The sequence below is a fragment of the Rhopalosiphum padi genome, chromosome 2, assembly GCF_020882245.1.
Source record: "Rhopalosiphum padi isolate XX-2018 chromosome 2, ASM2088224v1, whole genome shotgun sequence".
NCBI lineage: Eukaryota > Metazoa > Arthropoda > Insecta > Hemiptera > Aphididae > Rhopalosiphum > Rhopalosiphum padi.
The window spans coordinates 64,488,120-64,632,298 of record NC_083598.1 but is presented as its reverse complement, the minus strand read 5'-3'; the positions used below and the strand labels follow the sequence as shown (position 1 = coordinate 64,632,298).

At 36.6% G+C, this 144,179-nt stretch overlaps 1 protein-coding gene across 5 annotated transcripts; it reads left to right on the top strand.

Moving 5' to 3' along the window:
- The first annotated feature begins 31,572 nt into the window (after window positions 1-31,572).
- Window positions 31,573-137,972, top strand: LOC132920381 (zinc finger homeobox protein 4). 5 transcript variants are annotated; one of them, XM_060982731.1, is made up of 5 exons: window positions 31,573-32,467; window positions 68,467-71,621; window positions 73,030-75,875; window positions 77,194-80,377; window positions 132,998-137,972. In XM_060982731.1, exons 2-5 carry the CDS (start codon window positions 68,534-68,536, stop codon window positions 133,999-134,001), a joined length of 10,122 nt encoding a protein of 3,373 aa, XP_060838714.1. In that variant the 5' UTR covers window positions 31,573-32,467; window positions 68,467-68,533; the 3' UTR covers window positions 134,002-137,972. The 5 variants fall into 5 exon arrangements, with proteins under 5 accessions (XP_060838714.1, XP_060838717.1, XP_060838718.1 ...); XM_060982734.1 differs by lacking the exon at window positions 132,998-137,972 and adding an exon at window positions 82,287-83,112 and having other exon boundaries at window positions 31,574-32,467; XM_060982735.1 differs by lacking the exon at window positions 132,998-137,972 and adding an exon at window positions 82,282-83,112 and having other exon boundaries at window positions 31,574-32,467.
- The last annotated feature ends 6,207 nt before the right edge of the window (window positions 137,973-144,179 follow it).

Sequence of the window (144,179 nt, the reverse complement as noted above, 5' to 3'; positions counted from 1 at the left end):
CTACATCAGTGGTCGACAACCTTTTTGGACTCTCGGGCCACATTCACAAATTAAAAAGAGTTTGAGGGCCAAACAAAAATAAATTTTTTTAATTCTTAAATTATTTACTACGAAAAATAAATACTATTTAAAACTTTAAAATAATAAAAAATATAAAAAAAAATGTCGTTTTAGAATTTAAAGCGGCCCGTATATAATAGCCGCACGGGCCGCCGCCGGTTGTCGACCACTAACAAAGTCTACATAATAAATTATATTATCTAAAATATATTGAAATACAATTTGTTTGGAAAATAAAGTAAAATTAATTCCTTTGTAAATTATGTATAATATTCGTAATTTTGAAATACGAATATTTTAAATTTTAATTTACACGCAATTTCATCATACCTTCAACGTATTCCTACGTTTTAACGATGCTATAAATAACGGGCGTTTTAGTATAGACTCAGTTTTAATCAAAGTCCAACCCCTTTGGTCAGAAAAGCAACCTAAGCAAACAATAACCGATACTTTTATAATGTAGAATTATGATTATTATAGAATGTGTTTTTTATGCTAACATATAGGGGATACTGCGCGATATACTTACAATAAGTTTGTAAACAAGAATAGAATTTGTTTTTTTAATTTTCCCCCCAGCTAGACCATATTTTTGTTTATTAAAATACAAGTAGGGGACTTTCCCGCCAAATACGACGAATATTTATTTTATTAATCGTATATTATTAAATTTATTTTATATTATTTATTATATCGTTATTATTCGTATTTGTATACATAACTAATATTAATTTAAAAATAAATCACAAATTAAAATATTTTTATACATAGATATAGATAATAACTCGGTGTCTTAGCGCTATACAATAACCAGGTATAGATAGTTTATTAATAGTTTTTTTCCAAATAAGCCATTTTTATTGATATACACTATTGATAGTCACCATTGTTATTACAATTATAGTTGGAAAACAACAATTTAATTTCATAGACGCTGCACAATATTATTTATACGCTCCTTTAAAAAAAAAAAAATGTGCAATAAATATTGAACGTAAATGCCTATAGTAAAGTAGTATTCTCATACATCTGTTGTATCACATACCAACTATTCAATTCATTAAACCATGTTGAACTTGCAGTATAACAAACATAAATAACGAGCTACTCCAATCGGTCCATAAAGATCTTAATATATGTATTGGAGTTCAGTGAACTGTGATCTAAATAAGCTCGTGGGTATTGCAAAGACTTAATTACATTTTTTATAGTCTTCATATTGTTTGAATAAGGTTCTCGGGTACTTAAATTGCTATGCCAATAAAACACGCTCGTCACTTTTTAAACATATTTTTGACTGCGCTCCAGAATTCGATTTCATTATACTTTTCCGTTGTAATAATGCCTATACTATACATTATTGGGCCATCGTTGATTCAAACAGTTGTATCACACGTTATTATAACGGTAGTGATTTTTTGCCGATGAGGAGAAACCGATACACAAGCCAAACTCTGCAACACGCTGCATAGTACACATACGTGAATATGTTTATTTCTTGAACGTAAATTGGTCTATTAATATTATTGTTATTTTTTTACATTTACTTTGAATTAAGAATACCCCCTTGATTAGCGTAACGTAGTTAAAATGATTGATACGACTTTTTCTCTTTGCCAAAATATTTAATAAACGATATTTTAGTTGCAAATGTAACGATGTATATTTTTTTATAAAGTACCAATATTGCTTAACATAAAAACAGTCGTGTTCGAAAAAATTCAATTATGAGAAGAAATTATAAGACAAACTATAGAAGATCATCACACATTATATATTTTACAGGGTTGAGGATGTAGTCTAATTGTCTAGTAGATACATAAAACTAAATGTATATCATCGTTTATTATAATGTATAATTTGTCTTCTTTAATAATTTATTTAATATATACATAAATGAATAAAGTAAATTATCACCTAAATGTGTCAAAAATTATATTAGGGTTAAAATAAATTTTAGTCTGAGCCGTATATTAAAAAAAAAAACTAGATAATAATATGGAGTTGAATCTTAGTAATTGTAAAACCGTCTTTATAACCGGGAGTAGAGAATAAATTAGTAAAAATAAATTTGACAAAGTTAAAATCGGTATAAAGTAATAAAGTATATTATAGTCTTTGTGTTTGAGTATTTTATAACAGTTTTAGTTAAACTTTGTAATTTTTTTTTTTTTTTTGATTAAAAACTTAAAAGTAATAACCGCAGAATATCTTGTAATTGAGTATTTTAAATTATAAACTAAGTTTATTACTTTTTAACTGAATTAACATAATTAAAAACGAAATCTTTACACTAGTTAAAAGTAATGAAAATAATAACAAACCACTTTGGTTAAAGGCATTCAAGTGAATTTTTCGCTAATTAATTTTTACTTAAAGTTTCACAGATTATAAAAACATAAAAAAAAATGTTATAGAGGGTTCGTTAAGGAAAGTATCCGTCCCTTCTTTAAACTACTGTCCATAATAAGTACAAAATACAATTAATAAGAGTGAATAATATAATTTGTAAAATAATATAACCATATTATTATATTTACAAAATGTTGTCACTTCTGCAGTTTTGTATATAATTATTATAGTAATACTATTATACAGTTGTTATTCTTTAAAACCATTTTTCGATAAAAACTGAATTAAAATGGTACTATATAAGAGATGTTAAATAAAATTATTATTTGTTACTGACAACTGAGGTACTTGCCCAATTATTTCAATATCTTATCTTATATAATTTAATTTTATCTATACAAATATTATGCTTATAAATGTAGACAAAACTATTTTTGCTAATAGGTAGTTATAATGAACAGAGCATATATAGTGTCCTTCACACACGCCCCGTGTCAAATAGATGATTACTATTAATTATTAATAAGACACGATATTTTAAATTATTAAATTATTTGTGTCGTGTACTCGTGTCTCGTATGTTAGGTTAGGTTACTCACTATGTACAACGTCTACCGTCTATCAGCTACCAGATATTATAAATTATAATACACCTATACAGTTAATTATTATAAGCTAATAATTACAAAATTATAAAATGGGATTCGGGATTATAACTCATTATATTATGTCCTGCAAACGACTAAGCAGTATATTAATAAAATAATAATGTCCTATAGCGACAAGATGTCATCCGCTGATGGTTCAAAATAATGGAACATTTAATTTCGCGTTCACGATTTCGATTATAACAAGGGAAATGTTTCGTGATATTGTTTGGTCTCCATAAACGGGTCCTCAAAATTGCACTAAATACGTTGTATTTTAATTTTAATTAGTCCAATTGTTGCACTGACAACAATGAAATCGGCGCCACTTGTCCATTATCGTGTTGCCAACTAGGCCGTGTTTGCGCAATGATAATTGGAATCACGGCACGTCCCTTCCGACTCATCTCGGGATTTCTAATTATAAAATTATATCATTAGGTTTTTTTTTTATTCTTTTTACACTTGGACCTTATTGCTTCTAAGTTTTTAATAATAATTATACAACGCATTCGAGTCAACACTGAAAACGCACACAGACGACTTCGCCGCCGCCATCGTCACCACATTCCATAAACCACCGCCGCCGCGCTTATGTGTTATATTAAAAACCTGATCCAAAAATAAAATATCAATTTATCCACCGCCGCCGCTCTTATTTTCAGTTAATTAGTCGCCCTGGCACTGCGCATTAGTTAAAACATACGTTTTGCGTGTGTGCGTGCTAACGCTCGTGTGTGTATAAGGCCGACACCAGTAACGGCAGTAATAATAATGATAATAATAATAATAATAATAATAATAATAATGGTAATAATGAACGTGCGCGCACACGAGAGTCTGGATCGCTATAATTAGAAACACCGTGTGGCCCTTTTGATTTTTAATGGAAAAACTCAATCGTCGCTACTGACGATGACGCGCCGCCACATCACCAGTGGTCAATAATTTAATAATATTCATATTATACAATAAAATATTTGTAATTTACAAAAATTGTAAAATATAAAATTATAAATTCTAGAAAAACGTTATTTAAAAAAAATAATAATTTATTTTAGTATAATAGATTATATTTGCTGTATGTTCAATGTTCATATTACATAAAAAAAACCTTTTTAACATTTTTTTTAAATTATAGAAAAAATAAACGATCAAATTAAAGTGTTCATTTTATTTAAAAACCTAAACTTTAATGTGTTCCTTTTTTCAAATAAAAACTGAACGTATTTCACGTATTTAATGTGAATGTCAACGAGTTTAATTTTTAAGTGAACTTTCAAGTACCGAGTTGCAGGTTGTTCAAAATATATGCTGTCTTATGTGAATATTATTTTCTTTATAATAATTATATAAATTATAAAAAAATAATTTGAAGTTTGTGTTTTACTACACACAAAATTGCATAACAACTAACAATACAATATAAAGGATATTTAAAAAAAAGAAAAATATTGTACATTTATTGAATATTCTTTTAAAAATAATAGTTTTTCTATATAAATAATTTATCCAAGCAGGTTGTAGTTTTTCAATATATGACCTTTTCCGTGTGACTCAAGCAGGCTTTGCTGTTTCTCCATCCTTCTCCCTAACATAGCCTACTGTGTGATATGCTTCATAAATTTCTTTTACGAAAAATCTATTTTTAACGCTCTAAAGTAGTAAAGTGGTAGTGCTATTAGTGATTTTAAGAACTACAATTTATAAAAAATAATAAATTGGGTACAGCCACGAGTATATTATGCCTAAGCAGCCTAACACAACATAAAATAATAATGTAAATATTTTTGTACTAACCCGAATGACCCTTTTGACCCCACAACTATTATACATGACAATCGCGCGGATGGTTACCGCCGTTACCGGTCCCAAATTCCCAACCAGTTGCACAGGGCAAAAAATACAACGTGCACAAACTCGTTTACACATCTCACCAGTAAAGGGGGTAGCTTCTCTTCAATTTCATTTACTAAAATCGATATGATATTATTATATATTTATCATACATTGTTTCGCGAATATCTCACGCATGCACGTGTATGTGAATACGATGTATAGTATAATATTATATTAATGAGTATCTAGTTAAAAAAAAAAATTCCATAAGCTACATAATATTATTATATTGTATTAGAAGTCGCGCAAGACAATAACACAGTGTCTTAATAGTTGTTTATACAAATTACGCATGTGTTTTCTAATCTTCGTTAGGTACCACAAATAAAATTTTTACTGGCGTATATTCACCCCATACGATGTAGGTATATAGGTACTGATGAGTATTTTAACAAACCAGAAACAACATTTTAAGTATATTATATAATATTGTATATTTATATCCACGAGATAAAAATATACAGACAGTAACGGATAAAATATATTTTCGAACATTTTTAAATCGGGTTGATATTTTCCACTATATATACAAGAATCCTAAGATAGAATCGATTCTTTTGTAGCCTGTGCACTGTGCAATATATATTTTATGTGATGAATTGTACATGAAATAGTAGATAATATTAATACTATACATATATATTTAAAACTAAATACAAAATAATGCGACAGCATACAGGTTATATGGTATTTAATATGATAAATATTCATTTTTTCGCAAGTCTGGTAGTATTGTTTTGTTCGAAACAAAAAAAAAAATATTTATATATATACTTATACATTACTATACGTTCAGTATATGCTTATTTACATTCCGTACACATAAATCACAGACTGCAGACAATAATAATGTTCGTTCAAATGGTTTGATGAAATCAAATTTCACCCGTATATGGAGATTATAGTATACAATAAGTGTGTTTTTTGTGTGATGCTGTAGCAACCTCTGCCGTCGGTAAATAATACGGGTTGCACTGGTGTATTGTGAATTATGACGAAATACCGAACGCATCAGACCCTTTTCTGTATAGGAGAGACGCTCAAATGTTAATATCACAATGGTTACAACTTGCAATGATATACTTTATCCGGGGTTATTACAAGAAGATGGTACCTATTGTAAGTATTTTCATTAAACAAAACATCCGACGCCTGACGACGGGAAATCGTGTTTTTTTTTTATTTATTTCCAAAAAACTGCAGGTATAAACTGGTGGACAACTTGATGTTTTTCCGAAGCACCATGTGCACCCAGCCCTAAATCCTGTATTGCGGTCAACGTTATTATTCTACTCGCAATGATTCCAGTAACGTGTCAGTGACTCCGCAATTAATTACTTGAGCATTTTAAACATAACACGCGTATTATTATATTATTATGTTTTATTAATTTTTAATATTCCGGTAAAAGTATTGGTTTCAATTTGTACACAAAAAGACAATAATGTAAAAATTAATTTTTGAAATTTAATAATGTACTTAATGTCTTAATGTTTCGACACCATACAATAATAGTCTTATTGCACTTACCCAAAATCATGTTTAGATAACCTAACCTGTAATGTTCAACTCACTTATTCACTGATAAGTCGTAAAACATTAAAACCAAATTCATAGCCGATTCTGTTGAAAACCATATATTTATAATTTATACTTACCTAGCTGTTCATTTATTGACATTTGTAGACAACACTAATGATTTATTCCTAATAAAAATTTTAGTTAAATTTAAACTTAGATACATATTATATTAAGATATAAGCAAATTAAAAAAAATAAACAGATGTACCTAGATAATTTAGATATAAGAAATAATCAAAGCGCCTAATATCCATTGACCATTATTATGTATATTTATGTTGATTAATAAATATAATTATTCCTTATTACGTTATTACTATTTATAACCAAACAATTATAGAACAAAATAATAATAAACAAATATCAAATTGTCCTTTATTCACATAATGTGAATAAAATCACATATCCGGATAAAGAATTTTTTCAATAATTAACCAAATTATATAGTTATAAGTAATAGACATATTATATTATAGTGTAATTTAATAAACTATAAATACAAATCTTATATTGTAAAATCATTAAGTTTATAGGCATGTTAAAATAAATAAAAAAAGAATTTTCAATCAGGGTAAAAAAAAATACGATCTTACTTTCATGAACTCTCAGAATTTCCCCTCTGTATTTGATTGATGATGTCATTGAGCTTCAGGTTATGTGAGGAAACCATTAAAAAACAATGAAAATTTTCGTTTACAGCGTGTGCCGATTTTATGTACGTTCAGATCGATTCCCGTTTTTCGTTCGGTTTTTATCTAAGTTTACTATGGCAAACCGTTCGGAGGAAATGAGAAACTTCCGGTGTCATCGATAATAGCGTCTTCGATTCTTTTACGCTTAGAGGGCTATCCGCGTTTCTTTGCTCATACAGAGGGCTATCCGTGTTTCCGGCTGGTCGCGATGACTCCGATAAGAACCTTCTTATCGTGTGGCGGATGGTGAGGGGCGATGTAACAGAGTACCACTAACATAGAGTTAAATTTCCGTCTACAAGAGGGATTCGAAAACTCTGTGTAGTCAATTTCCATATCATGTGATACCCCACGACAAACGCAACGTTCTACGTACACCATCATATACGAGCGCTCTTATCGAATTATATTACTCGTATGAGATAATATATATATATGTATATATAATCTGGTACTGGGCGCGTAAACAGTTTATCCGAGTTGTGGTGTTATATAGGCTGATGTATGGAGATCGCGAGGGATTAATTTTGTTATTAGATATCCGACGAGTGGAAAACAACGAAGCGAAATAAAAAAACACCCATTAAACGATTTGATTGGGCTTCATACATGAGAACTTTTGTAAAAACGCGAATAGCCCGAATAGGTATAATATACTAGACAAAAGACGTTGTGCCGGTGGTCAAACGTTGTGTAGAAACCAATACCGTCGTAACATTAAAACCAGCCAATCGGTCAATAAACCAATGCAGTGTTATAGGTAAGGTATATCTTGTCTTGCATTATAATATGTTTATTCTATTATCACCTTAAACAAATTGATTGCCGTGGCTTTTCCCAGATCATTAAAGTGTATGGGTATTATTACTATTATTTGAAACGATGTGTTCAATAGAAGTGTTTCTGGCGGCGGCTACTGTTATTGGGAATATTGAGAAGAATATCATATTTAATATAATATAATAATATGTATAAATAATAATCTGATGATCCGAAGCGAATCGATTTTTCTCCACACTCTAACAAGTTGTTGACTCTTAAGTTGCGCCTTATTTGTACAGGTACGAATTACACGATTAAATTACAGTTAAAGATCAATATTTTTTTCTTTCAAAATATAATATTATATTTCACATTTGATTAGACAATTGAAATTGACGTTTCCGAAAAATATGTAAATTATACCCGTTGGGCATTGACGGTAAATCAACTAGAACATAAATTACTATAGAAATAATCCACATTAGTTGTGAAGAACATGAGAGGTGTTGAACGGCTCAGATAATCAGATGCTATACTATATAAGATCTAACACTAATAACATTAAAAACTAAATAGCGTGATAGAACGAAATTATTATGTAACATTGTAGAGATATATTGGATATAAATGTAATCGAATACATTAAAGTGATGTATCTTATTCTGTTTATTGATAAATGATTTTTTCTAGTTCACAATTTTTTATCAAATTTGAAAGATACAAGATAAAACGTAATAATAATACTATTGACTAAATTATGTTCTATACTTACAATATTGGACAATAATTAAGAAATGAAGAATGTAGAAATATAGACTTTTTTAATTGAAAGATAAACTTTCTGCAGATTATCGCATGTTGTGCAATTGAATAAATGAGTGAAATATTCATATTACATACATATCTATTAAAACTAATCAATTAATGATAATAAATATATGAGTAATTACTTTAAAAATATATTTACAGAAAAAACACTATAGAAAGCAAGAATAATATAACATACAGTAAAACAATGTATTATGTATACGTACAATGTACATTTTTACGAAAACAATTATTGCTATAAATATTTCAATTAGAACATTCAACACTTCTTTGTATAAATCAATATAAATTAAAATATTTTATAGTTGAATTTAATATAAACTATTGTTTTTGTGGTAGTTTTTTTAATATGTATTTTATATTCAAAAAACTGAATTACTTAAATGAAATATTATAATAATATAGGCACCTACCTATAGTATAACACACTAAACATACCTATTAAATAATTGTTAAAAAAAATAAACATAAAAAATACTAACTTATTTGGATAATTGCAGCGATACATTAGTTTGTGAGTCTAATTTCTTTGATTACACCTTTATATATGTACATATATTTTTTTTAGAGACAATTTAGAGACAAAGTAACAATTTGTATTTAATATATTTTTATTTGTTCCCTTACCTCCAAACCGATACGGTGTTTATAGTTTTTTACGATGATTGAATGAAATTGGAAAAATAATCAAAATACATTATAATAAATGATGTGTAGTTGTGCACGTATTACGCACTGTAGTGTATGTATTTTTTATATTTATTTTAGATATTTTAATATTTTAAAAATCTCGAAGATTTGCATCGTTGATTTAGGCAAATTCGATGCAGTCAAAATTCTTAGATTTGTAAAATACCTTATTTTTTCAATTGTAATAATTATGACATTGTATTGGACAAGGTTACATTTATTGGGTCCAAATAACAAACAAAGAAACACGTAGGTATACAGTGTACATGACAATATTAAGATAAGGAAATCTTAATTAAATTTATAATCACTATTATGATGCACATGTATTTGGAAATTATCAAAATAATTGGACTTTTAGTTTTAAAATTAGTTTTTAAACACACGTTCTGTTAGATTCTTACTAATTAAGCAACGTCTGTCTTAGATTAAACAAATATTAGATAATTTAAAGTTTTAATGTTGGAAAACACATATTATGTAATAACGTGATTTCTTCAATAGTGAGATTTAATATTAGCAATATTTAATGGAAAAATAAAATCACATTTTGTCATTTTGAAGCGATTTTGAATATTTTAATCCAACAAAATATATCAAATTTAAAGTGTTGTATTGTTATAATTACGCTATATTTATATTAAAATACTAATACTTATATTTGTATAGAAAAATTTATAGATTTAAAAACCAACGCATAAATTATAATATAATACATACGTATTATGCGCATACACATATACGTATACGTTTAATATAATATCTAAAATTGAAAATGATTTACTTATTAGTATATCGTAGTTATCACGGGGCATAATATACAGTTGATATTATTTAGAAATCGTATATAAGAAACTTCGCCACGTCTGTTTTTCATAAAATATACATTTTTCTCTATTTGATTTCGTATTTTAAAAACAAAAAATATCATTAGCGTAGATAATGGATTATGATCAATACTACAATATGTCGCTAATGAAAATAAAAAAAAAACATAATATTAAAACACTGCTGTGATCCTACTGATTGTACATTTACATTTCAAAAATTTCCAATTTCCATACAGATATTATTGCAAAACTTAGAATAATAGTCCCCATTACGACGGACTGCTTGGCCGTGCTTCAATATTCGTTACGCAACGGAAAAAATATGTATTTACTCAACGCGATAATAATATATTCTCACAAATATAATTCGTTAATCCACATGCGGCCGTGGTAAGCCGAATTACGCGTTGCGTCTGGACAGGTTAATTTGCATCAATCGCGGTGTATAATATTGTTATACATTATGCACATGACCATTTTACTTTGGAAAAAAAAACCGTACAGTATTGTACGCACGTGTGTGGGAAAGAAAAACCTAAAAAAAAAATTACACAAAATAATTTTTCCATTCCCGGTATAGTTTTAAATCGTTTCGGAGACGTAGTCGGCCGGCGGGAAACGCGTTTGCATATCATTATTATTATTATTGTTATTATTAGTAGTAGTAGTAGCAATAGAAAGAGTAGCAGTCGCAGTATAGTAATGGTATCTATTATTATTGTTATATACACTTATTATTAGTCATTATAATATATTACTCTATCAGGAAATTGGGCGAAAGATTTGCACGCGAATCGGTACGTGATAACCGTAAACGAAACATCATCGGTAATCACGTGACTTCTCATAGACGCGTGTACAGGTAATATACGTAGGTAAGCGTATAATATTATACATTATATTTGACGAGAAAACATTATGGGTGAAAAAAAATCAAATTGTTTTCCCATATAATACGTACCTCCTGCGCGTACTATTATTATTGCGCGCATAATGTTATATACGTATACGTGTCATACCGGGCGAGTTTTATCAATTATTTTTCGAAATCGCCCGAAGCGTTGTATAAATAGCATAGTCGTTCTGCCTGTATACGTCGTATTATAATAGTATAATGTAACATAATGTGTATACACTGCAGTGTACACACCGTGTACGGTAATTGACGGACGATATGCGTACGCAAAATTTTTCTCGTTTTTACCGTGTCGGCGATGGGGGCCTGGCAACGATAGGACAAAAAAAATAGAATAAAATACGTCGACTGGCTGTGGTTCAGGTATATGATGATATGCAGATGGCGGAGAAGGATACGACCGATGATGGTGATGATGATGATGGGTGCTGATTTCGTATAATATATGTGACGGACAATACTGTTTTCGACCGATTCGAGACGCCCAGCCGACTTCGCCACAGCCACTGCTCTATTGTTATATTATCATTATTATCATCATCATAATACGTATGTGAATGTGTGTGTGTGTGTGTGTGTGTGTAGTATTGGGTTAAACGAACTGCTGCAACAACAATAATGCTAATAATAATGATAAAAATAATAATAATAATAATAATAATAATAACCGTCTCTCGTGGGTGACCGCGAAATCCGACGCGAAATAATAAAATAACATAAAGGAATCGCGCAGTCATTATTATCAAAATATATAGTGTATAATATATGGGTACGTGTGGAGATACGTGCAGGCGCTTTATTATTAATGTATATACAATATTTTATCGTATGTGTTATCGATTATTCCGAAGAAATAGCGGTTTTGTAAAAAAATACGCGTATACCTATGCTGTGGTTCCCAACGTGTCCTTCTTGCGATACGTCCGTTTTCCAACGTTATTTTCCGTTCGTGAAAAATCATAGTATACGCGGCAACTTACTGCTGCAGGTAATCGGTCGGATATACTGCAAGCCTCCATCGGAATCCGCCATTTCTTTTAACACTTTTTTCCAAAACAATTTTTAAACGAGTACCCGTTTTTCGGATTTCCTATTGTTTTGTTTTAATACAGCATTATATAGCGTACACTACAATGATAACACGGAACGTGTCAAATGGACGCGCAGACGGACAGTATATTATGCAATCGCGTAATATCGTGTTTTTACAGCTTTGTATACACTTATTATTATTTGTATAATTGTATTTGTATACAATACAACGGAAACGCCAATCCAACAAATCAACAACGACAGCCACACGTGATCTCGTCCATTGGCATTTTTACAAAATGTGTAAAGCATTCGGTATTTTATGTTTACCTTTTATTCAAGAAACTATCAATTAGCTAAACACGTTTATGTTGGACGTGTAATTTTTTAAAATTCGATTCAGTAAAACCGTCGAACGAATTGCGTGTTAGATTTAGCGTAGGTATATATTATTGAATTTTTGTTTACGACTCGATTCTTACTCGTATAATATACAATAATGTCTATAATACGCATCACTGTATCAGTCGCATTTTTGTGTGAAAATTATTCCTTTCTGTCTGTGCATCTATACTGTACCTATACATCATCTATACAGTATCTATACTGTCTTAACAGATAATCGTCTTATTTTGTAATAATCACAAAACATTCCAATTAAAGTTACAACGATTTTTAATCAAACCGATTAGAAATAAAACCGACAAAATACTGGCCGATGACAACCCGTTTTTTCGATTTAAATGGACTCGCGGTAAAAATAAAACGTGTATCAACTTCTCGTTGAAATCGTTAGCCGTTGCGCGTCGCTTACAGGTATGATAGGTATACATATTAAGATCCGAGGTGAATAATGAAACTCGAATTAATCGTCTGACATGTCCTAAAGGTATACATAATATAATATAATAATATATGGCTCATTGAAAAAACAAACCCTCATTGTGCGGTCTGGCGTGGAGGGACACATTGGTATTTGCGCAAGGGATGAAAATAAATTTGATTTTTTTTCATCGAAACTGTTGCTCGTCGTCCGGCAAAACAACAGCAAAGGGGGACAAAGGTCAAACCGGTTGGCTTCACGAACAATACGGCACTCTCCCCACCTCGCCACATCATCATATAGACACTAAACATTGATATTATATTCGTTCTTGATGATAATCTGGTCGGTACCCTTCTCGGTCACGGCGCATTTCATCTCCGTCGGCGGTGGAGGTGGCATTTTTTTTTTGTTTTGCTTTTTAATCCGACTGTTCGATTCGCAGACATGATTTTACGTTTAGACAATTATATTTTTGTCGTTTTTACGACCAATGCTTAAATGCCCAACGCTATTAAACGCTGTAGTACGCGCGCAAATAGTCACAATTAGAATGATGAATATCCATTTGGATGAAAATAAAAAAAAAATTATATTTCTTCACGATGAACAAATAGAAATAAATTATCAAACCCCTGTTTTACTCATTGTTCGGGATTAAATTTTATTTTCGATATTAAATAAATGACTATACGAGAGATACGTTAATGAATTGACCCCATAAACATAAGTGGAACATGTGTGTTTATTCAGATACAAAAAAAAAATGGTTTAAAATGCGTTCAACTGTTTTAATAACGTTTTTAAGACTAATACGATTTGATATATCGTAGCATAGACCGTAAAAAATAGATTATACCTATTAACTACCAATCAATAAAAAACTAATTAAGCTACCGATATAACGTTTTATCAAAAGTCCACTTGACCGATTCTCATGAAAAAAATCATCGTGCCCGCGTGACCGACCACAATTTACTATATACGTACATAGGTTTGCTCGGTACATAATAATAATAATAATATATATGTATGCCATACGTATAGCATAATATGTATAATAATACGTATTATATAATACATATACGGCCAACAGGACCACATCGCAGTCTGCAGTAATATACCGCGTGCGAACAGTTCTCTGCGCAACGACCGCGGTATTCGACGGTTTCCGACATTTTGAAATTAAAAATTCTTCTGTCGGTTTATACATGACACCACACACACACACACACACACACACACACGTCGTTTCGATTATAATATTATTTATATCTACTGCGGTGCTGCAGATTACAACTGCGCTCGGCACGCTCGAACCTATCGGTATGGGTATATATCGTCTTAAAATCCGAATTCCTTTTTTCGTATAGATATATACACGTGTTAACCGCATGTGACTAATTAGTTTCCGCAGTGACGTCGATGTGTGTACGAAAGGTGTTTTTTTTATTTACGAAAATATTAAAAATAATACTTCGCGAAAGTTCGACCGTCGACGCACTCGCCCTTAACGAATAATATTATATAGACCACGGCGGGCACATCACACTGCAAGACACAAATTGCAGTACACGTGTGCACAATGGTCAATGAGTACCGTAGTATGACGAGGATAGCGACGCGCGGGACGAAGGGAAAAAATGTATAGAGAGAAAATAACACGTCGACCGGTGTACAGTGTGTGGTCAGCGGTGGCATCGGCGGCGGCGGGGGGGTGCCGGAAAAAATAGCGCTCGTCGAATCGAATTTCCCCTGAGGAAAAGTCATCGGCCGCCGCCGCCGCCGCCACTAAAACCATAGGATTCGAGGAGGTTTTCCAATTAAAACCTCCTCGCCCTCCTCTCCACCGCCGCATCGCAAGTGTGCCGTATGTGAATGTGTATATGTGTGTGTGCGTGGGCGTGTGTGTGTGTGTGAGTGTGTGTGAGTGTGTAGGCGCTCTAATTAAAAACCCTTCGGTTCGTCCGGGCTAATTGCTTTATTTTTCTTTCGACGCTTCCCTTCACGACCGCCGTCCCAGCCCCGTCCGCGACCGGTCTCTTTTTCTTCTCTTTTGTTTGTCTTTCTTACCGCCGCCACTGCCGCCGACGTCAATTTGCGCTCGACCCGCCGCCAGCGGATCGCGTTAATTTGGAAGACGTCCAAACCGAAACCGTAACCTAAATACATTGTTCTAGCAATAATTATTATTTTTCTATATACTCCGCGCGCACACGTCAGTCACACTAATATACGACATTAGCCAAAAATAACGATTTTTGCAAAGCCGTCTCTCTCCCTGCCGCCTCTAAGTATTATATGGTACGACGCTTTATATCGAAATAACCATATAATATACGATTTATATATAATAATAATGATATTGTTGTTTTATAAGACACTGTTTTGAAAAAAATCTCGCGACGTAGACAATTATATAGAATATATATAGGTATAAGTATATATATAAAAAAAAATTGTAATCTAGAATTGTGAAAAACAAATGAATTATGAATAAGATAAATAAAACATTATTTAAATTAAAAACCCACTGTAGGTAATTATTGTCGTGTTTTTCTTGATAAATCTAAAAATAGTATTATAAGAAAATAATGCATCAAAGTTATAATTTCTGATTTTTTACCAGGATATGTATATTATTACGTCACTTATGCTATTCTTATTTCATACACACAGCGTTTTAGGAACCTCATCAAATGATACATATACACAATAATACAATATATATCAACAATGAATGTCCTGTTATTAAAATTTACAATCTCATATTTTGTTTTGGTTTAAATATGTGTGTAAGATACCTGTTTTTAATTTTTGTATCATCTTAGAAATTTTCCATTGTGATTGAAATCATATTAATAATTGTTCAAAACTAGTTTAAAATTTGCATGTATACTCATAAGTCCTGTGATTTAATTTATGTTACATTCTAATGGTTATAATAAACAATAAGATATTCACGAAAACCTGAATTTTTTTTTTTAGTTATTCGTCGTGTTTATTTTGGATATTAATATTTTGAATAATTCTCAATAATACGTATTGGATATACAATATTTCAAGCAGATATAGATCTCATTGTTATTAATAATACATGCCTTGTTATTCAAAATGTTAAACGTAGGTATTCCTTTTATAAACTTGTCTCTATTTCATTGACCAGCTGTGACTTCGCTGCTCGCAATGTGTTTCATTGAATTAAGACTAGAGCTAAATAATAAAAATACAAAATAACAAATGTAAATTCAATTAATTAATTCAAATTATACAAGACATGTATAATACATGGCAGTGTATCATTATATTTATATTACAATATTTACTGAAGAGGAAACCAAACGATTTCTGACGAATAAACAACAATAGTTATACAGTGATGACTGATGAAATAGATCTTATCAATATTATACGTTTTGTTATTCAAGTGCCAAGTTTAAAAATGTAAAAGTATTTTTCGTGTACAATATACGCAGTGTGTATATCAGTATCACGCACAATCTCATTGTTTCAACGGGCGTATAATATGTATAGTACAATAAATATTTCCTTCTTTACACGCTGATAAACTATTATAGTTTAAATTTAAATGATTCGACACATTAAAGGCACTTACGAGTGATTTATTTTTAGTCGTACTACTGTATTAATAACTTATTTCACAATACGCATTTCCAACGATAATTGTATTAAACGAATGAATGGATTTGGAGTTGGAGGTGATTAATTGTTTCCTCCTTAAATTATTATCATCACTGAATAGGGTGAAAACATTACTATGTGAATATATTTTATTGTTATGAAATATAAGTATAATAACATAAGATCAACTTCGTTTAAAAAGAAAAACTTAATCCTTAACAACATTTATTGAAGAGTATAGGTAAGTATATTATGTAAGTACGTGAATTTATGTCAAGTACTTATGTATCTATATAAAACACGTTTTTTTTCATATATTTGAATGAAGAATCAAACAAAAATGTTATTTTGACAGTTATGTCTAACATGTAATTTAAAAACCTATTAAATATTACAATGTTTTGTTAAAATTGCAGTCTAATTAAAAATATCTATTTTTTAAGTATAGTAGGTATAGGTACACGTTAGAAGATCAAATAGTGGAAATTAAGTTAGTAGGTGAACGACCTGTACGCATTGTACATAAGTAGTTATTAAACAAATCGTAACGAAATTTTGTAATAATTAATACATTGACCAAACCACGAAACAATGAGTCACTGACGTAGTTTTTTTTTTTTTTCACAACGGTTTCTGACGTTTCTGTACATTTTTTGAAGTATAATATCGGTTATTAAGTGGTTCAATATAGGTTTAAGCTGAAAAAAATAGAACGAGTAATTAAACAAAGAAGTTCCCACAGTAGTAATTAAAGATTTTAAACACCGGTAATTTTTATATAATTATACCTTTGCCAGCGAAACCAGACTGTTTTTCATAAAGTTATAATTATTGATATCGACTTTACTGTTATGCAAACCAAATTATGTTTTACAAATTATGATGACCGTACACAAAGAATATTTTGAATTGGTATCACAACTGTAGAAATTCTGAAATTACATTAAACTTTTATAATACTTAAATCATCGATGAAGAGTTATTTGAAGTTTTTTCTATTATTAGTATATATTTTTATATTTATTTCTGAAGTAAATTTTATCTTAAAACATTAAATGTTCTTATTCATTAATTTAATTATGTACCTATGTATTTTCAGTGTTAACCTTGAAAATAAATAGTTTTAATAAATTTAATTTAGAGCTACGCATTTAAAATAAAAAAAAAATGAGATGTCATTGATATTGTATAGATTTACAGGAATACATTATTATTAGCTCAAAGATTTATCACCTGTCGTTAAAATTGAAATTAAAATTATAATTTATTATAACATTAAACTATTCTATTCCTGATTTCAATTTGTTATAACTTCTAACTTCTAATCATATATGTTGAATAAATGAATAAATGATGTTATTTAGTAAATATACTGCCTTACGGTTTTCTTTACATAAAAATATACACAATATTCGTTATATCTTCGCATTTATATGATATTATATAATATTATTTTTCGGCTATTAGCCTTGTTGTTGTCCGTCGATACCATAAATATGGAAAAAAAATAATTATATTTTTAATAGTTTATTAACAATCATTTACGTTAAAAATAAAGATAAAATATATAATTTAAAATTGATGAAAAATCGACATTGAAAATTTGAAAGTTACCTGTTTACAATAGATACAATCGGTAAAAACTGGACTATACACAAAAGAAAGGTGTAGGGGTGTGCTGACGTCCCGTCGCTTCCTCAAACATTCACAAATACACGCACGCACACACACATACACTATACACATACGTACGTGCATATTATTGCTCTGCGACCGCACACAGAACCACAATGTATTATATGGGAAAAAAATGTGCAGACAGTCGTATATATTTAGTTAAAAGGACGCTACCCGTACAAGCATTATTGTCTCCGTCTAACAGATTGAAACACATAAAATTCGAGTTCAGAAGAATAGATTTTGTGTTGTCAGATAACATAAATATATTAGAATAAATGATGACCTGTCCGTTACCGGAAATAATTATTAAAGTTATTATTATGTTTAAGTTTCGGCCAATGTTTATATTATAATATATCGCTTAAAAAAGTCGACTGCAGATAGTCCTTTTATACGTTTAAGTTTGATATAATAAGTCAACTGATCACGCTCTCCGAGCCACAAAAGAAAAACGATTAGGTTCTGCTAACTCTATTCGAATTCGATATTTTTTACGCGTTTGCGAGACGTAGACGACGCATGCGCACGGGTACCGTCCTCCTCTCAACACGTTACGTAAGACTTCGGCGAGTAGGTATAGACGAAATTAGGTAGGTCGTACTACATAATATTACATATTAAAGAAAGCTGATGGTTTCGCGCACACGCGGGCGGCGCGGGACTGCGATATAGCGAGCGGTGCCGAAGACCGACGAACGGCGCGGCGCGCAAAGCTCGGGGCTGTTAATATAATGAAAGTTTTTTCCCGTTTCTTTTGTCTATCTCTCATTAAGACCACCGTCCGGCCGCCGCCCCTCCGGCCTACCGGTCATTGATCATTGCTGGCGTGTGTGTGCGCGTATACATATATATATATATATACACTGCAGTGTACACCGCACACGGCGTTCGCGGGTCGTCGTCGCCGGCGAGTGGGTGCGCGCGGAGTGTGCACCACACCGGTGCGGTGGACAGTGCGTATGCGTACGGCGGCGGGGGCGCATTACCTCCTATAGTTCTCGCTAATGAGAAAGTTGGCCGGGCCCCGGCTCGTTCATTACCCTTCCGCCGCCGCCGCCGCCGTCCGTCCGTCGGGATGTTGCCGCGGGGGCGGGTGGTCCAGCGCGCATGCAGTGTGTGTGTAAAAGCTGCCGTTTGGCGGTCACACGTGAAGACTGCAGCAGCGGGTTCCTACGCCGTCGCCGCCGCGGGGACGGTTTAATAGGGTCCTTTAATCCTTCGGGCCATTTGGCCGAGCGCGCGCGACGTCCGCCACCGCCTTATCGTCGTCGTCGTCGTCCGTCTCCGCGCCCGCTCCGCCACCGGCCGCGGCTGTCCGTCGTAATTATACCAATATATCTTTTTATATTAACTCGGTATATCCGGACCGCGATCAAATATAATACGTCTCCGCGGTCTTCGCAACGCCAGTCACCGCGTCCGCAACCCCCCGCGCCACCACATCGATTGGCAGGCGATTTTTTTTTTCCGGTCCGTGCCGCGCGGGTTAAGTGCCGGTATATAGGTATATATATATATATACACATACAGTCGAGTCGCGATAATTCGAAAGACTCGACAACTGGAATTTTTTTTTTTATTCCCCTAGAACTATATATTATATATATAAATTAATATATGAATTTGAGTTAGATGTCTCGAATATAATACGTTTATCGAAAAGAATTTTTATCTACCTTCGACTTCCTGCAGTTATCGCCACACGACTGCATGCTGTACCTGCTGTACCTATCGGAACACCACCGCGATCGCGGTTCTCTTATCATTCTTATTCCTTTTTATATACCCTTAATGAATAAAAATATATATAATGCGCGTGCAATCGCCATCACCGTATACACGAGACTCGCCGCCTAATATATTGTATAATATAATAATTATTACTGTCGTAAACATAATATAATGTATAATGCTATACATATCGGTCATATCGTTAATAAATATTATATGTAAATGTAAATGTAAATGTGCGCGATATAGCGGCCGCCCCTCTCGAGCTCCGCGATTTACGTGGCGGCTCTTCCCGTACGTTATATATTATAAGTTCGGTATAGCCGGAAAATATTTCGTGAAAAATCGCCCACGAGGCCACGCCATAAATAGGTATCTGTTGTATCATCCATACGTGTTACGTACGTATATAATACGGAGTTCAAAATAGAATCGATGTTTGTCGTGCAATTTTCACGATTTCTATCGGATTCGAATAAATAAATAATACGATATATTATAAACTGTTCTGTAGTGGAGTGAGTCGGGGTGGCGACAACACGCTGCCCCGGACAGATGATTATTGTGAGGGGGTGGCAATTTTCTTGGTTTTTTAATCCATTCACTTATATATAGGTACTTCGTACAATTATAATACTATTACAGTTTTTGAATTCGTTAGGTATATTATGTAGGTAGATAATATATTATATCGTTATTATTAGCAAAGTGATCTGCCACCATAATCAAGTTGATTATATAATAATATTTAAAAAGAACTTACTTTTCTTAATCTGCGCAATCTAGGAAGAACAATTTAATCTTTAAGTTAGTTTTATAATGCAAATTATTTTATAAATTAACATAATTTTTTTATATTATTCCCGGCCTTGTGACTTACATCTTGCATATTCAGTGTGTAAGATTAAAATAATATTATAAAATATGACCTTCGTAACGTATGGTGAGGCTTATAATAATACTAATATAAATATAGACAGTGAGGAGTAGGTCTAAGAATTTGGGGGCACACGAATACACACGATGATATATGTATAAAAAGACGTAAAAACGACTCGGCTAGGGAATTTTATTTCATTTAATGTATAATAAGATATTAGTATTTTTGTACAAATATTTGATTTGATGCTGTGCGTAACGTTCACTCTCTCGCAAATTGAACACACTGACGTCACTTACGATAACGAAAGCTTCGTCGTTAAACGCGTTTATCACCACCACCAATTCCCATATATATAAGAACTGAGTCATAAATATTTTAATTGCTCTATATGGCCGATCATACGGAAATAACAAAAACGTCGTTAAATTTTCATACGTGTATACCATCGGCAGTAACAGTCACCTGTGTTTCAAAGCAATTAATTCAGTTCGATATAAAGTCAATAATCAGAGTAATAAAATGATTGTTTATCATAATAATATTAAATTATAAAATCCATCTCTTTAGTATTATTAAAATTAGATCAGCCAGAACATCATCTAAGCGTGATCGAAGTACGCCAATAACATATATACACCTATAGGTACACAGGTATTCGTCTATGTAACTATATTTCGTTTGATCAGGTATACGTAACAATAATGGGGAAAAAATACATTAACAACAATTAGTATAACAAAATTTAATAATATATTGAAAACTGCCGTAAGCCTTTTAAACGATAAATTATTCAAAATACATTAGTTTGATTGTGTGTGTGTGTGTGTCATTTTGAATGAAAATAACTAAATACAATGCTATTATTTAATCTAACTCTAATCCGACAACAAATATGTGCATGTACTGAGGATATTTTTATAGAAATAGAAATCGTAAATAATGCATTCGTTTCTAACAGATCACTCATTCCAATTTTGTCATAAGAAAAGATTGATGGAAATGCGTAAATTGAAAACTCAATTATTCTGAGAGGTATTCTCTAACAATTCGTTTTTTTTTCTGATTCGTTAAAGGTTTAAGGTTTATAATATGTCGTACATGGAACATCCACTATAGTCTACTGTGCATTACAAGATTGACAACAAATAGAGGTTTCTTTTCGCTTAATTTGATCTTTTAAATTACGTTTTATCGTCAAAACCATTTCATGTTATATTTGCTTGTCATGAACAAATCTATAAAAATGAATTAATCAAAATCAATGAGAATAATAAAAATTAATTCTACTTCTGCGCAGTGCACTCGAAAATAATTATATACGAAAACTACGTTATTTCTCGTCTATAATATAAACGGTTTGGCTTTGTACAAATCATTTTATTATTATTACAACGGTATATCGTCTTATGCGATCCTGTTTATATAATTTCCCAAGTGTTCGAGTAATCCAGCAATGAACCCATGTTCGTTATTATTTACTTTGTTGCGTAATAATATTCCTTCATCATTGTTATTTAATTTTATTCGTTATAGTATTTGGACCAATTGTTAATACGAATCTAGTTATTACCATAAATTAGCGTCGTTGCCAGGTATATCGAAAAGAAAAAAAAAATAAGTGTATATCTACCGCTTTTACGTGTGTCTGAATAATTTAATGAATTACTTAAGCAAAACCAACACGTAATTCATATATATTATAGTGTTATGTTTCATCGTTCAACATTTACATTATTTACCGTCATAATTTTAATAGGAATGGCGAGAGATCTAATAGCCCGGACAAAAGGAGGTTTTATTGTATTTTTTTATACACACTTTAAGTCCTTCCTGTTCTCATTTACACAATATTTTAGTTTTTTATTTTATAGTTATATCTCTTGAATTGCTGTTGGATTGCTTGAAGGATTTATTTTAGCTAGTACACTAAAAAATATATATACTATTTATTTTTGATTGTTTATACAGAAATGAAAGAAATGTAACACATAACTTCTGTAGTGTCAATATTTAAAAACACAAAAACCTATTTATTTGCATATTTAATTTTTAGACGAATAAAATAATCTCACATTTCGTATTTTTCTATCAATACTCAAAAAGGTGAGAATAATGCATTTGTAAACAGTAATATGATATTTTTTTTAATATTCCTATATATAGATACTTATAATATATACAATATACTCATTAATATCAAAAAAGTGTCAACAGTTTAATTTTGGAAGTTATTATTTTCAAAGGTCTTGTAAATTATGATTATAATAATATAATCCTGCAATTGTGAAATATGTCGATGCATATAATATTAGATAGCCCTGGTAGGCCGGTATTGCAGGATTAATCTTAGAACGGAGATCTTTACAAATTCGGTCCGTCGCGCCACCGAGCAAATCTGCACCAAAGAAATAATATACGACATGTCTACTGTTTCTTATTATATCCTTCGCCCTTTTCTAGACAGACACAAACACACACAACATCACCGTATTATACGACATCACTTTCCCTTCCATTTCTACCGTCATAATATATAAATAAGCTGCAGCGCACTTTACTGTACATAGCGAGGTATATACCTATATGTATATATATATACTCGGCAAATGTTCCTTTTTCCCTTATTTCTTTCCGCGCGTCTTTGTGTATTTACAGTACACATATACACAGCTCACTGCAGGCACACACTTCCACCGCCCCGATGCACACAGTCGACTGCATTTCAAACTTCGAAAACCTGCATTATACCTATGAGTGTATAAACAAACCGTGGCAGTATATAGTACTGTATAATATGATGAATGTATAATATATGTTATATGGTATCATATAATTATTGTAATGTATATATATATAGGTACCTATATCCTATAGGGACTAGTCGTGTACTCACTGTAGTCCGATACTATTATACACCCATATATATATAGGTACCTACGCAGAGATTTCGTATGAGTGTGTGTGTGTGTTGTATATTATATAATGTGTTCCGGGGGGGGGAAGTGATCGGGCGACGTCATCTCTAGATTCTTAGCCGGTCGTAATTAGCCACGCAGCATCACCACGTCTCCTACAATGTATATTTGTGAATGCGTGTTTGCGTGTGTGTGTGTGTGTGTGCGCGCGCGTGAACAGATATATAATTATGGTGTTTGCAAAGCAAAAAAGATGTCGTTCGGGAAGCGAAATCAGCCCTGCGCGCGGATGTGTGTCACACATATATACACGTGTGCGTATGTGTTTTGTGTCTTATAACGCACAGCATATATAACGTGGCCCCAAATATTGCGCAAGTATACATATGTGTGTATGTGTGTGTGCGCGCGCCCGTTTGTTTTCATTATATTCCCTAGCAGCCGTTATATTAGTTTTCGCGGCTAGGGAAGGTGCGGTAAAGGGTGTTTTTTTTCATTAGAAACTTTTAATTAAAAATCTCGCGCGTCCGGACACACACATATACTATACTTATAGATACATGTACATATATACAGCACGCGCGCATATGTTGTGTGTGATGGCGTACAAGTATATAGGTCCAGATTTCATTGGTAACTGCAATACCGCAACCGGTGCGATGCCCGGCCGATTTCAGCCGATTAGTCGTATATGTTTTAAATCGACCACATTGTATGTATATACGTATACGGTATACCTACGTATATTGTGTAACCATATAGGTACCTGCTACTCTGCACTGAAATAGCTTGGCATATATATAGTCCCTGCAAAAGAGTGTACGCGTGAGTTTCATCAGAGAAATTTAAAATTACTATCGCATATATATAATATTATACGTAGGTTCTACATTGGTGCATAATATATAGATTTGCGTGTGCATCCCATAAAAGTTTTTTTTACCTTCCTATTTTGGTTCAATGAACTGCAGCAGTCTGCAGTGGTCAGCGAACATTATATTTTATATGGTACCTATTGGCTTATATATAATTATACGTAAACATACGTTATATTTCTAAAAAGGTATTGAGAACTATATATAATATAATATGAGTAATGAGTTATTATATCCGCACACCTAATATATAATATACATAATATAGGTATACTTACTTAATATGTTTTGATTAATTTATTGAGTTATAAGTAATATAGTCGTATGGCGCCATGCAAAGTCTTTAATATATAAGTTAAATTTGTTTAAACCTTTGGATAAACAGTATCTCGAACATAAAAGAATATAATAGGTATTATTATGTATAGAACTCCATACAAATATTGAAGTTTGTTAAACATTTATCGCGTGTTTGACAACAGATTTGTAAACTTTTATCATAGTTTAAAAAGTCAAAGATTTTAAACAGAATTACTCCAATCTTCGTTTTATTTTTGTAGTTCTTATTACCTATTACATTATTCAAAATGTTCAAGAATAATCAAAAAATCCTACTCAATTTGAAAGTAAAATCACAAATTTGAACAGAATAAATATTAATGATGATGTATTTCTTATTTTAGATAGATAGTTATACCAATAAATGTTTAATGTTTTATGTTCTGAAAATGAAAAATATTATTGTATTCGCTATATTATTGGTATAATAATAATAATAATACCTATAGTTTCATTAGTTTCTTATTATTTTTTTTGTCGACTTCTATTTTAAATTATCGCAATATTATACCTAAATTATAATACCTATACTGACTATACTTATATGTATATTAGTTTATGTGATGATAATGTTGAAAAATTCAATGTTTTCGTATGAAATTTATAATATATGGTTAACGATCAAGATTCATGTAATATGTAGGTATGATAGATATATTTCTATAATCATGGAATGGTTATTATAGATCTATTTTAGTTTATATAGGTACTATATAATAAGATTGTTGCAGATTCATTATTGTATTTGGTGATTTCCAAATAATTTTTACTCGTACAATATATAATGAACGACTGGAAAAAATATCAATATCAATAAAAAACAGCCTTTAAAAGATTCAATAAAAATTCTGCAGTTTGTCAGATTCCTTATAAGCTATGAAATTAAAGTAAAATATTTATAACATTATGACGTACATACCAAATTTAGAGTTTAGAGTGTTGACGTGTTGAATTTAGATTTATCAGTAGAATGTTAGAGGATTCAACAAGAGTGTACCGTACTTCAACAGTATCGATACTCGTTCAAGTTGCACGCAGATAAGTATATCATATTATTCTACAGCATATAATGTTTGCCTCGTGCAAAGCCATATAAGTGTAACCAGATTCAATATACTTATAGACTTCGCTGCTTTAAAATCATTTATTTTTGTTGAAGATAAAAACAACATTTAGAAGGTATTTACAATTTATGAAATATATATTGTAATGCCAACTCATATTTAAAGACAGTTTTTTAATTACCTATCTCTTTTAAGTTAATGAGACTATATTAAAGAAATATATCGAGCTTATTTTCAAGAAAAACAGTCGTCTATAAAATATAGATATTAATAATATTTAATTAATAAAAATAAATATTGTAGATATAGGTATTTTTTGTCTAAAATCATTCCAGTATAGTCAATAAAACATATTTCTCAATGAAAATAATATTTTATTTTGCGTAAGATCAGTATATAGGTGAACCTAATCTAATAATACATATATTCTTATGATGTAGATGAGTATACATATTACATAGTCAATAATATATAAGCACTTCAAATGTTGATACTTAGAGCAGTATAATTATATTGTGTTAATTAATTCTTAAATGCAATATGTGTATGACATTTTTATTAAAACAATCACAATAATGACGTGTCGTAGTGATAAAACAGAAGATATTTCAAATTTCAATTTCAATTCTTTAATACTATCATATGGATTCAAAAATATATTATATATTATGTGATTATAATAATATGTTATTGTGCTCTAAAACGTTTTCTGTAGCACGAACGTATTACTGTATTAGAGACAAAATGAAAACATTATAATAAATTTACAAGCGTATATAGTGGTTATCTGGCTATGGTCCAATAAAACGCTACATCGATTCTTTGCAGGATAGTGTTCATCCAGCATGTGTTTTCGATTAAATTAATGACAAAATTGTTAGGACAGTTGGTTATAAGTATTATTTTTGTTTTCGAAATTATCGTTTACCAACACATAATTGGTGATATATCACTACGACAATTATATATACCTATATATTATATTATATAGCCTTATATAGGTGGTAATAATATATACGTACGTTTTATTAGCTGAAATTTGTTTAATACAATAATTATAATAAGGTACCTGTACAGCGCGTTTATCGTATTTTTAATTTTGTCACTACTTTGGACATACTAGATATTGGGTAGTGTTACTATATCCTTTTGTAGCATCGTGGATTAATATAAATGATTATCTATATACGATTACCACTTAAGCTATACCTACATAATATCATATACACAATAATAAATAATAATATAATATGCATATTACATACAGGTATTTCCATGTGTAAATGTGTGCATTAACCTAGGTACACCCACCGATGTTTTGTAAATACACAGATTAAATTAATATATCCTTGTAGGCGTAATTACCACGCCCAGAAATATGCAAAAACATTCGAAACAAAATTGGCATTGTTTAACCATTTTACGGTATCTGATTCCAGCGCTCGTACGTTTTTTGTTTTCCCGTGACAATTGACAATGCACCAAGTTCTGTATAAATATTTATTTTGCGGCTTTGCGGACATCACGTGGGTCACCCTAAAGTCGTATAATGTACCTACATATTTTTTTCACGTGAAATGTATTTATTCGTCCACGGTTTATTGAAAATAAAAAAAGGTATACGTATGTATACAACTACAAAATTATTATCAAATGTTTTTGGTATATGATTGTCGATCGATTAGTGGTACTATTGTTTCCGAGTGTCCGGTTTAGGTTGTGCATGTGCATAATTTTTTTTTTATATATACAATAGAGACACCTGTCTGGTATGTCTATAATATATAGTACACCAATATACGACCAGCTACCTATCTGTATATATATTATATAATATGTATGCATAAATCTGTTTGAAGCGCAGTTCCGGGCTCTGGCAATGACGATGATAATCCTCAGAAAAAAAGAGCTTTAATAATTAAAAACAATTATAAATTATCACTATATATTATATAATATTGTAAATTGTAAAATCGATTTAATTTTAAGATTGTCCGTTCATAATTGACGTCAATCTTCTTAACAAAATTTAACCCTTAAAAATATATATATATATGATCAAGACGATATTATCTAGTATCACTAGATAGTAACTTAATAATAATGCATAATGTAACTTTTCCTAAACTAAACCACTCAATGCGGCCTCGGCTGCCACAGATTTATTTAATAATAATAATAAAAAAAATTAAGATCGCCTTAATTAGAATTATTCAAGTGGAATAGTAACGTATTTTTAGTTGGATTTTGTTTCGTTCGAAACATTTTTCTTTCAAAACTATAGCTTAAATTATAAGTAATTAAATGTGCGAAAATCAATATAATATTAAACACAATTATAGAACAATAGTACAACTCTTAATTTCCACCACTTCAGCAGTCAGCAGCTATATAAGCTTACATAGAGATAGGTAAAACAAAAATTGCATATTTTGTAAAATAACTTATATAGAGGTATATATCTATTTGTTTTTGATTGATTTAATGAAAATAATATATGACTTATGCCCATTACGTAATATATAATTTATCATAAATTAAAATATAATATAGCCATGCATATATATATAGGCAGGTAAAAATAAAATGAAAAAAAATTAAATCGTGATGTACCTATATAATTAAAGATATATATACTCATCAATATAAATATATTGTTGACTATTCATACGTACCGTAATGTGTAACTATATATATATACCTGTCTATTTTAATTATTTTATTTTAATATCTATATGAAAATGATATATCACAGTATATTTTCCATCATTTGAAATTATAGTTCACTGAATTAAAACTCATAATACAAAAAGTCTCATCTACGGTGAAATCACTTGTTCATTATATATAGTTAGCTGGTACACGGCAAGTATAATAATAATTGGCTTTTGGGGCGTGCATGTTGTAAATTTGCATAGATTATTTATTTGAAGAACTGTACGAGCACTGGTGTTATATATATATACAACACGATATTGTAATTTAACTTTTCGGAAACGCGAAACTGTTAATTTTTGTATTTTAATAAAATTGTTGTCATCGTTGCAAATAAATCAAAATATTATACAATTGTTTTCAAACAAAACCTGCAGAAGTCTGACGAATCACAGGGGACTTTTGATTTTTATGCATTTAAATCACGTTCAATTCGCGTTGACTAAATTCGGTTTGAATATATACGTTTGTGTGCGTGTGTGTGAACTCGGCTGCGATGTTTAATCTCGGCCCGGGATGTATTCTGTGTTCAAACTTATGGTACGCCTGTTGAATATGTAATGTGCAGAGTCCTGAGAAGAAAATGATAATGTCATCTACTTTTTTTCTTTCGAATGCACGTAATTAATGATTGTTCTGTTATATGCGTCTTATACTTTACTCTGTTTTTCGAATGGTTAATTCCCGCAATTACCTACTTCAGAAATAATATACGTAATATATATATATTGGTAATCACTAACAAGTCATCGTTGCTCGTTTATCGGCCTATTCCAAATAAGGGAATTTCCTCTAGCTGTTTTGAAATATTGATATAAAATAACGAAACGTAAAATATACATATCGATTTTTTTTTTTTTTTTGTTTTGGATAAATTTCGAGAAAAATCAACTGACGAATTCGTACGTACTGCAGATGTGGTATAGTTTTACTACGAATAATTCACGACTATAAATGTTTTATTTTTTAGCGCGATTCAATCACGAATAAATATTGTTGGAGCTAAGACCGCATTAATTTTATTAGTAAATACCTATATATAGTATATATAGCTACTTATGGGAGCAGTCGTCTAGATTATTATTGCAGTCTGCAAAAGAATACAATTAAATTAAACTTGCTAGACAAAATGAAAATCAATACGGTTTGGTAATTCAAAACACGGCCTAGCTACACTATTTCCAATTAATGTATTAAAATAAAACCAATGTTTTTTTTTTTTTTTTAATCTCGACAATTGTTTAGTTCAAATTTAACACAAACGTGTATATACATATATAGATTTTATGCTGTATACCTTGATAATATCGAATGTGTCCAATTGGATTTCTCCGTTTTGAGAATTAAATCGAAATAAAAAGGAATTGTGTTTTTAAACGCATTGTCGAACGTTGTACACGTGGAGACCTTTTTCTCTCTATTATTATTATAAAGTTAATTGACTGTTACAGTTGAACACAATTTATTTATGTTTTGGAAGACTCAGTCGGTCGGTAAATGTTACGTTTTACGAGCGAGTTTTTGTATACCAAGTCGTTATTTTTTTTTAATCGTCTCTTGTGTTCGTGGTATAGAGCACAATATAATTTCCATTCTCAGGACGTTTTGTCAAAGTGCATATTATGTCCTACCAACGTGCGTACACGCGTGTAATATATCAAGTCCTATATACCTATAAACGTAATAATAATAATAATAATACACAATATACGCCCGCGGGATATGTATATACACGGGGTTGCCGCGGTCTGAGAAATGGATTTCCGCGTGTAATTTATTAAGTCGGAGCGGTTAAAAAACGGAAAAACTTGGACTTTTTAATTATATTATCGTAATTTCACACACTCGGCCGCGGCAGGTACGACGACGACGACGCGCGCACGGAGTGCTACACGGCGGCGAGGCGAACCGTCCGGCGAAAACGGGCCAGCGAATGGTGGCGACCGCGAGCACGCGGACCTCCCGCCAATTATTGTTTTATTCTAATGAAACGGCGAAGAAGTCGCCTGGGCGGACGGGGGGGCCGTACCGTTTGCGCGCGGCCATTGGTCGCCCCGTCGTCGTCCCCGTCACGGTCGCGGCCGTCGTCATCGCCGCCGCCGCAGCCGAAGCCGCGGCCGTAGACGTAGCCGGTGCCGGCTTGTGCGGCGGCGGTGGACGCGACGGGCACCGGGACGACGGATCCGTGCGGCGGGTGTGGTGGGGCGACGGCGGCGGCGGCGGCCCAGGTGTGCGTTGGCCTCACTCGTCCGCTCGCTCCGAAGCATTGTTTCGTGCTCCCCCCCCTGCACCGCACTCTGTCCAGCGACACAACGCGGGCCAGCGCCACGGGATCGGCGTGTAATTAATATATGCGCGCGGCCGTTACACCGGGCCCCCATCTCGCCATCGTCCCCCCCACCCACCAAACACGATGTGTACACGCGAGCGCGCGCTCGACTCGCTCGGGCGGCGGCGATGCGACGACCGTCCGACCGTCGTCGTCGTCGTCGTCGTCGTTGCCGTCGTCGCCGCCGCCCGCCCGCCGACCCATCGCACGGTGGCGCGGCGCGCGCGGTGCGCCGGACGGGGCCCGCCGAGTCGCCGGCAGCCGAAACGACTACCAGTTGTACGATGACCGCCGGCGCCCGTGTCCACAGGACGTGCCGAGTACCGCTCCCGTCGCCGAACACGTGCCGCCGCCGCCGCCGCCGTTGCTATCAGTGCGATCGTTGTTGTTAACACACACGCGTGCGACCGCCGCCGACTATCATTTCGTACAACGTTTTTATTTCGTTTCGTAATACAATATTCGATTATATAGATATATATATATATATTATTATTGATTATAAAAAAAAAAAAATAAAAAAAAATTTAGTAAAATAACGTCGTTATCACCGTGTCATCTGTTGTACAAAATTTAATATAATTTTTTGTGATTATTTTCATTAATGTAATTTTGTACGAGAAATTACGACATCGACACGCAGAAGAGGTTCATATACGCCAAACACACGCACACACACACACCCACTCATATACATACACACACACACACACACACAAACATAATTGTATAATATTTTTACACGACTTTGCGGACGACCGGACATTGGCGGTATCCTTCGTCTTCACGCTCTGCCGGACATAATATAATATATTATAATAACATTAATATTATTATTTTAACGGCGAAATAATAATATTATAATTGTTATCGGTATTAACAAAAAAGTCGTCGTCGCCACCGCGGGCGCGTGCAGTGCGTTTGCGACACAGTGCGTCGTGTGTGAATAATATAATCTTTACGTACTATATTTAGACGGGGAATTATTGTTGGACGGACACATCGTGTATTTTAATAATTACGATCCCGCGGATCGTTTGTGCGGATAATAAATCGCAACCGAGTGCGTCAGATTTTACGCGGCTTCGTCCATCCGACCAGTCCGACACATCCGACGTACGATCGTCAGTCTTGGCGATTAACCAGAGAGCACCGACGACCACGCTTATACCATCCCAGGTAAAATTGTATTAACAATATATTATTGTGTTCGAAGTAGTACGAATGTGTTGATTTTTTTATTATTATTTTTTTTTTCACTTGCAATGTTGCATTGTTGTTGCGTTCGACAGACTGTGCGTCGTAGGACGACGAAAAGCGACCCGCCGAGTAGTGTTTGATCGGCGAATAACAATAATGATAATAATAAATAATAATAATAACGTGTGAGGGGACTACGTTGGTTGGAAAAATAAAATCGATTCGTCTTCTTCTTCGAGGGTTGTTACGATAATTAGGTTTTGAGACCACCGCCGCACGGCCGATGAGGGGTTCGGAGTTTTCCATACGCGCGCGGCCCCGCGGGGACGATCGGTCGACGAACGTTGCATAATGCCGAATTGACAGTATTATAGATATTATTATTTTTTTTTCTCGATTCTCGATATAATATAGCAAAATACAAGTACGATTCCCAAAATATCTTGCTATAGGCATTATTTCGTTCGGTCTGTTATTAGAAGCGTTAATGTGTGCGCGTATACGGTTTTAATTGACTTGATAACGCGATCGATGTGTATGACCAATTAGGCACTTAGCGGAAATGTGTTTCGTTCGTATTTATTTTTAAATGAAAAATTAAGCTTGTGTCGAAAGTTATCAAACTAATGGCTTACGTTCATTTTGAACTATCTATATTCTATATTGTACTATAAAGTTCACATGCTGTTATGTACAAAACGAGCACTGCTGCAGTATTTATTTTAATTACAACTAAATAGCATTTTTCGTAATCCAAACTTAATCAGTTTAATTATTCTATGTTTTCTAACGCTTACGTTTAATTTTAAAATAAATTATTCCTGGAATAAAATACGTTTTGTAATTATTATTCTTCGAAGTTTTTAACTTATACCTATGCACGAAATTAATAACAATTTTATTGTTTTTTTTTGGTTTGAAAAATAAAGATTTGTATTTAAACTTCAAATCATATACATTTACTACATTTACAATGAAAAATAATCAAATGCGTATCTTTCAATCATTTGTTTTTTTTCTGAGTGATTGTAAAAGTGATATGATAAGATTGTTATGGGATCAAGGTTCTAGATTCTAGATATACTGATTTATAACTTTTGAAGTATATCACGTATACTGCTCGGTATACTGTATGGTATTAAAAATAACCGTACAACTACTAAAATAACTAGAAAAAAGTTTGTAATATACTTATATAAAAATAACTCGTACTTAGGTCGATAACCCAATAATAGTATATTTCATGGCAAAGTATTTATTGAGAAATTGACCTACAACCTTTGGAGGCCAATCTCATTAAATATCGGTGCAGGATTAGTGCTTTCTTTTTTTTTTATACAGTTTTTTTTAACAAGAAATGTCTATGATGATTAATAATAACGTTGAAAAACGAACATATTTTTAAATAATTATATAGATATTACATTGTTTTGTCGTTCCGCGTTTCGCAGTGTCTTGCACACTTCCCCGCCGCCTCCCGTCACATTAACGGTATTGCGTATTGTGCGTGTGTGCCGAATGGGCATCGGGGAGTTGGAACGAAACGTCGTAAATCTCGTAAAGTTGACTCGGACGACGACCTCCCTTCGCGCCGTGTGAGACGAAACCCCCATCCACCCCCGACGCAGACGGCTTCATCACTCTCTCTCTCTCTCTCTCTCTCTCTCTCTCTGTGTATATAATGTATATAAATATTGCAAGCATGTATCGTAATTCGTACCGATGAACTTGTTTGAAAAATTCGAGAAACTATCGTACACGGGGGCACCTCATAGTTCTAACGGCTGTCGAATATCAATCGTCGTAATTCACAGTGTATTTTAGTAAAATTTAAGTTTATTTAATAGACGGGTAATAATTATTGTGCTCGGCCGAATTATAGGTGTTTGTAACGTGCGTGCAAAAAAATACTTGTAAAATAAACAACCGATGACTATTATAATATTATAGCTCAACGTGTGTTATAATATCGTATTAATGCACTATATTACCTGCTGAATATTACGACGGCATAATATTATTAGTTATTACATATTATTATAATCACCCGGAGAACCGGTCTCCGCGGTTGGCCGGAAAGCGCATCATCACGATATATGCAGCGGCGCGGGCGTTAATGAGCGGGCGAAAAGCTCCGGCGGCCGACCAATTAAAACGCCGTCGCCGATGATTATGTATGCGCGCGTCCCGGCGGAGGCGTGGCTGATAAAACGGAATAGATAACGAGACACCAACCCTGTGCATATATTAATTAAAAAGGCTCCCCTCCGCCGGTCCCGACCGGCCGCCCAAAGCTCCGGCGCGCCGCTTTTGCCGCGGCCGACCGTTTCGCGTGCGTGCGCGACGAGTGCAGTGCGTTCGCCGCGTACATAATATATAGAGGAGGCGACGACGACGGTGCGGTAGCGCCGCACCCGGGCGGGGGCTTTTTTGAATATGCGCGCGCGGCACGGCGGTGACGACGACGACGACGACGACGACGTCGTCGACGGCGGCCGAGGCGGTGGCGGGGCGCACGTCGTTCCCCGGCATTAGCATATATTCCACCCCTCCGCGCGATGAACGCGCCGCTCCGATGCCGCCGCCTCCGCCCTCCGCGTCCACGACCCCGCGGGCCAACGGTTTGTCGGGTTCTAGTGCGCGTGCACGGCCGCCTCCTCCTCATCACCATCCTCCACGCAACAACTCCGCCGCCACTTACTACTCCTCCTCCTACTACTACTTACACCATACGACTCGGCGACGACGACGACGACTGCCCTGCTATATATGTATACATGTTCGGAGGACGCGGCGGGGCCACCGTCACCCTTATATCACCTCATCGCCATCCCCACCACATGAAGACGCTTAATTATACGAAGCGGGCGCGGGGGCGAACAACCACCGCCGCCGCTGTGCCACCCCTACGGATGACGGCGCGCGCGAGGGGGTCGGGCGCGCGGAAAGCGTGCGTGGCGGCAGCGGCGGCGGCCCCTTTTCCCGCATGCAAAACAGAAGCGTCCCGGCGCTGCCGCAGGCTCACGCGCGCTCTCCAGCAAAAAAATAATCTCGCGGCCCCGACAGTTCCAAATAACCATTCGCTCTGTGATAATATACGGTCTGTGTAGTTCCTCAAATTATTATTATTATTATTATTATTACTATTATTATTATTATTATTATTAAATATAATTCTTATTATAATTTTTTTTCATTTTTTATTTTCATTCGAGTACATATTATTTCGTCGCGTTTTTCTCGTCTTGGACTATTATTATTATTTTTTCGCAAACAATCTCTTATTGTGTATTAGTTATGATAAATTAAATTTTCTTTTTAATGACCACGCTCGGTGTCACGGCCACGACGGCCGCCGTCGGTGATGGACAGTGTTTGATTTTTCGTCCGCGAAACGCCGCCGGTAATAACGACGGAACGAGATAAATAAAAAAAAATAATATATACTCAGACATTTTCCGCGAGTGAACTCCGGCTAGCGCGGAATATATTCCCGTCGGGCCGACGTCGTTCGCGGTCCCGTCGCAGTCGGACACTACTGACTATTATCGTGAGTACTATATACAACGCAAACATATTTTTCACGCTCGTTGAACATTTTATTTATTATTTTATTTTATTTTTTTATTTTTTTGGATTTTTGGTTTTTTTTCTATTTATTTTTGCCACAAATTTTCGGTCACCGCGACTAAAAAATATCCGTCTACTATATTTTTTACCGCTCCTCCGTTTTTTTCAATTGTCGACTGATATTCACTTTCGCGAATGATATAAATTATATATTTTAGACATCAAGTTAATTTATATTTTTGAATTATTCCGTTTTTCTTTCTTTGATACATTACGATATTGAAATATGACCTAAACCTATAGATACTTTTTTAAGACAGTGTACATAGTTCGTTTAAATATTTTGTTTTAATTTTAAATTTTAATGGTTATATTTAAAAAAAACAGTATTTATCAATTATCGTTTGTCTATAGACATTTATTAATATATCCATTATACACCGGTGGGTCGTTCGCCCGGTTTTTTGCTCAATCCTATATTTGTAAGACCAGTAAACCAGTGTCGTTACCGTAAATGTCTGTTATTATGCAATGACTATGCAGTTTCAATTAACAAGCCATATTATTTTATATAATTAAAGCCGTTCCTACATAATTATTATTGCTCGATCTCGTGGTAAATTGACTTTTAAGTTCTCCTTGAAAATATATATATGTATAGTGTCTGTTACACACGTTGTTGGTTGTTCTCAACATCCGATGTTACAAAACCAGATTTTTTTTAATACAAGTTTATTATTTATTATTATGATTGGTGTCCCATTTTTCGGATATTACAGCAGCAGCAGTATAATGTAATAATTATCTACAGACCTTAATAATTGTTAGACTACGTGAAAATATGAAATCCTAGTCATAGCGTGCGTGGTTCGGTGTTGGCACCCTTGTGTTCTCTCGTCTAAGCACGTTTCCACCCTCGTATATTTAGACACCACCGCTGTTGCCTCCACCTCCTCCCGCTATGGGTCTCCGGGGTTTTTCTTAGTTAGTTCGCGCTAATCCTATTAACCGATATCGATTTTTTTCCCCGCACATTACATAATGACGCGCGTGAGTATATATATATATATGCGTTTGAGAGTGTGTTGTGCCAGAGTGAATTTGGCAACGAGGCAGTTGGTTTTTAAAAAGGGGAAAAATATATAATATATCATATTATCTAAAACTCATCGGTTTTGCAATAACTCAACTATAATGTGTGTGTATATATTATATAATATCGTGTTGTATCAAGTAAAAAAGTGCAGTCTCGCGCGTGTGAGTGTTTGTGTCTAGTGTATAGATCAGTAGTCACGCGGATAAAATCCTGCAGCTATATGGCTAGGTAAGACTTTAAGATGAATCCATTACCAACGCGCAAGGCATAAAATATATCTGGCAAACTTATTTAATATAAACGGTTAGAAGAGCGTAGGAAATGAAAAAAAAAATAAATAAATAAAAGGAAAAGCTGTTGTAAAACTATTGATTATTCACCGCTCCCCAGCCCGTCGCCCTCCGTTTCCCTATCGCGAGCGCGTATATATATACGCATATGTGTGTGTATATTTGTGCGTGTGTGTGTGTATATGTGTGTGCATGTGGCTGATGAACCGCGTGTTTGGTAGACGCATTCTTTTTTCCTTTTCTTGTTTCTTTTCCACCCCCGTACACACACATACGCTGCAAACCGTAACCTCCTCTACTACCACCACCACCACTGCAGCCCGCTCGCATTGTCGCCCGATGTTATTATCCGTTTTCGCCTCGGCTACTCATGAAACTTTAAGTCCGGTGTTATTACAAATGATACACACACGCGCTGATTAGCTTTTTCTCTCTATCCGATTTATTATATATCACGTTATGTATGTGTGTGTGTTGTATACGAGGATTTTCGCCCCAAAAGGGTGTATCACACATATATACGCACATCATTAATCATATATGTATATATATATATATATATATATAAGGCGTGTGGTGGTTAGGCATGCTCGCGGTTCGCGCAGGAAAAGATAATGTTTCTTTTGGATAAATTAATATTTATATATATATATATATAGGTATATCATCGTTAGGGCGATGAGTCGGCGGCGAAACACTCGCGGTTTTCTTCGAGGCTATTCAATTGGTGGGTGCTTAATACTAACCGCGGCCGTCGTAAGGATTTCGGGGGTAAAATCAAAAGCGCTTCGCTGTTATAAAAACCACTATTTCGTATAAAAACTTAATCCACACCCTATCTGGGTTTACGTCCTCAATTCTTGGATCGTAAAATCGTTTATGTCTCTCGGCGCGTACGTAACGGATTTACATGGCCAGGACTTAAATAAATCATGACTTTTGAAGATCGAGTCGCACAGAAAGCGAGAGAGGGGGACAAAAAAAATTTCTCAAACCGTTTAGGACTTTTACTGTTGGCGACCGGCTGACGGCGCTCTAAAAACCGCCGTCCTCGTCCTGCAGTCATATGCGTACACTCTAGAATATACACTATACATCTATAACCATATAATAATATGCTGGCGTTTGTGCGTCTCAAAACGTTATTCGTCTCTTAGCATTATTATTATTATTATATTTTTCCATGCCGAAATAAACATTTGTGAGCGCAGTGGTTAACGACCGCAATGACCTTTTCGGAAGTATCGAAATCATGTCACGATGTATAATAATATAATAATATAAAATAGTGTGTATATAGGATATGTAATATAATGATGTATTATTATGACGTACCTACACCGTTTACTGGATAACAAATTTATCGTTTTGCAACCGCCGTACCGGTGACACTATACGATAATATAAATAGTCGGTTATATAATCATAATTTTATATATTATTATATATTTATATTATTTATAACATCAAGTCGATTAGTACTTTTTTTTTAGAAATCTGTTTTACGGATATTATACGATAGTGACACGCGTTTAAACATGTGTACTACGTATAGAGGTGTGTATTTTTTGTTTCCTGGTCAATTCTTCAACCGTGAAATTAAAGACTATAAATGGCTTTCGGTGCGCTCCCGGGATGGTCCGTGCGTTTGTCGCTCCCTCGGCCGCTCGTTTTTCGTACTTTTTTACACGAAAATTACCGGAAAACACGCGTGCTGGTTGTGACGATTTTACACACGTTAGTGTAGGTATATAGTATATACATACCGTTTCTACGTTCTGCCTACGTACTAAAACATACGGTAGGCGTATCGTGTATGTGTATATAGATGGATTGGTGGGCTCGTGAGTTTCGGTTTGGATTTATTTTTACACTATTCGATATCAAATCCAAGTATTATAGCAAATGAGTTATTAATATTTCATAAATCGTCGGCAACAACATATTATTACGAATTTCATGTATTTCGGTTTATTTCGTTATTTCATGTTATTTACACTAAAATAATGTTTTCCTTATGTATAGTTGTATATAACTCGTGCCTACACTGATTGCGCATTAGTAAATTACATTAAAAAAAACTTATTTATGATGTATAGATACTGGGCATAATGTATATGCGCGTATTCCCGCAGCGCAGGCAATGTAGTAGCAGTAGTTGTAATAGTAGCAACACAAACGTACCTATAAATCAATAGGTACTGTAAAAATATATAATATAATATTATTAGTGTACCGCGGACTACTATAAGTATTCGATTTTCCATAGGTGGTTCATTTAAACCCGAAATGATTACTTGATCGATGCTAATAAAAATAACTTTTTCCGAGGTCGAAAGTAGAAAGTTAATAACACGTTTCGTCCGTTTCAACCCCATCGCTCCTTCGAGCGTGGCGTATATACAACCCGGTTACAGGGTAGGTGTGTATATTTGTATGCATATATAAACTCAGTCAATCATGCAACCGTTTGGTTGTCAAAAACAACGGTGCAATTACGGTGGATAAGTCGCACTTTAGACCGTTTTAAGGGAAGGCGTTTCGCTATTACCATAACCTTTTTCGGATTTTACAGCGACGGAAATTCTACTACAACAAGTGTCGTCTCGGGAATGACGATATAATGAAAAATAAAACGCGTCCAAATTTGTCGTCGTCGTCGTCGACCACGGACGAAACGGTAACGGATCCTTTGTTTACGATGAAACGACGTCGCGTTGTCTCTTATTTGTCTCTCGGGGTGTGGCGCATATCATTATCGTAAACATACAAAAACACTGCGACGAACAACGGGTTAACGCGTGTAATCGAATGTAACGATTTGTAATTTATGCGTTCTCGGGGAATGACGACGACGACCTCTGGTAAAACGGAGCGAGTGAGGATCCACGATTCGCGCGTTTGGCTCGTGTCCAGCGCTGTGCCATATGGACGGACGCTGGCCGTGTTTGTAATATGTAAAATGCAAAAATTGAAAGAGAAAAAAATCGATTTGCAATTTGTTTCGAGTTTTATTTATTTTTGCCGCCGACGTCGCGGGGGTGTCAAGGTCGGCGGCGGCATCGTCGTCGTCGTCGTCGTCGTCGGGAAGATGATGCGGTCGGTGAACCGTGAAATCAGCTGTTTGGTCACCCCTTCGCCCATACCCCTCTCGCGCCCGTTGTCCGGTGCAGTCAGGGGTGGCGGCGCTGGCGGAGAAGTGTGTTGTTGCGTTCCCACGTAGTACACGATATACTCACACACACATACATACACATAAACATCCGATGCACCTCGTGCACTGACCTACATAATACTATAATTTTTCCTCGCCAGCTCTGTACAATATCAAAATTGATGGATAGTTTTTTTTCACGAAATGTAACGTAATGCCGAAAAACAAAACGTTTTTGAGGTAAGAAACATTTTGTCGTTGTACTGTCATATCTAAGTGTTCACTAAATAATATAGGCTAGTCCTACTAGAATCGAATATCATAAAAAATATCAAAACTCTCATAGCTGAGTGTAAAAATAACTATAACGCATAATAATATAATAATGCTCATTTTATTAGTTGTATCGTTCACCCCGGGAAAAACAAATGTCCTCAAGTGCCGCGGCTGCTGCGTTTGTTTGGTCGTATGTATTAGCGCCGTGCGTCCGCAGGACCTTTGCGACGGCCTGCTGAATGCCGTGCTCTGCCGCCCCGTTCAAATGCCGTTCACGCAAAAACTCGACACTCGTGCGAGTCGTGCTGCGGTCCCAAAAGGGAAACACGACCCCTCTCCGATCACCATCGGCGTCTAATTATTTCGACGACGTGTGTTCTGGCCCGCACGTTAATTATAATTATTACCGCAGCGTACAACACAATTCTTCGTCTTAAAAATAGCAATTCAAACAACATGCCTTCTGTTATAATTATTTTTTATTTTTTCTTTGAATCTAATTTTAAAACACTTAGATCGCTTTCCGTCGCCCAGATAGCTTATAGTTTTAGTGTGTATCGTCGACCTCCGCAAATCGCGCATACTCGCACCGGATCATTTCGATTACATGTGTATTGTTCTTCCGATCCTCAGTTTTATCAGTTTTTGTTTGTGAACGATTAATTTCTAACTCGGTATCCATTAAAAAATAATAATAAATATATATCACACATATTTTAAAATAGATGCTCTCAAATAATATCGATTCGGTGAAAAGTTTTACCGAAATCCATTCGTTTCAATATCGAGGAGATGATTCATAAATGTGCTGTGTTCTGCGAGCTGTGTTAAAAGTGCGCGTTAGCAGTTACGAATTATTTTTTTATTCGTACAATATATTACAGAACGTTTTCACATTAATTAAATGCTGGTAAATACGCCCAACTCTAATACGTCCTTAAGTTATTTCAAAATTAAATATTTTAAGTAAACTGCCTACTTCCGGGGCCCCAGCTATCAGCAGTTCCGTCTAATTGCCTTTGAAACCTACGCTTAGTATATTTTCGCAAACACGTGCTGAGCCATATGCCCATTTTGCGTCGTGTTGCACAATTGTGACGTCCGAACTTACGTAAGTTGTTTACAATACTCACATATACGGCGTAGACCTCTTTTAAGCTTTTCTCCAAATCATAATAAGACACGACTATATTATGTGTATATATTATAATACACATATATATATGTACCTACTGTCTTGTACAATTTGCATATTATAAAAATATTCATACCTATACGGGAGAAGCTGTGTAATCGGAGAAACGCATAACGGTGGTCCGGGATATGGGGGGGGAGGGAGATATCTACTCCCTCGACGTGCCCTCACAATATAATTCCCCGTGGCGTGTGCATTAGATTTGCATACACTTATAAAGCCTTTGGCACGTTCTGTTTTTTTTTTTCATAAATATTTTGCAGTCCATAATAATGATATGATCGTGTGCCCCGGTACCACCTCGGTGTATGGGGTAGTGTGTAGTCATGGAGTTTGGTATGTGCGGTGCGCGAGCCGTGTACACCTTATTAACATCACGTGGAACATTGTATTTGAATGGGCCATATAGCAGCGGCGGCCCCCCGCACGCGTTTATGCAAAACGCTATTTTTTCGAACGAATTTGAATTTCAAATGTCACGCGCACAATTCTTCCACGTGCATGTGTACATATAGGTACGCACACGCGCGGGCAATCCTAAGCGGATAGGGATCCGCTGCACTTACGGCGGCGGCGGTAGCGGTGACACACGATTCGAAAATCCGCGTGCTTGCGACCGTAATAATTACTGTTACCGTGAGAGGGAGAGTCCGTCGCAGATTATCGTTTAGACGAGAATAATTTTTATCTATATATAATGCTATTAAATTATAATACAAATGTATATTATTATGTGTATATATAATCGCGCAAACTGGTTTCAAAGTTCTTTGTGAGCAACACATAAATCATCATCGTCGTCGTCGTCGTAGTCGTCGCGTACACAGAATAATTGTGGCAACGGCGGCTGTGGCGGTAGGTATGCGCGGCGGAGGTGGTCCATTAATGGTCAGCGAAGACGAAACGATAATATTTTTTGTCATTTCAATAAATCGGGTTGCCCCCACTCCACTCTAGATCGTAAGAAAAAATAATAATAACCGGTTATACCGATTTCCTTCGCCTCCTCCTACGCGCCGGCGACTTATTCGCGGTAGATTTGATTTTAATCAAATATCCTCCCCCCCCCCCGTCTATTACTATATTACAATAAATTACGAAAATACTCATAACGTCACGTATAGCCGCGTTACTGATTTTTATATTACTACTGCAGATGTCCCTGTATTACGCGCCCATATTATAGTACGAGTAGTCGGACAGTATTATAATCGTATTACGTAACGGAAACGGAATCGGAGAATAATATAATAATAGTAATAATTTTATCGACAATAACGCGGATAACTATATAATAGAACGAAAAAACGGTTATGCTCGCGATTTCGCGAATTCGATAGTCGTCGTTCTCTCCTGCTCTCCTCACGCCATATAGACGACGGCACCACCTAGCCACATACATCGAGTGAGAAAATTATTATGCAAATTATGCACGGGGGAAATATTGTCATATTGTTTATTGTTAATGGGACCTGCGGGTTGGTTTCGCCGTCACCGTATATATTATATGTGTGCTCATGTATGTGAACGTGTGCAATATAATTCCGGTGGTTGTGGCCGCGGCGGCAACGTCTCGACGACGACAATTTTAAGAGGAGGGTGCGCACGGGTCCCCTTCAGTGAGCAGGTCTGAAGTGATGCGCGACGATTTCGCAAATTCTACGGCTTCCGACCGGCACCCACCCCACCTCGTTCCTGCGTTCCATCGGCGGTGTGCGTGTCGTGTACACGGCTGCGAAAAATTTATGGTTGACAATTAACCGTTTATTAAAAAATAAAGAAAAGAAAATCTCCTCGTATACATATAAATCGCACATAGATGTATATATGAGAATATAATGGGTAAAAGATATTGACGCGCGCGCGCACACACACACACACGCACACACTCACACGCGCGTCCCCTCGAGTCGTAAATAATACACACGTAACCCGTCCAGTTACAGTATTGCCGTGTAAAAAGGGTTACATCGTGTTAAACGATTCACAATTGGAACGGTTATTATTCGCCCCAGAAACGACGATATACCTGTGTCCCATTATATATATATATATATATGTATACGATATGAGCTGATGGCCCCGCGACGACATGCGTTTCAATATTTCATATTATTATATTTATACGCGTACCCATCTACCTGCAGTGCACATAATATTATTATTATAGACATCGTAACTCTATAATATATAGTTATAATAACCGACGACGGCGGCTGTAATCGAGATCGGAGTCGTCGTCGGGTCCGGACGGCAAAAATGCGCGTTTGTCGATAGTTTTACAGATTTCGGTTATAGCCGATGTTACATAACAAAACGAATAATAATAATAATAATAATACGTTGTAGCGTTGTTCCCCTCTTCGGATGACGATACGCGTGTAATTTGCATCGACGGAGGTTGCAATTACATTATTATCGACTATTTTTTATTTTATTATTTGTCATTTGAATTTCTCTGTTATTCGATCGCCTTCAGCTGATTTTTTTTCTGATACTAATTAAACTGCATTACTTTCATTACGTATAATATATTAAACACACTCGTTAGCATATAGCGCGTTGTGATTTACACGTTTTTTTTTCTCAACTTTTCTTTATTATACACACTTAGCTGTAATATAATATTATTAAAAAGGTCATTATTTCCATAATCGTGGACGACGACCGCTCTCTCCTTTTCCCATTTTTTATACGATTTCGGTGATTGTACAGTGTTTTTCTTAACGAAAACAATTGGCAAAATATTCGGTTTTCTATGCTCATACAAAAAACGTGTTCCGTCACAACCATATATTATAATTATTTCGTTTTGGTCGACTTTATAATAATGACTATGTTTAACTATAATATGATAATATGATAATGCATCACTGTTTCTCCTTCGCAACGTATATTATCATATTTTATTAATTACTATCTATTCAAAATATTTAAATTCGCCCTGTCTGCAACGTTCGATTACAATAATCATTATTGCTCGCAGCTGCATATTATCTTTAACCGATTTTTGTGGAAACACAAAAGTGCGTCTATGTATAGGATCCGCTTTGAAAAATACATAATAATATTATAACTTTATAAGCTATGTGTATGATTTCGAATATTGTTAGTAATTTGCGGTCGATACGTGAACACATAATAAATATTACTGTATAGTGTATAGATATCGGTCCGTGCTGCAGGTCGACCGTGCGGCGTTCTCACGATAACGACTGTTTGAATTGTAGGTACGTGCAGGGTCATTGTGGATGGAAAAAAATGCATTTGGATATTATTATATTACATTATGTATCATTATATTATTGTGTGTGCCGCGTATGGGTCGTCCGGTGTGTTGTTGTTGTGTGTCCGAAAACCGCGGGACGTACCTATATATAAATGCGATGAACATTCCGACCGGTGGTGTCGTCTCACGCGGCATAAATCCCTAATGAATCGACCCTGACGGTCAGGTGAACCCCTGCAGAAGCCTCGGATCCTACACGTATACAGAGTGATGATGATGGCGCTCGTCCGGTGTCGTTTTCTCGGTGTAATCCTATAAAACTGCGTTTATTAGAAACTGAAAATAAAACAACCTACCTAATGAATATTACTGGTGTGTGTGTATAGGTATAAAGCGTTTTTACTTATCCCTTAAATATACACACACACGCACACAAATGTATCCAAAAGCGCGTGTAGTCTGTCGATATATTATAATATGTTACTATACATTTACATATACAGCATGCGGCGAGAAAAGTTTACGAGTGTTATTCTAAATATTCGACAATAATCGTGTATATTAAACATTGTAATGGTGTAAAAATGTTAATGAATAACGTTTTATTGGTTTTATTGTAATTAACGTATATTGAAGTAAGGACGATAATATAATATCTATTATGTTATACGTGGCTGTTACGTGGTATCCATTTCGTTTTTGAATTTCCAATACCGTTCTAGATTAGAAATTAATATTTATCCGATCTCTTCGTTATTTTTATCGTCCGTGATGGCATTCGAATAGTTGGCAAACGTTGACATTTATTGCGCACACAATTTACAAACATACCTATATAACATGCATGCATATACAATATTATTATGCGCGCGCACGCATATTTTATATTAATATTTAAAAAAATTTAATGACTCGGACGATTGAATAAAAATTAAAAATTAACTTCCCGAGCGTCCTTTGTGTTGCAAGAAACGCGGAATTGTAAACCGTCCGGATCCACTCGCAGCATGTTATGCGGTCGGCAGTCCAATTATTGTCGCTGTAATAATATTATTATATATGCAGGTATTACTTATAAATTATAATATTATTGACCGCGGGCGTCGCGAGTCTCCTACCATCGGCATCGTCACTCGAAACGCTCTGTATGATATTATACTGCCATCCTGCAATATACGAGTATGTACATCACTATATCTGGATGACGTGTTTCGATGCGGTCGCCGCGCCGCCGGTTTTACCTGTACGGAAACAAACGAAATAATACATAATATAATATAATACATATTTTTTTTTCCTCCAATACTATTCCAATATCACGTTGTATTATGTGCGCATTGTATACGCACAAGACACACGCCCTCTCTTCCACGTGAATTATCGGTGTCCCTGGATTCGTGTCAAACCGAAACGTATTCATCTAATAATGGATTACCATTATTACGGACGGTTTATTTTTTTCCCGTTCGATCACATCATATTCACATTCCCGGCCCATGTGTACGATTACATATTATTATTTAAAACTTCCATCTATGGTGGTGAGCATGTGTCGTCGCATTATGTGTTTTTGTATTTAGTGTAATTTTTACGTTGCCTAGGTAAAAACAAAAAAAAAAAAGAGAGGAAAAAATGTTTAATTAACCGGTATTGGAATTGTGTGTGGGTGCGGAGAGACGCGTGAGGGAGGGGGCGGCGTCCTTTACTTTAATTGCCTGTAATCACACACCTCCCATTATTATACACTACGAATTATTGCAGAGACAAAACAGCTAGTGTAATAACGTGCCCTATTGCTATCACGGCAGCCATAATATTTCGCGCGTTGCCCCGACACACATATTGTATACACACCAACACACAGGAAACCGCATTCTGCTTTTTCTCCAATAGCACGCAGTAATAAGTATTATAATGATAAAAAAAAAATAAAAAAAATAATAATTATCGTAACAGCGTAATTATAATGATAATAATAAAAATAGTTATTCTAATTCCAAAATAATAATAATAATAAAAAAAAACGCCAACAAAACTATGCGTATCCGAAAGTAATTAACTGTCTCAATTATTATTTTTTCTGCCGCAGAACACGTAAAGTAGTTATTAACCATCATTATGTCGTTCAAAAACATATTTTTTTTAATATTAATTTCGTCACTACAAATATCTATACACACATAGGTATATATTTTCATGTATATATTTTATAGTGGCGGTTGGATAGCTATACGTTACATTTTTTTTTTTCATTTATCGACACAGATCTTCGCAAGGTAATAATTATCATTGTTCGATTGGATGGCGATAAAAAATGCACAGTAGAACTGTCTAAAATGTCCTACCACCTGTACGCCTGTATGCGTATGCGTGTGGCTATCGACGATCACTGATGTAGGTATCTATAGTAATGTTAATTATTAAAATTATTGACGTGCAAACTTACGTAAACACTTAAATGTTGTCGCTCTTTAAGTTGTATTGTACACTCAACCACTGGGAGTTTTTTTTAAACAAAATGTTATAGGTATAGCAGGTATAGGTACTACAAGCGTACACGTTTCAAGTGATATTTCAACACATTTTTCATTTGATCTTGTAGAACACGCTCGTTTTATTTTCGACCGCTGCAGTTATAACTGCACACTCGAAATTAAATCATATAAGAAAATAATAATAATAATAATAAAAATAGATTTTGTTTTTTATAAATTCCGTTTACACGTTGTTTTTTCTCGGCGACGACAACGCATATCTTGTTTAATAAGTTACCGCAAACGGACGGTTAGCCGGTGTGTCGGCGGCATTCAGATTTTGGTGTTTCGAAAATAATTCGTTGTGGCACAATATATAGCGAGAAACAAACGGCAATTATAATTTAATGTTATAATGTATAGTCTCCTTCTATATAGTAGACGTAAGAAGCAGTTGAGAGCATCAGAAGCAGATTAAACACATACCACGAACGTTTGCCAACCGAACAAGAGCGCACGCACGCGCACGCGTTTGTGTGGGAGAGAAATAGACATATCTGTATATTGGGTCGAGGGGTGCGAGAGAGAGTGTAGAGATGAGTGTGTACGAGAGGGTGAGAGGAGACATCTTGCTCGACAAAGAGATTATGCGAATAAATCATCGTTTCGGTCGTTTCCCGAGACCAGTTTTATTTCTGGTGTGTCCGGCAATAACAATTAAACACACACAAAATATATATACATATGTATAATCTCTTAGCGCACACATAAATATATGCACATTTAAATAAATTAATATCACATATGTGTGTATACTGTATACACGAACAACAATCGTAATAATAAGAGTAAATTATATTTTATTAACTCATTTGGCGTTCCTTCAAACTTCTCCGAATCCTTATAAATAATAATAATAATAATAATAAAAAAAACACTCTTTGGGTTGGGCTCCGACACTGAATTCCACTGCAGTCACTGTGTGCGATATTTAAATAAATAAATAAATATATATATTAATACATATAAAACGTTGTCGAACCCACGCTATTTCGGGTTTTTTTTTTCTATTTTTTTTTTTTTTTTATTTTAATTCAAATTAATGACCGTTTCTTTGACACACTTGTCCCCTGAATGCACGCACATGTATATATATTATATTGGCCCCGTTGTCTCCTATACGGTTTTTAATTAATTCGCATATTTCATTAGAAAACCAACCGCCGCGGCGAGTTCATTAAACAACACAACGCGCGCGCTAAGAAGAAAACGTCCCCGGCTAATTAACGCGTGGTGAGCCCGGTCGCTGGGGCCAAAAAATCTTTTTAAATATAGCACCGACACGTTTATTTATTATTATTATTTTTTTTTTTACTTTAACGAGTCTGTTTGAATTCACGATTAAAAAGCCGAATCCCGGGCGCTCCGAGTTAACTCGTTTCTTGTTAACGCGTTCTATGACCATCGGTAATAATATCACCGGTACTATTCTGTATACCGCGATAATCATAAAAGAACAAATCGTGCAAACAAGGCAGTTTTTTTTAGTTTAGTTTACTCGGTACAACCGCACTCATCGTTTACGATGTTGTTTAGTTGGTACGTACATTGATATCGATGGAAACGTCGTTAAAAACGTGAAACGATTGTCGTATACGCAATCGAGTCTTTATGATATATAAATTATAAGTGTTATTATTATTGTTGTTAATTTGTATAATTATGCTTTTCGTTTTACTTTATATATTATACATTTTTATCGTGCGGATGACTCAGAATCTGTTCTCTTCCATTCTCAGGTCTCATCACCGCGAAAACAGTCGTGTTCGGTTCGTGTATAAGTCGAGAATTTATAGTTTATGTTATGCTCGTGTCTTGCAAGTTGCAGTTATTTGTTGTTACACTAGGCCATCGCGATTGCCGTTCGAACCGTTGACGACCCACCGCAAACGGAGTGACCGAAAATTAAGTATTCTATTAATGCGTTTATTTTATAACCGGCCCATAAAGTACAGCGAAAGACGACCGCGGTAGGAAGGTGGAATCTGAAGAAAGAAAAAATATATACACATAATAATAATAATAAAAATTAGAATGTATAATATAAATTATAAGGTGCTTGTATACGTTATATGCGAGAAACCGTATTTTTTGTCTCTTTCTCTGCTGTACAGTTCCCGTCTCTTTCTTGCTCCTTCGTATACGGTAATCCTGTCTGTGTTGTATGCGTGCGCGCCACGGCTTTCACGGATACCTATTTTATATCAAAACAAGATTTCTCCGTGTGCGACCTCCTCCCCCTCCCGTGGTACATCTTGGACTCTGTTCGCGCAAAAATACATTGATTTCAAATTAGCGACGACTACACATTATATTATTATACGCACTCACACCAACGCCATGAGTGTACTTTTATGTATGTGTGTGTGTGTGTAGAGAAGAAAGAAAAAACTGTTAATTATCACTTCGACATTATATTTATATACCTATATATATATATATATATACACAACCCCGACCAACGGACGACAACGCCCACGTCCTCGACGGTCGCCGACTCCGCACATTATGAGATTATCTTTTAGTGGGTGTGTACGTTGTGCGTACATTTACGTGCAATAATACTAATGTGACGGTTTTTGGATGGGCAGGGAAACATACAAAGGGGGCGAGAGAGTGTGAGAGAGTTGATAAATAGGCAAAAATAATAAATTAATGGCGCCCATTGGGGTTGACGTTATGTGTGTGTTCACTCGGCGACGTGTCAACTGTCTTTAAAAGGCTGGTATTGTTCTCAATTAACCGGACACAGGTACGTAAACGACAACAATGCGATGACCGTCGCTTTTATATATATATATATAATATATATGTATAGGTATATATGTGACGCGCCACTAGGTCCACACTTCTTCTTTGGCCGTTCGTATTTTTTTCCTTTTTCTCGTCCGATAAATCTTAAATAATGGATTTCGGCCCACGAAATATATATATATATATCTATATTGTTTTCTCTTGTATATTATTCTCGCGCATATAACCTATTTCGTAGACGCCATTACCTTATTTCAATCCCATTGAACGGCATCGTGATGTCTTAACCCCGCAGCGTGCGTAAAATGCATGAAATACTTGCTTCAATAACTTCAAACTATACATTGATTCAATCCGACGTTTGTGCGTTTAATACAATATAATACGGTCGCCACTGCAGCAGGTAACAATAAAATACGAATACCCAAAATCGTCGGCTTTTCTTGATTTTCAAACTTCCATTTTTCGATTGTCGGCTGAAATGTTTTCTATCGTCTACAGTGTATTCACCCGTTTATCTATAGTATATTATTATAATTGTCTTGTATACGTCATGGGCCAACAATTTGGATACAAACATTTAAAATCGTTTTGGAATACGTTCAAATCCGTTTGTTCTGACGCGTACCAATTATACGTATATGTAAATATTATAATATAATATTATTACATTCATCGTATAGTCGCACAATATTAAATATAATAAGTCGTTACTCTTTATTATTCAACGGGATCCGTGTACTTCAGTCGCCCGCTCTTACTCATTATTCATTAGACACGCGACCATTGAAAAAGTTCCAAAGTGAATAAGGACAATGAGAAGGTGGAAGAAGTTGCGATGTGCGTGCATAAACGATTGTTTTAGGTGAACGGTTGTAGGTATAAGGCTGTCATAAGCTGCACGAAATTGCTTTGAAATCAAAAACCGTTCGGATTTCGAATTTACCTCTATAGGAAAAAAGGATAAATCAAAAGATTTATTTGGATAGATTTTTCACATCCTACTTTAGGACCATCGCCGACGCCGCTGCCGTGAACTTATACCTAAAACTAGTATACTAACGCGTACATTCGAGCTTTTTAGGTGATCAATTTTTCAATATTTTTACACATTTTAGCGTCCAATGGGAAATATATATATATGTTTATATTTTTGTTTTACTCCACGCTTGGGCCGTTTTATTTATTTATACGAAGAAATGTTGTACGCCGGAGAAATAAAAACGTATAGCCAAAAGCCGTATTTGCAGCGCCTCGTCTTGTCGATCGCGTGGAGCTTTTTCGGAGAACATATGCCCCCCCCACCGCCGCTCTTCTTGGGCTCTTTCTCCGTCTTACTCGTATACGTGATGTATGTATGGGAATTTTTCCTATAAAACTGTTCTCCTCATATAAGAAATAATAATAAAAAAAATATAATATGTATATAATATATATATATATATATATATAATGTAAGTATGTATGCGAACAAGAAGGTATGCCTTTTCCCGACGTCTACTTATTCTTATGGAAATCTCCCTTTTTTCTTTGCTACCGCTCTCCCCCGCGTATAGCGTCTTTTCCTTCTTTTTCTCCCTTTTTTTTTTGTCTTTTTCATACATGTTAAGTTTCTCCGCTCCCGTTTTTCATTATTACGTGTTCTTTCAGTTTCCCGCATTCAGACTAATGTATATGTATGGGTGCCCATTTCCATTAAAACTTTTCCCCGTCGCGCCGCTGCTAACCATCTATTCCCCTTCACCATATCATCCCCCACCTCGGCGCTCCGAACATCCGTGAACCCGTCACATCCGCGGCTACTATTTTCAAGACGTACGTATTTTATTAATGCCCACCCGCTACTCACCGTCTCCCTATTAGACGACCGTTGAATTATTAAACCGTTTTCGTTCTTCCTTTATATGCTCCCGTCCGGCTTTTGCGGCCCGCTGCGTCCGTACATAAAAAGCGGTACTTTAGCTCGTGTGCGTAGGTATATATTATAATATTAGATATAGGTATATAGGTATAGCTGCAGTTATGTTGTCCGCTGTCACAACAATTAGGCCAGCCCCGAGGAGATTATTGTTATTATTATCAATAATAATATTTTAATATGTATTATATACCTATTATACATTATAGTGGAACTCACGTATACATGAAATAATAATAATGATTCACGAACGCTAAGTGGTTTGTGTAATCGACTGCGGCAGATTGGACGCGTGCGCGCGTAAATAGAAAACGTCACGACGACGAATATGCCGGCGTGTGTTTTGCATTAACGTTAATTTATTATTATTATTATTTTTTTTAATTATTATCATTTGACAGGTCTTTTGAGGATATTTTTTAGACGCGTTTTCCGAATACCACCGCCGCCTCGCTTCTTTGAGCCCGCGCCGGTTTTTACGAGTCGCAGACAAAATATCTTCGTGTACACGCGTACATTTCTTCGTTCTCCACTTTGTTTTTTTATTACCAACACCGAAACCCGTTTGCCCGCATTTTTTTTTTCGTTTTAATGTCATCCGTGTTAATTGCCCCGCCGGCCACACGTTTGTGTCTGCAGTGTGGTGTCTGTCTGTGTGTATAAAGGTGCAAAAATATCGGCACGGTTGTATCGAGCGAACTAAGAGAGAAAGAGAGAGATAGTGTGTGTGTGAGAGAGAGAGAGACTGAGTGGGCAAGAGGAACAGAGACACTGAAACAGAGTGAAGAGAGAAAGGGAGTAGAAGAGAACCGAAAATCGTGTATATAAATGGTATCGGAATGATTTTTAATTAACAGTAGGACGGCGTGTGTTTTTCTGTTATTTCTTTCTTTCGTATTTATTTTTTATCATTCTCTCCGGCTGCTCGGACAAAAGGGGCTTAATTAATTATATGATTGATCGGGCCATTAGGTACTAGCGTGGGCGACTCATCAATACCTATCTGATTTCGCGTCGCGCGCAATTTATAACCTCAATGACAACGCGGGTCTTGTGTTTCTTCTCCGGTTCAATTAACCCCGTCGGGGCCCCGCGAAGGTGATTAAAACCGACACTTTGGGTTGTCATTTCGATAGCGTCATTGCTGCCGCCGCGACCGTTGCTGTCGTTTGTGGGAATATGAAAATTAAACGCTTCTTCTTTCTGTATAGTAGTCGATTATTTTATAATTATGTATATATATTTCTTTCGTTCATTATATATTTCATTAAGCATATCTGTCCGGCAAAATTCGCAAGCGGAATATTATTTCAACGATTTGTTCCACTGCCGCCACCGTCGCCGTTATTGTGTCTGGTAATGAAAACCATAGGAGGATAGTTGGTGGCCAACTGCTGACGGATGTCAAGTGCCCACTTACGTTTTGACGCGTTCGGCTGCCGGCCAAAGAATTATAGCTCATTTCTTTGCCCACATTATTATGATTTCGCTAACAAATTGTTTCCCGTATATGCATTTCGTTTTCACGACGTGCAACGTTTTTAGGAACGCATTTTTTCATTACTAATTTTTACAAAAATATTTTGTTATATTATATTACACGTACGTACAAAATCATGTTCGTTTTTACTGTTTAAAAAAAAAAAATTTAATTAACGCGTAAAAAAAGTTTTTATTTATTTTCGAAATGTTTATATACTCTTAAATTTTTTTTTATTTTGATTTTATTACCTCTAAAAAAAACTATTTCAAATCATTTTCAAGTTTATGGTTTTGTAAGTTTACAAATAAAATACAGTGTAACACATCGTTTGGTTGTATCTATACAAGTGCGTTTATTTTATAAAACATTTAAAATGTGAAAAATACTTGCGGTAAAACAGGTTTTTATTGCAGCTCTGCACATTATTTCTATGCGTATCAACGAAATAGCAAAGTCTTAATTCAATTATAATTTTTGTATCGGAATTAATTTAAGTATTTAAATCAAAATTTATTTTAAACGATGTAAACGTAATAACTTGTTTCCATTCGATTTAAGCTATTTGTTATGAACCAGCAACTAGCAGTGGAATTTTTATCAATATTGAATAATAATAATAATAACACAAAGTCTCCATAAACTCATTTCAATTTTCTTCCGGACGATATTGGTCCGGTCCTTCAATTATACCGAAGAAGGACGAAAGAATGAGGTACAGATGGGTAGAGAAGATTTCCCCCTAAAGACGTCCTTTCTCGATAATATTTAATATATTTAGGAATGCAACCCTACGAAAATATTGGGCTTAATGAAAAAATATATTACCCGATTTCTCATCCCCGGCATTTGCTCTGTTGAAATGGCCAAGAAGGGTTCTGAAGGATTTGTTTATATACAAATCGAAGGTCAAAAAAATGTCCGGTTTAAAAGCTCATTTTTTAATAATCTTTTTTTCATGCCTATTTATGTTTATTTCGGAGAAAAAAAATGCTCCCCTCTTCGGTTTAAATTAATTTCTTTTTACACGATCGTTAAACATGAAATCCCACTAATTAATCGCTGAATAAAATCGCAATGGTCATTAAAAAAAAAAAAAAATCTCCCCCATTGCAAAATACTTTCCCCGTTTAAGATGTTAACAGGTTTTTTTTTTATTATTATCATTATTATTATTCGGTGTAAAAATACTAAACTAATTTTTTTTATTACATTAAACTTTTTCATCGGCGTTGTTTACATCGACTTTTAATTGCTGTAATAAACACGAATTTCCAACGGTACGACAGTTTTCCCCCTCTGGGTATCAAGTGGTATTAAATTGCGCACGCGGTTTTACAAGCACAATTAACGCAGCTACAGTTTTCCGCCAAGAATGAATTAATTAAATTTCCATATTTTCCGTCTATATAATTTCGTGACTTAAAAGCCGCGTTATTTAACAGGACAGAAATAGGGGCTTTTGTTGCTTCCCCTCGTCGGACGTTATTGCACTTAAGTGCACATGTGACACATAATATAATAACACAGTAAGGTACAGTAACGTGTATTGGACTCGTGGTGTTTTGGTAGACTTGAGGAACAGAAAAAAAAGAAGTCATTCGTCTTCGTTATAGTTTTTAAAAGTTTTTCATCGGTTCTGGAAAATGATCGAGATCCGCTCATCGTTTACCCGTATATTATGTTTTGTATACATACACCCAGTGCCTAATTCTTTACGCATAATAGCCAATAGGTACATATTATATATATATATAGTATTAGAACCTCGTCTGCGAGAGGGTTTTTCTTAGCTTACATGTGCGACGAGCACAAGTGTGAACGTATAAATTGGCTAGACGGTTTATTTTTTTCCCCGTATAAACACGCAGTGCAAATAGGAAACATTGTACGATAGGATTTTCCGCTATTTACTACGACACACCGCCACAACACTATTCTACGACCGTACTACTACTATACACACTGTTACTATTACCGCCGCTGTTGCTCTATATATATATATATATGTATATGTGTGTGTGCGTGGGTATATACCACTAATACAGTAATACTACATATACAACCGCACGACCGTGTTTATGTGCATTTGTGTGTGCGCGCTCGCACCGAAGTCGTTACTTATATACGACCTATAAGCGCGCGTTGGTGCGAAAATTCCGGAAAAACCATCGACCGGCGCGGCAGTTTTCTCTCGTACACACGCACACTCGTACACTGTAAGTTTCTCTGGTATATATGGTCGTTTTTAATTTCTGCGGGCGTCCGGGCAAAAACAACGGGCGGTCAATTAAACCCACCGCGCGTCTGTGCTTCCTCTTCTCGCATGCACACGCAGTGCTCACGTCGTCGCTTATATATAGAAGACCGTATGATCGGTAGGATTGGGTGGGGTGGGGATGAAGGCGGGGGAGGGTTGCGGGGCGAGCGTGTTAGCGGCGGCATCGACGACGGGCGGATAGGTGGGCGGGCGGGCGGGCGGTTAAATCGCCGGGGCACCAGGCGCCGGCCGGACAAACGACGCGGTCTTTAATGAGCTTTTGCGCGTTCATTCTGGCAACGCCGCCGCCACCGCGCCGACCGCCCGCCTTTGCATGAGTGTGTGTTATTCGTGTGTATATATATGACGGACGGTGGACTTGGGACGGCGGTGGCGGCGAGGAGGTAAGTTTTTCCCCACTCGGTTTAGGCTTTTAATTAATGGAAAAACCCGTGGTATGTGCTGGTGCGCGCGGAGCGAGGGAGAGGCGAATGGCGACTCTGAGATATGCCCGGGACCCGAAACGTAAGCATCCAATTTATCTAATTGTTGAAGACCTCGGCAGAGAACCGGACGGGGTACGGCGATGATCGGCGTAGCGGTATGGGAGGGGAAGACAGAGAAAAAGAAAATAAGGAAAAAAAGAATAACCCCCGCGCAGTATAAACCATCGTGTAAACTGCTGCAGCTCAGTCTTGGGATGCGTGTGTGTTGTATTTTGCGCTCGCTCGCGTGTGCGTGTCGACGGGGAGAACGGTCGGAGAGAGCCGAGGGGGGGGGGGGCGGCGGCATTGGGTTAGGAAATGAAAAATAATGGCTGGACTCGGGTCAATATTAATAACGGCCGACCGTCGCTTAATTAATGTGTGTGTGTATATAATATATATATATTATTTTATCGACGCGAAAGAAAATCTTATAATATGACTGCCGCGTTTCGTCTTTCCGATATATTATGATGTCTGTGACGGCAGCGCATCGTTTAATGAAGTCGTTCGAAACGACAAATACACGATTGTCTTACAAACGGCTTATGAACGACGACGAATTTGGATATCGTCACCACGACAACTATATATATATATATACTTCTGCAGCACCGAGTTTACCGCGGTGTACAATGAGTACGTAGTCGCACGTTCGTGTGTGCGCGGGCGTGTGATCGCGTGTGTATATGTTTAGTGGTCGAGCCCTTGACCTAGTCACAGGTGACGTCATCAGGGGCGCGAGTCCCCGCGGACTTCCATTCATCTGCTTTCGCGGCCGGCGGTCATCCCATTGAAAAACTCCGTCGCGGTACGAATACACACACACACATATTGTACACACAACCCGGAAAGCCGGAAAAGGGTGTTTTTGTGTGATGTTTACGCGCGTGAGTGCGTGAGTGTGTGTGTGTGTGTTTTGTTGGTTTTATATACGCACTTTGTAAAAGTCCGTCGCACTTGGTTTCCGCACACCGCAAACTGCACGTGGGGGCGGTATATATATATAGTTATATTTCTCCAAAGTCTCGTAAACCCAGAACTGACAATAATATACGTATCTATATAATAATGTATTATATATGACGTGTATACATAATATATATATATATATACAGTATTATGCACACACGACCACACGCGATTCGCCACTTGCATGTGCAGCGGTAGTCAGATTGCAGCTCTGTACGCACGTCTCAGTTGCAGTTACTTGCATTGCATCTATAAATAATACTAGTAACGAGTATAATGTTTAATTTTAATTCGTTTTTTATCGATATATCTGCAGCGACAGACCAATAAACTTTTGAACTGTTGCTGTCATTTCGAAAGCGTTATAATAATGTTTTTACAGAACGTGTCCAAACAACGGTTTTTGGGCGTTCGAACATTTTTCGTAGGTTGACAATGTGGTGGACCGTATATCCTATATATGTGTGATTTATAATATACCGGCAGTACATGTGCATATATATTATGTATATTGTATATATATATTTGTATATTATATAGATAAATCATTGAATCGTTATTCCGCCTAGTGTTATATTTGAAAACCACTGTGGTGGTATACCGTCTATTGTTGTAGGCGACGATTTGAAATGAACGTGTGTGGGTTGACAATGTGATTTTCAAAGAAATGTCAAAATTCGGTTTTTACCTGTGTGTGTGGTCAAAAACGATCGATAATATGATGACGGTACCTACATGTGTGAGCTGCTGCAACGTGTAATAATTCTTTGACGAACGAAATCCTTTTTAATACCACTGACATGACGTTGACTTATCGACGGTTTCGGTCGTACGTATTTATTTCTTTCTCACTATTCAACAACGTTTATATACATTATTATTATTATTGTGTATTACTTAAAAATCATATTGTACCGTGAAAAGATATTATTTTCATTTAACCAAAGCGTTTAGGTCCCGAAGCGAGTGACGTTAAAATCGACAATGACTCTTTTGTTGTTGCAGTATAACCGAGAGAAGCGTTCAGGCGGGATTCGTGCAAGGTGTTCTATATATATATATTTATATAAAGTGTACAAATAGTCATTTCCGCCCTAAACTATTATTTATCGCCAAGCAGTAACGCCGAGATAATTCTTTGAATCTGTCTCGAATTCGTTCTTTGTGTATGATCCTTCACTATAAATCGATTTTTGGATTTTAAGGTGTGCCGTACCATAGGTACATGAATAAAATATGATGTGAATGCAAGGTGACGACATAACACTATGTTGAACACTGTTTTTTGTGTTTTTGAAAATTGTGTTAGATTTTCGGAAATTATTGTTATAGTTTTAAATCACGGTAGAGCCATACGTTTTGTACGTCCTTAATCGAATGACAAAGAAAGATGTGCCCAATCATAATAATATTGTGTTTCGGTTTTCGCTCGTCGGTTCGTCGGCGAGTGTGTGAGAGAGAGCCGAGAGGTGACCGCGTGTAACCGGCAGTGCTATCTTTGGGTCGCGCCGTCAACTAGTGTCGTCCGCCGCCTGAACGCGCGCACAACGGGCTATATATTATATTCGAGGGCCAGTTGCACTGTTGTTAACGTGTAAATGAATGATAATTCACAATGAAATAATTTTTTAATCTTTAATATAAAGGTAGTTGTGAGTCCCGTAGCCAGGTAGCCACCGAGGATTTTTTGTACAGCATTCGGACGGGACATGCGAGATTATAATGATATTATATATAGTAGTTATTTTACCAAGTCGATAATCCACATTTCATAGGTATATATTACAATATTAATTTACGTGCAGACATCATCAAAAGCGAAGCGCAAAAGAAACCCGCCGCCGACGCCTCGAGCACGATTAGCGAATCCGATATTATTATTTTATAATATTATATTCTTATCCGCCTCCGGGGTTCGCGTTATTCTCGTCGTTTCTTCCCTTCCGATTTTTTTTTCCTCATAATATTTTTTCGTATTTCGTTTTACGCATTTCTGCGATCGTAATTACTTTCGGTTTTCGGTCGCGCACACCCTTCCGAGGCGCGCACTCACCCCTCCACCACCGCGCCACTTGCCGATGGCCCGTTCGGCCTCCGTCGTCTCCGTCGTCACCCTTCGGAGGACGCCGCCGCCGCCCTCTCCCCTCCAACCCGCCGATGCTGCCGCCCCGCGCGACGACGGCGACGGTTTGACGTGCCGCATGCAAAATATCCCCACCACCGAGCGCGCGAATGGGTGGGGACCGGTCGGGACTCCGCCCTCCCGTGTCCATTGCAGGGGAACCGAACCGAGCGCACCGGCACGTCGCGCACCAGTCTCCCGGCACAGAGCGCGTCCTCACGTACTGCCAGTGTCGAGTGATTTTTTATTTTCCATTTCAAACACTAAAACGCATTATTATTTTTTAAAAATTATTTTTTTGTTTCGGCCGATCGTTGTACATAATTATGTTTAGATAGTATATTAATATTCGTAAGTTTAATATCAATTATTATCGTATACATAAAATTGTGTTTTTTAATTATATTTTTTTCGTATGCTAAACGTGTGTTTTTTGTATTATCAATTTTAATATTTTTTACCGTAAATCCGACGGTAAATATTATTAAATATTCGTTAATCCGTCTCGCCGTCATCGTGTGCGTTCGTCCGTCCGTAATAATTCAGTTCGTTCGCTCGTTCGTTACCGCCGCGACATTCTCAGTTTCGAGTAAATAAATGTCGGTTTACAACAAGTGTATCCGTGTGTGTGTTAGTTGATTCGTCGTAGAGTGATTATATCATACTCTGTCGTCGCATGATTTTTTTACCCAGAGGATAGCAGAATTATCATTTTGGATGTCCAAACGACATGTTTAGAGGTATTGTTAACGACGCGAATTTTTTATAATTATAATGTTTACGATCAAAATTCGTAATCCTTTTTGGATAGACGCGACGAATAGCATAAAGATATAACTCGTGAAGGATTTTTCGCGTATTTTTTGTTGCGTATTATGTAAAGTTAGGTTGTCTACGAATTTTTTTTTTAAACCGATTTCGTACAAATAATATAATTTAAACTGCGTTGGTTAATGACTTATTATTATTGATGATGTTTTGTATTATTTTCGTGTGCCTATTTAACATATTTATAAAATCGATACGAACAGCCGACGCTATTATACGTGCTTATTAATTATATAAGTGTAAATGGTAATTAGGCGCGTCGTTTTTCGGTCGGTTAGAAGTCCACGGTATGATGTGTCGAGTGTACATAACATATGTACCTATGAATGAACGAAAACAAAGAGTTTGTGTCACCACGTGCTCGTGACATATCTAATAGTACTCACGCGCAATAATAATTTACGGGCGTTATCTGCAATCCACTGTGCGGAGGTGTATAGGTCGCCAGATAAATCAGAAATTTCGTGTGCGCCGGAAGTTTATATTTTATTTGTTTTTGTTCTTAATTAAGTCATCGTTACATATTACGGCGTAAATACCAATTATTAATTAATAAAAATTTTATTATTTTTTTCAACGTCGTACCTTATAATATTATGTTTAGTTAATATGTTTGTTTTTTTATTATTGTATTATTACCTGCTGCCGCGACAGCAGTAGTAATACCATTTATATTTATATTTGTCTCCCGCTACTTTGCATATTATAATATAGTCTCCCCGTGGACGAGACGCTCGTGCCGAACCAGTTTCACGAGAAATTCAAATGAGACAAAAATTCGAAGTCTATCCCCGGGTTTCGTGGTACAATATTATAATGAATATATTGACGCTGGGCCCCGCGCGCACGTGGATTGCTGCACCGGGGGGAACGCGGCGCTTATGTAAATTTCTCGGGCACGTGACATAGTAGGTAATAGGTACATACCATAATACTAAAATAAATGAAATTTTACTCGACTTATGACAATGACATGTTTGGTATTTTTTTTCGTATTAAACAAATCCTACATGTATATAATATATTATTATTAATTATACTTTCGAAACGGGATTAATGTGCATGTTTTGGCCATTTCGAAGCTATAAGCAGGAGCTACGTACAAACCACGTCATGCAATAAAAATAATTGCGCAACACACGAGCCTCGCGTTTTAATCTTTATTAATTCCTTATAAATAAAAGCGCACACAAACGTTTCTCAGTAATGACTAATGAGTAATAAAGTATAATTACTGTGTTAAAAAAATAATAAATATATATAAAAAAAAAAATAATAATAAAATATACTCGTTTATGTATGTGTATATATAAATGTTTGTATGTATATACATATTTATTAAAACGTGTGTTAATTAATGTAGGAAAAATATGGGTTCCGAACGGCTTTGAAATTATTTATGTCGAATATTATATTTTATTCGCCTGTCGTGTTGTTTATCGCTCCGGGAACAAAACCGCGGTAATTACTATATACGCGCGGCGGCCGGCGGACTAACTAAAACTATAGTAATATATAATATGATTAATTGGACTCACGAATGTTTTTTAATTAATTAAACGCAATTAAAAACTTACAATAGGAAAGATCGTTTCTGGACAATCGAACCAGTCGGTGCGCGGCCAGGGCTCTTGCAGTGCATTCCGGTTTTTTCGGTGCAAATCGATTTTAGTCGAAGCAATAATACGATATATTATAGTACCGGTCGAAAAACATATGTATATATCGTCATATCAACATTTATAATATATAATGTCCTGGGGGTAATTATAAATAATAATAATAACTCTTGACCGTGTGCGGACGGCTGTTATAATGTGTTATATAATATAAAAGTACTTTTGGTTTTTACGACATTCTTTTCCTGATTTGACGCTTGCACACACGAATACCTACAGCCTACCTCCATAATATATCGTGCATTGTAATTATATTACTTATACTGTATAATAAATACTTGGCTTTTATCGGCCGATATCGCACATGGTCAAATGTGTACCTGAACGCGCGTTGTATAAAAAGCATAACTATTTTATTGTGGTGTCCTACGCTCGATTTTTGACATTTTACGACGCCCCCCTCTTTCCACCTGAACTTGGCGCGAGCCATCGAACCGTTTGTTAGTTTGTTTGTTTTATTTTAGTTTCTATTTTTTTATTTCATTTACAACATTATCGAAAAAATAAACGGTCGTATAAATAAAAAATAACGTTCCACTCATCGTCGGTTTCTTTGCTTTGGGTATTTTTTTCTCCAAGTCTGCGTCTACCGTGGTCCCAAGGACCATGAATAATTAACGAATCCGTGCGAGAGAACCGAGTATAATTAATAGACATGCGTGGGGAAGAATTAAAAAAATATAATGTATATGTACACATATATTATGTTATATTATATTATATTAATAATATATACCTGTATAATATATCGGCTATCGTCGTAGTGGTATTCGTCGGCGGACGGTCGTCTCCTCTCTCTGAATAACGAGAATTACTGGTTTTTTTTTATATTTTCGGTGACCACCACGTTTCCCCCCGCAGCGGGTTGCCGGGTCAGAGACAATGTTATCGCCTCGAAATCTCGTCGTGTTTTATTATCTGGTTTCTGTGTACGCGCGTGTTTAAGCATATTCACATTATATTTGTATATAGTACCTATTCCGCGTTATCCGCGATTAGGATACCTGATGATTTTATATTCCAGTAGCGTTTTAAAATTTTTTTTTCTTAGAAAATCGTACCATTTTCATCTATCTCGTGCTGTCGTTACCGTCGCTGCAGCAGTCACTCGTCGACAGCTCGTCCATTATACCTATAATGTACACAAAACGAGTGTATATTTTGATTTTTGACATCGTCATGTTGTGCATCTTATAAAACTATAAACGGCATAATATTATGTCATTGCTACACATTCGTATATAGTAGTTTAAATTTATTATTTATTAATTTCATCTTACATAATATTCGGAGCCTCGGAGGTGTCCGTTCTTACTGAATCGTTACTATTACTATGGTTTGAATGTTTATGACCTTAAAAACTCTAAAAGATGGATGCAACAATCAAATAGGTATAAGACATTATTAAAATGCGTTAAATATTGATTTTTCATTTTTATTTCAAATTATACATATGTATTTGATAGATAATTTATAGAAACTATACCCGTTTCGCTTTACGTGTTCCTGTTGGCTAAGACACCCACATTAATACCTATTTACTTAGAATAAGGGTATTGCAGCCTACACGTATATGTCTGTAAAATCGCATGTATGATACATTTGTATCGTGAACGAGCACATGTATGCGATAAGTGTAATAATAAAACATTATTAATTTTTTAATGTTCTTTCTTTTTTGAAATCAAAAATTTAAAAATAATTGTCTACAAGACAAATGTAATATTTTAATCAAGAAATTTATCTTTAATATTAAAAAATACTGTTTAAAAAGTCAAAAAAAAATTATCAATAGCTATAAAAATTACCAAAGACGTGCAAAATTAAATGTATCTAAGTAATAGGTATAACTGCTATAAACCAAATTAATTTATGATTTGGTCTGGAATCTACACGATTAAAAGGAAGAAAATATTATGTAAAATTCTTATTATACATATTCTAACCCCCTAATCATTGCTCTTAGTATAATGTTAAAATAATAATATATTGATGACGGATACACGGGTAAATAATAATTATTGCGCGTACTAATTATAATTACGTATATTAAATACAACGTGCGCAAACGTGGCGTATTATTATTGCAGAATTCTTGAGTAGATTTATAATACTATTATATATATATATACGCGTTTGTTTCGCGTGAAGGCCGTGTTTCTCGCATATCGATAATAATAATTATCAGATCGGATGCATAATATAATATACAATAATATATCGCTCGAGCTCGACTGCAGACGACCGTTAATATATATTATACAATGTATAGATATACACGCGTATGTACAGATTGATCGGTGTATTAATTTTTTGTCCACTTCCCGCACGTCCGCGCGATTTTTCGATCTTCCCCTCCGGTTTTTTTGCAAGATTCAAATTCGGCCTCTGCCAAGCGTTTCGTTTTCAACCGAGACGTCTGGTCCCGAGAACAATGACGATTGTACGCACTGGCGTGCGTGTGTCGTTTGTTGTGTGTACCTATAGACACACATATATATATATATATATATTTATATAATATGTGTGTATGTTGTGCGCGCGTTTGACGGACCTCATTTGGAATTCAAGATGGCCGGTGTCGCCGGGCCGGTGCGAGGGCGGGTGGTGGTTATTATTATGTGCCGGTGTTTTATTCTATTTCATTTTTTTTTCGTTAGCTGGTAGTAGTCTTGTTCTGGTCGGATGATAAATAGGAAAACGGCAATTATATTATCGTCGTGTCGCCGACGGGAGAAAACGCGAAAACCGCCGTAGCTCAGCGTACGTATAGTACTGCACTAGTACCTGCCCATATACATTATGTTTAGAAGTACATACATAGGTACGTTGGATATTTGTACTAGGCAATAGGCATATATGGGTAATAAATTTACGGGTTTTCAAGTGACCGTCGACGAAATCTCAAACGGATTTTTTGTTCCTCAAAAAACTAAGCTCCGGGGGATGTTTACTAATTAATACCGGGTAAAAAAACGAAAACGAAAAATATTTGTTATAGGTATGCCGGGTACCCGGAGGCCGCATGCATACGTAATTAACGCGCAAGAGAGCTAGAGCGCGCGCGCGCTCTCGGAAAGCGTGATTTATCATTTGAACAGGTGTGTTTCTTCTTATTATTATAATGTAGGTATATTAAAAAAATACCGTCTTCATTGCAGCGTATGCGAGAGGATAGTCTGCGTATAGGTAACAAAAAAAAAAAAACGGTAAAAACTATCTTTTATGAAACAATTCCTATAAAAATACCTGACATAAAAATACATTAGATAAAGCAAATCACTTTAACGAACATTATTTACAAGAATAACAATTAAAAACAAAATAATCGTTCATAAATATTTATAGATAAAACCAAGCAGCGCGTGTGTAAGCCCAGGCAATATGCATTATGAATTGTGTTAAAAGGCTATATTTGTCTTAAATGTTCATAATGTATTATTGCCAATTTAATTAGAACCAATCGACGGAAATCATAATACTTATACAAAACGAATAGTTATAATACCTAATAATTAACTTGCTATGTTCGTTCATGAAATTTATCACATTTAATATTAAAATAATAACTGATTACGAACAAATGTGATCCTTGCACTAGCTTGTTCCTATTAATTACATCAATAATTTCGTTATTGAACTAAAAATGTCTTTACGAGGATTGCGAAAATATAATGATTCTGTAACGTCGTGTGATCTCGTACCACAGTAAACTTAAAAAAAAATAATAATAATAATAAACTTAATGCATTATTATTATTAGGTACCTCCATTCGATAAATGCGTTCTACGTCATTTATTACAGTGTGTTCAAAAAATACATTAATTAAAATGGATATAAACAAAGTAATTAAAAACGTAAATGCTATTATGCTATAATAATTAATGATGTAAAATCGCCGGTATAAACTTTAATGTGTGTGTCCGATATATTATGTAACGCGTTTTGATGATGTTTTTTTTTATTCGTTTCGCCATACTCGTACATATATAGATACATTAGCCAAGTAGCTGTGAACGCGTGTATAAGTGCGTCCTCAATTTGGGCTCGTTACCACACGTTACTCATACCACGATCGAGATGTGGGTAAGGAGTGAGAATAATCAAATAAAAACCATTAATCGCATATACTCCTATAAATAGTACGTATAGCCGTGTATAATATAGTGCGGACTGCGAAAATCGCCGGTCCGGAAAATGTTTCGTTTAACACGTCGTCTCGAGTCGGGCGGGCGTTCGGTGCAAATTACTACATCGGTTTCCACTGGAAACGCCGCCGCCGCAACGGTCATCTGTGCAAATGAACACGCGCAGGCTCTCGGCGTCGAGCGAGCTTTTCCTCCTCCCGCTAAATGATGGCGGCGCCAATGGGAAATCGGAGGAAGGGCTCGCGAATACACGATATCTTTTGTATCCGCGGGAACCGTTTTCCGTCCGTACAGTATTGTATTCCGAGTATTCCGACCACAACCGGCGAATTTTCGGTCTCCAGCGGCCACGTGTTCTGTGTATCGTTATTCGATCAATTAAAAACTGACAAACGACCTGACCGCCGCCGCGCATACATACATAAATGCGTATCGCTGTATTATTATTACTAACGTTACATGTATAGGTATATATATATATTTAATATCTATATACTTACCTATACATATATTCGTATCGTCTGTATTACCGTCGCCGCCTAGGTCGTGTGTTTTTGTGTGATTAGGTTAAAAAAAATTGTACGTAATGTCCCGAAGCCGCGTTCACCGCCGAAAAACTCTTCGCTCGGACTTCTCGGCGTCTTTAATCGCCGTAGGTACGCCTATAATTTATATATATATATATATTTTTTATTATTTCGATATGTAATTATTACCTTGTACTGATGGTCGACCGCCGTCGCCGCCGCTAGTAATTATCCTCTAATTTGTCCCTGGTAGGCGGTGTTTTGGCGCCAACAATTAACCCCCGAAAAGACCTCTGCGTCACTCGCACCCGAAGGTGGTTGCTTCTCCAAAAAGTATTATATAAACTATATAGGTTACATCGCGAACGCATAGAACGGCCGCGTCAAAACGTCGGAAATGTCGACCTGTATGTTTGGGCGCGCGAAGTCAGTACTCAACGGAGGAAATCGGCCGTTTCCTGTGAGTCGTCGTTGTCGTTTCCTCTGTCCCACATCGGCGTGCGTTTTTCCGCTCAATGGTCGTTATTCACTACTTTTAAAAATATATATTTTTTTTTAAATATAATTAGGGATAAACTTAATATAATGGAAAGTTAATTAAATGATTTTCTGTAAAAACGAAATAAAAATAAAAAATAAAGAAGACGTTGCGTGCACACGTACCTAATACTTATTATATGATTATATTCCTCGTTCGAGAATTATGTTAATGTTGTTGCAAAACACAAAAGAGCATTGTTTTTATCCGAATTCGTGAACGGAATGAATTATACATTTCGCGGACCGGTTGTGTGCGGCGAACGCGAAACTGGTATAGGTATACACTATGCATATATAAATGCGGGGCGAAATAAAAATAGCCGAGAAATATTAACTAACGATTCGCCGAGAAGTATAAAAATATATATTCGGACGGGCTTGATTAGCTGTGGCGGTTTTCGAACAATGGAAGCGTTAGTGTCACATACCGCGACAACAGCTGTACATCACCTTTTTCTTCACGGACGACGGACGAACGCGAATTAAGACGGACACGTATCGAGTTTTTTTACATTTTTTTTTTGTTTCGTCGGAATTGTGTACCTTCTATAGACAGCGACTATATAATACGCTTAAGTATAATATATAAAATAATAGGAATAATGATAATGGATGAGAGCAGAAAAAAATTTAATAAAGTACCTGTTTTCTTGCTACCGGTTTTCGTATAATATAGTGCGAAACGTACGTTATCGAGGGGGCGTGGTCGAGATCGCTGACTTAAAATTCGAATTAAAAAAATACTTAACAAAATGAATGTAGGTAATTTCGTTAGTGTATTATATATAATTTATAATAATATTACGATGATGATGTCTGACCCCGCGCGTCCTAATTGATTTATATTTATTTTATTCGGTTTCCAACTATTTGGTTACCACACCAAAAAAACGTTACTTACGGTTTTTTTTTTCAAATAGATTGTGGTGTACGCGGGGTATGTCAAGGCAGTGGTGCGAATACATTGGTGATGATTGATAACCAGAAATGCCGTCACCGATACCAGTACAATCGTCCTCGCCAACAGGTGGAGGCCTAGTGGACCGTGCCGCCGGATGGACAACAGACACACCGCCCGAAACAAACAGCGCAGCGATTAGCAGCAACGCCGCCACCGCCGCAGCAGTTGTCGTGGCTGACATGAGTCCAGAAGAAGAGCAGTCAAGCTCGCCGGTGACGGGCGTGATCGCCGGCCGGGACGACGAGGAGCGCCGGCTGACCTCGCCACCGTCGGGTAGTAAATTCGACTCGGTGGCCAGCAAACCGGACGCCGAGTCCGAGTCGTGGGCGAACAGCAGCGACGTGGAAAAGTTCGATGGCAAGATCGTGTACAACCCGGACGGGTCGGCGTACATAATTGAGGATAACAGTGAGCTGAGCGAAGATGATGGCGTCGACCTTCCGTCCGAGCTCCTCGGATCCGGAAGTATCGTGGACGGCCGAGGCGTGAACTTGTCGCAAGCCGAGGTATTCCCACAGATCGCTAACGCGTTCTACGTGTCCCGGGCCAACTACGGGGACCTGTATGAGCAGCAACAACAGCAGCAGACTAACAGTGCACCCGCCGCCGCGGCCCTTAACAGGGTGTTCCAAGACAAAAAGATAGTTCCTGAAGTGCCGGTGATGCACAGCTACAGGGTGTATACTGTCCGTGATAAGGCGGGCGCGTCAGATAACCGAACGCCGCCGTTGTCCAATGACTGTTCGACGGTACCTGTCAAGCCGATACTCATGTGCTTCATATGCAAACTGTCGTTTGGGTACGCAAAGTCTTTCGTAGCACACGCCACCGGTGAACATGGTGTCACGCTTCAGGAGGATGAGTACAACATACTTGGTCACAAGAACGCGTCAGCCATCGTGCAATGCGTGGGCAAAGAAAAAGAGCCGTTGGTATCGTTCCTCGAGCCTTTGGCCCTGCCCGCAAACAAAGCTCATACTCGGACCGCGTCCCCGTCCCAGTCGTCGTCGTCGTCGTCGCCGAACGCCGCTCACAAAGTTCCTAATGCGTTTATTAATGACGGTAATCGTTCCTCCTCCTCCGACGGCGGTGGCGGCAGCGGTGGCGACCAGAAAGGTTGCCCGGAAAGCCTGGTGGTGCACAGGCGCAACTCCACGCCGCCCACCTCTTCTCCGAGCGTCAATACAGTTCCTGAGACGTCCGTCTCCCTACCTCAATCTGGTAGTCCTAGAAGTAATGTTAACTCGTTTAGTATAAGTAAAAACAATAATTGTAGTAATAAAGCCGCCGCCTCTGCAACTGGCAGTAGGTCCAATATGTACGATTGTATCATGGACCTGACCAGGAAGAGTCCAATATCTGCGTTGGCCGTATCGTCAGGCACGTCAGCCCGGAGCAACAGCGCATCGCCGGGTGCTAGCCCGTCGCCGGGCACCACACTCAGCCCGCAACTCATATCGGGAAATGCCCCGTTATCGTATCCACAACCACCGCCCAACTTCATGACCGGCACTACGATTGGTGTGTGTCCAGATCACATGAACGGTAGGCCAAGTGGAGTGGACTGTGCCAGATGTGAGCTCATTTTAAGTTCCTCGAGACTAGGTGGCGTTGGTGGGTCGCTAGTCGGTATGCACTCTAGAAATTCGTGTAAAACGCTTAAATGCCCTAAATGCAATTGGCACTACAAATACCAAGAGACACTAGAAATACACATGAAAGAAAAACACCCCGAATCCGAGACGTCGTGCGTGTATTGTATTGCCGGTCAACCGCATCCGCGGTTGGCTAGGGGTGAGACGTACACGTGTGGTTACAAACCGTATCGTTGCGAAGTGTGCAACTACTCGACGACTACTAAAGGCAACCTAAGCATACACATGCAATCCGACAAACATTTAAACAACATGCAAGAGTTACAAAACGGTGGTGTTGCCGGAAATGAAATGCAAAGGCACCAGGCTTCGTCGCCGTCTCAGCACCCAAAACAGTCTTCAGCCATGAGCCCGGGGTCGACGAGCAGCCAACATCCAGCCATGAACAGCCCAATGATTAATCAGAAGCCCAAACCTACGTTTAGGTGCGAGGTGTGCAACTATGAGACTAACGTAGCCCGAAACCTTCGCATACACATGACCAGCGAGAAGCATACACACAACATCATGGTTTTGCAGCAAAGCGTCAAACATATGCAGACACTCAACGCTCTACAGACGCATCACCAACAGCAGATGAACTTCGAGTCGCTAATGCACTTTCATCCGGGGCTCACGCTACCCGGAGACAAGCCACCGCCGCACACCGAAGCAGCACTCGCCGACATGGCTTATAACCAGGCGTTACTCATACAAATGATGACCGGTGGACAAATGCCGCCACATTTCGCGGGTGACGTGTCTCCTCACGTCGACACCGACATCGGACTGAACCCAGAGACCATGGAACCACCGCCCGAGCCGGTGGACAAAAATCCAAACTTCATGTTCCAGTGCAGTACGTGTAGCACTTTCGTCACGGACTCGTTGGAGACGCTATCGCATCACTTGTCCACCGACCGGACCAAAGTACGCGAACAAGAAATACTCACTGTGGTGGCTGGAAACTACATATGCAACCTATGCACGTACAAGACAAACCTGAAGGCAAACTTTCAGCTACATTGCAAGACCGACAAACATTTACAGAGGCTGCAGCACGTCAACCATGTGAAAGAAGGCGGGCCGCAGAACGAGTGGAAGCTCAAGTACATGTCGTCGCCCGGTGGCGTCCAAGTGAGGTGCAATGCGTGCGATTACTATACAAACAGCACGCACAAGCTACAACTTCACTGTTCCGGACAAAGGCACGAGGCCGCCTCGCTGTTGTTCCGGTATCTGCGGGACAACGACGCCGGTGAAGCTTCTGTCTATCATTGTTTGCTGTGCGAGTTCTCTAGCAAAGATAAATTACCACTATTGCAACACGTCAGGACCGTGAAACACATGCAAATGGAGCAGCTGCACCAAATGCAAAGGCGGTCCGATGGCAAAGACATACAAACTGACATTAACATGGTGTTCCAAGTGACCAGTGCTCCGCAAACGTCTATGTCTGTAGATAGCGACCAAGAACAAGGTAAGTCGTTATATGCGTAATAATATAGTTATTAATTGTAGATTATACAACAAAAAATATTTTTAATGATTTTGATCGTCAATGGTAATAAAAACGCGTAGGTAATCATTAAATTTCATATTTATTTATTGTTATCAAAATTACGTAGAAATAAAAAATCGTGTCGAATATTAATTAATTCGTATAAAATATGTTTAGGTATTTCAGAATATAAAAATAATTAATTTTAATTTTAAATTTTTTTATACAGTAGCATTATTGATATTTTGCTGATTGTGTTATAAATAATTATTCATATCAATTAATACGGTTTTGTAGAAAATAATCTGTGCATTTATTATACCTATGATGCAAAGTACAGTACGCGTCTCGTTTATATTATAGTACGTTAATATAAAAATTATAGTTATTTTAAAATAATAAAATTATACAATATTAATTAGTAATTAAATTTAGAATAGAATCCACTTATTAAAATTACTGTGTAATTTTGTTGTTACAAAACTATTCGTTTTAAAGTAATAAATTATTTTTTCGTTAAGTAATATTTCGCTTGGTATTTTTTCGCAGCACGATGACGAACATTTAATGACTGAAATATACGTTTTTGTGTAATTGAGATAATTAATTTAAGTTAGGCAATTTATGGAAAGAATTAATTATACAACGACACGGAAAAAACCATTGATCAATTGAAATTTGTAGTTTATGTATTAATATTGATTTGTTATAAGTAAATAATAATTTATACTCGTTTGTTATACTTTCTGTGTAAATATTTTTGAATTGAGTCGTGCTAGTTCTATCCACAGTAAACAATATCTCATATTAAATCCCCATTGACAATCAGACTTAAGTGAATGTAAATCATTACCGTATTGTACGTTTAATTATCAGACAGCACAAAGACCTCTGAACGTGAAGACGCGTATCATTGTGTGCCATTTACGGAATAAAGAATTGATCTCATTGGTTGAGAACTTCATGATGATTATTAAATCTCTTCAATTCTTTTATAGGTTAATTTCTATTAAAGTAATAAAAAATAAAAAAAAAAAAAAAAACACGAAATGAAGTTTTGATAATAATTGCATTAATTAGTCAACATTAAGTTCCACCTCACAATGACATGACATAAACCGTTGCGTCTTTATTTTTCTATTCTTTAATGTTATTTTTCCTGAACACTTGATTACATTTTAAATTATCTTTAATTGTATAAAAGTGACGGGTTGTACGGTAACAAAAATCTTATTCTTGTTGCTCACTCATTCAAAGTATGGTACGCCCATTGTTGCTTTCATACTCCGTTGACTTCGGTTCCCACAACGCCGCCTTAATACAGTTAATACTTAATATAGTAGGATATAGATTTTATATAAATGTTTTTTTTTCATTTTATTTTTAGATCGCGAAAACAAAGGAGACAACGAAAGTCCTAATATGTCTATGGACGCAATGAAAGCAGAAAGTTCCGAACAGTTCGAATTGGACTCTAATCTCAACTCACCAAAAATTACCGAAGGTCAAGAACAACTGACTCCAACCGACCAAAAGAAAAATGAATTGTACTGTCCACTTTGTCAAGATGTTTTCGAAGATTTAATTAATTTTGAAAAACATTTAATGAATATTCATAGTGTAAACTCCGAAGGTCTCCAACGGTTGCTGAGCTTAGTCAACCAATCACATTGGTTGAACTCATCAAAATCTTCACAGCAGAGTCCTCCTCATACTTCAACTAGTCCACCGTCGCCCGACTTAGACAAATCAATTGAAAAATCTGACGAAATACAAGATCAAGATACTGACGAAAATAAATGTCCAACATGTCAAAAAGTGTGCAAAAATATTGATGATTTATGTCAACATCAAAACGATACCGGCCATGTCGAAATTAAACAGACGCCAAACGGACCGGGATACCTGTGCTGGAAAAAAGGTTGCAACCTGTATTTTACTACAGTGCAAAATTTACATATTCATTTCCGTGAAGTGCACGCTGGACAACAAAACATTCTTGTGTCCGAAAAACATGTTTACAAATACAGATGCAATCAGTGTAGTTTAGCGTTCAAAACACTTGACAAATTGCAAGCGCATTCTCAGTATCACGCCATAAGAGATCTGACGAAGTGCATATTGTGCAGACGTAGTTTCAGGACTGTTGCTACTTTTCAAAAACACTTACAAACCGCCCATCCAGATCTAGCGCAAGCTGATCTTGAAGCGTTGAAGCAAAACTCCATGCTCCAGTTCGAACAGTCGGCAGACGAAAAAATGGAAATCGACGAGTCCGTCGACGACGAAGAAGAAAAGGACGAAGAACCTGAATGTGACAACAGTGACGATTCGATCGCGTTTAAGCAACAGCAGTTGATTGAAGATTACATGAACGGACAGACACTAGCTGAAGACGGGTACAATGATTCAGAAAGAAAGTACAAGTGTCACAGGTGTAAAGTGGCATTCACCAATCAGAAGTACCTAACGCATCACAACAAAACGCTTTTGCATCGCAAGGGTGAAAAACAGACTTATCCTATGGAAAAATATCTCGACCCCAACCGGCCGTTTAAGTGTGAGGTGTGCAAAGAGTCGTTCACACAGAAAAATATACTTTTAGTGCACTATAACTCTGTTCTTCATTTACACAAGCTGAAGCGATCCATGCAAGAGCAACAGCAACAATTAAACAACAATAACACACCAATCGTATCAAACAACTCATCTTTCGCCGCCGTGAATGCGTCTAAGACATCGGGTTCAACGTCGGAAGACGACGACAAAAAACCGTACAAGTGCAACATATGCAAAGTCGCTTACACGCAAGGCTCGACATTGGACATTCATATGAGGTCAGTCTTGCACCAGACTAGAGCTTCAAAGCTGCACGATCTCGCGTTGGCTGGACAGGTAGACTTGACCAAACCAATAATCGAGCAACCGGAACAGGGCAGTAGACCACCATCACAAAACCGACAGGACGCCGAAAGCCAAGCATCCAGCAAAGATGAACAACAACAACCATTACAACTACAACAACAACAACAACAACAACCACAACCACAACCACAAAACCACCACCAAAAAGGCAACCAGCTGAGTTGTCAACGGTGCAATGCTTTGTTTTCGAATCAAGATCAACTTAACACTCATCAACAGCTGTACTGTATGTTTGGAACTCCGATGAATATGTTGCCAATGAATCCTACACTAGCGTTTGCGGCCAATAATTTGAGTGCTGCCGTGCAGGGTCCAAAATCGCCGTCGCAGCAGATAACGCTGACCGAAGAACAGCTGTTAAAAGTGCCATTGGCACTCCAAGGCAAGAAGCACTCACACATGTACAAACTTTTGGAGAGCTATGGGTTCGATCTGGTGATGCAGTTCAACGAAAACCATCAGAAGCGGAAGGAAAATGAAAAGTTACTACAAGAGCTCACCGCCCAAATAGAAATGGAACAGCAGGCGAACGCTGTCAAAGAGGAAATAAATGAAATAAATGAAGAAGATACCGGTGACTTACCAGAAGTTGCTAAGTCGACATGCGTGCATTGTAACAAGGAGTTCTCTAGCGTGTGGGTACTTAAAGCTCACTGTGAAGAAGTACACAAGGATCTAGTACCTTTCGATTTTCTTGAAAAGTACGCCAAACAGATTAAATGCGAAATAGAAAAGAAAGGCAACGAACCACCGACTGTCAACACAACCATGTCATTGCCGTCATCAACATCTGTGTCTACCACTACTACGCCGACGGCCAGGATCGGTTCGCCGTCCGAGGATGTGTCCGTGAAGACAGAAAACGAACAAGACATCGAAGCACAAACAGAAAATGCCGATTACATGTCTAACGCGGCCACATCGTCGACTGGTGAACCGTCCAACGTTAACATGTCTGGTGTACCACCGAACATCCCTCTATCGGTCGCGCAACACTTAAATGAAATGCAAGCGGCATTCAACGCGATGGCCGCCTCACAACTAACTCAACAACTACAACAGTTTAATCCTATGATGGTAGCTAGTATGGCCGGTCTCGGCATGGGGCTGCCTTTAGGCCTCAACATGCAAGCGCTCGCCGCTATGAATCTTCAACCGCCGTTGGTTCCGATGATGATGCCGCCACCAAATTTCGAATCCATTATGAGTTCGCAACAAAATACGATTTTCCAACAACAGCCCAACTCCATAGACCCGACTGGAATACTGGCTAAACAACAACAATTACTCCAACAACAGCAACAAGTGGTTAGTACTGATTTTGATTAATGTATACTCTTAGAGCGTTTAGAGTGAAATATAACTCATTATATTTAAATCTATATACATTATATAAAATGTAAATATAAAATGAAAAACATATAATATAAAAAATGATGATATATTATCTATAGGTAGAATAATATTTTAATTAGTTTCAATACCATAATAAAAAAAATTTAAAGATACATATTAAAATATTATAATATAAAACTAAAAATATATTTCTATTTACAAATAAAATTATTAATTTAATGTATTTAATTATAAAATATACATTATATATATATATATATATATATACATATAATATATATATATATATACATATAATATAAAATATGTGTTGAATTATAATAGTTGTATATAATATATAACAGTCATTATTGTAAAATATTACAAATATTACAATATATATATATATTGTATAATGTTTATTCATTTAATAAAAATTTAAACGGTGTAATATATACAAATAAAAATTAAATAGTAGTAATAATCATTAAATTAAACAATTTCAACATTTTTATAAAAATATTTGTTCATGGGAATTTTATATTTATTTATTTAATAATAATAATAATAATATAATTATAATAATGATTATTATTATTATATTAGAAGACATTATATATATCTAATTTTTTTTTATTAAATTAAAAATGTATGAAATCTGGAAATAAAATAAAATATTTATTATTTAATAATTATTACGCATTTTTCATGTTAATAAATGAGTTCATTATCATGTATCATTTATCATCTTAATGAGTTATTTTTAAATTAAATTAAATAATAATTAGCAATTATTAATATAGCGTTCTCTCGTAACATATTACGAAAAATAATTTTTAAATGGTATATTTTATATGATGCATAAACGCTATCAAATATTTATAATATATTAATTATTATATTATTATAAAGTATTGTATTTTATAGTTCATTTTTTTGCATGTGAAATAAACGGTATAGCTAAATTAAAATAAATTCATTACACTTCGATATGCAACGGCATGGAAATTATTATAAAAAAAATAATAATATATATTATAGATATATTTAATAATAGAAAACAATATGAAACTATTATTTTATTTTTCACAATAGGTTTATTATTATAATTTTTTTTTTATTTTAATCTATAGGTACAACGCTTATTATTTTTTACTACCTATATTTTTAATTTTAATTTTCATGCTTGAACCATGTTGCGTCATTAATTTCTCATAGAGCATTTTATGTTTAAGCAATGGTTAGGTATTTTATTATTAGTGTTTTATTGTCATGGTTTAATTTTTTACAGCAACAAAATTCGCAACAAAAACGAGCGAGGACACGCATCACTGATGATCAATTGAAAATCCTACGTGCTCACTTTGACATAAACAATTCTCCATCTGAAGATCAAATTCAAGAAATGGCTAGCCAAAGTGGTCTTCCACCCAAAGTCATCAAACATTGGTTTAGAAATACATTGTTTAAGGAAAGACAGAGAAATAAAGATTCTCCGTACAATTTCAATAATCCACCATCGACTACATTAAATTTGGAAGAATACGAGAAAACTGGGGAGGCGAAAGTGATGCCTCTCACTCAACCGATACCAATAATCGAAAACACTGACGTCATCGTCATAAAAGAAGCACCCAAGACACCTACATTCGCGAAAAAGAAGCCCTTACAGACCAGCACTCCAAATAATAACACCGTTGTGCGAGCACAAAGCCAAACGCCCACATTTCCACAACAACAGACATTTGCTCAAAACTTTTCGAGACCGTTCACCACACAACCGATGGAGTCTCCAGTGAAGATGGAATCACAAGTCAAACCAGAACTGAAAGATGCCGAAACCAGTCAACCTGAAACGAAATTTCCATGGGGCAATCCCGAGTCTCCGTCCAAACGTAGAGATTCGGTTGAAGAAAAACAAAACCTGTACCTCCATCACGACAGAGGGTCTCCTCTTGATTTAAATGCGGCCGAAAATCTCACTTTGTCCTCGATACTCACTTCTCAACATCAAGAAATAAATATGTCAAATGCGATTTCTACCAGCAATATGCTACCACCGAAAATATCTGCATCGAGTTTTACATCACCGCCACAAATGTCGGTAACCACACAATCTGGCCCGAGGAGCATTAGCCCGGGTAGATCTCCTAATTCATCCGATGGGTTCCCGCATTCAATTATGATGAACCAGAGTAGCGGTGGTTCCGGTGGTTCTACTTCATCTGGTAAACGGGCAAATAGAACTCGTTTTACAGATTGTCAGATCAAAGTGCTTCAAGAGTTCTTTGAAAACAACGCCTATCCAAAAGACGATGACCTCGAGTATCTATCTAAATTGCTGAACTTGAGTCCCAGAGTGATTGTCGTGTGGTTCCAAAACGCTCGTCAAAAAGCTAGAAAAGTTTACGAAAATCAGCCAGCTGTAGAACCTGCACCAGGTATTGTTGAGGAGGGATCAAATCGATTTCAAAGAACACCTGGTTTGAACTATCAGTGTAATAAATGCCTGTTAGTGTTCCAGAGATATTATGAACTTATTAGACATCAGAAGACGCACTGTTTCAAAGAAGAGGACGCTAAAAGATCAGCTCAAGCTCAAGCAGCGGCCGCCCACATTGCAGCTGCATTGAGCTCCGAAGATTCCAACTCGAGCACTGTAGAAAATCATCAAGGACAAAGCGCCAATTCTAATCCGATGACTCCAAATCCGACGCCGACTCCGAGTTTGACGTATCCGACGTCACCGATTCAAACATCATCTTCGCATGACAAAGAAAATGTTTACAACTGTGAACACTGTAATTCGGTATTCACAAAACTTGACCAGTGGAAAGAACATCAACAAGTCCATTTAATGAACCCAAATTTGTTTCCTACCTATCATCCAGAGAGCGCTTTCGGAATTTTACAACAACAGGCACAATTACACCAACAACAACAGCAGCTCCAACAACAACAATCTCAGTCACAGCAGATGAGTGGCACTTCTGAAATGAACGCTAACCCTACATCGTTAATTTTGTCCATGATGCAACAGAATAATAAAAGGTCATTTGATGAATTTGACGATCATAGTGATAAAGAAACCGAGTTCACAAAAGACAAACGCTTGAGGACCACTATTTTACCTGAACAGTTGGATTATTTGTATCAAAAATATCAAATCGAAAGTAATCCATCTAGAAAGATGTTAGAAAGTATTGCGCAAGAAGTGGGCCTAAAGAAACGCGTGGTCCAAGTGTGGTTCCAAAATACTAGGGCCAGAGAACGAAAAGGTCAGTTTAGAGCTCATTCGCAAGCGATCAATAAGAGATGTCCTTTCTGTTCTGCCATTTTCAAAATCAAATCGGCGTTAGAATCGCATTTGCAGACCAAACACCCGGAACAGTGTTCCAGGGGATACATCAACGTAGACAACATTCCGGATGAAGATGTCAGTATGGATTCGTTTGCATCGTCCCAAATGAGCGAAATTGGGCAAAAGAACCAGACGTATGCGCCGAACCCATATTATCAGAATGCGGATGACGTGGAAAACTTGGGTAAAATGTACCAAGAGTCATTGAAAAGATACATGGAGGAAATGCAACAGTCAAGCATGCAGAATGGCGTTCTGTCCGAGGGTGGTGAGAAAACCAAACCAGAGGGAGACAGTCCGCTGGATCTGAGCAAACCTGTGGATTTACGTATGGATCAAGAACAGGACGATGACGAAGACAGCATGTCAGAGTGCACGGATATTATGGACGACGAAAGTCCAGCGTCACCGGCGTCGAGCACTCAAAGCGGTCAGCAGAGGGTGAACGCTCCAGGTGGCAGCAGTAGCAGTCAAAACAAACGATACCGGACGCAAATGAGCAACGTGCAGGTGAAAGTAATGAAAGCACTGTTTGATGACTACAAAACCCCGACGATGGGTGAGTGCGAGATGCTAGGTCGTGAAATCGGCTTGGCAAAGCGCGTGGTTCAGGTGTGGTTCCAGAACGCACGGGCCAAGGAGAAGAAGTACAAGTTGCAAACGAAGCAGAACCAAGAACTGACCGGGCCACCGGACGAGTGCAAATATTGTCGATTCAAATACACACACAAGTACTCCGTCCAGGACCACATATTCACCAGCCGGCACATCGCACTGGTAAAGCAGCACGTGGAGAGCCGCATGTCGGTGTCTGACATGTCGGGCAACTGCAGTGACGGCGATTTCACGGTGCCGTCCACCCCAGGCGACCCGCACAACAACAACCTGCCCAACCAGCAAGTCAACCAGCTGCAGATGCTCCAACTGGCCGGGCTCATTGGCCAGTCACCCGTTGCGCAGGCCGTGGCCATGGCCACCATAGCGAAGCTGGATGGCAAGGACCAGTCGCAGATGACCGCCGAGGAGCTGGCCTTGTTGCCGCACCTATACAACTTGGGCGTGAGTTTCCAGCAAGGATTCATGCACCCGGGCACAGCCATGATGACGTCGCCAGGTCAGTAGTCATAAATCAGTGTTATAATTAGTATTAGTATTAGTATTATTATCGGTAGTATGATACGTATAGTGTTCTATTCGTACGCGAATTATTATGCCCTACCAACACAAAAACTCTCCGTAGTCCATAATAACTGCTATCACAAGTGATTTAACACAATGCCTTCATGTATTGGAGACAAACTGTCATACGTACTCGGGTAACGACATTCGTGGTCTGAGAAAACGTGACGTGACGGACAGCTATAATGCCTACAGGGGTGTGACCAAAAACAAAATCAATTTCATTTGGCGTGCAAATTGTATGCTGTTTGCAGTGTGTGATGCGTAAGCCACACACCGCGCCAACTAGATACCTTATTATTATTATTATTATTTGGGGACCTCGAGTGAGAGAGAACATTAAACCCGAAAGAACGCGTGAGTGGTATATAAATGAGAAAATACGCAACATATACACATTTGTGTATACAAATTCTTTCGTGATCCGATTGATATATATATATATATATTATTTTTAATCAAAAGGGTTCCGTATCGAACGTACACCATCTCCGGTGGCGCACACATTGTGCCATGCTGGGATTCGCTTGGGGTACGTTAATATTCTGGAAACAATGTCGAACCGCCGCCGCCGCTCCCCGGCAACGGTGATGTGTGCAAGCGGCGGAGATTATTACAGAAATTCGTTACGTCGAACGTGAAACCGGAGAAAGGAACATCTCCCCGAACAAAAAAAGAATCGAAATAATAGAACGTTTCTATACACTGTATTTATATGTGTGTGTGTGTGTGTATGTGTGAGTGTGATTTTAAAGGATTCCCTGATATTTTGGGCCGGTACGATGTGTGTGTGTGTGTGTGTGTGTATGTGTGAGGTTCGTTTTTCATTGTTATCAGCCCCGTTAAAAATATAAAATTCGAGTGCACTGATTAACGGCGGCCAACCGATCTGATACACATTTCTATATAAATATATATATAATATTATATTATATGTGTTCTATACATTCTGCAGTTGCATGGCGTGTCTTCGGCAGTAGCTTCTCGAGAACAGTTTTCGAGTGCGTCCGTTGGTCGCGTGTTTTTGTCACCCCGATACCGCCCGTATTATATGCGTGAAAAATTAGCGACCACCTGCGAAAGTTACGTTCCCGTCGTCTGTACGTTTTTCGTATGGTTATATTGGCTTTCCACCGCCATACTTCCATAGGGGTGAAATATTAGTTCAAATCGTGTACCTATTACAGTCCCCTGACCCGCACAACGGCAGTTTTTCCCGATTTACTGCCATTATTGCTTGTCGGAGGCGCGCTCGTATCCATAACATTATATTACTGTTTACAAACAAGAAATCGACGAGTGTTAGGTACATAACATTTTTATTTTTCACGATATTATAATATATACAGAGCTTTGCCGCGACATAATATACACTGCTCCGTTATTTTCGCCGCCCGCGCGTCTCGATAACGAACTGTCGACGACATTTTATTTGGTACGTTATGTGTGTGAAAAGATCGAAAAAATGATATATGTTTTACGACCAGTGTACAAAAACGCGGTCGTAGGTAATGCGCGCACACACAAGACCACGGGCCACGACACAATATCACCTCTCCGTGCTACGATAATCGTTCGGAGGTCTTCCTAACCTACTCTAGCATTGGTGGGAATCGCGCGCGCACTCATATATCATCTCGTACATATTATAATATACCTACGACTATGACTCGTCATACATTAATATATTATACATATTATATTATATTGTTTTTATACCATTATTATTATTATTATTAATATTATTTTGCATGCATTATTATTATTATTATTATTTTGCCGTTTGTTTTATGATTTATATTTATTTATTTTTTCTTTTGTTTTGCGCTTTTTTTGTAGGATAGAAATGAGTGATAAATGAGCTATAAAATCGTAAACATTATGTTGTTCTCCAAAAACACAAACACACAGGAGACCTGACGACGACGTTTTTTCACTGTTTTATATTTTGATCGGATTCCGAATGTACACCTTGTAGATATATAAGATAATTTAATTACCTTTCGAGGTTAGTCCTAGGTATAAATTATACCTATTAATTATTTGTATACAAATTGTTAACGCATTAATAATATGTTTTTATCTTTTTGTGATTCATAATTATTGTCTTTTTTAATTTATTATTCAATTAAAAATTATAAAATTGTTTATCCGATTTTAGTATCATAAAGAAAAAAAACAATAATAATAAAATTGACGAATCTGCCGTCAGATATTATACACATAACATTATATACTTTGCCAAGTGTCTGACCCGTATTAGTTATTATTTATTACCTAGACAAAATTGTGATATTTTAGGTTATTTATAATTATTTAGCATTTTGACTATGCTTGTTATTTATTATTTTCTTTTTATCTTTTTTGTAACGTAATTTCAAAGGCTTCGCCTGTATACGCAATACATAAAAGACTACAATATATGTTGCCCATTATTGCCACCCTTGACGACACAGAGAGGGTAAACTAAGCTTTAAGTGATAAAAAAAAAATGGAGGGCCAAAAAAGTATTTTTTTCCTGTTAGTCATCGTCGTGTATACTATGTGCTAGGATATTTTCTCCTTTGTCTCGCTATATTTAAATTTATAATCGAATCTCATCCGGGAGATGTACCAACCCACCAATACCTTCTTCACTGCAAAACGGCGAAGCCCTAATCATAAGACTGTTTGTATAAGCATATATATAACGCAAAAGACATTTTTCATAAAATTTCCTTTTTTTTGGTTTCATCATATTGATTCGATTCCATCATGTCACTTATTTTTTTTTTACACCCATTGTAGAACATTTTTTTAATTAGTTACATTTTTGTGCCTTTCCTTAAACGTTTTTCATAAGAAAAATATTGTTTTTCTTGTTGGTGTACATAAACGCGTTAATGTTAATATTATAAAAATAAATAAATAAATATATATATATATTTATATACATATGTATTTATGTATATAAATAAATATTCATGTATACCTGTATATATTATATTTAAAATTTGTATACTCATATATCATGTTAGTTTTTAGACATAATATAAATATTATATATTCTTAAGTTTATGTTTTGACTGTTAATATTAATTTTAAAAAACAGTCGCTTCGGCGACCGACTCACCGTTGAGCGTTCTACTTGTGTACACCTATTATATATATATATATATACGTATGCAATATAAGTGTAATGTATACCTAATATAAATTGAATATAATCTTATTACGAATAAATGTATACATTATTTATTATTATATGCGTGTGTGTATATAGTATATATATATATATATATATTACAGACTTACATAATATATATATTAATATATATATATATATATATATATATATACAGAGTTTACCTTGGCGATTTGCGTCATTTGTGTTTATGATATTCTGTAATTTTAGATAGGAGTGCATTTTATATATTATAGTTTTTAAAATAATTATGTATTAATTTTATACTTAAAAAAAAAACAAAAAAATAAGCCCTAATAATGGAGGAAAAAAATAATGTCGCATATAACTTGAAGTTATTTTTTACGTTTTGTATAGTTTTATACGTTTTATTATTTCGCGATTTTTATTTATTATGCCTTTTTCGTTTTGTATGTGTACATTATATGATTATTATTATTATTATTATTATTATTTTATTATTATGACTATGATGATGATGATGATTATTTTTTTTTCATACTAGTTAAATGAATGAAAAGGAACAAACGAAATATACTCAATATTAAAAAAATACACATGTGTTTTGTTTTATTTTGCATGATGCCTGCAGCAGTTTTTTGCTTCTTTTTTGTTACGTAGGTAATATTTAATAATATGTATAATTGTTTTTGTTTTTTACGTGACCAATGGCCGTCTCACTGGTAATACAGTATATAATAATAAGTACAAAACGATACTCTAAAGCACATGACGGAAATACATTATGCATTCGTAAATAGTATAATCCGTGTGCTGGCGGTGGACGACGAACCACCCCGTGTGACACACCCGGAGAAAGGGGTCGGACCGCGGCGACGGCTAAGAGTCTTGGGATTGGCTCGTGCTGGGCCCGCGATATTTGCATGACGACACCCGCAAAGGTCCGGCACGGGTCTGCTATTGTTGGCTGTGGCTGGATGGCTGAAATGTATAGAAGGGAAGTTCGTAGGGGTCGCCGTCGCCGCCACCACCACCACCACCGCCGCCGCCGCCGCCACCCGGTTTATAAAAATATAATATTATATTATACACTCCGCAATACTGTATCGTATTCGCGGTGTGTATATTATTGTAATGAGAGCGCGTGTGGTAAAAAAAAAAAAATAATAACAATAATAAATACAAATTATAATAATAACAATTCACCGTCGCAGTAGTGCGGGATGGGTGCGCGCGCGCGAGCGCAATAAACACGAAATTTGCATATCGCGGGGACCCCCCCGGTACAATAATCGTCGTAGTAAACTGTGTAATGTCTTCCTGCTGCGGGCGTGTGTACCTATGCCGTCGACGTTTGTAACGGAAAAACACTCTTTCCGCGGCCGAAGGGGTCGGCCGTACCGGGAAAACCCTCTGTTCGCGACGATTATTCTAATTCATATATTATAATATACGATGGGCATACATTATAATATCGCGGGCTAATAATATTGTAATTTATTTTATTATTATCCGTCGCTAGGTATGTAATAATATGATGGGGCGCTCGTGTTGCGCATTACATTACTATATATTATTATTGTAATGTGTTTGACAATAATAATTATGTATGTGATATTTTATGCATATAATACACGGGAAACGGAGCACAGCGCACGCGCGCAACCAGTTCCGCCGACCCTTATATAGATAGATGCAAAAATGGCGGTCGTTTTCGTTTTCGGGAAAATCGCAGAGAAATGCGTACGGCGGTGGCGTATCAAGCTGAAGACGAAACGCGCGCGTATGATCACGATGTGATGTAGATAATAATATTATGACGACGACGGTGTGGTAATAATAATAATGGTTGCACCGTCGACGACGACGACGACGACGACAATAATAATAACCGGGATAACTGAACCGTGATACTACACTACTATGATGTGTACCTATATAATATATTATCTGCAGGTAGTTAACTGTGTACACGTATATCATACACAGGGCCGCCATAATATTACCTATTACGTGTAATATCACTTTCCTCCCGCGCGCGTGATAGGTACGCTGTGAGTGTGTGTGTGTGTAAAGATAATATTATTTCGTATGCGCGCACGTAGAACTAATCGTTTGTGCGTTACGTCGTCGTGTACCACATCTCGGCGACGGTGTACGGAAACGGGAGGAAAAAAATGTATAACATTAAACGCGCGAGAAAAATTAAAAGAAATAATAAAATAATAAAATATATATAACACGTACCTATAAAACGAACGAGTGGAGGCCGACGAGCGGGAGTCGAGGAGAAAAAAATTATGATTATTATATTATATAACGCTTCCCGCGATCTGTAACGTGGTGTCCGTGGCCGGTGAAAGCGGCGATCGTGTCGTTTTTATAGGCATATTCGTTTTTATTTTTTCCGTCATTTTCCCCGAAATATAATATCGAATAGGTATAATAACAACAACAATAATCGTATTCAAGGATTTCGTCGTCGGCCGGGACAAAAAAACAAAACAATTACGAGACGAGGACTTCTTCTCTGCGTATTAGCCACGGAAGATCGAATAAAATATAATCGTTTCACCGTAAATATGTAACACGGACGATAATAATAATAATATCGACCAACAACACATAGATATATAATAAATATTATATTTAAACACCACTCACGATGTGGTGATTTCTTTCTCTCGGAAACCGTCGGGAATCGAAGTCCGCAATCCCAACCAGCCGGCCTCGTAGATCGAAAAAAATATTAAATACTCAACCTAGGATACGAATAATAGTGTAAAAACACGATTGGAATTTTCCCAAAACTAAACGGATGAAAAAATACGCGCACCGAAGAGAAATCGCGTTAAAACAATAACGTTTGGTCTACTACGGATACCTATATAATAACTACAGCGAGGAGTACGGTTTGAATCGTTTTCCGAACAATGTCTCGTTTTTTGGAAATCTCGCACAGTCGGTCCAGGAGACCGACCGCAGATAGATGTGCCTGCTTATATTGCTGTACTTATTATATATTAAAACAACGAATCTAAATTACAATCGACGGCGGCGGCGATTAATCGGTCAGAAAACCAATCGAGTGGTATAATAATAACGAACCAAAATAAATGAAAATAATAATTACAGATATCAATATACGTACAACAACGCGTAATGGGCTTTCCGCGCGACGAAAACCGCAACGGCCGCCGTACAATATTTTACGTGTGTTGCGGTCGCCGCGGGTAGACAATCATCGCCAGTACTATGTAATACGTGAGAACGACACACACACACATACACACAGCGCTGGACCGACCGTGTTTATTATTATTATTTATTATTACTATAAAAGATCGCGGCCGCCTCGTATTCGTGTGTGCGGGAAATTATAATCTACCGATAAACCCTAATTATTATTACGAGTTCGGTTTCGTTTAAACGAGACCTCTCCGTCTCCACCTCGCGCCTGGTCCATGTACGTATGTATATAATATGTTATAATATTATTATATTCGGTTGTGAGGATTGCGCGCGACCGTACCGCCACCGCCGCCGCCCGGGTAATGGACCGAAATTACACACGTACTTAATGTTTACCGGAGTGATTAGAAATCCGCCGCGGCCGCAGCCGCATTTGGGTTTTCGTCCGCGTCTAATAACAACGTCCGAGCTGGCGCGGGCGAGATAAAAAGCGGACGACGAGTGTGTGTACGGAAATTATATGGAAAAAAAGAATTAAAAATGAAAAAAAAGGTAGTAGACGGAATTTAATTCTACCACCGCCGCCACACTGCCGTCAGATGACTCCGTATTTACTAGTATATACGATTAAAAGTAATAATGATAATAATAATAATAATTTCTCTCTAATGAGCGTCTGCCGGCCGGTCACCATCACGTCAATTATATACGGATATAATATCTCGCACATATATATAGGTACCAATGTTATGTACCTACCTATTGGCTGGCAGGGTGGGTAGGTGTATCGTGCACCGTCGTCGTAAAGCCCGCGAGAATCTCGATTATAATTTCGTTTTTTTTTCCTTTCCCCGGTTTGCCGGAAAGATGAAAAATAAAGATTTTACAAATTTTATAAATAATAATCATCGTCGTGTATAATGACCGTCTTCAGGCTCGTTCGGGACGAACATTTTTCAAGAATTAATTACCTACTGTCGTCTTTCTGTATACGCTATACGACAATTATATACTTATATATAGGCGCGGCGTTTCGTCGTTATTCTATAGTGTTATAGCTTATAATGTAACTTACATTAATACATTATGTACCTACGTGAACAAGTCACAACAATCCGTATAGAAATGTGTCGGGTTCGTAATTGTCCAGAAGACGGATCGGCCAATATTCTGCTTACTGATCGGTATATACTATATAGAAAACAATAAATAAAAAATGTACGATTTAAAAAAATCTACGAATTTTGGAAAATTCCAAAAAATTCAAGTCCTTTTTATGTAAACCGAGAGAAATTAAGAAACTGTATATTATGATCGTGATGTATGCTCAGGTTCCGGTCGGTATATATAGGCTGCAACAGTGCAACACAAAGATATATTGTATCTGTCGCTGCTGCAATAATGATGATACATTATATAACAACACCAACCCCCACCTGCAGGATTTGGTGCTATGGCGTGCGAAGAACGACTAAAATGTGATCTTTTTTGTTTCCTATAATGTACATATACATTGTGTCTCGATATCCGGTCGGTGTGTTTTAGTCGCGTCTTGTTCTCAAGGCCGGTATTATTCTACACGTGGCGGGTGGAATGAATAATAAAAATAACAAATTCAAAACAGTAATCGGATCCATACGTTATGTATATAGGTAATAACATCACCGTGTATTCGGTGTAGGTAATAATTGTATTTCGAGTAATTTCGAGTCGACCGACCGCGAAAATTCATACGATGGAGGCGATATACGTGATCTACTGCAACACGTCTCGTCGTCCACTCTACCTATAATACATACCTAGCTATTATATATTATGCTATATACACACACACTCACGACGTTCCACGACGGTCAAGGTCTGTGCGCGAGCTTATGTGCATAATATCGATCATCGCTGGTTCGTACTTTTTTCGTTTAAAACGATCCGGATCATCGACTCGCCGATTTCGCGTGATAGTAAACTCGTAATTATATACGTATATATTTCATTATCGTAACATATATTATTTTGACCCGTTTTTTTGGATCACTATCCTGCGTTGTCGAGTCCTTTAAATGCACGTGCAGGTTTCTGTTTTTTGAATTTGTCCCTAAAAAAAAGATTATCTATAATTATTATCACCTCCTCCCCACCATCAATAAACCGTGAACACTCTGTGGGTTTGGCAAGAGGGGAGCTTGTGATTTACGCGTCGAATATACCAAACTTAAAAATGTAGCGTATATACGCGACGTATTTAATTCTATCCGCCATAAATATTATAATATATGTATAATTTATTCACGAACTGTGACGAATTCGTCACTAACGATTCGTCGGGTCGATCGGGCGGGGGCGTCGATTTGTATACGGATGGGGTGGCTGGTTGTGGATGACGTGTCAGTGAACGTCGGCGGAGTTGGAGGAGGGGGTATAAAATAGTTGACGGACGCGATTAAAAAAATCGGTTAATTATACTGAGGAAAAAAACCAATGATATTTAAGTACAAATAATCGACACGTCCTTGCTTGCTCGAGCCGACCGACACGGTATTGTTATAACATATATATATACTTATATGTTTATAGCGTTTCAGATCGTTAACGGATCGCAATTACTGCCTTTATTGACGAATGGCGTCAAAACCCCGTTTATTCGCATAGTGTATTATATACAATATACATGTGCCTAACCTAACCACTGCACGCCACTGGAAGTCCGTCGACTCGCGGTCGTACTTTGTACTGCACGTTACATGGAGACACGCGCTATAAGCTTGTGGTGCCCGCTAATTTTCGCCCCGGAAATTTCGTGCGTTCAATCCATCATCGTCATCGTGCATAATATACATTATACGTATTATAATACAGTGTACTTATGCATAGTACAGCCAGAGAGATCGGTGCGTAACGAGCGGCGGCGTGGCGGGCGGAAATATGTATAACGGATTTTAATAACAGTCCGTCGTCGGCGTGACATAATTATACCACTGCTGCGGATTGACTTTTTCTCGGTACCCCTGCCCGATATAACGTATGGTGCTATTTTGTAGCATTTCGTTTTTAAATGCCCATTTCTATTATGTCTGATAGCGTCGGAACACCTCCTTCAATACTTATATATATCCGAGCAATTCATATAATATAGTGTGGGTGATATTTATAATATATTATATATTATAGGTATATAATATCGCGTTATTTTGTTTTTTTAGCTATTTGCGCGTCTATGAGGGGGCCTCCCTCCAAATATTCACTGCGCCGAAAAGTCGACGCGATTTCACCCGACACGATATATATTATATTCGTAAACGGGACAAGTATATATAGCTGTATAGGAAAAAAAAAAGAAATAGGAATTATCGCGTATTCGAAATAATCGCGTGTCGGACGATTAAAATAAAATAATCGTAAAAACGTCGGCCGCCCGACATCGTTCCCATCACACACACACACACACAATCCATTCGTTCCTTTTTTTCCTGTAACAATATCACGTGCATCCCGCGCCAAGTCGAGTAAATCACGCGCTCCATGGTATACAGTATAATATCTACCTGTATAATATAATATATCTATATACATATATAGTCGTATAAACAATGGGCAATTTGTTTATAAGTGTGTGTGTGTGTCTGTCTGTTCGAAATCGGGGGAAAAATAAAATGAAATAAAACCGGGTAATTACCCATCGCGTAATTCGTCATAATTGCAACGAGTTTTTCGTGCAGAACACACGATCGGCGCGGTCTGTGCGTGCGACCCGGACCCACGCGATTATAATTATTATATATATTATCATGTATATAATATGCGCCGCAAGTCGATGAGTATTCATCTAAAGCATATATATATATATATAGGTATATGATATGCGTGGGCGGCATACGCAATATAATATCGATCGATCGCATTCACATCAGATCTTAGCGTCCGCTATTTCCACGCGATCGTCGCCGCTGCTGCAGGTCTCCGGGTCCGTTAAACACACAAGGTTTATACCTATTACCCGCTATTAAAGGTATATACATATATAACATCGTGACGTCCGTCGTCGCGAAAATATACCGTTCGCGTTCTACGTATATATATACGCGCACGCATTATAATAATATATTTATTTTCGCCTTTCGCGCACACGTATACCTTATAATGTGTGGTACGCCTCATATAATAAGACACACACGACGAGTCATTAACGTCATCTCGTTCGGTTACGGGTTGGGTACACTCGTCTAGGCACGAGTAGGTTATGTGCCGCGGTGTCGCGCATACAGAGACGCATCCCTAGCGCGGAGGCTGCGTGTGCGCGCTCGCCAATATATTACACGAGGACGGACAAAATGGCCGCGTGCCGCCCATTCATGCGCGCCGTATGCACACACTCACACATGCACACCCGTTCGCCCGTCCGCCGGAGAAAAATATAATACAATATCCTTTCGAGGCCAAAGTTCGGCGGCGTGTCCTCCTCCTCCCACTATATACGCGTATAATATCGTATACGTATATATATATATGTATATCGCACATATATACTCTGTCTTGCGGAGTATATACATTATACTGTATATAATAATAATAATAATAATAATAATATGTATAATAATCGTGTGCGCATATTGATTTTGTAAACTTATATAGTATATACGTATATATATAACCTACTACGTATAATATTATATTATTATATATGAGCGCGTTTCGTTCATTTGTTAACGTCGTCGGTCGAACGGGTCGCGCTCACACGTGATATGTATATACTGCTATATTTACACACAAACGGGGTCGTATTATAAACGAGTACATTAGCGGGCTCGTATGTAATTTGATAATGAAATTTCGATTATCCGCTCCCGCAAACATGGCCGCCGCGCGTTTTTATTTTTGTCCAGCTGCGGTGCGCGAAACAACGCGCTTCCCATACGCATATATATATATATATATCATAATATACTGTATTGTGTATGTGCGGCGTACGTTGTATTTGTGTATTTTATAGTCTTGTGCGTTGCAGATTACCCGTACGCGAACGTGTGTTCAATATTATATACGAAAAGATCTCTTATATAGGGAGAAAAAGTTTGATATATATCGAAAAATTCGAGACGCCCAGCGGTTTTATGTTGTACGTGTACAGTGATATTTCGGAATGACTGTACATAGTTTAGTAGAGGGTATTTCAATTTAGTTTGAGATAGTTCGGAATATTTGTCAAGCACGACACGGATGACGATATCGAGTGTGTTAAGACCGTACGTGCGATTACAACGCATATTGCGCATGTGGGTGCAGATTCGGCGACTGCGAACTCGGAGGCTGCGCGTACGGATCGCTTGCAGTATATATAACGAATAATAATAAAAAAAAAATACACAAACGTATAATATATATTAATCAACGGCGATGGATGAGAGGTCGCACCGTCCAATTAGAGTTCGATTGTACGTGAATCTCGTCGTCTCGTCTCAGCATCGATAATAGTGTTTAATGAACGATATCGGTTATACGCGTATATACTATCCTGTGCATATACATATATATATATATATATATATGGGAAAGAGTTGTTGATGAATATCCAACTATCGCCCGTGTTCTCTATCCCCTCCCCCCCCGTATTCATAACTACCACCGCGGAGTCGCTGCAGGTCCCGCAGCTGCGTCGACACACGTCTATTAGATTAATTTCGAGCGGGGAAAAATAAATAAATAAGTAATAATCAAACCGCCGTGCAGTGCTGCTGATCGAGTATATATAAAAAACCTTTATGTATATATGTATATTATATATTATAGAGTACATATTATTATAATAATAAAATATTACATCGTATCGAATTTATACTAATTTATAACAATAATAATAATGACGGTGCGGTGATGACTTTTCGAGTTTTAACCGTCGTCGTCGAAGACTCGCATCACACGTACCTAACACGTTATATGATGTGTAGTACCTCTAGATCGGTGCTGCACCGAACCGCATGCATTATATTATTTATTTTAGAAGGTACCTACACAGCATAGTTCGACGATCACTATTGTACATCATATTGTGATTGTTATTATTCCGCGTCCTCCGCGACGTTAGAAATCCGTGTGGCCAATGGTTAATTACAGTTAAGTGTCTCGGACGCGTACATTATATGTGTGTATATAGGTACCTACCGCACACGATATAACTGTGTATAATATCATATATATATATCTATGTACCTATATAATATAACGCGTATATCATTATACTGTACTCCACCGCCGTCACAATGGTTCGAAAATATATTTATAATATTAACGTACATCGTGGGAGTAGGGGTGGCGGGGGGAGTTATCAGAAGACAAATGGCGTGTATATAAAAACTTCACTTTAAAGGTCATACGAGGGGGCGGCCTTGGTTTAATTACAAAAGGTGTCACCGCGCTACGGCGGCTTGGCCGTCGCATTGTGCGCGCCCGATTTCTATACGTATTATTATAATATAGGTACACGATAATAATAATAAATCGTGATAAATTAGTGCGTCTCGGATACGACGACGTTAATTCGGTTTTCTATATTTTTCCTTCTTTTTTTTTTTGTCTTTGGAAATATGCACGCGAAGGGAAAACGCGTTCGTTAATCGTAAACGAGGTCGGCAACGTTTTTATTATATTATACAATGCGATATTAATTATTGTCAAACGTTCGTCTACCCGACGACTTTGTCGCCAAAAAGTACTAATAATTCGATAAGAAAAACGTTTTGTAAACTAGCTGTAGATACTATGGTGTTATATTACAATAATATTATATTATGACGTTTTTTTAATTTTCAAAAAACTTGTTAATATCAAACTACCAATTAACAATGTTTTCAATAATTGGTCTTTTGTGAAAATATGTCATAATTGTTCTACTAAAAAAACCAAAATATTCTACTTTGATTTTTCCACCATTCAATACTATGTACAATAAAAACAGCGTTCAAACATCATTAGTTCTACTTATTATAAGCAGTATATTATTATAGTTAATAATCTATGGTAATAGTTTAAATCTTCGAACTATAATTATCGCTTTCTATTGCTTAAAAAAAAAAATTTGGCCCCTCATTGGTGAATATCGCGGAGTCGATTAACAGACATAATTTTACTTGTTAAATGCCCCGTTTGAATAATTATATTGTTATAAAGTCGTGATGAAATAACCGACTTTCGTAATTATTATAATATTATATTAATACAACTACATAATATGCCGTTTAACGACTATAATTGATGAAAACGGCCGTCATTATTATTTGATTGTATTATTTCACCAATTTCACCATAATATTTTAAAAATAGTCGAAAAAATAAATCGAAAATACTCATTCGGCACCACCCACGTTCATTTCCCGTTGTCATAATCACTGTAGGTCGTATATTATAATGTACACATAGGTACGCAAAACCCGACGCTCAAACGAAATTAGGTTAAGTAGGGTCAAATACTCAAATCGAATCGCGTCTGTGCGGTAAATATATTATACATTGTAACATACTGAGTCGATATTATACGCACGTCTAACACAAATATATACATATATATGTATTATATATTATATAGATTAATATATGGCCTTATATAATATATATATATATATGCGTCCGCGTCGACCCGGCCAAGTCAAAGACGAAGCAGCAAAACAAAAAACAATACGCTTAGACGGTATAATAATAATAAAAGTATATTATATTTGAAAGCCAGTGCTCGGCGAGAGGGAAGTGGGGCACACGACGTTCCTATGTCTATGTATAATATACGTATAATATGTAATATGCTCTGCAGGTATTCGATTTATATTTATATACATGATTATAATAAATGGGCTCGTGTCCTTCCGCTTCGGTCGTCGAAGTCTCGTGTACAAGCGATAACATCGAGTTATCTACAACACACCTCTTTAATAAACTAATCGTCAAATTGAATGTGAAGAATAAAACGGTATAGCGATAAAAGTTCAAACCGCCGTAGTTATCGTCGAATATAATAATTTTGTGTGTGACTACCGACTTGTATGACTCGAGCGCGCTATAATATTATCGTATACTAACTTGTAAAAGATAATTATTTTGATCAAAATAAATTGCCAGTAAATTTCCTTTATTATTCGTGTATAAATATATAGGTTATGCCGGTTATGGTACATTTATATTGTACAGGAGTCTTACCATACGGTATCCGGCATCACGTCGTAGGCGAGGGCGAGTGTGATAGTTTGTTTAAAACTGAAATACATAAAGTCCATATAATTATTATTATAAAGTTTATACATAATTATCTCGTGTGTGTACTGTGTAGCCATGCAGGTAATAGGTATATGTTTATTATATATACTGTACAAGTAATACGACCGACGTTTGTGAAATATATCTATATATAATGAACAAATATATAATAATAATTGTAATAATAAGCCATAACGATTATGATAATATTGCGTATATCTATTTCATGGTGCATACCTATATGTACGTTTTTCGTCGAAAACAAAACGCCGCACTTTCTCTGCGAATTTTTCCCGGCCAAACCGAGTAGTGTTGCACGCGATAAAATACGTCGTTCTGAGTGTTCTGACGTATACTCCCGCGCGCATGCACCACACGCGACCGTTATATACATATATATGTATTTACTATATATATATATATTACTTATAATACAAATTATAGGTATATATACTATACTCGTGTACAATATTGTTGTGCGGCGCCCGATGATAAAACAGTCTCGTTTTAATCGCAACGGACCAGAAAAACCGCTGCCAACAACACTCGGCGGCGTCGACGACGATCTATATAATAATAATATTATCATTATAATAATATATTATGTTTTATTTTATATATTACCACTATCGATATAGGTAATATATTGTGATATACAATGATTGCGAGAACGAAATCGCGGTCGGTCGTCAGCGTGACCACCTGCAACCATATAATATATACCAAGCGTTCACTCTCATACATGGTATAGATACACACAATATTATTACTATATAATAAGTCGGATAAAATAGTTTAGTACTTATATAATATATACTTAGCGATCGTATTTTTACTCGATATCAACCGTTACAATCGTTTTCCGCGTGATACATACGTGCAGGACGGTCAGTGGCGCATACAAGGGGTACGTTTGGGGAAAATGACACCCCCTTTTAGCATGTGTTGTATATAAATTATTTTATAATCAAGTATGAAAATATTAATTTTTTTCCTATATATGAATGTCTTGATTGGCCGTTTGTGTTTATTAGATCATTTTTTTTCTTGTGTAATCTATTATTAGATGTATTTTAATTTACGTATAAATATTTTAGCGATACCATTCTTAAAAAAAATCCTAGATACACTTCCAGGGTCAGTCATATAATTATACATATATAACGAATAATATCCAAGATAGGTCTGACCAACCAACGGCACGTCTTCAAATTATGTGCTCGTCATCATTTGCAACCAATTGTTTGTATATGTATATCCTCTATAATATATATATATCGACACATCGTTTCGAGTATTTTTCATTATTTTTTTTTTTAATTCTCCGTCGCACACTAAATCGCATTACTAACAACAATAATATCATTATACATATTATTATACTCGTTGTACTCTCTCGGCCCGATCGAACATAGAGCACGGCATCGGTTCATTGGCCACCCCTTCGGCCCCCGCTAATACGTATATGATATATTATATATATTATCATCGTTTCGCCTACTCCGCCATCGCTATTGTTCATTATCGTTTCGTCTTCGTCTCGTGAGACCATAATATTATCATCGTTGCACTGAAGTGTTCGTCTTTCTTATACATTATAATATGTCAGCGTATATAAAATAGGTACATGACGATTCGCGCGCCATCGGTATATATACCGCGATTATATTTTTGTGTTTTTTTCTATTCATTATACTCCCCCGCTACATTGTCGACGACTATTGCAGACATCATTGCACCCGAGTGTGAAAACGAAAGAACAATTCAGTCATCGATACAAAAAAAAATATATATATAAGTAGGCATATAGCTGCGCGGTAATGATTATTCACGAAGACAATAATGCCGTCGTCGGCGATTGGCGTTTAGGTTTTTTTCACGATTTTCTTTTCGTTTACCGCCCAATGATAGTCGCACGGTTTTTCACGACTTCAATTTTTTTTCGTCGTACACCTCTCTTTGCCTGGAACGCTCTCATAACACACACACATATATTTTATAATATATATAAATTATTATTGCAACGATTTGGTGGTCTTTAAATTTATTTTTTTCTCTTCCGGTGAACGCGCGCGCGCGCTTACGTTTTTCACACTCAACACGGTTTTTCTCACGGCGGCGCGGGCGTTATACAAGTACTTATACTACAATTCCCGTCGTATATAATGTAATAATCACTAACTTAACTACTATATTATAATATACAATATACATATACATATTTTAATAAATGATAAAAAGAAAACGCGGAATCTGATTTTAGAAAATACAATGATTTTATTATTACTACAGTTTAATATAATATACGGAACATTTTGATCGAGAATTTCAAGACTATTAAAAAAATATATAAAAATCTAAATCATTTAAAATTATTATAATAATATATAATTTGTACTTAATCATTTTAAACGTCGTAATATTCGTTTTTTTTCATACGTGGTTAAAATTATTGTAGACATAATATGTCTTATAGCCGAAGAGGCCTCTATATTTTAGTAACCTACAAAACACGGTACAACTGAACAACAGTAACGATTAAACGATGTAGGGGTGTTATACCCGTGCGATGATCTTTATGAACATATTTTGTCGTCGTTTATACACTTGAATGTTTTTCTCGCGGACAGGTAGCGCATTTCTCTACAATATACGTACACCACGCGTGTAAATAAATAATATATTTATAAAAGTACAATAAACATTCCTGGTGAGATTTTTTTAGGTGTGGAAGTATGAGGCACCATATTATATGCAACGTACATACAAATACAACTATAGATAGGTACTCGCGGGTACATACTATTATTATTATTATTATTTTTATAACATATAAAGTCGTTCATGAAAACCCGAAGCCGCCGCCGTCCGGTTCTGCGCGTGTTGAATTAAAAAAAAAACTCGACTCGACTTTGTGTTCGCGCCCCGTCGTCGTATATGTGTCGGCGTGGCGGTCGTGCCCACCGAGAGTCGTGTGGACCGCTCGTCGTTGGACTTTGGCCAACTTCGGTCGATCGCATCGAACAAATAGGTTTTTACTTGTTTTTATTATATACCTCGCGTATTATATGCATGTACGCGCACACAGTGTTGTCGTATCGCATATATATACATCATGTACCGGGTTAGTGGTGCCTATATTATGGCGAACGGGTCGGAAGAGCGAGAGAGTGGGAGAGGAAACGCGTATGTATACCTTTAAACGTAATATATAAACGTGTCTCGCCGCCGCCTCACGTGTCGGACGTCTTTATTTGTGTAATTAATAAAACTTTTTTTTTCTTTACTCTCCCTTCGTACGGTTTTTTTTATTTTTATACAATATTCTTTTTAGTCGCCGCCGCCGCCGTGTCGTGTCGTGTATGTATCGTCCGCGTGTGGGTATATAATATAATATCGAACAAACACATATATATGAATATACACATAGGAATTTGCCTATACACGTATTATATTATATAAACAGACGAGACACGGTGCTAAATTAACGTCGAGCGCGACCGCCCGGTAAAATAATATCTATCGTGCGTCCACCTATCTTGCAGGTATAACCCATCTGGTGTCATCGTTTTAATTTTCTTGTGGTTAATTTCGTACCGGTGTGGGCGTCTATTAAAGTTGCGTCTCGGTTCAATTTGAAACAGGTTGTCCACACATTTTGGGTAGATATATGTATCGATATCAGAATGACCAAGTCCGATATATACAAGAACCGACGATAACTAAATCATAAATAATATTAGTCTTTGTTAGGTAATCTATTCTGCACCGACAAAATTTCCAACCCCTAAATTTTACGGTTTGTTAAAAAAAAATATTTCGGACAGAGCAAAATAATGTAATAAACGATTTATTATAATATATTGTCTAATTCGTTTCCTCTCGCAAGCGATTATATTATAATAATTTTTATTGAGGCGAAATATATATATACATAATACATGGCTATAGTCGTTATATAGTCGCGTTTTTTCGTACCTAAACCGCACCTCCGAGGAAGTGTTGTAAGGATTTCCGCGTATAACAACAATGTAATAATAATTAACGAAAACAATATATTATGTATAACGGCTATATTATAGACGTTATATAGCGTGTCCGGATATTTTCACGAAATAAAGCGATAAAATAACCGATGGTCTCGTGACGGCGATCGTGGCGAGAGGGGAGTGTAATTGACGCTGTATGGACATCCACAGAGGCGGCAAAACAGACAATCGGTAAAACAGTATTTAAAAAAACATATACATAGTATATGTATACCTATACATTTATAGATCAGATTTAATCGATCGGACACAGATCATTACCCCGCCGGTTTTCGAGTCGTTACGTCATGTCCGCGTTTGATTAAACGTGCGCGCGTCGCGTATACCACATTGCTTCAGCGGCGCGACGGTCTAAAGTGCTAGCGGTATAGGTATCTACAGGTAGATCACAAATCATAATATTATTATTATGTATACTGTACACATAATATTATATTATAGTGTACGTAACATAAGCCAGACTTTATCAAAACAACAATAAAAATCGCTTCGTTATCATTGCAATTTCGCGCGATTTCATGCAATGATAACCATAATAATGTATAAATATTCGCGCGACAATATCGTTTTCGCCGTGCTGTCGTTTACGCGGATATTATCAGCTCCCGTCGGACTGGTACGATCTCATAACCGTCGCGATACATATATGCAGTATTTATGTCATAATATAGCTATTAACGATTGTCTGACCATAGAGCAGAGCGAAACTGCCGAGATGACGAGATATAGAATTAACGACTTTTCTAATTTCGTATTATAATAATAACTCTCGTGTAGTAATACCGCAGGCTCGTGTGTTTAATTTCAAATCTGTGCCGACAAAGTGCCGCTTTTCCCAAAAACTGCGTGGGAAATATTAAAAAAAGGTTTGTTGTCGAATGGTTTAAAAGCGGATAACTGTGGCGCAAATGTTTGCCAACTCGAAGCGGCAGAGGCGGCTTATTTTAACAATAATTCTACCTATACCTATAATATTAGGCTATATATTATTATTGTATTGGTAGGTGTGCGGCGGATACAGAACGACACATAACAATCGTCGTAATGTTATAACGACGAAATGTTCTTCTCTCCACCGCCGTTCGTGTGACCCCTCCAGCATATACATATACATACACACACGGGGATGTATGGTACTGTATATAGATATACCTACACCTTTATAATGTAATATATGGTGTATAATATATAGGTATACGTGGTATACCTCTTGTGTATGTATTTATATATCGTGTCCCCGTAAAACGTGCACAATATGTATAAAAATATTATTATTAATAATAATTTAAAACCTTGACGACCTTGGAACGCTCGCACGGGGGTGGTAAATATGTACGGCACCGGGACAACGATGGCGATGCCATTAACTCTCGCGCGCACTCACACAAACACACGCGGCCCGTTTACGAAGACCACTCGCGCTTTTTTTTAAAACACAATGATGCGGCTGCGAGAGGATTTCCAGGTGCACCTCGTGGGTACATGTAGTTCGACGGAGATATTACGCACACACACATATATATATATATATACAAACACAAGCGCGTGCGTATGTGTGTGTATAATATTTATAAGTATATATATATATATATATACCGGGCGGGTGCTCCTCCGCGCGATGCGTTCCGACGATGATGTTTGTTCTTCGCCGTGTCCCATTCTTCGTATTCATTCATCCGGGCCTAAGGTATTTTTCACCATACGTCCACCCCGCGCTGCCCTCTCGATGATCGCCGCCGACTACCTGCCCCCGTACGACACACACACACACACACTAACACAATATAAATACACACGTATTCGATGGGTACCATCGCCGCACGTCAGTATTTTTGTATCCTTTGTGACGGCCAAATGTGTGTGTAGGCACGTATATTCAGCGGTTATTAAATGTTATAAGAATTTTTTTTTTTTTTTTTACTCATGCTCTGCCAAAATATTAAACTCGATCCGCACACGTAGCAAGGCACTGATTCATTTCGGCGCAGATATATATATATAATATATGTATTCACTATTCACTCATATGCTCGCACCAACATGGGAGGCCTGCGGCATCGCGTTTAAATATAATACATGTATATACCTGTATTATAATATATATAATTGTAAGATTTTACCTTATGTGTCGCATACCCATTATATTTTACAAACGCGTTTTCCCTCCATTTCGAGCCAATCGTCGCCATGGCATACCGCTAGAGTGTAGTACATTATAAAATTCCATATACTTTTACCCATTTCAGTCCGGAACTTTTCGTACACGATACGCCTATGTATAATATAAGGACAGGCTGTCAGGCTAACCGCTATCTATACGAGTAAACCATATTCGTTACACATGCAGTATATTTAATATTCTGCAGCGTGTTGTGCGATCGAAAGCGGACGATTGTGTGCATAAATTAGCCAAGACGATTTTCTCGGCGTTGGCCAACGTCCGCAGCGGCAATAAGCGTGCGTGTTTCGTATTATCATCGGTTATAGCAATATACACCTCATTTATATATATATAAATAGGTACACGTTGCGTTATGTAATGATGTATAACGCGAACGCGTTAATTTCTCCGTGAAATTGTACAATACATTTGCGTGTACAGAAAATACTATAGTATATACGGTATATAGATTTTCCGACGATTTTATTACTTATATATATAAGATATAATAATTTATGTATCGAAGGCGTTATAATATACACGCGTATCTAGTTAAAAATCAACGCGAATTTCTCCTCTCGAAACAACAAAATTTGGACGCGTTAAACGGTAAGCCACGTCGGACGGAGCGGCTGCTGGGGTGGTAGAACAAAAACGTTCACATCGTCCCTCACACACACACACACACTCACATATATATTATATATATTATATTTATATATACAGAGAGAAAGAGAACTATTGACGCAGACGTGTATTATATGCGAGTATATTATATATTATATTATTATGATACATATATAGTGCAGATATATCGCGCCAGAGTTGTAATTGCGTTTGCTTTTTAACGCTCCACCGAAGAAGGGGTTATAAGAAACTGCATATAGGTGTGCGAATACTATATATAGGAAATTTCGTTATCTGGACTCGACTAATAAGACAGGGGCTCGTGCGATAACGCGGGCGGATAAGACTCTATAGTGTGCAGCGTCGGGAAAAATGTTCGGTTAGTTTAACTTTGTTACACGCGTACGTCCAATGATCTGTGATATACCGTCGACACGTATTCGCATCCGTCTATATATATGGACGTTTAATTCCATACCATTCTCACCTCGTCATCTGAACACATTCGTGTATGAGTGCACAAGAGGGGCGATGATAATTCAATTATATTATACATATATATATTGTCTATATGTGCGATATCATATGTGCGGAATGCAGTGTGTACATTATATATATATATATAAATTACAAGACGCGATACTTTTAAAATTTCAAAACGGAAAAGTTCGATCGGATTTGCACGTATGAAATAATATAATGTAATATATAATATTATTTAACCAGCAAAAAGAGCTGCGGATAAAAGCAGGGCCCACGAATTCGAGTGAAAGTGTTTTCGCCGTGCCCGCTTAGGAAATATATAACATTAATATAGTGTACCGCTGCAGCAAAATGGCGTCCGAAAGACAATAATGCGCGGGGACAAACGCGCACTGGCTGTAAAAATGCAAAAGGGGCATTTGAATTATAGCAATTGTCGCTGGCGTGTGTGGAATAAAAAAAATAATGTATATAATAATAATAAAATAAAAATGGCCGTTTTCCTGCAGTGTCCGAGGGTGTGATAAATGTGTCCGTTCGATTTTTTTCTTCTTATAATGGTCATTGAGAGAGAGAGAGAGAGAGAGAGATTCTGCTGTCGTTGACTGTGTGTTCAGTAATGAAAAAAAAATAATATAAAAATAGCGAGGGTAGTTTCATATTTTTTTTCTTTCCGTGTACGCGAATTCATTGAAAACATAACACACGTACGTCTCCCGATACGTACCTATAATAGGTGTAAATACAATATGAGTTTTTGAAATATTATTTGTTACAATGCGTTAGTAAATACGTGTGTATACTTACGAATACGGAATAATATATTTTGACGATAAAACTGCTGCATTGCGCGTCCCAAATAATTCACAATTATTATCGTAACAAACCATGTCCGTCGAATAGTACCTACTAGTATTATATAATGAAAATATATTTAAAAATTTAGATTTTGTATACAAGTTTTTTCTTTTTTCATTTTCTTTTTTATTATTATTTGTTTTATAATTATTTTTTCTGAAATACCTAAGTAGACGAGAAAAACGAATAGAGTTTAATCTGTTTATATACTGTTTATAGGTATATTTTTTTAATTCGCGCGTATAAGCTAAACAATTTTATTTTAATATCAAAACAATTACTGAGCTTCACTGGGTAAAACTCTCGTGGAGGCCCAGGAATTATCTTGTTTACATCATATTGTTATTGATATACAGAGTGTTTCAAAAGTCTTCATCCGATTACAAATTTATTTATAGCTCGGTAATCGTTAGCCGCAAGTAAACGATCAATATATACTAATGAAAAGATAAGATAATCAAGTTTATTTTAAGTTATCTATAGATGGTAAATTTGATACCGTAATAATTAGTGAACTAGGTATATCTACAGTTATATACATAGTTGAAATCTGATGAAGACTTTTGATACACTCTATATATAAAAATTAAAATCATAAATTAAATTAAAAATAGAAAATTTAATCATTATAAAAAAATAAATAAATAATAAATGAAAATTATAATTTAGGTATTTAGATCTGATGTAGAGGTTTTATGAAGAAGCCAAAAATATATAATATAATATAATATATTATGCTGCATTCAAAAATATTTTTGATTTCGTAAATAAAAATGTGCCTGGAGATTGAATCAAACTTCGGCGTTTTAATATCTATAGCATCTGTGGTCGAATAAATACATATATCAGTGTATGTATAATACGGGCAGATTTAGCATTGAACTATATCGATGACAGTTCAAATTATGATGACACATAATAATATGCAGTATAATATTATCTACATAATACATACTGTGAATACGGCTTATATTATGTATAGTGAAAATCGAAATTTATGATAATGCCGAGTGAACGATTATACTGATGTGCGCACGGTATTTGCAGTACATGCGAGTGGGCGTAAAGTTTATTTTTTTAACAACAAATTGATCTCTGCGGGGAAAGAGATAAATAGAGGGAGATAGAGTGAGAGTCACTGTGTGTATAGAGAGAAGAAAACGGGTGAGAAACGAGCACGCGTTAACCCAACGGGGGTAACAACTTTTATCTGCGAAAAAAGAAACCCATTTCCGACACTCGCCCCGACTAATCGGCTGACGACACCCGGGAGACGGTAGTTTTTTTTTATTTTACTTTTTATAATGAGGGAAACGACTCCTCGGGCCGTCTCTGCTGTACCTACCCACCGCCACCCCCGTCCGCGCACAAAAAACTTACATTTCGTGTATACATACACTCACTCTTCTCGCGCAAGGGATCAAACCCTAACTTTATAACGTTTCTTTCCTTTTTTAAAAAAAAAAAATCTATGCTCGTCCCTCCGAAGGGGACCGTTTCTTCCGGTTTGTCACTTCAATGCAGCTCGTGCGTTATATATATATAGTAGCGTAGCCCTTTATTTTACTTTTTAAATAATAACGAGACCGTATACACACATACACACACACACACACACACACATTGTATCTATATACTGTTGGTTTGGAGTGATGGTGGTGAGAGGAGTGGAAAAGAAATCAAATTCCCTCTTCGGAAGCGCTAGCTGCTGCGACTACGCCAATTTAAAATCAAACACCCTCCGCCGTTCAACATTTTTCGCTATTGGATTTTTCCTTTACTCCCTTTTTTCGCAGTCGCCCTCTTCCGTACACTCTGTCATTTCACAGCAGTATGTGTGTGTTTTTTATATTTTTTTATAATCCCGACAGCTCCCCGTCGTACGCTCACTCACACCTACACACATATACACACACACTCATACTCATACTTACATGCGTTGCCGGCTCGTGCTTGTCTTGCGCAAAGTCTTACGAAGATATCGATCTGCAGACGAGTGGCGAACGTGGCGGATATTAATTTCAAGAAAAACGAAAATTAATGTAGGTACAGAAAAACGTCTCGATATTATGTATGTTCTCGCTCGCGCGCGTGTGTGCAGTATAATATCGAAAGTCGGCATTATTATAAACAAGAGTTATAACGGGTATACGCGCGCAAACGATGGTATATACGACGTGTATAATATAATATACTATAATATACCGAGTCATAAAAACCGATACTTGGCGGCGGCGGCGGAGCTCCCGATACAATCATAAATTACGGTTAATTTATACAAAGAAATATTTTTATTTATTCGTATTTTTATTTTCCCCGCCGCTATTAAAACGAGTAAAAAATAATAATAATACTTACTTTTCTTCTTCTTAAAAAATATTTACGGCCGACTTAAAACCCATTGTCCGGCGCGCAAGCCCGAGATCGGAGGCGACAACCCGACACGTAGACATATACGCATTATATATACACACATTCATTTAGATATTTTATGGTGTTTTTCTCTCTTTCTATATATTATTATAAGTTATAAGCGCAGTCGCGCAGACCTGTGTGTGTACAGGCGACCCGCTCTTTTTCGCCCGTACATTGTGATCGTATATATATATATATATTATATTTTTTTCCAGTCTCCGGTCTTTTATTTTTTATTTTTTTTCGGTTTCGAAATTATTGTTTATTATTGTACGCGTATATATTAATACGGGCATGTGGCATATGTGTGTGTATGTGTGTGTGTATATGTGCGCACCGAATAGAGGCTCCCGGAGCGAGAGGTTTTTAGTATTTTTAATTATAAGCCGAACGACGCGTAAAAAAGTCGGTTCATTAAAAATACATTTTTATTTCGTTTCTCCCCGTGCGCCATATACACGGTATATATAGGTTTCTCGACGCGCACATGCGTGTAATATAATATAATATTATTATATATACGGTCGGTTTTACAACCGAAACGTGATTTTATGTACCAGAGCCGCGATGACGTTCGGGCGCGCGCGAACGGCGTATTCCGGTAATAACAATAATAGTATAATGCGTGTTATTTAGGGCCAAATATTGGGCTTTGTACTTGTATCGTTTCTTTCGCGTGACGATATGCGCACGCACTATAATAATCATTTCGACCGGTGAAAACGACAAATAATACGCACAGTAAAACGAGCGGGAAAATAACTCGAATAAAAAATCAAACGAGACACTTTTATATAACCCGGACGGGTCATTTTCGTGCTATTAGTATAAAATATATTGTCGTCGATGTCTCTGGACGCGTTAAAACAATGGGATTCGGAGAGACGCGTTTCGATAAGCGTATTACGAAGCTCAGCTAGACTCAGTCGACAAAAATTATGTTTGTATACGTTTGAATACGCTCGGCGACAACGAATAATAATATTATATTAAACACGGACAACGATATTATTATTATTATATAAATGGAAAGCGCGTTTGAAAGACATTAAACTCCTACGCGAAAAATGGCGTCATCGTCGTCGTCGTCGGCTTAGTCGGTACCGACTCGGTATTTATATCTATATAATTCGTATATATATATATATATATATATGCATGTATTGTAGGTACACACGTATACATAGCGATCGAGGTTCATGCAGCGGTCGCAGGTTAATGGATAACCGTAGTCGCGATTTACAACGTTCTCGATTTTCAGTACTCGGTCGCGATTTCTGATAAAAAAAAAAAAAAACCAAAACACGCCTACGACAGCTGTATACGTTTTATACTTACAACGACGATAATATACGATGTATAACAATAACGCGTTCCACGAGCCCGGGATGTAGTTACAAACACATGCAAATAATATACAGGGTGTAATCTCGAAGACTCGACAATTAATATTACGTTGAAAAGAATCGGACGTGTCGAAAAAAATGAATACATCTCGTAAATTATTCATTTAAAAAATCCATTTTGACGATAAAACCCGATAGACTTCATATTATATTAAATCTTTGTGTACGGCAGTTCGAGACGATCGATTTTGCGTTCAGCTGCAGAGATATTGCAGAATTCGTTCTTTCCGATTGATTACGTACGTGTCACCGTAAATCTCTGTCTGATAAAATGCGCATCCCAATGAGTAGCATTCGCCAAACGGAAAGCCGTCCGCATCTATTTCGACACGTTTCGGAATGATAAACATGCACCTATCACCTATAATATGTATATAAATACACAACGATTTTGGTTTGCAGTGTGCGCAATGGTCGTTTTTCGAGTATTTTTTTCCAGTCTGCATGTGTGTATGTGTACATAAACACGTCGACAAATCTCGTCGTTTTTCGGTTAGATAAATTAGTTTCGGATCCGCAGTAGCTCTCCGGCAGCGTATAGGTATATATAGCGTGTGTGCTGCAGTGTGCGCGCAGCTGCATCTCGATCCTCTCTTTATATACCTACATACACACACACATTATTATATACATTAAACACCACCGAAAATCTCCGCACGGCCCCCACTGATTGTTTTTCCCGCTCAACAACACACAAATATGCAGCTGGCCGTTTTTGCAGATCACGGGACATTAGCCAAATATCGGGCAAAACAATCGGTTTTTCAGGTAAAAACCGCCCCAGCTGGTGTGTACCGCACATATAGGGTGGCGGCCGGTGACAATGAGAATATTTCCCATCAAACACAAGCGCGGGTCGTCGTCCGTTCTCCACAAAAACGAATTTCGTGTATAAATATATACGTTGCGGGCCTAATGTATAAAATTTCGCATAATCGGAGGATTCCGCGTAAGGATCTCTCTCTTCATCATCAACGTATATTATTATTATTATTATTACTTATTGTAATCCTACAACGGCCAAGTGAAGTATTTATAAGAGTCTGTACACATACACATACACACAACTTACATACATATACATATATATATATAGTCGATATTACAATGCGACGTGTATGCCCGCTCGGCGCAGCGAGTATAGGGACAATGGCCCGCTCGCCGCGCCTATATCATGTTTATTTTTACCAATATAATAATTTTTGCCGATATACGATTTATGCGTTTTTAAAAGCGCATACATACACACACACACACAAATTTATATATAGGTATAGGTTCGCGTACACAACGTATCTATATAAATAAATGATATGTACTATAGAGGTACACACGAGTCCAGTGTACATGTATTATATTCTACCTATATATTATGCTAGCTATATGATGGTGGAAGGTAAACTCCGAAGTATATAGAAGAAGGAGTTAATCTGATTCGCGAACGCGCATTGTTATGGTAATTTACGACCAGAAGTCTCAGACAATATAATATGCTTGTATTCTTCGACGAGCGTATAAATGTAATATATATTAATATTATGGAATAGAACATAATATTTTATATTATACAATTATTTTAATAATAAATATTGTTTCGGTTTCTCCGTGATATACGTGCTGCATATGTATTCTGTTTGTTTTCGCGACGATGGAAAACGATCGAGTCGCATATATAGTGTTATAGCTGTTTTCCGGTCGAGCGTCTATGGCGAAGAAACGTTTCTATAAAAAAAAACGTAAGACACGTATATTATGTCGTAGGGAGAGAAAGTGAGAACGAGAGGGCGCAGAGTCGCGTCTTTTGTGAAACCCTGTCCGGTTAATAATATAACGTCATCGAGGCGCAAAACACAAGCTGCAGCACAACCCCTTTTTTATAGTCATTATCGCCAGCGCATCTTAAAGGTCATTATACAACATAATAGCGACGAATCTTTTGAAGCCGAAGGCGGTGGTTGCGGCACCTGCGGCAGCAACATGCCCGGTGGTCTGCTTTTATATACGTTTATAATATTATTTGTGTACTGTATTTCCTTTCAGTTTCGACTTTTATCGAAAAAGGTTTTCTCCCCCACAACCCCTTCACTTGCAACGTTACTGGAACAATCAGGTTATCAATTCGTCGTTTGTCTACACGTATATCTACATAGAAATATAATAGTATGTGATATATTATTAAAATCACGGGCCATTTGACGCGAAATGAGTACAAAAATAAAAAGGCTCGCGCGACAATGCCGACTGCTGCCTGTGCCAGAAGGGTTACCGCTTTTTGTCTGTTATTTATTTATTTTCGCGCGCGTGATGTATGTTTTACATTTTTAACGAAAACCCGGGAACAATAAAAAGTTAAAATTTATGGCCTGGCCGTGCAAATTCGGAGCGCGTGTGCGTTTTGTTTTTTATTTTTTTGTCCTCCGTGGTAACCCGGAAAAAACATTAAAGGGGATAAAGACAAAAATAATACATATAACGAAAATAATTTTTTATGATCATATATATCCTATCGCACGCACACACGCACACACAATCGCGGGCTATACCGTAATGTATATGGAAACGGTCGCACATGCACAATAGCGGATAGAGGCCACGCGTTGAAATGCAGTGAAAATATAATTTGCGAGGACGCGTCCCGTGTACATGTAATATGTATATAATATATTAGTTTTGTGTATTTTAATACATTTTGCATTATTTTTCCGCCCCATGTAAGTCGAGCGCGCACCATTTCCATAAAAACGCATCTATATAGAACGTGTGTTAGGGTTGTCACAAAAGACCCCGGTGTAAACGATACACAATCCTTTTGTTCTGTAGTGGTTCCCGGGGGCCTGATCCTGATTTTTATTAAAAATTATTATTATTTGTTGTTTCGAAAAAAAGGTCGTTAATTTTCCCGGAGATTCGGACTTTTTCCGTCCGAGGGGGCTCTGAGGGGCGGGGGGTGAAACGGTTTGACAATTATAAATAATATACGTACGCGCGTTGTAGTCCGTTTCACCCATTTAATATAATGGGCGTTTTTGACGAACCATTGTTCCCGCAATCGTTCCAAAAATCCATTTATCGTCGTTATAACTTCGACGTTCGGAATCGCAAAGGGTTATACGCACATACAGTGTCGCATTACTGCTGCAGTCCACATCTAGATTTCATTATTATACAATATGACGTAGCTGGCCGTGCACCACGTCATTGGCGTGGCGTATACATGTATACATATATAGTAGGTACGTGTTAATAATATAAAAGTGTGACATAATATTATAATGTCATCTAAATGTATGTTTAGCCTAAAACGAAACTTAAGACCCTTCCCCCCCAACGGCCCTCAACACAGTGCCGACGCTCTATACGACTTATCCGGGGCTGTAGTACATGTGCATTCACGCGATTCCCGACACGGAAAGGCAGTGAGTGGCGAGAGATGATATTATCATTTATAACTCTGCGAGGATTGTAATATTATTTTTGTTGTTATCTCGTCTATATAATATAATAATTGTGGTGCGTCATACTCGTGATCGTGTAATACACACACACACACACACACACACATCGCAAACACACACATATACGACATACATACACAAATATATACACAGGTATGTATATAGGTACATACTATACACGCGGTACACACGTTAATTACGGACGAGTCGAAGCTCAGCCGCGTACACACAGTATAATATAATACTATATATATAATATATATATATGTATAATATACGGCGACGGATAAAAATCTTAATGACCCCGTTCTCGTCATCGCATATAAAGTGTGATGATGTCCGACCCATAATAATTTATGAAAAGGGAGGTGCCCCCGTCTTCTCCGCAGCGACGAGCACGTAGCTATCGTTCGTCATAAGTATACACATATATATAATACACCTATATATGTGTATATAATATAATATCACCACCCGCACTACAACACAGGTGCGCGTGGATTAACACCTATAGGTTCGGATATAATATATACATATATATATATATATGGACTGGTACGAACAATAACGACTATACGGTGCGCAATTGCACACGTACCTTCTATGCACGCGCGTGTGTTTGTGTGTATGTGTATAAGGTTATATATTAATATATAGGAAAATATCGTTGAAACAATGGTCGTGTTTTTTTTTCGGACAATATTACAATATTGTTATTATCATTATTATTACAGACGCCGTCGACGCGGTGCTGTTGTTACGATTATTATTATTACACTTGTAACCGGCTCGTGCGGCTCGCGTTGCATTCCTAATGAACCTACACGCCCGGCAAACTCGTTGCACTTTTTTTTTCATACAAAATAGGCTCGTAAAATAAGGTTTACTCACGCCCGACGTAGAAAAAAAATACACCAGAAATTCGCCAAATCCACCTAACAATATACACGATGTATGATACTATGATATTCGCGAATATGTCGGGAGCGACGGGAGTGTCTTGGACGGTACACGTATAATGTAAATCGGAAATGGTACATACAATAACATCATAATATTTCTAATAGTTTTGGCATCTGGTCGTCATGTTGTAAAAATAGGATGGCACGGTGGGCGAAACCCCACAAGACTGCAAGTAGGTATATAAGGGGTCCACATCATATCAATATATCATAACATATAATATTTATTATTACAATTTAGGTAAGCAATTTTAATAACACTATTGAAAATAATTACTTTTTCATTTTTATAATAAGATTTTTTTTTTATTTTTGTAATTTAATGCACGCGTATGGCGTATCCAACTATAATAATCTAAATATTTTATTTTCACTATTATAATCATTCTATATATTAGTACTGATAACAGTATGGTTTAGTAGCTAAGTATTACTTTTAAATGAACAAGAAACCGCTTGTTAAGTGAATTTTTAAGGAACGATTGATGTATTTATGGAAACAAAAATTGAAAGTAGAAATTTTAAAAATATTTTACTTTATTACTTTTGTAAATTTGTAATGACACTACATCATATAATTTATGTAATTTATAAATTATGTAAACATTTTTATGGGGTTTTTTTAAATTCTATCAATTTTTGTTAAATTACAAAACAATTATTTGTTGAGGGAAGAGGCTTATAAAAATACATAAACAATTAGAGCCTACTAGTTTTTTTTTTGCCACGGGCCTTTAATCCTGGTTACACCATTCCATATAGTAATAGTACGCGGGAAGTCTGTGATCGTACACACACACATAAGTGCTCGCCGTAGGCGGTGGTATTTTTGTTTTTTAAGTGCCGTTAATTAGGAAGTACGTAAAAAGTTCATCAAGCTTATACACACTGCTGCTGTATATGTATTATGAGGTATTAATTATTGTCTCGCACGCTCGTATGAAATATAATAACGACGGCGACGGCGACGACGACGACGATGATGATGATGATTATGATATGAATAATAATAATGAAGTGTAACGTTTTGTCGTTACCGCCGCAGCTCGGACCGCGACTTGGCGCTGTGGCTCCGATTGTTCCATTAACGCATATCCTGTTTCGTGATTCCGCGTCGCGAAAGCCCGGCGTGTATATTAAAACAACAACGACCACGACGATAATAATGATTGTAATAATAATGACAATAATAACACTAATCGTAATACGAGTATGCATATAGGTATATAAGTGTATATATATATATATATATTGTACTTATAAACATAATATTATAGTGTATACGATGCGGCTATTCTCGAGTGTAGTTGCCGACGCTCCGCGGCTCATCACAATATCCGCTGTGAGCCCGTGACTAAAAAAGTGTGAAACGACTAATTACCCGTAATTAATGTCTTACGGTGTGTGTCGGCCGGACGGCTGTGTGCGCGCGCGATAGAGTGAGATAGACTGAGTGGGCGGAAGAGAGTAAAAGAAAAGAGAGAAAAAAACCGTGTTTGGTTAATGACCGACTTCCGGTGTGTTTTTCGGTTTATTCTATTCATTATCTACCTACTACTACTACTACTACCAATAATACTACGACGGTATGCGTTTTATTTCCATTCTCTATTTTGTTTTTCTTTTTGTTTCGACAGTGGTTTTTATATAAATTTTCATTCCACCGCCAGTTAACGAATTATCATTATGCCGCGCGTACCCCCGCGGACCGGTCACGGTCCATGCTCAGATGCCGTGGTATATACAGTACACATATAATATATATATATATTATATGAGTATGTCCCGATGTGTTATATTATTGTGATAGATCGTCCGAACTGTTAAACCAGTAGGTAGGTTGTAACCGACGTTACTTATTGGTAAATACAGGACTGAGCGATTTGTTGTTGCAAGTTCGCTTCGAACTTCGCAGTTGTCTGCAGTATACGACGTAAGCGATGCACACTCCATTCCGGACATAGATAGTGTGAACTGTGAATGCGCGCAAAATATTATTGAATCGCTTATACATAGAAATGTCGAACGGAAGTCGTTAAACGCGATTATAATTACCTTACGTACAATGTTATTATCGTTATTATAATATCGCATCGAAATGGCGACGGTCGAGAGAGCTGTGCACGGTCGTGGCGAATCGATTTTTATCGCCGCGTTAAAAAAAAAAATATCGTCGATATAATAAAATAATACTGTACGCTCCGCGACGGCCAAAAAGGCTCCAACCAATCAGAAATCCGACAATATCTGCGATGATAACCGCCAAGATTAAAATATAATTATTTCCGTCGTCGTCGTCCATTAATATTGTTAAACAATATTACAATATAATATTATATTATATTATATAAACTATATAGTACGCGGGGCTATCCACAAGTCACAACGAACCGCCGTCCAACGTCGATGGTTTTGGATTTTATGTGTTTTTCCTGTCGTAAAATCGCTCCGAGAGTGCGTCTGCTGTGAAGATTTTATTACTCGCTTTTGTGCAGCAACCGCGTTCATCGTCCGATATCGTAATCTTGCAAAGTGGTTAATGAGTTTTACATTTTTGTTTTGTATATCGTTTTTGTTTTGCTTGTAATTCAGACGTCGGCGAGTTTTAAGGTTTTAGTTTAGTTTTTTTTATATACGACGAAAACACGGTGCAGCTAGTAGTAGCCGTCGCCTGTGGTACCTTTTAAAGAATATCGCACACATAAAAAACTTAATAATAATAATATTTATATTGTGTAATATTATACCCGTGAAAGAGCCGGTGTGTATATGTTTCCTCTATTCGCCTATCGAGAAAACCTCTCCGCACGGGGTGTTATGATCTGTATATACTATATATATATATATGCACGATGAGAAGGGCGATTTTTTCCCTCCCGATAAAAGGGACAAGTTTGATTATTTTTTTTCCTCATTTTTTTTCTCGTTCTTTCTCGCGCGAAGAGACCTAAAGAATGACGGCGACACTCGCCCGAGGGATAAAAAAAAATGTATAAAACGAATTATTATTTTTCTGGCCAAAAGCCGATCCCCAGTGATGTAAACACCATCGTCGCCTCCGCCGCCTCTTGCGCTCACGAACCAATCAATAAAATGGGGCCTGTATCGGCGAGCATCTGAGACTACGGCTCAGCTTGTCACCACCCGGCGTGGCGCGGGCCGAGATATTAAAATATTATTTTCGAAAGCGCCCGGCTCGGAAGAACGTATAAATATTAAATAACATGCAATATTTCGACGAGGACGAATTTACAGGATTTATAGACGTGTCGCGTTTCTATCCCTCCGACGATTTATACGCGAGAATCCTTTCGCCAACGATAATATATATATATATACGTATTACGTATATAACACAAGCTAGTATATACGATAGTTTAGGATACGCGCAATGTAATGCACTCAGATCTGTACAATATCGTCACATCAGACAGACGACATAATCATAATAATACATTAATAATGTCGTTTTACTGTAATTATAATGTTTTATACGATCACTCGTCGGTCAGATAATGATATGGGAAAAGTTGAGTTTCACGTTTCGACATGGTAATGTGTAATCGGTTACAGGGTGTAAGTGTGTGTGGTGGAACTGAAACCTCTGTATATTTCATAATAATTGGATTACCGTGCGTGATTAGTCGACCGCATACTTCCGACTGCGGTGGCGATCACATATACAGATATAGATACACATTACTTTTATTATTATTATTATTGTACGTTATGCGCATATACGGGCTTAGATAGAAGGAGAAAGAGAGAAAGAGAGACTGAGCGCGTGAGAGAGCGATAGAGGCAGAATGAGTGTGACTGGGTGAGAGAACAGTGATTTATTAAGTGGGAAACCTTTGAATGGTATTATATTATATACCTATTACGTACAGTCTTCTGTTCGTGGCGGAGCTATTGTAATCCGCCAGGCGACGACCATTATATCGTGTTATTGTCACGTCATTATGTCTTATTAACGACAATCGGAATAGAAAAATACGCTCTGTGTATATAGCACAGATGCGCTAATCAGAATTTGTGTTTATATTTGTATGGTTATTGGAAGAAGTTTCGATTTTTTAATGTGGTATGTTGCATTGCGTTTTAAATGTCTCGGTCACAAAGCTATTGGGAAAATAATTGTACAGACTTTTATAAACGCAATCAAATTAGAATTTTTTTAAGAGCACCCAAATTATTTGTTCGTCAACTGTATTGCAGATACTCTGCTCGCAATGACGATAAATCCTACCACCCCATGTCACTGCCCACCGGGTTTTCAAGTGTTAGGTCGTAAAGTGTAATAACTACCTACCAATAATGTACACAGCGTACCGCGCGTGTAACCAAGTCGTATGCCCGCATCGATTGTATAGCATTTTACAATTTTAAATATCGCAGTTAAACTCGACGCGATGCGGTTTACTGCACTATGTTATTATATAAAATAATGTTATAGCCACCATAATACAATAATATAATATATTGTATAATACGGAGTATCGACAATATTATTACTGCCGTTTCCTGTTTAATTTTTTTTTTTCCCCCAAAAATTATCGTCATGTTCTTCCCGGACTAACATAATATACGACGCGTATATACCACATCTCTCTATAGTCTACAGTCTACACGCACCACAATCGTACAACCTATACGACTGTAGTACACAATATTTTGAAATGTAATATCACCTCGTACGCGCGTCGACCATTATGTGTAGATATAATATAATACGTATAAGTCGTGTGTGTGTTTGTGCGACGTGTACGTTTTTTAATATTCCTAGACGTATATAATAATATGTATATTAGACGTGCGTATCCATACACACACATAAGCTCGCGATCGTATATTATATATATATAAATAATGTGTTCCTTATTATTATTATTCCTCTATATATAGGAGGTCCTGCGTATGATTTTTTTTAAAGAAAATTTTTTGTTCTTCCACTCTCGAGTTTGGCTCGCCAAGACCGGTTCTGCTCTGCGGTACAGAATACAAATTAAACACACTCATACATACACACACACACGCTCGCGCGCGGCGGAACAAGAGGCGATTTTGTAAAACAACCGTCGCGACCTCGTGATTTATAGGGAATCAGTACGGCGCGGCGGCGGCGGCGGCCGAGACTCCTATCTAAGTGTATTTAGATTTTATAAATACTTACGTCACTTATATCCGCAAGGTTTTATAATATATTCATGCAACTATATCGTCATTGTACAAAATTTTTTTTTGTGTTTTCGATGTTTTTCATTTTACCGGATGTTTGTTTTCTTTTTTTTTCCAATCCGACCGCTGTGACCTTTCCACAAAGTCATGTAGGTATAACCTATAACATTAAACTATAATACAGGTATATATATATATATATATATAGATTCATGTATGAGCTATACTAAACCGTTATCGCCTAAGGCTTCCTAAGGCGTAAATTGGCTTTGCCCGAATAATTAAAACCGATGATGTAACTCATCGGAACCCCCGTAATTAATTAATCCGATTACATTGTTATTGCATGTCTAATCCAGTATACGCGTATAATAATATATTAATAAAATAATATATTATCGCATGTACCTATAAACTGATAACAACAACACACTGATTATATACCTGCAGCTAAGTGAGTTGGCAAGGAAGAATCCGTATTATAGTCATTGCTCATCATCGTGGTGAGATCTCTAGAACGACTAGAACTATAAAATGTAGCAGTTTTTAAATAAAAAGACCTCGTCGAGCAAAAATGTCGGAATTTTTATGTATAATTAAAATACAGATACCTATTGCAAAAAACATTTAAAATCTAATAATCAGCAAATCAAGGTTTTATTTTACGACGGTACCGATTTTGAATTGGCGCGGAGGCACTAATAATATCAGCGTATAGTATGCGCAAACGAGTGGCAAGACGAAAACAGCGAATTTGACGATAATAATAAGGGACGTTTTGCTCATAAATATAGTGGTTATTCGTTAGTGTATTTCGACTTGTTTGAGTAGTTACCGGTGGTGGGTGTGTGTCGTATATATAAGGCAGAATGCGTATATTTAATAATAATAATAAGAGAGCGGCTGCAACGGCGCGCGAGAACAAGGAGAATATTATAAAAAATATATATATAAATCAGATCATTTCGTTTTCGTTCCACACGCCGTCACAAGGGGGATATATTTTTTTTTTAATAACCGTTGCCTTTCACGCCCACCTTCCTTTGCCTTTTTTTTTTTTTAATTAAGGAGCCCTTATTTTTTTCACTCCTCCGTGGCAGTAGCAGTGTGTGTGCGTGGTGCGCAAACAAGACATGAACTTAACAAACTGTAAAGAAGTAAAAATAAAATAAACCGCAAAGGGTCTTTTCTTAATTTTTTTTTCCGTACGTAAATATAATATGTACACAATCCGTCGGAGGTGATGGTGGCGGTGGCGGTGGCATTAGCATGAAAGTCGTGCGCGCGAATCGAATCCTAAATGAATCATCGGGCCTGGTATAATAATAAGAAGTAACCGGCGGGGAGCGACTGTGCTGGGGATAGGAAATCTCCAGCAGAGGGTTGTTGCGTCGTTGCATCAGAGCCGCAGAAGGGCGCGCAGACGAATTTTAATTATGTCGTTCTGGCGAAAGTATAATATTCCAAACCAAAGCAATACTTAATACTATATACATATACCACGCTTAATAATAATAATAATAATAATAATAACATAATACTGCTTGTATTATTATTATTATTAAAAAAAAGCGCATACCCGCTGGAGTTGTTGACAAACGAGCCGATGTAACCGGAATAATGCATTTTGTATATTCTTATCGTTGCGCAGCTCGTACTGCTTTTTATTCGCTCTCTGCAGGAGGCTTTCGTCTTAACGCCGCGCTAATAATTATTGCTTGACGCGTCTAGTCACGTTTCGCAAACAAGAAACCCTATACGGCTATACCGCTTCCCCGGATTTTAATACGATCCTTTCAATTGACTACACTTCTTCGGGTTCTTAGCTGATTTTTGGTTTTACTAAGTTGAAGTACATATAATTATATGTAATTATATTACACCATTTTTACGATTGTGATTTTTTAATTTTTACAATGGTATCCTATTTTATTTTATGATCTAAAGCTAAATATTATGTACAAAACATGATGAAAATAATATGTAATAAGCTATTGAGAAAAATCTGTTTTTATAACATTAAAAAACGTTTATAGTTTTGAATTGTCAATGACCAGCATGAAATGATAACCGCTTAGGTTCTGTAGAATTTCACCAGTATAAAAAATTGTAAAAGTATAGTGCCCAATGTCCCACTACAAAGTTTAAACCGTATAAAAATAAATATTTCTGAAAAACGTGAAAACTTAATGAGAAAATTAACACGCAGGCCATTTAAACATCAGACCTCTCAGTATTATATGGCACCATCGCCGCATACTGCTGTAGGTCAATATTATAATAATAATATAATAATAATGTGCCCTCCTCCCCTTAGCAGTCGGCGTGGCTCCGAGTCGTCGTCTGCGCATATATTACGCTGTTTTTTATACATCAATAATAATAATATTATCCCAATTAGTATTCCGTGAGCGTTGTTATGAGCGCGTAGGAAGTTTTTCTTCATTTTTTTTTTTTTGTAATACCTCGTTTTATTATTATTGTCCGTGTGTATATATTATACAGAAGTACGCGTTCACCCGAGTATATCTATGTGTATACTCACTGTATAGTTTAGTGATCGGAGGGTATGCGACGCGTCTGCTGTTGTTGTTGTTGCTGCTGCTGCTGCCGTTGTCTCTCATCTTTTTTTTTTTTTTTACCTTTCTTTTATTAAAAATAATTATTCGGGCAGGTGTTCGGGTCGACGACGAACGGATTACGCTCGCGCTCGCGCGCATGTGTGTGTGTGTATGTGCGAGGACGGCGATGATGTGCCAGTCATTTTTAGTGTATTTTTTTTGTCTCTATGAAACGCGCGCTTTAAATTTAAATTATAAAAAAAAAAAATCACTCGACGAGTTTTATTCATAAAACACAACGGGGCGTGGGCGCGATGAGACGCTCACGAGCAAACAGCCGGCTTTACGCGTTTCCCCACCCTCTCCCGCGTGACCGTTATTTATACACGTAATAATACCTATATATATATTATATCCCATTTTTACGATTTTTCTTAACCAAATGTCCACCTCGCTTATCGTTTCAACACCTCATTGTAAAGTAGCAGAAATTAACGCGTTAATTAAACGTTGTTTCCGCCGTCTGTTCCGAACTTACCGTTTATAATATTATACGCCTCATTTACATAACCTATATGTGTACGCAGAAGCTGCAGGTGTTAGCTAGTGCGTTAGAGAAAATCGTTGCTTGAATTTTGAAGTTTGTCCGCGTCGTATAATATTAGGTATAGTCGGTATAGATAATACCTACCGCGCAATATAATGTAATATAACATATATTATGATCGCGCGGGCCAAACGATTCCACATTCTCACCGTAAAATAATATATCGAACACGATTCGGAAACCCTAACAAATGAAACGCATCCAATTGTGATCGTAGTGAGTGCATTTCTGCAACATGATAATAAATATATTTTATATTATACTATTACTAAATATTATATCGTCGTTATCAGTAGTTCCTATAAACGTATAATGTATAATGTATACATTATCTATACATAGGTATATATGTACGTTCTGCCTATGCATGTCTACACGCTACGACGAATTACCTTCGCCGGCGGGTCGATCATCAACGAAACGTTAATAGTTTTATATACGTCTTTCCTTTAGACTATATGGAGGAGGAGCGCTTCAAATAGGTACCTAGGTATACGTGGTAGCGCATCCTGCTGTAATTGTGTTTGTTTTTTCGGTGGTTTGGTAAAAAAAAAACCAACCGTACATAATACATACGTATAGTGCAGATATTATATTATACAGTGTACATAGTTAGAGTAACGGCGTTGGTGTGTTGGAGATGGTATCGGGTGTTAATGGCGAATGCCGCCGCCGACGTTGTAGCTTAGGTATAATACACACACGTACGGCGCGCGTGAGTATACGATATAATATACGCGCTAAAAAATAATGTTAGAAAAAAAAAATCTTACTCAAATGAACCGCCGCCGACCAGTTTGGGTAACCGCCGCCCGGATGTGTCGGGCTTAACATGATTCGCATCCAAAACGACTAATTATCGTCCGGTTTGAGAAATGCGAGTTTTTTTCTTCATTCGTTTCGTTGTCGATTTTTAATATTCGCGCATTGTTCTCTTCGCCGCAGAGTCCTTTGTAAACGATTTTTGGCCGACAGAATAAACAAAAAAAAAAAAACCACCGATGACTACGATTTCATCGGGTTTGGTGCAGCGCAGACATGACAAAAAAAAATTCACACTCGACCGAAAACCCGTCGTCGCGTTGTACAGCATCATCACCCCGCTTATACGGCCACCATAAAAGTCTCGCTAAGACGTGTTTATTATTATTACACACGTACAATTATTATTATTATTATTATTATTATTATTATTATTACTTTGTTATACTATAATAACAATAACGATATCTTAATGCTCGTATTTTTGATTTTTCTTCTCTGTTTTTCCGCCCCCAGGAAGTGTTGCGTGAATATTTTTCCACGCCGAAAATGTCACGACGGTTTTGACTATTATTATTTTATTTACACAACGTCGTCGAATTATATCCACGTATAACATGATCATTTCTATATAATATAATGTATAGAAACCTACACGCGTTTTGTTCTCTCGTCATCCGGACCTATATGCTGCATAATAATTATTGTTATAATATCGACCCGTTCGCACGGTGTTTTTTTTAACGGCTGACGGTTTCCGATCTATTGATTTTGGTCCGAATCGATACACTGTTGCTGCAGATTCCCCGGTTAGCCCGTTCTCGACTCTATACGAGTAACAACATATATATATATATATATACATTATAAATAGTATACCTGTAATAATAATGACGCATATAAAGGAACGCGCACCTAAAACCGGCGTCATAATGCCACGACGACGTGTACCTTTAGAGGTATTATTGACGTCTCGTTTCCGGGGTCGATCAATATTTGGGTTGTCGTAATGATTATTATTATATTACTGTTACTGTTGATGTTGCTGCCGCTGCTGCTGGTGCCGCCGCCGCCACATTGCAGTACGGTGAAAAGGAAAAATTACACACCGTGTGAATCATTAGCGCGACGCGTATACATATATAAAATATAATAATAGTAAGTGTATATAATGTACATAATAATATATATAGTAAACGGGGTTTCCGAATCAAACAATCGAGCGCTAATGACTTCGCACGACGAAAGCCGGCGGGGTGCCCGGCCCCCGGGTGCCGACGACGGTGGCCAAAATCAAAGTTTACAAAAGGATCTCTCGCGAACTTCGCGATCGTCGTTCGCCGCAGAGTCCGCGCGGTGAGATATAGGTAGGTACCGTACGGTAGATCTGGGTGTTCCTCATGCCGGAGAATAAGGAGGAAACAAACAAACAGAACAAAAAAAAATCGTGTATTATATTCAACCCGATAGGTCGTATAATGATGAATCGTATACAGCATTATTATAATAATACTGTCGCGATTACGATAATATACGAATATTATTATTTCGTCGTTTATTATACGCGTATGAGTATGGGACCGACGTGTTTCTCTGCAGAGTTTAGACTGTTGTGCAAAATAAATAATAGAACGCCGTTTAACATGTTTTATAATCGTATATAATATATACATCTTTTCGCGTCACAATAAGCCGTTGAAAATACGGTATCAAAGGCCACTCGCTAGTGAGTAGTGACTTCGGTCGAAGAAAAAACCGTCCCAAACTGTGACGTTTGCCCAGACGGCAATTAAAACTTGACCCAGTTTCTTCCCCTCTTTTCGGGTGCTAATTACTGGCTGCGACAGGTCTTAAACGGCCCGGACGATCCCTCGGGCGGCAGTGGCACGAGCAAGCAACAGGCGGTAAGCGGCGTGGGTTAATTAAATATTCCGGTGTGGTTTAGTGGTGAAACGGGGGAAAAGACGCAATAACGTGTATATTATTTAATATAAAAACGGACGAGAAATTAAATATAATAATAATGATATGTATAAAAAGTACGCGTATACAAAAGATCCTATTTAGCTCGTGCCAGGTTTATTATACTCGAATTCTTTGAGTTAATGAAGGCTTGCGATGCAACGGCTTGGCAGCAACTACAACAACAGCTACGACGACTCCCTTTCTTACATTTTTTTCGGTATTTTTTTTCTCATTCTTCTTTTCATTCTTTTCGATAATTGCTTAATATCCTCCTCCCGAGTCTTGTGCGCGCAATTAAAACCCTCATACCTACAATATATATGTTATTTATATACTCGGCCGTCTCCGTAGGATAATCGTCGCTAATTGTTTGACGTCGACGTAACACAAAAGAGGGGAACTACTATACACAACACGGGCTGCTGTGGATAAACGACTCACGGGCCGGGTGGAAGGTAATGAAAAAAAACACAATTTCCGGAATCGTCCACTTATTACTTCGCATATATAGAACACAGAACCCTTTAATTTCTTATATTGCCGAAAAAGCACATTTAAACATACACATTTATATTTACACGATAATACTATATGTAATGATAGACAACTAGAAAGTATATATAATGATTCTAGATGCAGCATTACAATATTACTTTCAAACTTTTTTCCAAACTAAAATAAACATTTTCAAAGGATTAATAAACAATAGTGTTATCATCATCTGTTTGTTAACCGCGATTGCAGAAAAAATATTTAACTAACTGAAAACCTAATGTACCTATAGTATATACAGATAAAAAAGGTTGAGAGTTTAGTAGATGCTAAACGTCCTTTCTGATTGGTTTCTATACGTGTCAGCAGGTGCCCAATGTATAAAATTATATCACTTCGTATTGGACGAGCATTGAAAATGAGGAAAAAAGATACCCATGATGTATATTGAAATACTAATAAATGGGAAAATAGAATCGTGGAATACTGCAATGGAACGATTATGTTTTGATCGGTTGTCGGTGGTTATCGTGCGTAAAAGTATATGACGAGGAGCGTATTAAAAAAAAAAATTAAAAAAAAAACAAGAAATAGAAAATACTAAACGATAATAAAAACGGTTACGAGAATGGTAAAAACAATACACGACGACAATGTAATCGCGGGCACGGTGCTCGTCTGCCTGGCAAACTCAGGTACGGTGTACCGTGCCCATTAATTTCATTTTCGGATCGCATGACTATTTCTACTTGAATATTATTATACGTACGATTCTAAAGAGCCTCGCACGAAATGCAGGGTGGAGGTGCACCGAAAACAAGACCACGTCACCGTGGTTTATAGTCGAATTAAATTTGTATGTATATATATAAAAATATAACATCGTCTATGACTATTGTAGTATATTTAAAAAAAATGTTTATACTGAGATATTTGAGCAGTTAAATTTGCACCCAATCAAATCCAAAAATTAAGCATTATATTATTTCATTATATGATCGTATTACTAGACGGCATAGGCATTGTAGTCGTTGTAGTGTTTACAGAATGAATAAAAAAAAAAACCATTTACTAAAAATTCTAAATCTTTACGGTATAAAAATCAGATTAGATCTATGAAATTATGATCTATAGATGAATACAAGCAATAAATTGGCTTTAAAGTAACAAAACGCGTGCTTTATTTGTTTCAGATCGTATTTAGGTTTGCGCTAAAATACATAGAGACTATACCTATATTCTATATTATTGCGCCGTGTAATATATAACAACTATATGTTGGTTAACTATTTATACATAGGACCAATGCTGCACATTACAATATATTATATCCTCTTTCCAACGCAATGTACTGTTAAAGTATTGTAGGTACATCGTGTGTGTGCGTGTGCCAACGTTTTGGATCGTAAACGATTACAATTTGTGTCTTAATCCCGATTTAGTATAATACACACGTACGCGAGCGTATATATACATGTATAATTTGATGTATACGTGTATGAATAATGCACATGGGTTATATGCACTGTATACGCGCGTGCGCAATATATTCGGTTAACCTAACGCGCTGATTGTTACCCATCCGTACCTATATATATATATTATGTAATATTTATATGCATATATTATAATGTGTGTGTGCAGCGGTGAGCCACCTGTATATTATGTTCCGCGATTCATATTCTAATATTATGTTTATATTATTTTATGTGTGTGCTTTTTTTTCCCCGTGTATATCGCGCGCGCACCCGCCGCGGGGCAAACTGCAACAACGTCATTATATAATATATGTACGACAATATAATTTGAATAACATTTTTTTTCTCACATTTTCTCCCGCGAGCGCGCGCGCGCCCGAAATAAATACAGATGTCACAATAATTACGGTATCGGCAAACCCCTTCCGCCGTCATCCGATGAGCGCATAATATACATATATTATATTATATTATATTATATAGGACAGGACAATTTTTTTCTTCGGACCTATTGTGCGCCGGATGAAAGAAAAACAAAATTCCACGCCGCGTAATAAAATAATTAGGGTCGGGTGTATAAATACATTAGGCGTGGAACAAAAAAAAAATATAGTTTATTATGTTGTACACATCACGCTGCACGCATAACAAATATATATTTATATATTATATTTTATTATACATATATTGTGTCATGGAAGCTGCGGTATGGATTGGGTGTTTTGTTCTGGGCAGACTGCAGTATACATATATATGTATACGATGCGCGCATAAACGGATGAAAAGGGTTGAAATTTGACAAGTGCAGAGAGCTGTAAAAATAAGGTCACCGTATATGGGCGGCGGCGTGCCTATATATGCGCGCCAGTGTTTTACACGTCGTACAATATTTAGGCACAATAATAATACACACCGATTGTAAATCGTCCGGCGCCGATGACGGTCCAAGGACTCGAAACGACGTGATTTCGATGACGATTTACGACACTGCAGCACCGGTGGAAAGCATAGTCGCCCGACAAAAAACTATATAACATAATACGCGCATATACAAGTATGATGTGTATAAGACGCGCGAGAAAACAAAACGTAGCACGTGCCCGGGGCAGTGTAAACGAGACGCGTTTCGGGAGTGGAAGGATAACGTACGACATTATTATTGTATAGGAAAAAATAACACAGAAAGGACGATCGACCCTTTGGGCGATTTCTCGTCCTCCCCCCGCTTCGGTTGCAGTGTACACTCATGTACGACAACACCGCGGTCACCGCCGCCGCGTGTCCGTGTCCGAATACCTGCTTGTTGGCCGTCCTGCCCGCGAGATAACGCTCACCGCCCCCGCTGTTTACACATACTGCACCGGGGAGGCGTGCGACCGCAAACAACTGTGTACCGTGGCGGGGGTAGCGGATGCACGGGAAGCTCACAGATAAAAGTCCGTTTCCTGTTTGTTTTAGGACCCCTAATAAAAAAAAAAATTTCACGCGTATAACATAATCCCGGTCGAAAATCCTAGCAGTTTGCTCGTTCACATTATTCAAGTCGGAGGAAATATACGAAACCGATTATTTCGTGTGTGTGCTAGCGCTAGATATATAATAATAACATATACGCCCGTAGTTCTGTAGGGACATGCAGGACAATATAGTATGAGGCGAGATTTTGGACGGGTGGAAAGGGTTCGGGTTAAGGCAGTACTGCCAAAAATAAGGATTTTTAAATAACTTTTAGAGTTATTCTTTCACGTGAGAGGCGAGACACTTTCTGGCTACTAGAATGCACGAGACATGCGGATTAGTTGGGGTGATTCTTTTCAGACCACAAAGTGTCACGTTCTCGTTCGATTCAATTGTTAAATGCTCGGGATGAGTTATAGGACTATACTCCTTTGGTGTCAGTCCAAAATCGTTTTTGACCCGTTGCACCGGGGAGTTATAAATATTAACACTAAACTTATATGCACGTCTATTGTGCCAGATAACGCATTAACGCGTGGTGGACGAAAACGGTATTATATACATATTATTATTTATTATCGGACCACAGGTAGAAAATCATCGTTACCTTGTGTGTGTACACAGAATGAGTACTGTCACACGTACACACACATACCACTCATGGTAACGCACAATGTCCATTGTTAGGGACGAAAAACTGTGAGCGACCCAAATAGCGTTCGGCAGGGTTTTAATAATAAAATATATCACTCGATTTTACTATTATTATTTGTATAATAAAATAATATATTACACCTTTTTCAAATGTACCTATATATACGCATACACATACGCATATTGTGGTAGTACACTGCTCCGCACAATAATAATAATATAATAATAGTAATAATAAAAGAGACATTTCGAAACGCGATGTTATGTCGGAAAATCTTCGTAAACAGTGTGAGGTGGGTGGCGTTAAGATATTTATATTATGTGCCCAACGTGTTGTGTACAAACACACAATGGCCGTCTTGACGAAAAAATGTCACATACGTACAATATAATAATGTAGGTACAGATAATATAACGTACGACCGCACCTACCTCCGACTCGTATTATATATTTTGTCCTTTATGTACAAAAATGTCGAACGATTAATGTCATTTATCTCGTTTGGACGATAATGAAAAATAAAAATAATATATTATATATTATTATACCGTAGTAAAATCCGTGTGCGGTACGTGACCCGGGCGCGTATGGGAGCGTTGTGTGCGGCACTCGTTGATATTATTATAAAATATAAAATTATGAGAGTGTGACGTCGGCGGTGGTGTTTTAATAACGATTATAACAACGTCTTACCAATTTTAAATGCAAATCGGATTCCTAGGAGTCACGTGGTGCACCACTATACCAATGCTACTACAAGTCTACAATATTATACCTCCCGGTTGGGCGGCGGCTACTTTTTAATAATATTTGTATCTACGCGTATATAATCGAACGATAGGTCCCGCGGTGGTGGACGTGGTGGAAGTGGTGTTCGGTATGGGCCAGGTATATGGTCGGTGGTCAGTACAGGTATAATATAGTGGCGGTAGACAAGGAGATTTACTCGCAACGGGGCCGTCGCTCATTAGTAACTGTTACTAATTTACATATTAAAGTGATGTTAAAATTAACAACCACACCTCCGGGGGATTTCCGTATATTCATACACACACTCGCGTTCAGATTTCTTATTATAATTATATGCGAGCACATCGCATGCGCACCGCGTTTAATTCTTCTTCTTTTTATTCTCAATCTCGTCCACCACACACACACATCATATAATATATATATATACATATATAATATTATTATAATACTGTGGCGGTCCGAACGTGGGCCTCTCGTCCGACCATATTTCATTATTAGTTTCCATTATTTATTTGTATTTTTATTTTTTTTTATTATAATTTTTATACTCTTTCACGTGGTTATTATTATTACGCTCATTTGCATTTGACACATTTTATATACGTTTATTTTATCCACCGACGCCGCCGCTCGTACCTATAGGTATACACGTATAATATAATACAATATATGCGACTCGGCGGCGTTCGTTAAGGAACTCGTGCTCGTCGAGCTCACTCACTCACATTACTTTCTTGGAAATTAAAAACTGGAAGCCATTAATAATAATAATAATAATAATAATAATAATAATAAAAAAGGCCATCCGACGGCGGTGTCGCGACGTTTGTATATACACACACACACACATACATATAAACGTATTACATTATTTTATACAAGAAAAAAAATCGTACGCATATACAACCTATAACATAATATTATGTACATGTGTGTGTGTCGATCCGTCTCATTAGCATAATACGTATATATAATATAATATCTTTGTCGTTGTAATAATATAATCCGCCGGCAAGGACTTATTCGTTTTCGGAATGAGTTTTTGCCTCCCCTTCTCCCCACATCACCACCCTCCCGGACGTATATTATTAGTTTATTACTCCGATTACACATCGGCGCAGTTAATATAATATATTTTATACATATTATACACAATACACACACACACACACATAAATATTATTTTATGTGGGACTCTATAGGTACTACGTGCTCGTATATAATATAAATTATTAGAAGACCATGTCCCCGCCGCTAATTATTATTGCAAATCCAACCGCGGCGAATGATATTACACTCCGATCATGTGCCGCCACAACAATGAATATTCCGCAGAGTGCCCGTGTGCCAGTCGGTGCGATATGTTTACTGAAAAAACTTCGCGCGTACCTATATATATTGTGTCTGCGGTGTTTGCGCGTGTGTCGTGTCTGGACGTCCTTCGCAGACGACGACAAAAAAAAAACCGTAAAGACAATCGAAATCGAGTGACCGGTCAACAGTATATCATACGCTATACGCACTATAGGTACGTGTATTATAATATGTTGGTTGTGACAGGAGTGGGAGTAAAAAATTGTTACCGCGATTGTAATATGTTGTGACGACACGTGGCCCAGACTAAAATTTCAGTAAAAAAAATAATAGAAATCCAATGAAATGCATCAAATTATAATGTAAATCAGTTGTGGTTGGGTTTAAAAGTGCCGATTTCACTTCTTATTTAGCTTTGAGTAGTTAGGACTTTTCTAGTGTATTTTAAATTTAAATTTTCGTGGACATTTTATTTTAAAATATATCAAATTTAACTTTTACATAATAATATATTATAGTTTTACTATTGATTAAATAATTTATATGTATGCATGTATAAAAGTGGATCGAAATGTATGTAGGTGTAAAAGATAATAAGTTTAACTATAGATTTTTCAACACGATTTCGCCAAAAATTGAGATTCGCTCTTTTAGACAAACGCACAACACAAAAACACATTTTACGATCGATATGATCGTACGTTTCAGCGTCTTCTATATGGGAGTTCGCCTCTGCCACATATATTATTGAAAAAGCGCGATTCGAAAAAAAATTGAGCAGTGTAGTTTTGTTTGTGCGTCAGATTTGTAGACTCTTGTAGAAACTAATTTAATGATATTCCGGCCGTTCGGACGCATTGATGGAAAAACAAGTATATTAATTATTAGCGCGTAATAAAATAACTATCTTTTATATACACGTTGTCTACGACAGAAAATTCGAAAAAAAAACACTCACATAGGATCTCATGACAATGATCTACGTAAAAGTACTATTATAATATAGACCTAAATTATAACATCGTGTGACGTCGCGTGGCTCGTATACCATCTCTGTCCGTCGTTCTCGGACCGTTTGACAGTCGGATCACCCTAATAATAATTTTACGCCTCGCCTCGCCTGTCGCGCGTTCGTCTGTATTTTTTACCTCAGTCGTTAATCGATCACGTCATTAAAACACGCGCGTAAAAAATATATACTTTGGGAGAATTACTCGTCAAATAAAATAACACGTGTACGATGCGTATCGGGCAAACGAGAAATTCGTTTGGACTATCGAATGAAATTGAAACGTAACGAAAACGTTATATTGCCGTGGACGCCAGTAGCCATGTAGGCACCACTCTGCATAGGCCGTAGTATATTGTATTATAAAGTACACATATACCTGATGGCGGGGAACGAATACAATAATATTAATAAAAATATAATGTGATACGAGAAGAATCGAAATATTCGAAATAGAAACAGACGTGAAACGATGAAAATGATTTTTATTATATAGATATTATAAATACGGTTTTTGGACGGACGATGATACTCCTCGAATATATTATGCATTTTCTATGGTATATACCTTTAATGATATTAATATGTAACTAGTGTACGCTCAATAAACTGTTTAATATATGTGTGTATCTATATGTGTGTCTGTGTGTGTGTGTTTTATATGTTGTTACATTTAGGGAGGTGATCGGGCGGCAGTCGCGGGTCGGTGCGCGCTTTGAGGCTGCGGGTCGTCGCAAGCGGTGTGTCTCTTTTTTATTTTTTTTGGAAATCATAACACTATGACATAGTTTAACATTGGATTAACTGTGCGTCGTATAATACATCACACTACGTCATAATATTAATATATCGAATATTTCGAGTATTGAGTATTGTACCGCAATATCATTTTTATTATGAGTTCTGCACGCGGAACAAGGCGTAGTATACATTGGTCCTCGAGATAACCGTTACCGTCGTAATAACATGATATGATTTTATAACACTGTCGCATAGATAACGACGACCGCCAGTCGGTCGTCCGCCCGGAAAGATGTCTCGGAGACCGAGAGAGAAAAAGTGATACAGTGATTGAGGGTAATATATACATATAGGTATATATACTCTGTTGCCTGTTGGTACACATTATTATATGCATTAATAGTACGATAATACAGTGTGTTTGGGTGTGTGTGTGTGTCATAAGTAAGTACATAATATTGTGTGTAGGGGAGAGACAGTTGTTATCGCTTACAGGTATACGCCGTGTACGCCACACTCGTCGCGTCCATTATCCGACCGTGTTGTGTTTTAACACGGCCGGCGTTTTATCGGCGGCAGACTCGTTCGGTCCTTTATTATTTCTCTACTAAACTGGTTTTTTGTCGGTTTTTTTTTTATTTCGTCGTTCTCCGACGACAGATAACGTTTAAGTGTGTCTTTTAAAATCACCACAGACGGTGTTCGACAAATTATTATTGACCGAACGTCGGCTCGTCGTCTACATAATATACGAGTATTATAATATGCACCTACCTAATATAATATACCTACACAACTAATATTATATAAACGTATTACATATTATATTATTATTGGTACGATCGTTCAACAGCCCTGCACACGATGACTTACGCGCCCAATGCGTATGGTTGACCTATCCATCGATACGACGTGGATGTAAAAAAAAAGAATAAAAGAATACGATTTAAACATATTTACTGTATCTATATAATATGGTATACGAAACGCCGTACACTTGTATATAATATATAGAGAGTCGTACAAATTTCGCATTGCTGTAAAATTTGGCCGTAGGTATCGTATATCTTGACCAAAACTCAAAACTAGAGCGTACATGTATAATGTATATGAATACGGACCACGGGGCATATCGCAATTTTCTTGTGTTAAAAACATAAAAATGCATTACGATCGATGTTGCACCGGAAAACCGAAAATCCGGTCAGCCCAGTCCATACATATCTATAAGGCCCGTTTCACATGGACGCGTATCATACGCGCCATCGTCGGAGTAGATAGAACCAATGTAACCAAAAACGCGCGAGTACGATACGTCGCGTATGATACGCGCCCATGCACCTTAATCATATTGAACATTTAAGTCGGGTTTTCAATACACCATGCCGTGATGCCATATGTTCTGCGGTGTATTAATTACATGTATATAGGTAATATACGTAATTCATTTCGTCGGTTAGGCCTTTTTACTTCCCCTTCAGTGCCTCAAAAAAGATAAATTATATAAAAAAAGTTATAGAATGTGCATCGGGCAGAATACCGAGCAAAGCTTATGTTAATAACCGATCATTAAAAGTACTAAAAATAATAATTACAAACGCGTGTATACATTATATAAAAATTATTTTAATTACATACATCGATAACAGATTATTAATTCTTAGTAAATCATGATAGTCGGTCACACGTCACCTAAACAAGTAGAATTTAATAACGAGACATACCAAATGAAAACCCGGTTTTACAACTGCAGCAAATATATAATGCAGTGTGTCCCGAAAATCATATCCGTATCACACTATAATTGTCATCACGAGACTGCGACCCATCAATATAATATATTTATATGTGGTTTTTAATAGCACCTATATAATTCATATGAAGATTATGATTTGATGGCATACATTTTTCACGGATTACCGTTGAAAATACCGCTTTTAAATAATAATATTATTTTGAATTGCTATACGGTGATAATTACACAAATCCGGTACATAGCTACGTCGTATGTCGTGTCATGTGCCTTTTATCGCATTCTGATTCACTAAATTTATATACAGTATTCACTGACATGATTGCGTCGAGATTAAATTTTGGACATGACAAAGACAGACGACGTAATAGTTTACCCGGTTAAATACAGCAATGTTAATATAATTACAAAGTTGGGCAAATTGATGATTTATTTTTCTTAACTCAGTTATAGTTTAAATTAATATGTAATGAGAAGAAAAAAGTTAAGTTAAAAAAATATTTACTAACTTAGTTAAAACTTATAGTACACAATTTAAAAATAATTAATAATAATTTATTTTTATTCAGTTAAAAAAAGTTTTTTCTTTATTGTTACTTTATATCACTATATTATTGAACAGCGTTACCTTACACAAACTTAAAACTATATAAATAATAAAATGTGGACATCTACAAGTCTATAGACAAACCGTTAGAATAAAATTAACTCTTAAACTCGTGTTAATTTGCCCAGCCTTGTATATCCATTGTATTATATAGCGATACGTTTACTTATGAATATAATATTTAACTAGTACCTACGACTGTTGGAAATTCTAATATCGCGAATATGATTACAGCCGGTGGCGTTCCTAGCACCACGGCGGCCACGACCAACGGTATGCGTACGACTGCTGTTGCAGCAGCAGCAGCCGCCGCAGCCGCCGCCGCAGCCAACAACAACAACACGTCCACGGGCACCATGACACCAGCCGCTGGCTCGCAAGAACATCAGCAACAGCAACAACAGACCGGCCAGTCGGGAACTCCGGTGCGGATGCTCCAACTCGACCAGTCGGTGATCCAAGCCATCGCCGACCGGTGCAGGACGGTGCGTCCCGACCAGACAGCCGTGGTCGAAGTGGCGGCCACCGTGCCGGCCTCCGAACTGCCGGCCGAGGGTTACGCCATCGACGGAGGCCGGACGGTCGGGCACGCGTGCGCCAAGTGCCAGCTGGCGTTCCCGGATAACGGGGGCCTAGCCGCGCACCAGCAACGCGACTGCCGCACCACCGGGTCCGTGGCCCTGGCCCACCCTGCGTACGGATGCCGATCCTGCGGCATCGGAGCCAACGGCGAAACCAACACGTACGGCACTGTGCACGCTCTGCGCGCACATATCGAGACGGCCCACCGCGGCGGTCATTACGGCACCGCCACCTCGTCGGTCGGCCGCCACCAACACCTGCAACAACAGCAGCAGCAACACCACCACCACCACCATCACCTTCAGCAGCAACACCAACAGCAGCAACAGCAACAGCAACACCAGCAACAGCAACTGCACATGCAGCAGCTCCAACCGTCGCCCAACCTCTCGGACGAGATGGAGGACGTGGTGAACCAGATCACGGCACTGGCCGCGGCCAAGGCGGTCGGCCGCAGTCCGTCGCCGCGCGACCTCAACAGCGACTCGAACGCCAATCTGTTTTGCGCGCCGTCCGCCGACAAGAAGTCGTCCGGTACCGCCGCCGCCGCCGCAGCCGCAGCAGCAGCCGCCGCGGCCACCGCCAAGATGCACAAGTTCACAGCGCCGCCGGCCGCGTGCAACGTCGCGCCAGCCGTGCCGAGCAGTGGCCAATAACTCCGACCAATCCACGAATCCGACCACCATCCATCATCATTTGTTCGCCGTCAGCACGCGGTCCGCAGACTTCTCCGGTTTCGCCGTCACCGCCGCCGCTGACGATGACTACGACAAAATATGTTATGTAAAACGTATGTAATGTGTGTATGTATATTATTATTATTATTATTATTATTACTATTATTTATTTATTTATTTATATATTATTGTGTAAAACTTACCCAAAGTTCCTTTTCGACACACTCATGTTCCTGGGGAGAGGACTTTCTTCATTTTTTTTTTTAGTTATTGCGATTTTCTTGCACTCGTATGATATAATAATACAGTGTTATCCGTATACGCTGCGCGTCTTTATTCTAGTCGGGTAAACAATTATTGATGAAATATGATTACGAAAAAAAAAACAGTACCACGCCTCTCCCCTTTTTTGCGCGTCCCGTCTTAAAAGTTGTGTATTAAGCAAACAATTTCTACGGTCTTTCGTTTCCTCACTATTTTTGTTTTCATCTCAAAAAAGGTACGTAGTTCCTCGTATTAAGAAAAATCACTAACGATACGAAAAGAATTAATTATTTATGTGTGTATAAAAAAACAAAAAAATACGATAACTGAAAGTTCCTTTACGCTACTTGTTTGTTTGTTTGTTTGTTTGTTTATTTATTTATTTATTATTATATTATTACTATTATTATACTATTTAATAGTATTATATAGGTTTTTTTCTTATTTTTTTTTTTTTATTGACGCCGTTTAAAAAAGATACGTGCGGTTTTTTGGAAACTACTAATGAAAATATGATATAATTATATAAAACGAAAACGTACTAAACTCGATTGCACGAGTTATTATGAAACGATGTAAAATTTAGCGCAATCATTTACGGTCGCTTAGTATTTCTTAGTATATGTTTAGAGTATATATAAATACGTATATATATATAATATATATATAGGTTTGTGTAAATATGAAAAGAGAGTACGGAAAGATTAAACCGAAAAATCATCATTAGGTTTTAAGTATTGTAATGCATTTCTACAATTATTATTATTATTATTATTATTATACGTTTTAGGTAGGTAATTTTATTTAATGAATATTTATTGTATTCAAAATTATTATTGATATTAAGTCAAGTAACAAACACCTCGCTATAATTGTGCTGTAATAATTTTAATTAATTTAATGAATTAGCAATCGATAAATATTATATAAATATATAAATATATTTAAATATATGCCCTATTTTAATTGAATAAACTCATTATAATTATATATAATATATCATTAATGTTTGAAGACAAAATAAAATAATATTATAGTATGTTAAGGCAGTGTTTCTAGATGTGTAAAAAGAGAAAAAATTAACTACATACTAACAAACTTATTTTATAATATGCTCCCCGATCTAATATTGTTTTCTTTATTCACTTGTTTCGGCATTCTTGTGTTTCTTCGGAACGGAAAAAAATTATAACGTTACGACATTATACTCCCTCAACGGTTTGGATTACTTTAACCGATTTCTTTTCGACAGATCGATAAACTTATATAAATTATCTTTTTTTTTTCGTATACGTAATAAAATGTATACACTATTTTTAAAAAATTTCGGGGGGCGTGGACCGAGTGTCCTTTGAATTGTTGGCACCAAAGGGCCCGCGATCCCCGTTGCCCCCCGGTGGCCCCCATATGTCCCCAATCGTCCCCTGCATTGTTCTCCCCTCCTCCCCAAACATCGCGCCCGATAGTCACGAGTGTACTCGCCGGAACTACAAAAACGAAAAATTATATTCACCTATATATTTCCTAAATATATCCGATATGAATACATGGTTTATTTATTATCTCGTAATAATCAACAAACTGCGTACTATACAACCATTTGTTGGATCCAATGACCTGGACACTTCCATTCCTCATAACTACACGATATCATTATTTCAATCGATCGACGTAAGTCTTATTGAGTTTAAAGTGTTCCGGCGGGATATGCGTACACAGAATGCACCTATAATAATAATATACCTATTATATAGGTTTCCACTAATCGAGTCAAAACACGAAAAACACATTCGTCCCATTGCTCCGAGACACGCGTTTCCACTTCTCACCCGCCCCACCTATACCCCTTACCCTCCCCCCCACTCCGGAGTGAAAGAACCCGCACCATCCTTTAATCGACCTCCTTCTCCCCCCCTTACCCGCACCGTCCATTCCCCCGATCAGCAGCCGGTAGGCCGGTGAAGTCTTCGTCGCTGGGAGCGAGACTTGACGGCGCCGTCCACTGCCGCCGACGCTGCGGCCGCCGCGCACATACTCTCCACGCACGGAGGAGCCAGTAGTTGGCGCGGCTGCAACACGGCCAGCGACGGCGGACGAGACGACGCACCCCGTCCCCGGAAAACGTTTTAGGCGCGCGCGCACCGCCCCACGCACATACGACACATACGACATCCGCCCGCACGTTGGGCACTATCGCGAGTATTCGCCGTTCAATTCGTCACACCGAACCTCCCCTCGTGGGCGCGAGCGCGCGACAAGATGAAAACGGTAAAACGAGAAAAACTACGAAAAGCAAAAAAAAAAAAAAACTTAAACAGCGATATCTATTGTCGCGCCCTCCGCGACAACCGATATCCACTCCCAGCATTCAAGGTTCCTATATTTAGCTGACATATGTACTAAGGTTCCTGTTTTATTATATAAAAAATATTATTATTAATATATAATGAATAAATTTAATTAAATGATAATGATTATATATTATATATTATACATTATAATAATTATTATTATTATTATATAATTATAACATAAAAACAAAAAAAAGTTTTAAGAAAAGTATAAAATTAATACTAATGCTTTTTTTCTATAAATATATATAAAAATATATATTTAAAATTAAAAAAAAAATAAAATTATACAAAAAAAAAACAAAAATAATAACGATTAACATTTGATTAATTACGACTATTTTAGTAGTATTATTTTATTATTATTATTATTATTATTATTATTAAACGTCTAAGGCAAACAATTATATGAATGTATCATTTTACTATTAGAGTTATACTAAACGTGTGCATTGTTGGTGTTTTTGTTTCTCTTTTTTTATTTGAATATTATTTTTTGTTTTTATTTATAGTTTGTCATAATACCGTATACAACCCAGCCCCGTACGCATACATGTAACAGTCACGTCCTCACCCCCCCCCCTCAACACCTACCCAAAGTATACAATCACAAAAATCGGTCATTTTATAACATATATTATTGTAAATTGTAATAAAGTGTAATATTATCTGGCTCCCGGTCTCCACGGTGGCGTTGACATCGTCCGTCGGACATATTATTATCATGTTACGTTTTTGATTTCTGTCTAACTATTTTTTTAGCCTGTTTTGTATATCGCAATATAAGGACAAACGCAATATCGATTTTTGGAATTGTTTTTTTTTCATTTGTATTTTTTTTTCCTATTCGAAATAATATAATATGTTAATTATAATCACCACCTACGATAACGTACGAATTGTGTATGTGCGTAGGTAACCTATGTACTCGTAATATTATAATGTATTATTATTGTGATTATTGTTTTTCCACGATGTTGTTATAGTGTAAGTAGGTACCTACGTCAACCGCCGCCGTGTATTATTTTTTCTTTACCCCCGGTGAGTGCGTGTATATTATACGAACGATGTGCCGGTCTCGTCGAGTCCAGTCACAATAATATTACACGTCGGTTCGTATATATACATCGTCACTCACAACACCCTCCGAGGAAACTCCTCCATTCCCGCCACCCGACCATCCCCTACGTGTATGCTCCTATATTATGTACTAATGTATTTATTTGTCGTTTGACGGAATAATAAAATAAAAAGATAAAAACCCACTGCGGTATCACACAATGTTTTACACGATTCTTGTATTAAAATTGTAGTCTACAAATTTGGTCTAAACAAGTGTTTTTATTTTCAATTTACCTTTTGATAAATTTCCTATTCCTGTCATTACAACTACGATGCTTTTCATTATATTATGCCCGTAGTGTCGGATGCATATACCACGGATGTAACCGCTAACCATAGCCAGTCGCAGTAGTCGAAAGACGAATTTACTATTTATATATAATATAGAACTATTATAATACTGCACTGTATACATGTGCACGATAAGGTGTGAATGGCGTTTACGACAAGAGATATAATATATTAATATACTACGTACACAAGTCTATCAACCTGGTACTCGGGTGAATAGAAAAAATAATTAAAGTATTTTGGTTTACAAATTTTGAATACCTATGTATTTACTTACACATTGTTACCAATTGATTCATAACTATCTGAAAAAGTTAGGTTTTGACTTCGGCCATGTTTAGGGCGCAGACTCGTCCTTGCATCATGAGTTTCTGTACCAGTTAATAAAAAGTAATAGTAAATTAAAAGTACCTATTAAAGTTATACGTAACGTACACGGACATACTATGGTTTTGCATGTAACAATACAGAGTGTTTCATAAAGTGCGCAATTTTAGAAAATGCAATACATAGGCTGATGGTTAGTGGTTAGTGGTTACTGAATTGCTCCATGACATTTATTAAGTTAAATAAAAACGAATAACATTCTGATAATAGATGACAAAAATAATTAAAACAGGTCAGACAACCTTAAAACAAAAAAAATCCCACGTATTTCAAAAATTGCGCACTTTATGAAACACCCTTTATTTACTGCATGTTCGTTCATAATCATTTTCATATTTACTGAAGGTACCATACAAGAGCAATTAACTCCTCCCAAACACAGTTTTTCTCATAATAATTATTATTATTGCTACTTCTTTAATAACTAATGATATTATTTAAAGACGAGTTTTGGTTATATTTTTACTACCGATAACCGATATCTAAACTTTAAACAAATACCTAAACGATTAGCTATCAATAATACGATTGTAGTAGCATCTAATTATAAAATGTATACAAAATAAAACACAGTAAGTGTGAAACTGTGAATATCAGCCGACATCCGATGAATAAAACGTAGGGTTCGCGTTACGATTGATCAGACGGTCAAATCAATGGTCGAAACAGTCCATCCATTCCCGTTCAGATAGACACACGGAGCGTGTACGAAAAGTACAACAGTACAATAACATTCAACCTGTATGAAAATAATCGAATCAAGGTAAGTCTGAAATATTATATTATCGATTCATTAGCGTTAAAATTTGTTATGTTATTATAACTATATTATTTACTACGAATACAGTTTATAACGCAATAAGTATTAGTATTAGGTATGTTAATAAGTATAATAACCGATAAGTTATTCTCAAAAGTTAACATTAGCGAAATGTCTCATACTAATAAATATTTTATTTTTAGAATAAGAATAATAATTTAAACTTTTTTTTTTAAATCGATCTAAATTAGTAAACTACTTAACTGTATACTCGTAAATATACTAAACTATATAGTACATCTATCTTCTATAATACGCCATAACTGTATCCTACTGCAAAAAAATATTTTGGTCCAATGTACACTACAAAACCAAGTAAACCTATTCTATCTAGGTAAACCGAGATATAATACACTGCATTACATCGTAGTTTCTTATAATAGCTATAATAAATATTTCCAATATAATAATTTTCAGTTTATTATAATAATATAATGGAAATACAAAGTTGGTCTGGTGAAACATAATTTAAAACTTTTTTTGTAGATAACTATATTGGCTTATACCTATACTTTCATCTTCGAAAAACTTTTGACCTGCGAAAATATAAAGTAACTTCATTTTTTTTGATCAATATAATAAAAAGTAACGTTTAACCCCGACTGCCAGTTAATTTTTTTTAACCGTCATTTAACTTATAATGGTAACTTTTATACCAGTCTTTTTAGAAATAATATTGTAATATAGGAATACGCGAATAAACACGTGCAGTGCGTGAAAGACAATAACGAGTTATCGACGTTTAAATATATAGGTTAATTTTAGTTTTCTCACGCGTCGAAAAAACACATACATATTCAGTTAAATTATATGAGACCAAAGTCATATTGTACCTACCTATTTATTTTATTCTTGTTTATCAATTTTTTTTTTTAATATTTGCTGTCGAGATGTATGAGATGCGTTATTCATATTTTATATAGTTTAAAAAATAGAAATTTCGACTTTGTTTGCAAGTACCTATTTACATCTATAAAGTTGTTACAGCTTTTTGATTTGTACATTTGTCTCAATTAATAACACAGCATTACCTAATATCAACCACAAACACCATGACATCATTCGAAATTGTATATTTAAAGTCATAGCTGTTTAACTCTAGTAAACCTAAATACTATATGCACGTATATGCCCCATGGGGTGTATACTGTATATATATGAACAATAAACCTAGTATTGTAATGAGTATAAGCAGATTAGGTTAGGTTATGTGTAATGTGTATGACTGTATGAGCATACACACACAAAATTGATTTGATATTTTAAAACGATATAATAGCCAATGTAGAGTTCAATTTGTCGAGTATATTATATTGACGGCGGATGAACGATTTTGAGGGACGGCGGGTGAATATCATCAGACAAGTTAGTTGAAATCTAATTTGGTTCAACACATACTTATTTCGTTATTTTTGTCCCGAGGACACCAAGTATACGTATAAACTAATATAATATATACAGTCGTTGAATGGTGTTGACCAGTTGTTGTGTGGATAATATTATACATTTTTAACGATTGGCTTATGAATATTATGTATAATATCATAGGCCCAAATATTAATATACGTATACATAATATCACGTTATATACTTCTTCGATATACGCGTGTATTGGTATTTTTTTTACAATTTTTTTTATTGTACAGTCGAGCTGTTTTGTATCGACATTGCGATAATATAATTAAGTAGGTATGTACGTTTCATTCGGTTAAACGGGCAAGACGAACGACGACTGTACCGCACTGCAGTGATGTGTATTATATATAATTACGTCTCGAGACTATGAATTATTATTATCACGTACATAGAAATTAAAAAAGAAAAAGAAAAAATATACATTTTTTTCGTCGTCGTAACGGAGATCCGACCCAAATGCCAAGAGGTCCGGCACGTTTCGGTGTGCAAACGTATTGAAAAAAAAAACCTATATACCTCTAGCTCTGTTCGTATACATATATATTTATAAATAATTTTTACATATATATACGAGTATGAAAATAAATACAAGTTACTATATTTAAAGCCATACTTGATATTCATCTATTTACACTCATTCTTCATCTGTGATGGTTATAAATAATGATGTAGGTACCTATTTATTTTATGGCTGTTTATATTGTATTATAAAGTGCATTTTTTGTCATTTTTCTATTTCGTCTGTCCACGTTGAAATGAACGAGACACGTGTGAGGGCGATCCACAGGGATTCCGAGTTTCTACATAATCATTATAATATACAATATTCTATTATAGTATTATACTTAATCCTTTGTCAGAAAAGTCGAAGAAAATGGTTTGTGCAAAAACTGTCGGTCAAACACAAGTCCATTTGGACATTTCTGACCGGGTCAGATTAAGCTAATGTAGGTATAGATAATGTATGTCTACAGGACATAATACTATGATTTGAGCATGTGTAAATGGTGAAAAATAAAGTATAATTTCGACAAAAGGGATCTTAACAATAGGCACAGGTATGAAATTAAGAACTGTCAAACTCGATATTAAATTATGTTTTGCTTTGAAATGAAAATTTACGATGCTTTTTTTTTCGGTCACTCAGGCATTATAAACTTCAAGGGACTGCTATTATGTCGCGTGTGCCCTCATATATTGATTTTTTTTCTACAATCTCCATTATTGTTCGTGATACGTATAAACAGAGACGTACATTGTGTAAATAGCATAGCAAACTGAGCAGATTTACCAGAAAAGACACGTTCTAGTCTGGGTGAAACAAAAGACTGCCCGCTGAGGTATACATACAGAAGACGCCACCGTACAAGTGATGAGTCTGTACACGTAGTAATAATGTTACAAGTCCGTTTACAAATTTATAACCTTCTGCCCGTTACGAGCGCCCGTTACCGATAGCACAATATATAGGTATTTTATACATTACTTTGTTCATCAAATCATAAACGCCGTACAGACAGAAAAAATATAGTATATACTATATATATAATATATATGCACATTATTTTATCAAGCTCTTGTTTGGGTACGTGATAGATGTACTACGTCATAACACACAATATACGTCAACACATCGTTATTCGTTGATAGTTACAAGCGCACAAAATATATTATATTTATTGATTAGTCGCTTATATAATATAGAAAAACAAAGTTATACAAAACATATAATATTTCCTACTAAAACGTATGAAATATAACGTATTGTACTTTATATTTTAATTAATATATCGTCGAAATACGTTATGCAAAAATATGCATTCGATAATGATCAAATAAATCTCAATTTAAGTCATCGCGAAGTAAATATCGTTTGTCTCAGATATAGATGACATCGAGGCACTCAAAGAGAAAGCGCGAATCTCTTACGACTTTCTGCAGCTCTAGTATAAACTTCTGTACGCATCGTCAATCAGTGGCGTGCCTGTGGAGGATTGGGCATTCGCTTCCCTTATGTATCATATGAGTGCATTATATTATAGGTACTATATTTAAATAAATAAAAATCTCTTATTTTATGTAGGTATTACAATGTTATATTTTACAAGTATAAAATATCATGATTCCTATGTATATTAATAAAATTATTAAGCTGTGACGTTACTTTTTAAGATAATTTTCTATGAGAATAGAAAATAAATCCCCCCCCCCCGTATGAATGGCCTAGGTTCGCTGCAGTCGCCAATATTATCGTACCGCGTATGGGATCATTATATTATTATGTACCTCTATCGAATCGGTCATAGAATATAGAATAATATTAACAGTATACCTATTGGCTATTACATAATTCGACCGTCGCGTGTCCGGGGCGCGTGTTTTGTTTTTCGACGGTTTTCGGAGAGCGCAGTCACGGGAGATAACGACTGCGAGGTCCTATGCGGTTACGGTTTTTCTTTTTTTTGGCGACGAATTGGCCGGCCGATCAACAGATGTTAGGCGTACGCTAGAAGAATAGATAACACACACACGCACATGAGATAAGTTTCACGTCGGCTGAGAAAAAACCGACCAACGTACGGTTAGCGGCGAGTGGTATAGGTATATTATGTAATGCCCGTAATCTCGTGCGTAAGTGTGTTATGTCGGGTCGTCGTCGTGTATATAATATAATTATTATATAGGCACTCTGTTAATTGTTATTATCATTTTTTTTTCCGAATAATAATTATAATTACACACGCGCGTTTGTGTGTGTGTGCGTACAATCACAGAGCGCTATGTATATACATTGTGGTGCACACTATAATAATTATTACGTTATATATATATATATATATATATATATACATAGGTACGACGATGTGCGTATATTATACCGCGCTGAGGAGAGGGCCGCCGCCAAGACAATGACCCGAAAGAGATCTAGAAAAAATTAAGCCTGAGGATCGATCTTTGTGTGTGTGTGGATAATTAGTGTGTACCTATACCAGCGTGTGTGTGTGTGTGTGTAACATAAACGTGACAAGAAACGCGGAGGTGATCCGCGGGCCGGGGTGGGTGGGGTTCGCTCTTTCTAACTACGCCGTGTCCACACTCCGACGCCGGGTATAATTATTACTGCCGTCTCCGTTGCTCGCGCGCGCAACTCTTATTATATTATATATCGGTACGTATTATTATACATTTCGCCTTTTTCTCTCTTTTGGATTTTTTTTCTTTCTTTTTTTACTTATAATTACGTCTAATTATACGCCTCTCCCGCGCGCAGCGGTCACGATCCTCCCCGCGGTCCATCTACATCTATGCGCGCGTATAATAAAATATTATGTATGTATATGGTGTAACGCATATCTAAAACACTCGTAGGTTTGAGATGGACGCGATAGAGAGAGGGACGGAGACTGAGATACGTATAGAAAGAGATATACCCGTACTCGTTGTTTGTTGTATCGATGACCGTATTACCTTAATGTAATATAGCTCGTGCATTATATAAAATTGGC

Coding starts and splice junctions, on each gene's coding strand:
- LOC132920381 (XM_060982731.1), top strand. CDS start 68,534: ATGCCGTCACCGATACCAGTACAATCGTCCTCGCCAACAGGTGGAGGC. Junction 75,876..77,193: donor TCCAACAACAGCAACAAGTG/GTTAGTACTGAT, acceptor AATTTTTTACAG/CAACAAAATTCGCAACAAAA. Junction 80,378..132,997: donor AGCCATGATGACGTCGCCAG/GTCAGTAGTCAT, acceptor ATATGATTACAG/CCGGTGGCGTTCCTAGCACC.